Source organism: Gymnodraco acuticeps, unplaced genomic scaffold (assembly GCF_902827175.1).
Source record: "Gymnodraco acuticeps unplaced genomic scaffold, fGymAcu1.1, whole genome shotgun sequence".
NCBI classification, from domain to species: Eukaryota; Metazoa; Chordata; class Actinopteri; order Perciformes; family Bathydraconidae; genus Gymnodraco; species Gymnodraco acuticeps.
The window spans coordinates 451,402-595,580 of record NW_022990279.1 but is presented as its reverse complement, the minus strand read 5'-3'; the positions used below and the strand labels follow the sequence as shown (position 1 = coordinate 595,580).

Here is a 144,179-nt window from a genome sequence, read left to right as displayed (position 1 = left end):
GGTGCTTTTCAAGCTCCAGCTCCGAACCGGCCCTGAAACACCGTTGGTGTGAATGAGGTAAAATAAGTCTTGCATTTCGCATGTGATGTTTGTAAAGTTCCAAGTAAAGTCGTCCCTTGTAAAGTCGTCCGATGCCTTCCATTTCGTTTCGTAAGAGGATAACCAAAGGGAACAGCGCTTCAATACAATCGGCCATTGTTGTTGTTGTCGACGTGAGGGATATCCGCGCGGTTTGGATTTTATGAAGCAGGCACGTAAACGGTGACGTCATGACGCAGCAGCGGCAGCTCTGGGCGGTGTGAACAGAGCGGGAGCAGAAAAGGGAAACCGGAGCTGAACCAGAAAAGCTCCCGCTCGGAGCTAGCAAGGGAAAAGCGCTGGTGTGAAAGCCGCATGTATGGCGCTGCTATATATGATATAGCCATGAGGGTCTTCGCCTCGACCGGAAGTAGATGGGCGTGACTTTAAAGTTCTTTGCAATCCACCAAAAACCGAGAGAAGAAGAAGCTACAGTTATTATTCCAGTTCGGCTCTGGGTGGGTAACAGTTGATTTGTAATGCTAAGCTGACTTTATTTGAGTTATTTATTACACCAGTTGTCTTTAAGACAGTTTGAGTTGTTGTGTTGGTGCTCTTTACCATAGATATAGTTTTAAATATGCTTATTAGCATCGCCATTCACTGTGACGTAGCATTTTTTCCATTGAAATGAATGGGGTTCTTCAGTTAGCAGCTAACACTAAGCTAAGCAACGGTTTAGCTCATTAGATAAATAGATATACTTTATTTAAATAATTATTTACCTTAAACTGAGAAATGATTGTGTCACAGCAGAAGTGTTTAAAAGATACAATAAGATATAATAAAAATGAAGCATTCGCAGCAAGTTTACACACGGGACACATATCACTAGAGTATCTAAAGAATACACAATATACAGAAAATACTGTATACATGGAGTACATTAAACAGTCTTACTTGCTAATGTTTGCTTTCTGTGTTAACTTAGTGATAGTTAGCGACAGATAGCGTTATAACCGTGGTTCAAACAACCGTTAATGTCATTTTAATGAAATAAAAGTGAACAAACTGTGAGCTGTAAGTTAGAATGTAAGTTGCTACACAGATTATGATGAATTATATCTAAATATTTGTATTGTATTAATAATAATTTACACAGAAAACCAACTTGTTATCGTAATGGTTAAAGTCATTTGCATGTAATGTTAATAACTATCTGACCTTTCTATCATTTTCTCCTCTGCGTAACATCACATTGACTAAATGGATCAATTTGGAACATGTTTACGTCACAGCAGCATAGATGAGACAAGGCACTGCACATGATGTGATAAAACACTACATATAAGCATCTAGAAATAAACTCTTTGAATTCCTCCTCTTCACTCCTGACAGTTTTCCACCTGAAGCAGCTCTGTGGTCTTCATCAGGACCCAGTGTTCCCAGAGAGGACCTGAAGCAGCTCTGTGGTCTTCATCAGGACCCAGTGTCCCCAGAGAGGACCTGAAGCAGCTCTGTGGTCTTCATCAGGACCCAGTGTTCCCAGAGAGGACCTGAAGCAGCTCTGTGGTCTTCATCAGGACCCAGTGTTCCCAGAGAGGACCTGAAGCAGCTCTGTGGTCTTCATCAGGACCCAGTGTTCCCAGAGAGGACCTGAAGCAGCTCTGTGGTCTTCATCAGGACCCAGTGTTCCCAGAGAGGACCTGAAGCAGCTCTGTGGTCTTCATCAGGACCCAGTGTTCCCAGAAAGGACCTGAAGCAGCTCTGTGGTCTTCATCAGGACCCAGTGTCCCCAGAGAAGACCTGAAGGAGCTCTGTGGTCTTCATCAGGACCCAGTGTTCCCAGAGAGGTCCTGAAGCAGCTCTGTGGTCTTCTCAGTGTTTCCAGCTTTATGAATGCAGGTGTGTGTGTGTGTGTGTGGTGTGTGTGTGTGTGGGTGTGTGGTGTGTGTGGGTGTGTGTGTGTGGTGTGGTGTGTGTGTGTGTGTGTGTGTGTGTGTGTGTGTGTGTGTGTGTGTGTGTGTGTGTGTGTGTGTTGTGTTGTGTGTGTGTGTGTGTGTGTGTGTGTGTGGTGTGGTGTGTGTGTGTTGTGTGTGTGTGTGTGTGTGTGTGTGTGTGTGGTGTGTGTGTGTGTGTGTGTGTGTGTTGTAGTGTGTGTGTGTGTGTGTGTGTGTGTGTGTGTGTGTGTGTGTGTGGCTGTGTGTGTGTGTGTGTGTGTCGTGTGTAGTGTGTGTGTGTGTGTGTAGTGTGTGTGTGTGTGTGTGTGTGTGTGTGTGTGTGTGTGTGTGTGTGTGTGTTGGTGTGTGTGTGTTGTGTGTGTGTGTGCCCTTCCTCCTTCACTTTCTCTCTCCCTTCTTTCTCCCCCCGTCTCTTCCTCAGTTATATGCCCTCCCCGTTTCGTTTTGCGTAAACGCTCCCCTTTTAACTTCAGCATATTGTGTTAGTACGGTAACTCTTCTTTATTACCGTTAGCATACTGGTTTCTGTTAGGTAACTCCTTTATGTTACAGGATGAATCCTCAGTTTATTGACTTGTTGTTTCTAGGCAAGGCAAGCTTATTTATATAGCACCTTTCAACACAAGGCAATTCAAAGTGCTTTACAAAAAACGAAAGACATTAAGAAAATGGCATTTAAAATCAGTCATTAAAAAGAAAAGATGATAAAATAAACATTAAAAGAAAAAATACATGGATAAAAGTTACAGTGCAGTCTGAGATATGAATAGTTCAATTAAAAGCAGCGGCAAAAAGAAAAGTCTTTAGTCTAGATTTAAAAGTAGTCAGAGTTGCAGCGGACCTGCAGGTTTCTGGGAGTTTGTTCCAGATATTTGGAGCATAATAACTGAACGCTGCTTCTCCATGTTTAGTTCTGACTCTGGGGACAGAAAGCTGACCAGTCCCTGAAGACCTGAGAGATCTGGATGGTTCATCATTTAGCAGGAGGTCAGAAATGTATTTTGGGCCTAAAACATTCAGTGCTTTATAAACCAGCAGCAGTATTTTGAAATCTATTCTTTGACACACAGGAAGCCAGTGTAAAGACTTCAGAACAGGAGTGATGTGATCCACTTCCTTAGTGTTAGTGAGGACTCGAGCAGCAGCGTTCTGAATCAGCTGCAGCTTTCTAATAGATTTTTTAGTGAGACCTGTGAAGACACCATTGCAGTAGTCGAGTCTACTGAAGATAAAAGCATGGACAAGTTTTTCCAAATCCTGCTGTGACATTAGTCTTTTAATCCTAGATATATTCTTTAGGTGATAGTTGGCTGATTTAGTAACTGTTTTAATGTGACTGTTGAAACTCAGGTCAGAGTCCATGACTACACCTAGATTTCTGGCTTTATCTGTTGTTTTGAACATTGCACACTGAAGCTCAGCGCTAACTTTTATACGTTCTGCCTTGGCTCCAAAAACCATTACCTCAGTTTTATCTTTGTTTAATTGGAGAAAGTTCTGACACATCCAGTCATTGATTTGTTCAATGCACTTACTCAGTGTTTGGATAGGAGCATAGTCTCCTGGTGAAATTGTTACGTACATTTGTGTGTCATCTGCATAGCTATGGTAACTTATTTTGTTGTTTTTCATTATCTGAGCCAGTGGTAGCATGTAGATGTTAAAGAGAAGAGGCCCCAAGATGGAGCCTTGAGGAACCCCACATGTCATATTTGTCAACTCAGATGTGTATTCACCTATAGAAACAAAGTTGTTTCTGTCCTTTAAGTAGGATTCAAACCAATTTAGAACTGTTTCCGAAAGTCCCACCCAGTTTTCCAGTCGGTCTAGTAATATGCTGTGGTCAACAGTGTCAAACGCAGCACTGAGATCTAATAATACTAACACTGAAGTTCTGCCACTGTCTGTGTTTAAGTGGATGTCATTAAAGACCTTTACAAGAGCAGTCTCAGTGCTGTGGTTTGGACGAAAGCCTGACTGGAACACATCAAAACAGTCATTTAAATGCAAGAAATTACTCAACTGTTGAAAAACAACTTTTTCAATGATTTTACCTAGAAATGGGAGGTTTGATATGGGCCTGTAATTGTTCATTACTGAAGCATCTAGATTATTCTTTTTTAAGAGCGGTTTAATGACTGCAGTTTTCAGGGCCTGTGGAAAAATACCTGAGTGAAGAGATTTGTTTACTATATGAAGTAGATCTGAGGCCATGCAAGGCAAAACATCTTTGAAAAATCCTGTTGGAATAATATTAAGGCAGCAGCAGGAGGATTTCAGAAGTTGTATAATGTCCTCTAGGTTTTTATCATTAATCTGATGGAATTGTGTCATGGTGTTTGAATTGATGTTAGGTGGACATAGGGACAACACATTTGCTGTTCCTGATGCAGAGGCACTGACTGTTTTTCTGATTTTCTGAATGTTGTCAGTGAAGAAGGAGGCAAAATCATTGCACGCCCTGGTGGATAGAAATTCAGAGGCTACTGACACTGGGGGGTTAGTTAGTCTGTCGACGGTAGCAAACAAGGCACGTGCATTGTTTTTGTTTTTGGTAATGATGTCAGAGAAGAAAGATTGTCGTGCGTTTTTCAATTCCAAATTATAAAGGCCAAGTCTCTCTTTATAGATTTCAAAAGTGAACCTGGAGATTTGTTTTTCGCCACCTGCGTTCAGCTTTTCGACACTCTCTTTTTTCTGCTCTCACGGTCATGGCATTTCTCCATGGAGATATTTTCTTCCCAGTCACTTCCTTTACCTTAGTTGGAGCAATGGCATCTATGACATTTTTTATTTTTGAATTAAAATGATCTACTAGCTCATTTACTGAGATGTTAGCAGGGGCAAGTGTGGAAGAAAAATTCTGAGTAAACATTTCCCTAGTGTTTTCAGTTAAATATCGCTTTGTGGTTACCTCTTTTTGAACATTTTTGTGAACAGAAATAGAGCTCTCAAAGAACACACAGGAATGATCAGAGAGCGTAACATCAGTCACCACAACCTTAGAGATATTCAGACCCTTTGAGATAATTAAGTCCAGAGTGTGCCCCTTATTGTGCGTGGGCTCCGTCACATGCTGAGTCAGTCCATAGCTATCAAGAACACAAAACAGTTATTTTGCCCCTCTGTCCTGGGGGTTGTCAACATGGATGTTAAAATCACCAACAATGACTAGACGGTCAAAGTCAATACACACTATAGACAGCAGTTCAGTAAAGTCATCAAAAAAGCTTGCACAGTATTTGGGTGGTCTATAGATATTTAGGAACAGAGCTCGAGAGGAGCATTTCAGCTGAAGGGCCACATATTCAAAAGAAGCAAAGTTCCCATAAGATGTCTTCCTGCATTGAATGGAATCATTGAACAAAATAGCAACTCTACCTCCTTTCTTATGCATTCTTTCCTGACTCATAAAACTAAAGTTGGGAGGGGTTGATTCGATAAGAACAGCTGCACTGTTATTTTGTTCAATCCAAGTTTCCGTTAAAACATAAAATCAAGATTGTGCTCAGTGATAAAATCATTGATTAAAAATGTTTTTCCTGCCAGAGACCTGACATTTAATAAAGCTAGTTTAAGTTTGTTAAACACACTATCAGTAAGATGTTTTGTGACAAGCTGTGGCTGCGGTCTTCTAGTCTCCTTTTGACAGATGCCCCTTTCACACCAACGCGTTTTCAGCTCCGGCTCGGAGCTGGAGCCTGAAAAGTACCGGTTTTTCCTGTTCAAACCGCAGAGGCGCCGCCTCTTAGCTCCGGTTCACTTCCAGCTCCAAAAAATTGTCGGTCTAGAGCAGTGTTTCTCAAACTTTTTCATACCAAGGACCACTTAACCAATAAAGAAAAACTTGCAGACCACCTAACTCCACAAATATCCCAAATCACATCGTTTTTCTAGAACAGATTACAAATCGCCTGAAAATGGTATAAACAAGTGGCAAAGCTTGCTCCATTTCAGAGATATTCCCGCGAGAGTGCGGAAAACTTAAATGTATTTATTTATTTCAAATGTGAAATTGTACCAATATACTAATTGACCACTAGGGGGCGCTCACGGACCACCAGTGGTCCGCGGACCACACTTTGAGAAGCACTGGTCTAGAGGCAAGAACTTCGGAGCTAAGAGGCGGCGTCGCTTACGTCTCTCTTACGTCGAGGCGGGGGCATGGGCGGGATCAACCTCCTGAACAACAACAAAATGCCTGCGTTTTATCCAGTTTGTACACAACGATGGAAAACCTCAAACTGGATAAGCACAAAGAAGTCTTGCATTTCGCATGTGATGTTTGTACAATCGGCCATTGTTGTTGTTGTCGATTGTCTTGTTTTGTGTCAGCTGTAGTTGTGTTGATTATTTCAGAGACCCATCCGGAGAAGGAGAACTGAGAGCAGCATGGAGGAGAACAAAGAGACCCCTGGAGCTCAGGTCAGTGTGCACTTCATCACAATATATTCCTAATTCCAGCGTTTCCGCCAGGCGGGCGTCTTGCCGTCATTTGACGCCCTTGTTCAGCTCGGAACGCCCTGAACTCGAGCCGAGGGCGTCCAAAAGAGTTTTTATCGCTTGAAATTACGAAAAAGGACAAGGACATCCCTCTGTTGGAGGGGCAAATGAGTCTGGTGGGATTCTTTTCACCGCCAGCAAAGCGTGTTCCTGTGCTAGTGGAGCACGCGCGTGAACTGCGAGCGCCGGAGCCTCACAGCGGCGAAACTGAGGCTCTGGTAAACTGGTAACATGAAGAGCCATTTGGGAGCTGAAAGAGCTGGCTCTTCTTATGGCGCGTTTCCACTGCAGCGGGTAGCTCGCTTTAAGCGAACCGTGCGGGGCCCGTTTTTGGTTGCGTTTCCACTTGGCCTAATACCAGCTAGCGGGTCCTAATTCACAGTTTTTCTGGCCCCATAAAATCGTGGTTCTAGGGCCAGGAACAACCAGGCTGAGTTGGGCTGAGTATGCTAAACTAGAGAGAGAATCGCTGGCAAGGCGGCTACAACTACAACAAGATGAACATATTTGACCGTGATTTAATTGTAATACACGTTTCAAAATGATGCCGAAGTAACAACATACTGATACCGGTTAGTAAAAACCATGAATTAATGCTTTGACAAGTCTGCAGACAGACGGCAGGCGAAAAACCCTTTTAAAATACGTGTTTTCTAAATGGAGCTTGGCTAAGCTAACGTTATATATGCTCCGACCGTCCACACTCACAACAACGGCCTATACAGACATAAATAAACCAGCGACTGTATTCGCCATGACACAGGCTGTCTGTGGTTTGTAATTGTTTAACTTTTGTCTAGTTTCTGAACAGATATGAGGAGCTGTGAGCTCTGAGTGCTAAGAGCTAACGGCTGTGTTGTTTTTCTGGGGCTCTCATTGAAGATGACGTCACGGCTCCGCCTACACTGCGTTACTATAGTAACTACCCCAGTTCCTAATTTGTAATGGAAGCGCAGCATTAAAGTGAGCCGGGCCTAATAAGGCCTAACCAAACCGAACAAGGCCGAGCGAGGCCTGCAGTGGAAACGCGCCATTAGTGAGCCGAGCCAAATGGTCCGATTCCCATCACTAATACGTAAAGAGATAGTATCTATAAGGGACGGCTCAATTCAAAATTCAAGTCCAGGGTTTCCCTCACATAGACTTTACTTGGGCCGCCCAGATTTAACGGCCACCAAAGTATATTTCCCGACCCATTCATTATTATTTTTGTATCCGTCCGCGAGCACGACGCCATCTGCAATCGATTTACTAGTGGACAATGATCCCTCGCTTGCTGTACCTGTTCGCTCTGCTATCGCGTGGAGGGTCTGCGAACAAGCCGCCAACAGAAAGGTTCATGTTAATGTTGTTGCACCTCACGAATGCCTAACACTGTTATCCCCAAATGAAAGATCACAACCTGTTTTGAAATATACAATATGAATGCACAATATGGTTAGATAGAGGTTAGAACGTTGTTGTCTACGATTCTTTAATTGTCAGATCAAGTCTGAAATGTGACTTGCATCACAGCAGCTCCATGTGTAACATCAACATAGACACATAAGACAAACACAATACATGAGAAACAAACAACAAACATGTAACATAACAGCAGGACCAGTGAGAGCTGCTCAAAGAGCCTTCAGCGTGCATCTGATCTGTAGCTCTGTGTTTACTGAGAGGACTGACTGGAGCACAAAGGATGCTTCAGTCTGACTTTATTGAATCTCCATTAGATGGTAGCAGTTCAGATTCTCTGTTAGAGCATGCTTTGGGTCCCAGATGATGCTGTTGGACAGCCTCTCAGGTTATTATGGTCTGTGTGATGCCCCTGTGGGTGCATCAGTAGAGAGGAGGTGGCTGTCCTGTCTGTGCTGTGGTGATTGGTGTTTGCATTGATTGCAGTAACTCAGGGCACCTGGGTGTGGTGTCCTGCAGCTATTTAGAGCCTCTCTGCTCCTCTCTGTGCTCTCTCTGCTTTTCCCTACAGGCCCCCGGTTTTGTTGAGTATATGTTGTTGTTACTTTAGTTGCTTTACTTTGTGCACCTCAACACTCACACATACACATTCATGCAACCCTCACCCTGCATTTACACTACTGATACCACTGACGTCCACACCTCATGCCTTACTTATTGTTGCACTTCATTTAATTTGGATTGTTTCCTTTAAATAAACATATTTTGATAACCGTTGACATGGTGTGTCTCCTTTTTGTTGTGGCCTTTTGAGCCAGGTCATAACAAATGGGGGCTCGTCCTACGGGTTATTTGGTTAAAAGTTTGTGTAGTGCTCAGAGCACATGGCGTCATTTGAGCAGCTAATTAGTTGATGTGGTCCAGCTGTGTGCTGGCTCGGCGCTGCTATTTGGGGGACACATCATGTTTTTTGGGTTTCAGGAAGCTTTAGTGTTTGACATGGCGTCAGGTTTTGTGTGCCAATCAGAAGGTAAGATGTTGCTACTTCTCGGAGACTTCAACCTCCAGACAGGGAAGATAGACAAACTAACATCTCTGTTAACCGCCTTTGCTTTCTCACTGTCTCCATCCCCACCGACTCATAAAGCTGGCAATGTCCTTGATCTCATATTCTCAAGGAACTGCGCTACTTCTAACCTCTCTGTAAACCCGCTCCACACATCCGATCACTTCTTCATTTCATTCTCTCTACCCCTTTCCAAACATAACAAACTAATCTCTTCTCATCCTGCACCTGTCCGCCGTAACCTTCGTTCCCTCTCCCCCTCTACCTTTGCCTCATCGGTGCTCTCAGCCCTCCCTTCCTCTGACTCGTTCCAACTCCTGCCTCCAAACTCTGCTGCAGAAACTCTCCTCTCTACTCTCTCATCCTCTCTGGACTCTCTCTGTCCTCTCACATCTCGGCAGGCTCGTCAGTCCCCTCCTGCTCCCTGGCTAAATGACGCACTGCGTGCTAATAGAACCGTCCTTCGGGCAGCAGAGCGGAAACGGTGGAAATCCAAACACCATGACGACCTCCTAACCTATCAGGCTCTCCTCTCCTCTTTCTCTGCTTCGATCTCTCAGGCAAAAAGCACTTTCTTTCAAGATAAGATCCAATCTTCCTATTCCAATCCCAAAAAACTATTTTCCATCTTCTCCATCCTCTTGGACCCTCCCAAAGCCCCTTCCCCCTCCTCCCTTCTGTCAACCGACTTTGTTAACCACTTTGAAAAAAAGGTTGATGATGTTCGCTCTTCTTTTTCTGACTCACCGCTGGGTCACCAGACCCTCCTTTCACCCACACACTAACCTCCTTTTCCTCTCTTTCTCCAAGTGAGGTTCTTACCCTCATTACCTCTGCCCGCCCTACCACCTGTCCTCTGGACCCTATCCCTTCAAACCTCCTTCAGACTATCGCTCCTGATATTCTACCGTTTCTCACCCACTTCATCAACACTTCTCTAACTTCTGGTCACTTTCCAAACAGTCTCAAGGAGGCAAGAGTAAACCCTCTCCTAAAGAAACCTACTCTCAACCCGTCTGATGTTATAAACTACAGGCCTGTCTCTCTCCTCCCGTTCCTGTCTAAAACACTTGAACGCGCTGTCTTTAAACAACTCTCCTGTTATCTCCATCAGAACAACCTTCTGGATCCGCACCAGTCTGGTTTCAAGGCAGGTCACTCCACAGAAACTGCTCTCATTGCTGTCACTGAGGAACTGCACACTGCTAAAGCAGCCTCCCTCTCCTCTGTCATCATCCTTCTGGACCTGTCTGCTGCATTCGACACGGTGAACCATCAGATCCTCCTTCACACTCTCCAAGAACTTGGAGTTTCAGGCTCTGCACTTTCCCTCCTCACCTCATACCTGAAAGACCGTACCTACAGGGTGACTTGGAGAGGGTCCGAGTCCGACCCTTGTCAATTAACTACAGGGGTCCCTCAGGGCTCTGTTCTTGGTCCCCTCCTCTTCTCCCTGTACACAAACACGCTCGGATCAGTCATTAGCCCGCATGGTTTTTCATACCACTGCTACGCTGACGACACCCAATTAATTCTGTCCTTTCCCCGCTCAGAGACCCAGGTCGTCGCACGCATCTCTGCTTGTCTAGCTGACATCTCTCAGTGGATGTCTGCTCATCACCTCAAGCTCAACCTTGACAAGACTGAGCTGCTCTTCCTCCCGGGAAAAGATTGTCCCACTCTTGACCTAACAATCAACATCGGCACCTCTGTTGTTTCCCCGACTCAGACTGCAAGGAATCTGGGTGTGATCCTAGATAACAACCTGTCCTTCACTGCAAACATCGCTGCTACAACCCGTTGCTGCAGATACACGCTTTACAACATCAGGAGGATACGTCCCCAGCTGACACAGAAAGCAACGCAGGTTCTGGTCCAGGCTCTCGTCACCTCACGCCTAGACTACTGCAACTCCCTCCTGGCTGGTCTACCTGCATGTGCCGTCCGACCTCTGCAGCTCATCCAGAATGCAGCGGCTCGTCTGGTCTTCAACCTTCCTAAATGTTCCCACACCACTCCGCTCCTCCGCTCACTTCACTGGCTTCCGGTAACTGCTAGAATCCACTTCAAGACAATGGTACTTGCATACCATGCTGCGAATGGATCTGGCCCTTCCTTCATCCAGGACATGGTTAAACTGTACACCCCAGCGCGTGCACTACGCTCTGCATCAGCCAAACGACTCGCTGCACCCTCGCTGCGAGGGGGACCCAAGTTCCCATCAGCAAAAACATGTGGGTTTGCTATCCTGGCTCCAAAATGGTGGAATGAGCTCCCATTGACATCAGGACAGCAGAAAGCCTGCACATCTTCCGGCGCAGACTGAAAACTCATCTCTTTCGACTCCACTTCGAGCGATATAATTACTAACAAAGCATTTAAATTCTAACAAAGGACTGGCTTACCTAAAGCCAGTTGAGTAGCACTTGAAATGTTTGGATCTATGAAACCTGATGTACTTATATGATTCTGTTTTCTTCAAGGTTGTGTCTTCCTGGTCGAATGTACTTATTGTAAGTCGCTTTGGATAAAAGCGTCAGCTAAATGCAATGTAATGTCATGCTTGTTACGCTTTTGTAAAGAGTTTTCCCCGCTAGGCTTAAGTGGCGTTTCCCCTTGTTTGTTTTTTTCATAGTGTTGTGGCGAGGTGGTTAGTGTCAGCTGTTTTCGGACAGCTGTCTCGGGGGCACATCCGCGTGATTTCTTGGTGTTACCTGCGTGCAGGTCGCTCCATAAATCCACCGGCTTCCAGTGCGTAATTACCCGCCGCAAGCCACATGAAGACTAGGTGAGATTAGTAAGATTTTGGTTGGGCAGTTAGGGGGAAAATTCTCTGTTGGGTTTTGTCTTTTGCCCAGGTGTGTTGACAGTTTAATACTTTGCTTTCTGATTGGGTATAAATATATATTATGGCTTCTTTGTCGGTGTTTGTGGATGTGCCCTCAGTATCTTTCTTGGATGATTGCCAGAAGGCGCAGTTGGTCGAAATAGCAGAGCATTATGAAATTGCTGTTGTAAGGAGCAAGCGGAAACATGAGATTAAAGCTGTCATCTTTGTTTGAGCGGGGAGTGTTGCAGAAGAGCGAGTCTGGTGCGGCAGGGGTCGTGCCAGTAGTGGTTCAGACAGCTGGTTTGACATTCGAGCAGCAAAAGGAGCTTTTGGCCATGCAGTTTAATCAGGAGAGGTTAGAGTTGAGGATTGAGCAGGAGGAGTTGAGGATGGAGCAGGAGAAGTTGAGGGGTCAGCAGCAGGAGGCAGAGAAGCGTTTAGAGGTGGAAAAGATGAAATGTGAGAAGGTGCTGGAGGTGGAAAAGATGACATTTGAGGTGGAATATGCTAGATTACGGCCGATTGGAGAGGGCAAGCTTGCTCCGGTGGAGGATGGTTCTGATAGGTCGGCACCAGGTAGTGGCGATATTATTTCTTACTTGCGGTTAGTGCCAAAGTTTAATGAGCGTGACCCTGACATTTTTTTATTCTATTTGAACGCGTAGCAGAGGCAAGAAACTGGTCAGATTGGACAAAGTGCTGTTACTTCAGTGTGTACTCACTGGGCGAGCACAGGAGGCTTATTCAGCTATTTGTGGCGAAAATGCTTTGGACTATGCTAGAGTAAAATCAGCAAGTCAGAAAGTCTCTGACAGGGTGACCCACAATCTTTGAGCAGATTTATGATTTCTAACAGGTGGAGCAGTTTTGCCGAAGTAACAACATACTGATACCCGTTAGTAGGGATGTAACAATACCAAAAACTCACGGTACGATAATATCGCGATTAAAAAGAGAATTATGCTTTGGCCATGGGTGACAGCAGTGGGTAAAACTGTGCATTGTCTCTCCACCACTTCAAAAACAATACAGTTTTTGCCAAGAAGGTGAGGCTTATTGACAGGGCGAGATATAAATCTACTGTTGGTACTTGTCAATGTCTCTAGGTATGTACATGTAGCCCTGTAAATACGATGTCCTTTTGTGTTATCTGTTTTAGGTTCATGTTGTAACCTACTTGCTGCCATGTTGGACAGGTCTCCCTTGAAAAAGAGATCAATGATCTCAATGCGACCATCTGGTTAAATAAAGGTTTAAAAAATAAAATAAAATAATTTAAAAATATCGCGGTAGATTTTTTCAGTCTCACGACGGTATTGAGACATTTATTTACCGCGATATTCGATATATCGTTACATTCCTACCGGTTAGTAAAAACCATGAATTAATGCTTTGACAAGTCTGCAGACAGACGGCAGGCGGAAAACCCTTTTAAAATGCGTGTTTTCTAAATGTAGCTTGGCTAAGCTAACGTTATATATGCTCCGACCGTCCACACTCACAACAACGGCCTATACAGACATAAATAAACCAGCGACTGTATTCGCCATGACACAGGCAGTCTGTGGTTTGTACTTGTTTAACTTTTGTCTAGTTTCTGAACAGATATGAAGAGCTGTGAGCTCTGAGTGCTAAGAGCTAACGGCTGTGTTGTTTTTCTGGGGCTCTCATTGAAGATGACGTCACGGCTCCGCCTACACTGCGTTACTATAGTAACTGCCCCAGTTCCTAAACTGTAATGGAAGCGCAGCATTAAAGTGAGCCGGGCCTAATAAGGCCTAACCAAACCGAGCGAGGCCGAGCGAGGCCTGCAGTGGAAACGCGCCATAAGGAACCTTAATATTTAATAAACTATGAATATTTTATATCCATATAACGGGAAAAAGCTCATTTAACTGATCTTTTTCATTTTTTTTCCTAAAAAAACACACACAAAGCTAACACTGACCCTCTGAATTAGCCCGAGCGAAAAATGCTAACCTATTACTGCACCGAAAATCACTCCTAGCTCCCTTATTACTTATCCTAGCTGCACATCCAACACATCGTTTATGATCGTAAAGACATCTAACGGTGCCCACCTCAACACTGAAAGATACAAACTCGCGACGTTATCAACAAAAACGTACATCAAAACATGTGGCGCTAGGTAGCCTAAAACGCTAACATGGCTTACCTTGGTTTTGTCTGGTCTAAACTGGTCTTCAATGGCATTAAAACGATGCTGTAGTTAATCCATAGGTTAATATCCAATGTGGCTGTGTCCCATTTGAAATGTTCTGATAATCTATAAGCAATAAAACTGCAATTCCGTTTTCAAATATCAGAGCAGGCCATTCCTACGCTCTGTAGCAAGATTGAATGCGCAAAGACGCAACCTTTTTTTTAATATGAGTGTGTGCGGGAGGATTTCCCTTGGATTCTATTGGCTCTAACGGTCAGGAAGAGATGTCACATGTCAAAATTGAACAAGGGGGGCCAGAGATAAGGAAAATCCACCCAAATGGCCCCAGAAGAGGTTTTTTTTGCGAAATCTGTCTAAAAAGGTCAAATATCACTTATTTTGCATCAATTTTGATACAGGGTACTTATTATATGTTGTACTTTGGATTCCTAGTGGCTAGTGGAGTACTTCATGACCACAGAGTGTGAACGTTGTGATCAGCTGTTTTAGCGCAGTTCTCCAGTGAAGGGGGGAGTCTCCCATCGCAGCCGGTTGGCGTAGTTTTGGCACAATTCCGTTGTATAGACCGACGTTAACAGTAGCCCTGTCTGTGCACACGACTCTGTCGTCCGGTGATCTAACCGCCTTCTGGAAAAGCTTCACAAGTACGTCGGTACGCAAATGCGCTTTGTGACACAAGTGACGGTACGCATTTCAGATTACGCACATAACCTGCGTACCAGTTATGTGCACCCCTGTACTACAGCAAAAGTATTCTCCGTCGGGACTTCCTGCAACAACACCGTGCCGTTATCTTGATTCTGATTGGCCAGAAGACATTATCAAAGATGTTCTATTGAGAAGACGATCACTACGTGACAAAAGTTTTCAAAACCGTTTCTGGTCTTCGGTATTTCCAGACAAGTGGCTACTGAAGTCAATCTTACTAACTGCTGTCTGTGCAATTCTCTGCGCGAGTTGGCGGACTTTATTTTGCTTACTTTAACATAATTTTTCATGGTGGGGCTAAGCTATTTCTTGGTATGGGTGTTGCCTACCCCAGCCATACCCTGGCGCTGCCACTGGTGGGATGTATGGGGCTAGCCATTCTGCACATGCGTTAAATATTTTAACCCAATTAATTAAAAAAAATAATTGCCGCCGTTAACGCGATAATTTTGATAGCATTAATATTTATATAAATGTGTGTGTGTGTGTCCGCATCTGTAGCCTGTTATTGTCTCATTATACCGCACTGTGAATGAATCAAAGTATATATATTAGGGCTGTCAAACGATTACAAATTTTAATCAGATTAATCACAGCTTAAAAATTAATTAATCATGATTAATCACCATTCGAACTATGTCCAAAATATGCCATTTATTTATGCATATTGTTGTGGGAATGGAAAGATAAATGAAAGAAGGCGGATATATCCATTTAACATACAGTATCTATGTTTATTATAACATTTTTCTGCGTGTCAAAATGAAAGACAACCCACACACCTATCAATCATCAAACCGTGGGGTCTTAATTCATTACGTGTTGATTTCTATCAACGGGGGAGTACTTCAGGAAAGTCGACAGAGGGGGGGGGGGGCGGCGGCTAGTGGAGTACTTCGTGACCACAGAGTGTGAACGTTGTGATCAGCTGTTTTAGCGCATTTCTCCAGTGAAGGGGGGGGGGGGGAGTCTCCCTCCGCAGCCGGTTGGCGTAGTTTTGGCACAATTCCGTTGTACAGACCGACGTTAACAGCAGGCCTGTCTGTGCAAACGGAGACCGACTCTGTCGTCCGGTGATCTAACCGCCTTCTGGAAAAGCTTCACAAGTACGTCGGTACGCAAATGCGCTTTGTGACGGTACGCATTTCAGAGAGATTACGCACATAACCTGCGTACCAGTTATGTGCACCCCTGTACTACAGCAAAAGTATTCTCCGTCGGGACTTCCTGCAACAACACCACGCCGTTATCAAAGATGTTCTATTGAGAAGACGATCACTACGTGACAAAAGTTTTCAAAACTGTGGCTACTGAAATCAATCTTACTAACTGCTGTCTGTGCAATTTACTACGCGCGAGTTGGCAGACTTTATTTTGCTTACTTTAACATCATTTTTCATGGTGGGGCTAAGCCATTTCTTGGTATGGGTGTAGCCTACCCCAGCCATACCCTGGCGCTGCCACTGGTGGCACGTATGGGGCGGGCCATTCTGCACATGCGTTAAATGCGTTAAATATTTGAACGCAATTAATTCAAAAAATTAATTACCGCCGTTAACGCGATAATTTTGACAGCACTAATATATATATATATATATCGCATATATATATATATATATATATATATATATATTAGGGCTGCACGATTTTGGGAAAAAATCTAATTGCGATTTTTCTGACAAATATTGCGATTGCGATTCGAATTGCGATATTTGTTTTTAAGCGACTCAACGGAAGTTTATTGTAAAATGCGGCCAGAACTCCGGCTAGGAAGGTCGTATCAACGTGCTCCCGTCTCTAGCACCCCCGCAGCCCGAGCTACGAGTGAAAGAACTAAACTTACATGAAACTTCCGTTGGGTTGCTTTAAAGTCAAGCTTCAGTTTAAGATTCACCCTGTAATAGAAACACGTGATGGAGCAGTACTAACCTGACTCAGAAACCATCTAGGAAAGCTCCATTGGAAGCCATTTGAAAAGGGCAGGCACTTTCAAAAGCACTTGGCAGGTGATTGGATCAATCTGTCTATCACCTTCTATCATGGGCTACTTCTGATTGATTAACAATGGCTGGTACATGTGGAGCACAGCACTTCTGATTGGTGTGGTAGACTGACACACAATAAAAAAAATTGTTTTAAATGTTATTAAAAAATATATGTTAAAAAAAATCGCAGGCTTTGCGATTTGATAATCGCATCATTTCAAATCGCGATTTCGATTTTAAAATGATTAATCGTTCAGCACTAATATATATATATATTTAAGTCGTCATGAACACATTTGTCCATCAGACAGAGTGCTGCTGTGCCTCCTGTCATCATTAATGGACGTCTCTTTAAAATGACCGCTCAGAGGAGAGGAGTTCTCATTTCTCTAACCGCCTGCTGCTTCCCCTCCTCTCTCCTTGGCTCCCCTCCTCAGTCCTCCGCTCGCATCTCCTGTGGGCGGGACTAAGTATCGAGGATAGGAGTCGAGGAGGGGAAATTTGAGTATTGAGAAACCTCTATTGGCTCCTTTATCATTAACAAAGCATTTGTCCAGGATATTGTCTTTCCTGCTGTGATCCCTAACATACTGCTGGAACCCAGGTAACACAGTCTCCAGGCAACATTGCTTCATGTCCCAGAGCACTATTGCTGAGTTGTAGCTCGTGAACACAGTGTCCTCTGCCGCTGGGAGGCACATAAACAACAAACAGTAAAATACACCCGAATTCTCTAGTCAGATAAAAGGGTCTTAACGTCATGCCGAGAATTTCTACATTGGGATTGCAGGTTTTACATTTGACTGAGTATGATCGGCACCACAGATCATTAATATACACACAAATACCGCCTCCTCTGGTTTTCCCCGAGTTCGCATCACTGTCTGCTCGAACAAGGGTGAGTCCGGGTACTTCAAAGAGATTCAGGCTTTGTAGATTGTAGCCAACTTTCCGTGAAACATAATAAAGAGGTCTCAAGAAATTCATGACAGTACCTTGTGTATGTCCTTAGTGTGTCCACGTTGTTGCTCAATGAGCGCAGGTTTGTGAGAATGATGGATGGAAGTGGTGGCCGGCTGAATCTCTGCCGTAGGCGATTCTGAACGCCTCCCCTCCTTCCTTGTCTCTTTTTCCTGGTGTTTCTAAGCGGCTCCTGAGGGATTTCATCCAATATCGAAGAGCACAAGTGGCTTGGTGTATTCGTAGGAAGCCGATCGCATTGTAGCTCTAGCATAGCCTCGCGGCTGTAGCAGCGTAGAGGCCGGGGCTCCTCGCCATACCTGTTCGTGCTGTCACTCAGGTGTGTCTTGGAAAGTTGAATGGCCAGACATGGTCGGCAGAAGGCAAATGTAATCCACAGGATCAAAAGCATGGTCTCTCAAAATGACGTTTCATATAGACACAACAAAGTTTAGACAATAATTAGACCAAAAAAACTAAAACAAGACGAACAGAGCATACTGAGACTCGCAGTGACAAGATGCCGTCTCCCTCTGTCTCCTGTATACCAGGGGTGGGAGTAAGTCATACATGTGCAAGTCTCAAGTTACTGGGGTGAGAGTCAAGCAAGTCAAGTCCTACGAAATCCTGATGAATAACCCCAGTTTCCGCATTTAAATCAGTGGTTATGAAAACTAGAGTTTTATTTTCAACATTAACAACAATGGAGAGTGGGGCTCTGAAATCATAAAACAAGTAATAGGGGGATTAATTGGGCAGTTCAGTGCGTGTGTATAGAGGTGCGTGTGGTTAAAACGTAGCAGCCTGCGGTCGCTCGTTAGCTGTTCTAATGAAGGTAAACACAGTGAAGACACAGCTCTTTGCAGCTGGTGCTGCTCTTCTGAGATTCTGCTGAGTTACACGTTACTGCCTCCTGGTGCTGCAGAGATTTCATGAAGTGAAGGAGGTTTTTCTTCTATAAAACAGCTGTGGGCAGCAGATACTGTGAGTCACAGACATGAATACATAGGTCAAGGCAGACTGGTTCACAGACTCTCCTGTTTTGCCGATCCGGTGCTTGAACAAATAACTACACCCCTGGTCGAAATGTCCCTAAAATGAAGTCCGAGTTTGAAATATATCTCAAATAATGTATGTATTTCCCCACATAAACATAACAGTCTGCAATGAAACGGCTGTCTCCTGTGCGCTCCACTTCCTACTTTTTCCTGCGAACGAGATACTATCTCTTTTTTTTTTTTTTATTGCCCTCTTGGTGCTTAGTACAATGCAAATATTTTTATTTTAAAAAGTAAAGTCCTTTCGAGTCATCTGTCTCAAGCCTAAGTCAAGTCTCAAGTCATGAATTCAAAGTCAAGTCGAGTCTTTTATCAATGTTAGTCAAGCAAGTCTCAAGTCAAAAAATATGCGAGTCAAGTCATGTGACTCGAGTCCCCCACCTCTGGTATATACTTTGGTTAGAATATTTCTGTATTACTGTATCAAATATAATACAAATATAATAAACACAAACAGTTGATAAGTAGTATTTTGTTAACTCAAGGTTTATATTAAGTGAGTTTTTATTGTGTTAACTTGTGTATTTATGCTTTTTAGATTGACTTTCTCTCTTTCTCTGTCCGTATGTTCTAGAAACCGAAAGGAAGAGAGAGATGTCACAGCTGTCAGCAATGTGACAAATCCTTTACAAGATCTGGAAATTTAAAGCGCCACCTGCATATTCACACTGGAGAAAAACCGTATAGCTGTGAAGAGTGTGGGAAAACTTTCACTACATCAAGTTATCTCAAAACACATCAACATATTCATACTGGAGAAAAACCTTACAGCTGTGAAGAGTGTGGGACAACTTTCACTACATCAGGTGCTCTCAAATCACATCAACATATTCATACTGGAGAAAAACCTTACAGCTGTGAAGAGTGTGGGACAACTTTCACTACATCAGGTGCTCTCAAATCACATCAACGTATTCATACAGGAGAAAAACCTTACAGCTGTGAAGAGTGTGGGACAACTTTCACTACTTCAGGTGCTCTCAAATCACATCAACGTATTCATACGGGAGAAAAACCTTACAGCTGTGAAGAGTGTGGGACAACTTTCACTACATCAGGTGCTCTCAAATCACATCAACGTATTCATACAGGAGAAAAACCTTACAGCTGTGAAGAGTGTGGGAAAACATTCACTCAATCAGGTGCTCTCAAATCACATCAACGTATTCATACTGGAGAAAAACCTTACTGGTGTGAAGAGTGTGGGACAACTTTCACTACATCAAGTGCTCTCAAATCACATCAACGTATTCATACTGGAGAAAAACCTTACTGGTGTGAAGAGTGTGGGACAACTTTCACTGAATCAGGTGCTCTCAAAAAACATCAACGTATTCATACTGGAGAAAAACCTTACTGGTGTGAAGAGTGTGGGACAACTTTCACTCAATCAGGTGCTCTCAAAAAACATCAACGTATTCATACTGGAGAAAAACCGTACTGGTGTGAAGAGTGTGGGAAAACGTTCACTAGATCAGATGCTCTCAAATCACATCTTCATGTTCACACACTCTTAAAACCATAGTGGTTTTAAGAGTGTGGGAAAACTTTTTCTTAAAGTATTCATCTTAAACCCAAGGTCCCCGGCGGCGGGGACCCTGGTTTTTTTTTTCACGATAAAGTCTCAGGGGATCTTAATATTTAAGAACCTATTAATGTGTTATACCAGATTAACAGAAATTATCTCAGCTAACTGACGATACAAACCTATTTTACCAAAACAAAACACAAGTCTCATAAGAAGCATCTAAATGACCCCTTAGCGAAAAATGGAAATTGGCACAGAACTCAAGATAAAAGTACCCTTATTACTTATCGTAGCTGCACATACAAGATATCCGATTAAAGCTGAGGTTCCACAGATTATTTAGGTATATAGTATCATCACTGAGTCATCCGAACTCGCGACAGGGGAAGCAAACACAGACATCACAACACGTACCTTTACGGAGCTTCTAGGGAGATCGTCTCACCGTAGCTGTCAATCTGATCAAAAGACGTGTTCAATGGCATTAAAACCAGAAAAAACGCGGCTGAATCGGTTGATCCATAGGTTGATAACGTCTCTGTATAAAAAATGTATTTCATTTATAATCCATAATTCCATTTTTATGTAAAAATCGCAGAGCAAAAGTTAGCTGCTAATGGTAGCCACCAGAGTGGCTGCTGCTTCCGGTCTTGGCAATGCGGCAGTCCAGCGCAGTCTAACCAGTCTAACACACACATACATTACCAAATAAGGACTATGTGTGAGTTCCCCTCGATTCCATTGGCTCTAACGGTCAGAAAGAGATGTCACATGTCAAAATCGAAGAAGGGGCCAGAGATATGGAAAATGGCCCCAGAAGAGGGTTTTTTTTGCTAAATCTGTCTAAAAAGGTCAAATATCACTTGTTTTCCATCAATTTTGATACAGGGTACTTATTATATGTTGTACTTTGGATTCCTAAAGCTTTTAGTCTACTAACCCATCATCCAAGGTTAGTTTTCACTATAAGTACATATTTTTTGGACGGACACTATAATTTACAGTTTTTTACCATGTTCAATCTGAATTTTCTTTAAAATAAAAAACATCTATATTTATTCTGACTTTTCTACATCCAACTCACAGGTTTATCATTACTTTGAGAAAAAAGATTATTAATTTAACCCTTTTTAGAAGGGAAGATATGGTCATTTGTTCTGGGAATGTTATTTTCGAGCCTGAAACCTGAAAAACAGGCTCGGGGTTTAACAGGTTAAAGTCCATGAGCGAGTTTCACTGTTCATTAATCTGCAGAGTAGTTTCTCCAATAATCTGTTTGTTTAATAAAATGTTGTGACTTTAAACTTTGATTGGGATGTTTTTGATAGTTCCTGTACTGTCAAATCAAATAAAATCAAAGTTTATTTATAAAGCACGTTTAAAAGCGATTTTTGGTCGGGCCAAAGTGCTGTACATGTAATAAATACTACAATCAAGAAATGTTGGAGGAAAGAACACTAGTATGCCTTAATGATGGACATGGCACAAGAGTAGATGTGCACAGGGGGAAAGTCTCATGCCTGGATCTGACATTAGTGTCAAACTGTTTGGTTCATGCGAATGGTTAGTTTTGAATAACTCCACTGTAGGAAGTGACCATTATCCAGTGCTTACTAAAATGAATAATAATGTATATATGCAGGAAGGAGGTGTAATAACCAGGTGGTGCTTTGCTAAAGCTGATTGGGGGAAATGTAGGATATGGTGTGAGGAGTCGGTACACCTGCTAACATCAGAGGGAAGCATAGAGGTCATTACAAGCCAAATAACGCAACATATACTAAATGCAGCAGAGAACAGTATAGCCAAAGCAACAACCAAGGGTAGGAAGAAAGTGGTGGAATGAGGAATGCAGCAGGGCTACTAAAGAGCGAAACGATGCATTTAGAGAATTAAAGAAAAACATGACACAAAATAATGTTATAGAGTATCAAAGGAAAAGGGCAGCTGCTCGAAGGACAATAAAATACACAAAAAAGAGAACATGGAGAGAATTGTGTTCTACCGTTGGCAGAGGAGTAACATTAGGTGATGTCTGGTGACCAGACATCACCTAATGTTACTCCAGTGCTGGAATTGGGCCGGTACTCACCGGTACGCAGTACCGGCACTTCTGGTTCTGACCCATGGAGTACCGGCACTTCTTGCTCAGTACCGGCATGCTGGCGGTACTCCGGTACTCATGCACCGTGCCAGTACTCAACACTCTCCCGCCGTTCTTATTATACATCCATATATATATATACAGCCGCCCGGTACTCAGTAGATGCGTCATGAGGTGCCGAACGGACATTCTCATCGCTCTAACCGCTGGAGTTTCACAGCGGCTGTCAGCTGTTTACTCCTGTCATTCAAACAGAACGTGCTGGAGAGGGGGCGGGGCTTATCTTCTCCATGTAAATACTGTGGTGGAAACGACTATGTCAAAATTAACCTATTTGACCGTGATTTAATAGTAATACACGTTTCAAAATAATAATAATAATAATAATAATAATGCCGAAGTAACAACATACTGAAAACTGTTAGTAAAACCATGTTTTAATGCTTTACAATTTACATACCTAGATGCACGTGTGTTGTGTTTATGCAGTGCAACTCCCACCCAGTGGGTGGCTATGTAGAGTGATAGAACAGAGCAGGCACGCCCCCGAGAGAAGGAAAGCACGTCACAAATTAGCATTTCTAAAATGTTAGCATGGATTAATAAAAGTGCAAAAAGACAGCGGTTGTCGCCGGAAGAAACTTCAAATACAGAGAATGCTGTGCCTGTGTTGGAAATTGTGTCTGATGGGGAGCTTTCTTTGGTTGATCCTCCTGCTCCAAGTTCTAGTGCATTAGCATTAGCACTAGCTCCGCCGCCTCCTCCAGAGCCTCTAACGTTAGCTGCTGCTGGCGCAACTGCCACCACCAACACCGGGCAAAGCGATGCACCTGACTGCTGGACAACGGACCAGGTGCAATATTTTTGCAAGACCAATGCATGGCTCCTTCTTAAAGATAAGAAGCTAGGATGTCGGATATGCAGATATGTCAAATATTTGGGAATACACACTGGACAAGGACTGAAACTGTCAACTGAATGGGGTGAGTGTGCAGTGTTTCATTTCGGTGTTGACAAGGGCAAACAACAAGCTAGCCTGAGAAAAAAAATCAAAGAACATAAAGAATCACAAGCCCATGTAAAAGCTGCTGACATCCTTACATCTGCTTCACGTGAAACTATTCAACATCAAGTGCAGTCTATGCATAAATCTGAATTAGACACCACTATCAGAGTTTTTCGAACGGCATATAAAATTGGCAAACATAGCCGGCCATTCACAGACATGCCAATTGATTTGAATGTACAGAAACTGAATGGGCTGAACGTGGGCAGGGTTTTGCACTCCAATAAAACCTGTGGCGAAATCATCGACCACATAGCTCATGAGCTGAAGAAAAAAATGGCAAAAGACATTACAGAAAACCAAAGAAAACTCTGTGTTTTGGTCGATGAATCTACCACTATTAGTGGTAAAACGGTGCTTGTTGTGTGTCTACGCTCAGCATTAGCTGATGCTGAGCCCGAAACGTTTTTTGGGAGCTGATCGAGTTGGATGGAACAACGGCTGATGACATCACAAAGGCGTTAATGGAGTGTCTTGGAAGAGATTTTAACGAGGACTTTTTAGGTCAGTGTTTCGTTTCTTTTGCATGTGATGGGGCTTCAGTCATGCTAGGGAAGAGAACAGGCGTTGCTACCCAGTTGTGTAGTAAATTCCCAAGCCTGTTTGTGTGGCACTGCTCCAATCATCGTCTAGAGCTGGCAGTTGGGGATGTGGTCAAGGAGGTCTCAGGGCTCAATCATTTCCAGATCTTTTTTGACAAACTCTATTCCTTGTTCCATGCCTCCCCCAAAAATCAGAGGCAGTTAGCGCAGTGTGCGCAAGCAGTCGGACAGCGTCTCCTGGTGATAGGGCGTGTTTTGTCCATCCGCTGGGTGGCTTCAAGTGAAAGGAGCGTCAGAGCAGTCTGGGAAAACTACCGAGTACTTCATGATCACTTCACAAATGCTGCAAACGACACGAGCAGGGATTCCAGAGACAGAGCAAAGTACAAGGGCCTGGATGATGTGCTCACATCTGCAACGTTTGTCAGCAATCTGGGACTGATGTACGATGCGCTCACAGAGCTCAGCGACCTCTCTCGGCAACTCCAAAAAAGAGAGATGACACTGCCTACAGCAGATAGGCTCTTAACTCGAGAAATACGAGTTTTTGAATCCATGGTCACCATGCCTGGCCCACACATGACTACAGTTCATACAGCTCTAGCTGAGAAGTCCTTCAAGGGTGTTGCCCTGCGTGAGAATGGCAGGCTTGTACAGATTCATGCAGGTCAGTTTTTCCGCAGTATGGTAGAGAATCTGAGACACAGAATGACTTCCACAACCTCCTCTCATGTCAGCACAAGAGAAATCCCATTACATGGCCGGGAGGCCCGGGACAATCAGCTAATCCAGGACATGAAAGTTATCCATCCTGGAAGTTGGCCTGAAGAGGAGTTAGACGTACAGTATGGGGACGTAGAGGTGCTACGTTTGTGCGAAGTGCTGAAAGTGGACAGAAGAGAGACTGTTCAGGGCTTTCGCGAATACAAGGAAACCAGGGCATCCCGTACACCTGCTGCCATGGAGCCTCTACTGAAAGCAGTCCGAACCATCGCTGTCTCCACTAGTGAGTGTGAGCGGGCATTCAGCTGCATGAACGATATCCTTACTGCAAAAAGGAATGCTCTCTCTGTCAGCCGACTGTCCAGCCTGGTTTTCATTAAATGTAATGGACCATCACTAGGACAGTTCAATCCGGAACAGTATGTGAGGTCCTGGCTGGCAAAGGGAAGGAGAAGTGCTGATGAAATAGCCTGTCCAGCTCCAGCCCCTGATACTGATGTCCCCAAGGCCTTCTGGAGCCTTTTCTAACAATGTGAAGTATATTGCAAAGCAGCTCACCCAGTGAGAAGACTTTTGGCATAATGTGCCGATTTGTACAGATCCTGGAGATAGAAGGACTTCAGACCAACCAGGGAGTTATCTGATCAGCTTGGTGTTCAATGTAACTCTTTACCATGGCTCAGACTTTGTTACTTGCAGTTACAGTTTCTCATTTTAGATTGTGCAAATTTTGCATTTGTTTTTACATGTTCTTTGTTCATGCTCTTTATCATTTTTCTGAGTTGGAAAGTTAGATTGCATCATAGTTTACTTTATACATATTTGTATTCTTCAGTGGTGAAGTATATTGCAAAGCAGCTCAGCCATGTGAGAAGACTTTTGGCACTTTTTCGTTTTTCGTTTTCTGAGTTGGAAAGTTAGATTGCATTCAAAATGTACAGAAATACTTAATTTTGTTAAAGCTTTTTATAAAAAATGCTTCTGACCAGAGCTTTGTTTCCTTGTCATTAATGTTGAACACCACCAGAGGGGCTCTCACCTGAAAGGTCTCTGCTTCATGTGTCTTCAGCAGAAGATCTAGACTTTGATTGCTATATTTTCAGTTAATATTGACCTTACTGAGCTTTAGCCATATCCGCTGCCTATCAAAAAAAAAGTACAGTGAACCTTTCTAAAATATACAGTAGTAAAGAGACAAACCCACCAGCATTATAGTAGCCAAATTCTTGTTTGTGGGCTGTATATATAAAATTGACTTGAAAAAGTTGCTGATTTTAGAGTACTGGCACCTTTTTCATTCCAATTCAAGCACTGGTCTGGTCCATGTTTAAGCGGATGAGTGGGAAAAGGAAATCCATTAAAATTCCAGGTTGATGGGGAGAGGCTGGCAGTGACAGATAAAGAGAAGGCAGATATGTTAGGAAGGACATTTACAGCAGTACATAGTGGGGAGCATCTCAGTGATATCCATAGGCAGCAAAAACAGCAGTTACTAGCAGAGAATGAAAACGTGAAGGAGAAGAGACAGGATAATAGGTCAGCTCTGGATGTGGAATTAGTAAGAGTGAATAATGATATGGGAAAAACATTGAAAATGAAAGAGATAATAGCAATAGTGTACGTTGACATTGAAAAGGTGTATGACTATGTGGAGGGATGGGTTACTGATCAAATTGAGTAGAATGGGTATTGGAGGGAGAATGTTCAATTGGGTAAGGGCCTTTTTAACAGACAGGACATTTAGAGGAAAGGTTGGAGCAGATATTTCCAATTATTTTGAAATAGAAAATGGTATCACCAAGAGAGTGCAGTCAGTCAAACAAAATGCTAAAAATTATTAAATGTATTGCGAGCTGCAGCTGGATGCAACTGGGGCGCAGACAAACAAGCATTAATAGACATTTACAGATCAATGATGAGGTCCACGAGAACGAGGGCATGTGGAGTGGAGACCATCACGTTTGCCAAAGCAAACCCATTTAGCCGTGTTCCTCCATGGCTGTTCCCAGAAGCTAACATAGATGTGAGTATCATAGAAAGGAAAAAAGAGAGGCAAATAAATGAAGTGGGAATTAAAACGAGTACCTGAACGAAAAGTACTACAATTACCTCAAAATGTACACAGATCGTTCTAAGAACAAGGAAGAGTGTGTTGGAGTTGGTATACATCCCAGACTTTAAAATATCGATCTCAAAAAGAGCGTCTGATCAACTATCAGTGTACACAGCAGAAATGCTGCTGTAATAATAGGATTGCAGTGGGTTGAAGAGGTCAGACCAGATAGGGTGGTGATATGCACAGATTCATTGTCCATATTAAAAAGCATACAATCAACAACAACTGTCAGAGAAGACATTCTCATAGAACTTAACCACAGCCTGTTAAGACTTCACAGAGGTGGTATAGATCTACAGTTCTGCTGGGTGCCTGCATGGGGGAAAGGGAACGAGTGCGCATGAGGGGGTGAAAGGGAACGAGTGCTCATGAGGGGGTGAAAGGGAACGAGTGCGCATGAGGGGGAGAAAGGGAACGAGTGCTCATGAGGGGGTGAAAGGGAACGAGTGTGCTGATAAATGAGCAAAAAGTGCACTACAAAAGGAAATAACTTTACCAGTTCAACTTGGAGAAGGAGAAGGAAAAGCAGTAATTAAGAAGAAAGGGAGATCTGGCAGAAAAGGTGGGAGAAAGACCAGAAAGGCAAAGAGTGTCACAAAGTACAAAATACAATTACAATTAATATTTATAAAGACATTTCTTGTTACATCGTGACATCTATAAAGCTGAAAGAAAAACTACAGGATGAAGTTTTAGAGGCAGAGCGGGAGAGGGGTTGGTATTCTGGGAACAGAAGGAGTGAGAGCTACCAGAAAGGCACTGGTTACCTTTCTGAGGGAAACTGGGGTAGGAAAAATAATTTAACATTAGGTCAGGAAAGATCATAGATTTTTGTTTTGTTTTATTTATTTATTTAATGTTTTTTGTTGATTGATTGATTGATTGATTTTTTGTTTAGATCATAGATAGATACGTCCATGAGTTAAGAGATGGAATGATATGATGATTCACAGTCCAGGGTTGCCAACTCTCACGCATCGGGCGTGTGACACACGCTTTCACTCTCAAAATTCCTTGCGGCGAGGAGCTTCTGGGACGCTTCGAGCCGCGGCGCAACGTGTCTGGTGGAATAGCACCCATTGACTAGAGTGGCCGCGATCGCTAAAAACGCCGCAGCGCAACGCAGCGCAGACGCTCCTGGTGCGATTAGGGGGTCAGTCTCACGCTCTCACGCTGCCCAAACTATTCTCACGCCAAAAACAAGATGAACCGGTGATCGTTTTTGGTTGGTTATTTACAATGTTGAGTTGCTCAAGCTGTCAATCTGCTCCCTCCCCGCCCCCACCACTCTTAACAACGTTAACAGACAGCTGAGCAGTGGGAGCCGGTATTGCGCATGCGCAGATCTAAGATCCAGTAGAAATGATAACAAAGTAAAAGTCTGCTGCTTATTGTTCTACTAGACCAAAATAGAGTCAAAGAGTATGTGAGAGTTGTAGTATCAGGCATAATAGGAGAGTGTGTTAATTAATATATTTGGCAGTTCGGAGTAAGTCTGTAGATTTGTTTGTGTGTGTGTGTTTCATGTGTAGGCCTCTCACGATAATTAATTTTGTTGGATACATTTTCCCGGAAATGATTGCGATAAACGATAATATTGTCGGCACCGTTGTATGACCATTTTAGACCACTGACATAATGATAATATATAATAATAATTCAAGTACATCCTTTCAAACTGCTAGTCACATCCTCATGGAAATGGCAATTTATCGAGTTCATTTTTATTTATCGTACGATACGTCAATTAATTGCTTATCGCGACAGGCACACAATAAAACAGTGGAAACAAACATGTGTTTGACTTTCATTAGTGAATTAAACTTTGTGCCCTTTATAGTCTGTGTCCAATATTGTATATATTGTATATATATCATATGCTAAGGTCCCGCTACTGACACGATAGCAGTCATTAAGTGCGCATATTTGTAATTAAACCCATGATATCAAAATCTCACTCCAGCCAGGTACCCAAAGTTGGCAACCCTGTCCTAATGTTCATACATTTGTAACACTGTACACCAAAAAAAATGTCACCTGAAGCACCCCCCAGGATTGCCAAAGCACCCCCAATAAATATGTGTTTCTTTTTTTTCTTTTTTTTCATAAAATTATTATTATTATTAAATTAAATTAGAAAAAGTATTGATTACATCAATGCAAATGTGAAACAAACTCATTTTTGACCAAAAACATAAAGCCAACACAGGTGATATGATTAGGCCAATGGCCAGCACCCATTCGATTTTTGACCTACCCATTGGCTAAATTACTTGAGTGACTTCCTGTTAGCTAGAGCGCCAAATTATTAGCTAACGTGGATGTTGAGCAAAGAGATGGAGATGGAGATGATAAGTAACAATCCCCAAGAGGGCCCAAGACGGCCAATTCTTAAAAAATACCCCACACGGCCATTTGGAAATCAGCAGAGATGTTTCTATAAAGGCTGGATGGATAAACATGTATGGTTAGAATACAGCGTGTCCAACGACGCAGCGTTTTGCTTTGCTTGTCGGCACTTTTCAAAACGAGTGCACGGAGTGCAACCAGCATTCATCTGCAACGGGTTCAACAACTGGCGAAACGCATCAGCGACTCTGAACACTCATCGTGAAAGTGCGGCGCACAAGTTTGCTATGGAAACATGGAGTGAGTTTAAACAAAAACAGACAAGTGACTCAAAAATAGCAAACATGATTGACAAGGGACATTCAGCTTTGGTTATGGAGAACCGAAAGTACATATAGGCCGTGGTTGAAAGCCTTCGCTATTCCGCTTGTCAGGGAATCGCACAGCAAGGTCACAGCGAGGTCACAGCGAGGTCACAGCGAGGGTGGGGACTCCTCTAATAGGGGTAATTTTATCGAGCTTTTGCACCTCATCAAAATGTTTGATGTTACAGTGGATACAAAATTGGCAAGCAATCCATCAAATGCCAAATACACTCACCATGACATACAGAACAAATTATTTGATATAATGGCTGATATGATACGAAAAGAAATAAGTGATGAGGTGGGGGAGGCAGAGTACTTTGCTGTTTTGGTGGATGAAAGTAAAGACATTAGTAAGAAGGAACAGATTTCAGTGATCGTGCGGCATTTACAGCCACTGTAAAGGAGATGACCTGGGGCCTCAGACGTTGCATGAGGAATTCTTCATTTCACCCCAGCAGATGGGTTAGACGCAGACTCACTACTAAACAGCATAAAGCTTACACTCAGTCAGTGTAATATAGACATTAATGGTTGTGTTGGCAGTGCTATGACGGAGCATCTGTAATGTCAGGATGTAACAATGGAGTGCAGGAAAAGTTCAGGAAAGAAGTGCCACAGGCAATTTATATACATTGCCATCAGGGCCGCCTTAATGCACGGGCTGACCTGGGTTGAAGCCCAGGGGCCTACGGAGATCGGGGGCCTATCATGAGCCAATAACATTTTATTTTTTTTTAAATTCAAATATCTATTTTTTTTTTCCGGGTGTTTTAAAAAATAAACAAAGTCTTGGCTTTCAGAATATGAAACTTTTATTTCCAAAATCACACGATAAATACATGTTTGAAGCTTGTAAAGGGAAGATGACAGCTCTCACTCACCACCCTGCTCTTCCACAGCGCCGCCCCCCCCCCCCCCTCCGGCTGAAATTATGAATGTAAGGTGTATAGTAATCATAGATAACACGGCAGGGTCCGTTACAGTTTGTTTTCATCTGATTTCAAATAAAAAAAGTCTTGGCTTTCAGAATATCAAACTTGTTTCGGCAAATTCAGATGATAAATACAACTTTGAAGCTTCGGCATAATTACAAGCGGAGAACGGAGTAACTTGACGTCACAGCAGCCGCGAGCTGCTGCTGGATATAAGTTCACTGGCAGCAAGTAACCCTATTCCGCCTATTCCCCACTTCCTAAGAAGTAGTAGTACAAATGCTTTACCAGGCGGGATGTTGCCCAAAAATTGTCAGAGGAAGAGAGGAAGGAGAGGAGGCGTTCAACGTAGACTGAGGACAAACGGGCTAGACAACCGACGCCGGCTCCCCCCGCTCCCAACTATCCTTCTCTCCAATGTTCAATCCCTACAGAACAAATTGGACGAATTGGAGGCTTGTGCTAAATTCAAGCGAGATTACAGGGACGTGTGTCTGCTGGCATTCACTGACACGTGGCTGAAAGCCTCGGACAGCAACGAGGACCTACACATCAGCGGTTTTGGGTACCCTGTTCGGATGGACCGGTCGCCTGTCATAACAAACAAATCCTGCGGGGGTGGAGTATGCTTTTATATCAACAAAAGGTACTGTAATTCCTTCACAGTTCAGGAGGAAGTATGTATTCCGAATCTTGAACTGTTATCCATTTCGCTTTGCCCCTTCTACTTGCCGAGAGAGTTCCCCCTGCTGTTTTTCACTATTGTTTAGATTCACCCACGGGCAAACGCCTCAGCAGCCACTCAGCTGATTGAGGAAGTTACTAACAGACTGGACTCCCTCTCCCCCGATGCTCCTAAATTTATTTTAGGAGATTTTAATCACTGTCAGGTGCATAAGAGCTTAAAAACATATGAGCAGTATGTCACATGTCCTACAACTTTAAATAAATCCACTTGACTGGCTATTACGGCACGGTGCCTGGTGCGTTCAAGTCCCTGACCATGCCCCCTTTTGGAGCTTCATACCACACGAGCGTTCTTCTGGTGCCGATCTACAAACCCATCTGCAGGAAACAAGTGTGCACAAAAAAAACTGTGAAATGTTGGACAGAGGAAAGCATTGCCACCTTACAGGCATGTTTGGACTGCACGGATTGGGATGTGTTTTATAGCTCATGCTCTGATCTCAATGAACTGACGTCAACTGTCTCATCCTACATATCATTGTGTGTGGAGTCTAACATTCCTTGTAAAGACATTACCGTCTTCCCTAATAATAAGCCGTGGGTCACGAAGGAACTAAAGAGTGTTATAAATAGAAAGAAACGTATATTTTACACTGGAAACAGTCAGGACAAAAAAGAAATTAACAGAGAATTAAGAAATGAGATAAGAAAAGCTAAAATAGCTTATAGGGATAAGGTGGAACTCAAATACAGCAGTGGAGATCTTCGGGAAGCCTGGAGGGGAATCAAATCAATGTCCTCCATCTCCCAGGGTAACAACAATGACAGGGCTAGGAATACCATTAACATTGAGGGAACAAATGAGGCAGACCTCCCCAATGCTTTTAACATTTTTTATTCTCGATTCGAGAAAAATGATTTCTCCATAAACACCTCAGAGTCTCTCTCACCTATCTCAGACATAGTCATTGAACAGGATGATGTTAGGAATCTCTTAAAACGAGTCAATATTAGGAAGGCCCCAGGTCCTGACCATATTTGTGGGCGTACACTCCAGTATTGTGCTAGCGAACTCTGTGGTGTTTTCCAGCATATCTTCCAATTGTCACTTGAGAATAGCCAAATTCCTGATATGTGGAAATCCTCAACTGTAATTCCCATCCCTAAGAAGCCTCATCCTAAAGTCCTAAACGACTTCAGACCGGTGGCTTTAACGTCATTGGTAATGAAAATGTTTGAAAAAATTGTTAAAGGCCTTGTCATGTCAGTAATAGGTGGTGAACTTGATCCACTCCAATGTGCATATCAGGCAGGGAGAGGCGTAGAGGATGCAACGCTTTTTATACTGCACACCCTCCACAAACACCTTGAAAAGCCACAAGCCCATGCTAGGCTTTTGTTTGCTGACTTTTCTTCAGCATTTAACACAATGCAGCCGCATCTCCTGGTGGAGAGCCTATTATGTCATTTTAAACTGCCCGATCAACTTGTTTTATGGATTTGAAACTTTCTAACTAATAGAGAGCAGAAGGTGTCTGTCAATGGACGCCTCTCTGACTCTGTCATCACTTCCACGGGCTCGCCTCAAGGATGTGTTCTTTCGCCCCTACTTTTTATAATGTACATTGATAAATGCAGGAGCATGCAAGACAACAGCTACTTGGTTAAATTCTATGATGATACCGCCCTCTTGTCCCTCCTTAGCGGCTCAGAATCAGGCCACGAGTGTGCTCTTGCCGATTTTATTTCCTGGTGTGATGACAGTTTTCTGGATTTAAATGTCTCTAAAACCCAGGAATTGATCATTGATTTTAGACGTCACACGGATGTTCCTAAGGAGTGCATCATACACAATGACAAGGTAGAAATTGTCACATCATACAAATACTTGGGCACCATTTTCGATGACCACCTCAAATTTGATGTGAATACTGAGTGTATTTTGAAGCGGGGTCAACAGAGAATGCACCTTCTTCGCAAACTGAACTCTTTCTCTGTCAGGCCTTTCATTCTTTGTCGTTTTTACCAAGCATTCATTGAGAGCCTTATTTGTTTTTCTTTTATCTGCTGGTTCCATAGCCTTACACTGAAAGACAGGAACAGCCTGAACAGCATTGTTAAAACCTGCTCTAAGATCATCGGCGTGAAACAGAGAGACTTAAATTCCTTCTGTAACCAACAGATTATGCGGAAAGCAGAGAGCATTCTGAACTCTCCAGGTCATGTACTTTCACATGAATTTCGTCTGTTACCATCAGGGCGTAGATATGCTCTGCCTGATCAAAGGACTAATCGCTTTTCTAAATCATTCATCCCTTCTGCACTCAAACTTTTAAATTCTTGAAAAGGCTTTTAACTTGATTATTTATTTATTTATTTATTATTGTGATGCTTTGAACTATTTATAGTGTAAATTGGAATTATCCACATCTCTGTTCCCGGGTGTATCTGTGTGTTTTCTTCTTGTATGTTCCTGCCTGTGTACATGACATAAGCTGCTGCTCATAACCAATTGCCCCTTGCGGGATTAATAAAGTTGTTGATTGATTGAAATGCTCTACAAGTTTTTCTCTGGGTCAGTGGTGCACGATCTGTTCATGAAAAAACAAAAGGAACTCGAGCCAACAGCACAGTGCGTAGAACTCAAGAAGCTGAGTGATACTCGCTGGGCATGCCAATACACTGCAATCTGGGCAGTCAAGAAAACTCTCCCAGCAATACTGGCTACCCTGCGTGACATCATCGGCCTGTCAAATTCACACCGGAGGACAGAGGCGAGAGCTCTCAGTGCAATCATGGACGAGACATTTGTTGTACATCTCATTTGTTACGTTCCCTTCTAAATCTAGGGGGTACAAAGGGAAGTAACAACACACAAGGATGACCAAGCACGACAAAAAAGGAGAGAAAACCGACCTCTGAGTAACTAACAAGTCGTTTAATGAACAAGACAGGAACACGGGCTCACCAGCCAACTTGCACAGAATACTATAGCATCGATATATCACGGAGCTCCCCTCCTATCAATCGGCAAGACACAGGTCTGCACACATGCAGCCAGAGGAGGAAAAAAGGAGAGAGCGACTGCAGCTTTTCTCAGGTCCTTTATGGAGGCCCTGATTGGTGATTGGGAGCACCTGGAGGAGAAGCTGCACCTGGAGACAATATAGAGGGAGAGAGAGAAAGACACACACACACACACACACCCAAACACCAGCACCCACTACGGCACGTAACATCATTATTTTTCGGAGATGTATTCAGAACAACCAAGTTCATGTCGGATCAGCTTCAGTCCGCCACTTTTGATCTTGAAGCGGCAGATGATCTGGCCCAGTCTGTTACCACTGCCATATCTGAAAAGCGGACCGAGGGAAATCAGAAATGAAGCAGAAAGTCTGTGCGTGAAGGCAGGAATTGCACCACAGACGCAACGTGAGAGAAGGCGGGCCCAAACATCTCAACATCTGGAGGGGTTTGTAGTGGAAGCCCCGTTAGAAAGAGCATGCTTAGAAACAGATACCTGAGAACATACTCGTTCTATCCTGTTATAGACAGGTTGTTAATGGAGATGAAACGTCGCTTTTCAACAGAAACCAATGAAGTACTGAGAGGTGTGTCCGCCCTGAGCCCCAAACACACATCATTTCTGGACAAAAAAAATGATACTGCCCATGGCCCGCCACTATGGAATCAGTGAGGAAAACCTGTCTGCAGAGCTTTACCAAGTTCGCCGGCTGTTGGAAAGAAAAGAAGAACAGGGACATACTATCACCAGCACCAAGGAGTTTCTATCCCTCATGAGGCCATACAGAGATGCATTTATAGACTTGTACAAACTGATATGCATATCTCTGACACTTCCCGTGACCTCAGTGAGCTGTGAGCGCAGTTTTTCTTGTCTGCGTCGTTTGAAAAACTACCTGAGGAACACCAGTGGGGACTCTCGAACCAGTAACCTAGCACTGTTGGCTATAAACACCGTGAGAACAAGGGCCCTGGACAGCGACAAAATCATTGATTGAACAACAGACGCATTGTTTTGTTATGAAGATGTCTAATGGTAAGTGCATGATGATGCACCCCCTCTGTTGCCTATTATAAATGTAATGCATTGATGGTTGAGGCAAACATTCTGACTGTTTATAGTTATTTCTATGTGGCCTACTTGTGTTTAATTCTATGTTCAGAGCCAGTGTGTTAGGCTTGTGGACCTTACCCGCTCTAACAGTTGTAAATATGCAGTGGTGTTTGTTTGTACATCATTTAAATTAGTATAATCACACTAGTTCTTAGTTTATTTATGTTCAATACCTGACAAGGTCGGAGATCAGTGGGCGGAACTTCTGAAATGTAGTCACTATACTCAGAAGATTATTTTTGTGGGTACACCCACCCCCCTGTATATTGTCCCTCACGTTTCCTCTTCCCTTTTTGTTTTTGTAAATGTTTCCACGTGAGAGGAGTCACTGTGAGGGATACAAAATGTAATACTGATTTGTTATATCTGTTGTCAGCTTGTCAGTGATTAAAAGGAAATCGTCTAAACTGTATGCTGGCTCGGGTCTCATCCATCCATGAACAACGCAAAACACAATGCAGAGACCGCTTAATGTTGCTCTCAAAGTGCACCAATTGATGCATTTAACTTCAATATTTAAAATAAAATCTTCACGGCCTCATTGTAACAGTCGCGGGTGTACTGTGTGTGTGCGTGTGGGGAGTGTTGCAGTAGAAAATTAAACTCTAGCGCCGGTGCATTCATGGGAAACCCTAAATGTTTGAGCACCCCCTATGAAACGTCAAGCTACCCCACAGCACCCCCTAGAGAAAATCTCTGGCGCCGCCACTGGTTTCCAGCCCATATCAATAACATACCGAACTACAGGCTAATGTGAGATTCAGAAATTAGTTTTAAAAATCATGTTTTCATGTTATAGTAGGCCTACCTTGCATGAACCACTTTGAAACCTTATTGACCCCATGATGTGATTATTTATATCTTAAAACCTTTAACAATTATATTTAGATGTTCATAAATATCTACATTTATGTATAAATACATGTTAGGCAAACATAATTCATAGATGATCTCATTAATACCTATTTTATATGTATTACAAAAATAAGATAAAGTTTACTAAGCCACCTTTTTGTTTTAATTTATGAATTAAACAAAATAAAGCAACTTGCCAAAATGCAGCAACTTGCCAAATAGTTGCTGCAATGCTACAATAACATTTGCAATTTGTTTTTAATCTGCCATATACGGTATCGATGTCTCTCAGCCACCGTAGTGTCGTATAGGGGGCGTGTCGTATAGGGGGCGTGTCGTGTACCGTTTTGCTGCGGCTGGGTGATATTGCAGAAGCAATCCAGACGATCAACCGGTTCCTGTGTTTATTTCACCCTGCTGCACTTTTCTGTTTTCTACAGGTCAGTACATGATGAAAAGGATCGATGTTAACTTGTGTAAACAAGGTATAATGTTAGAGATGTTTAAGAGAGTGTGTCAGAAAGTTTTGAGCATGTTTGACATAGTAACCGTACTTTAAAAATACTAAACTGTCGGCAACTATGGAAGCCTTTTTCGCGGGCTTCAGCCGCACCGCGCCGTGTGTAAATGTGACCTGAGCAAAGGCTTGCAGGCAGGTTAGCTGCTGCGCACGGGTGATATGTTTTGAGTCTTGCAGGCACATCGCCATGTCTTTTTAGTTCATTAACACTGACAGCAGGGACGTGCACAGACACTTTGGGGGTGCAGGAGCTCAAGTGAGAAAAAGGGCATTTCCCATAATAATGTATAAAAGACTTACCGACACATTTATTTTAATACCCTCACACTCACGCAATTGTTTAATACTCAACATCATTCTACTAACACTACGCACAAGAGCAGACAACAATCACAATTATGAAGTTACTGTTTAAGGCGAGACACCCCAGGTGAATAGGGTAATTTTTTTAACTTAAAAGTATCAGCTAGAAATGTCTCCAGTTAATTACTTACAATAAGGCAATTGTTTTTTGTATTACAAGTTTTCTGAAATAGCATGTTTAAATATGCAAATTATCCATTATCTCATTAAATATGCACATATTTTAACACATTTCAGGAATCGAAATCTGAACTTTGGATATAGCCAGGTTCAAAATTCTTGTTTCATTTTTAGTCATATTAGTATCTAAGGCTTTTACAGAAGTGATTTTGGATATCTCTTTTTATCACTCCATAAATCAGAAAATACTGTCAACAGCCCTAAAATATAAATTTTCGCCATGTTTTTAGGTATACAATGTTGTATAATTCAGGCTATGAATGATATATGAACAAACCCTTCTGTAAAAGCCTTCATAATATTGATAGGAATGTAACTGGAAGGTTTGGTGTATCCACGTGCTACTGAAGTTGAAGTTTCGAACTCAGAGTAGGAGAAAAAACTCATTTTGAGAAAACGACGAAAGATTGCAGTGAGTCGCTAGCTAAACCCTCCTGTTCTTTGGATGACAGCTTGCGCATCGACGCACTCCGTGAAGGTATTTCATGTTCGGGGTCATTTGTTTTTTGTATAACCTTGATTCGTGCAAGTGACAATTGTTGTCGTCTTCTCTGTGAACATTTTCTTCGCCGTTCTTTTGCCATTTTGAGATTTCAATTTCTAGCGGAAAGCTAACCAGGAAGTGTTTTAGCACACCACGTGACGCATCTGAACGAATCACGTTGTCAGAAATTGACACCAGCCAATGAGATTTTGTTTCTTGGTTTAAGACCCCTTTGTGCTTTCACGATTGGTTGCTGATACAAAGGAAATGACCATATTTGGATCCAATGAGATTGTGCAGGAGAGACAGAGCTTTCCAGTGATACCTCTGATGACATGGTGCAAACAGCGGTCGCGGTACTTTATGTTACGTTAGAATGCTAACTTTTGGTGAATTTAGGAGAAATCTACAGACGCAAATAGACAAACTATAGTAAAATAAACACTTAAATGTGTATTTTGTACGTTTTCCTTCCAAAAGCCTGGAAGAAAACATGTTATAGAATCAAAATAGCACAACATCTCAAAATTGACCAGTACATGAAAATCAATGTTTTTGCCTGCCGTGTCTCGCCTTAAGTAAAATAAAAATATCGTTTTTTCATGTACTTGTACATTTTGGTCTATTTTGCTTCCATGTTTTATTTCACTCAATGGAAAGAAAATTTCCAAAAAACACATATAAATGGTGTTCGTTTTACTACCTGTCTGAGTTCATCTATAGATTTAAAGCTAATTTGCATATTTAAACATAACATTTCAGGGGGAAAAACTGACTTGACTATCTGGGGAAGTTTTTGATTTTTTAAAAATCCTTTTCACCTGCAATGCCTTGGTAACTGCATGCAAATTGGCACAATTTAATATGTAACGTCTAATTTGTATATCAATGTGGCGATTGTGATGACGTTATTAGATACACATTTTACTGTATTCACCTGTAGTGTCTCCCCTTAAGTACAAGGCAAGGCAAGTTTATTTATATAGCACCTTTCAACACAAGGCAATTCAAAGTGCTTTACAAAAAATGAAAGACATTAAGAAAATGGCATTTAAAATCAGTCATTAAAAAGAAAAGCTAATAAAATAAACATTAAAAGAAAAAATACATGGATAAAAGTTACAGTGCAGTTTAAAGGTGGGGTAGGTAAGTTTGAGAAACCGGCTCGGTATACACTTTTTGTTATATTGCATGGAATGCTTTTAACATCCCGATAGCAATGAATATCTGAAGTGCTTTGACAATAAATCCATAATAAATATCATCAGTGGAAGCCGTGGCGCTGTAAAAAGCATGACCAATCATCTGAGCCGGCCCGGCTAAAGTAACTGGATGGCCTACCTGCCTGTCTGCCTTCCATCTGTGCACAAACTTATCTCGTGCCCTCATTGGTCATGTGCGCGTTCGTTGTGTGTGTTGGAGGAGGGGCTCTGTAAGGAAGGGGCAGATTTTTTCCGGCTGTGTATTTTCAAATTCTAGCGCACTCGAGCTGGTTTCTCCAAAATTACCTACCCCACCTTTAAGATATGGATAGTTCAATTAAAAGCAGCGGCAAAAATAAAAGTCTTCAGTCTGGATTTAAAAGTAGTAAGAGTTGCAGCGGACCTGCAGGTTTCTGGGAGTTTGTTCCAGATATTTGGAGCATAATAACTGAACGCTGCTTCTCCATGTTTAGTTCTGACTCTGGGGACAGAAAGCTGACCAGTCCCTGAAGACCTGAGAGATCTGGATGGTTCATCATTTAGCAGGAGGTCAGAAATGTATTTTGGGCCTAAACCATTCAGTGCTTTATAAACCAGCAGCAGTATTTTGAAATCTATTCTTTGACACACAGGAAGCCAGTGTAAAGACTTCAGAACAGGAGTGATGTGATCCACTTTCTTAGTGTTAGTGAGGACTCGAGCAGCAGCGTTCTGAATCAGCTGCAGCTTTCTAATAGATTTTTTAGTGAGACCTGTAAAGACTAGGGATGGGTACCGAGCCCCGGTATTAAAGGGGCCCCAGGGCTGAATTATTAAAGACCGTGGTACCGCTAAGCTCCGACGTTATCGGTCTTTTTATCGGTACTGGAGACATGTAAAATATATATGTCATATGTATTATTGCTAAACATTATATTGCAGTTTTAGTGTCGCCAACTCCGTTTCTAATATGCAAAAGGAGGTGATAGTAGGCTGATTTAGTAATTGTTTTAATGTGACTGTTGAAACTCATGTCAGAGTCCATGACTACACCTAGATTTCTGGCTCTATCTGTTGTCTATCTGTGAGCTTTGTACAGTACATTAGCCTACGCCCATGAGCTAACTTATCCATTAGCCACCACCTTAGTTAACTATTTGCTTTTGGCTCTGTAAACTAGAGGCACTGGCAGCTTAGTCATTTGTTCATCACCACTCACCTTCAAACAAGCCAAGAAAAGCCGGCATAACATGGGACTGTGAGGTGGAAGGTGCTGCTACCTCAGGGTTTCCCACACATAGACTATACTTGGGCGGGCCGCCCAGGTATATTAACGCCCGCCCAAGTATATTTCGCGACCCTTTTTCTTTTGGTATCCGTCCGTGAGCGACGCCATCTGCGATCGATTAACTAATGGACAATGATCCCTCGCTCTACGCCTCCTGTGCCTGTTCGCTCTGCGATTGATTAACTAGGGGACAATAATCCCCACCTGTTCGCTCTGCGATCGCTTAACTAGTGGATGATCCCTCACTCCACACCTGCTGTTTGCGCTGCCATCGCGTGGAGGGAAACGAGAAACGGAGAAGACTACGTTAACTTAGAAGACGCAGACACTAAGGTAAAGCAACTAATTTTCTCCTTATTGTGTTGTTGTTTTCTGACTTTGGTAGGAGCTTCGAATTATTTGGATGAAAGTGGCAACTAAGGGTGTATTTAACGTAGCCAGGCCAACTTTGCTGCGTGCAAGTTACGTGTGCTAAATTAAATATTTAAAAAAATTATAATTTGTTTTCTCTTCGGGCTATGCCAGTTCGAAGGACACAGATAAGCTTTAGCTAAGGTTAGACTGTTAATTTCCCCTGCATTTACTCCTCAGATATGAGTATTCAAAAATATTTTAAGAGAATACGGCGTGAGGATGAGGAGGAGAGACCACAGGTAACTTAGCCAATGTTAGCATTTGGCTTGCAATGGCAATAATAAATGCATAAGTCTCAATAATTACATGTGTCGGTTCATTTGACCTGAAATTATATAAAGTGCAGTCAACAGTGAGTTGCAATGCAGAGACCAAACTAGATTCAAGCTTGTTTTCAATTATAGCCGGTGGTCAGTGAAGCTGCTGGCACAAATAGTCAGAGTACTGAGGGAAGGGAGAGGCAGCAGGTCCCAGTGTGGTAGAAGCAGCAGCAGGTCCCGGTCTGGTAGGTGCAGGTGAACAAGCAGCACAGTTCCAAGCATCCCATTCACAGAGACAGACATAGTATTAATAGCAAGGAGAACTCTACCTTTAGCCTTTAGCAACTTGATTCAGCTACAGATTTTCAGGCGTTGGGCGCCCTTTTTTTTACAATGTCCGTCTTTTCAGTGAATTGTCGTCTTAAAAAAGGAACCGACAATAATTCCGCAACAACATCTTCTTCACCTGTTGCCATGTCAACGTTAAAACGAATAATTACATTACATTGCATTTAGCTGACGCTTTTATCCAAAGCGACTTACAATAAGTACATTCGACCAGGAAGACACAACCTTGAAGAAAACAGAATCATATACGTACATCAGGTTTCATAGAGCCAAACATTTCAAGTGATACTCAACTGGCTTTAGATAAGCCAGTCCTTTATTAGTATATAAGTGCTTTGTTAATAGTTCTATTGCTCGAAGTGGAGTCGAAAGAGATGAGTTTTCAGTCTGCGCCGGAAGATGTGCAAGCTATCTGCCGTCCTGATGTCAATGGGGAGCTCATTCCACCATCCTGGAGCCAGGATAGCAAACCCACGTGTTTTTGCTGATGGGAACTTGGGTCCCCCTCGCAGCGAGGGCGCAAGCGAGTCGTTTGGCTGATGCAGAGCGTAGTGCACGAGCTGGGGTGTACAGTTTAACCATGTCCTGGATGTACGAAGGGCCAGATCCATTCGCAGCATGGTAAGCAAGTACCAGTGTCTTGAAGTGGATTCTAGCAGTTACCGGAAGCCAGTGAAGGGAGCGGAGGAGCGGAGTGGTGTGGGAAAATTTAGGAAGGTTGAAGACCAGACGAGCCGCTGCATTCTGGATGAGCTGCAGAGGTCGGATGGCACATGCAGGTAGACCAGCCAGGAGGGAGTTGCAGTAGTCTAGGCGTGAGATGACGAGAGCCTGGACTAGAACCTGCGTCGCTTTCCGTGTCAGCTGGGGACGTATCTTCCTGATGTTGTAAAGCGTGTATCTGCAGCAACGGGTTGTAGCAGCGATGTTTGCAGTGAAGGACAGGTTGTTATCTAGGGTCACACCCAGATTCCTTGCAGTCTGAGTCGGGGAAACAACTGAGGTGCCGATGTTGATTGTTAGGTCAAGAGTGGGACAATCTTTTCCCGGAAGGAAAAGCAGTTCAGTCTTGTCAAGGTTGAGCTTGAGGTGATGAGCAGACATCCACTGAGAGATGTCAGCTAGACAAGCAGAGATGCGTGCGACGACCTGGGTCTCTGAGCGGGGAAAGGACAGAATTAATTGGGTGTCGTCAGCGTAGCAGTGGTATGAAAAACCATGCGGGCTAATGACTGATCCGAGTGAGTTTGTGTACAGGGAGAAGAGGAGGGGACCAAGAACAGAGCCCTGAGGGACCCCTGTAGTTAATTGACAAGGGTCGGACTCAGACCCTCTCCAAGTCACCCTGTAGGTACGGTCTTTCAGGTATGAGGTGAGGAGGGAAAGTGCAGAGCCTGAAACTCCAAGTTTTTGGAGAGTGCAAAGGAGGATCTGATGATTCACCGTGTCGAATGCAGCAGACAGGTCCAACAGGATGATGACAGAGGAGAGGGATTCTGAATAAAACAGAAAATGAATTGTTACGTCCCATCTATATCCTGTGTCTCGCACCTGTCAGAACTAACGGGCCTTCTAGCATACCCTGCACCGTGGGAAACTCCGAAAGAATACGCCCATTGGCTACAAATCAATATATGATTGGTTGATCAAACTGTCAATCAAAGTGTTCGCTCTCATTCAGTTCAACGACCAGGGCCTTCTATCAAGGATACAGAATACCCACAGATGCAGAAACAGATCTGATTGGTTGCATTTATTTTCTAAAATGCGTAGTGCAAGGTCCAAGAAGGACAAACAAATCCACGTAACACTGTTTATTACAGATCAACAACCCAGATAAGATTCTCATTTATTAAATGTATTTACATTTTATTAAATTGTATTTATATAATTAAATCGATAAATGTCTTTTTTTTATCTGAGTTATCAGGGTATTCTCTCAATACCTTGAAGGCCCTGACGGTTCGCCACTGCATTCCAGGTCCTCAAACCTTACATCTGCAGCCTGGAGAGCAACATTGAGAGGAGGTTCCAGCATATTGAATTGCTGGGGGCCTTCAATGTCCTGGGTCCAAAGACAGTTACCTCAAATGATGTAACCAACATTTCAATGATGCAGACCCTTACCAACAAATTTATCCCACGGCAGGATGCCACAGTTATTCAAGAGTGGACCTCGTACAAGCAGCATGTTCTCGTAGGAGCATTTAAGGTTGGTAAATTACCTGAATTAATATGCACTGAATTTATTTCTGTCTCATCTGTCTTGACGGTTAGAATTGCTTGTTTTTGACATCTGTAAATGTTTCAATTATACTGTATGCTCATTTGCCCTGCCTTGGCTAATCCCTGAAGGACAAGACACAAGCTGAGATCATGCAGCTCCTGACCAGTGAGAAGTTCTGGATTAAGTCGTGGACGTTCGGGTCGTGGCTGAACCTGTCTCTGCGGTCCTGCCTTGGGTCTCGTCATGCTGCTTCCCTGATGGCTTCCACAGGATTGTAGCTGACATCCTTGTGGATTCATCTTCTTATTACAGACACATGCATTTCCTAACATTCGGTCTATATGCTGTAAAATGTATTATCTCTTCGATTTACACACGGCATCTATTGCACGTCTGTCCGTCCTGGGAGAGGGATCCCTCCTCTGTTGCTCTCCCTGAGGTTTCACCCATTTTTTCCCCTTAAACTGTGGGTTTTCTCTGGAAGTTTTTCCTTTTACGATGTGAGGGTCTAAGGACAGAGGGTGTCGTTTTTCTCATACTGATATTCTGAACAGGGTAAGTGTTTTGCATGTCATTTCTGTATAGTTCATTTAAAACAAACTGTCTGTTTTACAGGTGAAAACTGACCTGAGAAACCGACTGAAAGGGGAGCACCTGGCTGCATGTCTGCGGATAGCAGTTAATGGACCAGCACCAGAGGCGTTCCCATACACACAGGCGTTGGAGCTGTTCTTCAGGAAACCCAGAAGGATGAAGTGCTCTGAAAAACAGTGCCATCTTTGTGCAAAATGATTTCATACAGGAATGAAAAGTCAATAAATAAACATGTTGTTAAAACTCACACGTTGTTTTGTTTTTTTGCGCATGTTGTTTTATGGTAGCAGCCTTGCTCTTGTTGTTGGGCCTGGTAAATATGGACTGCTGTGCATTTAGCTGTCCTTTCAGGCCCCTCACCTTTTGGGAGTGTAGGGCAGAATCAGGAGGGAATTCCGTCTCGTAGTGTTTGTGCACTGTTTTGAAATGCCGCTCCTAAATTACCCTTCTTCGATAAAGCTACGCTCGCATTGCAGATGAGACAGATGGACTTTGAATTGGAATAGATACAAAAATAATCATCCTCCCACTCGGAGTGGTCTTGCTGTCTTGTGTGTGTGTGGACTGTCACTCCTGTTGACACGGACAACGTCAGCGAAATAGTGCCCACCAGCCACGCCCCGACACATGGGGTCACGCCGGCCAATCACAAAGCTTTGATGCGTTCAAGTGCATTATTCTTGCACAGGAAGATTATGTTATAGGACAGGGGTCGGCAACAGGCGGACCGCGATCCGGACCCAGACGCCGACTTATACGGACCCGGACCTATAATCAATACATTAATAGGGGAATTCAATTTTGACGGGGCGATTCTATTTTAAACGCTGCCGACAGCGGGCGAAAGAGACGAGAGAGTGATACAGGGAGAGAAACACAGAAGAAGAGATGAGAGCGCGGCAGAGAGGAAAGTGAGTGAAGAGAATAATTAGCGATACAGGGAGAGAAGCGGAGAGAAGCGGAGAGGAGAGTGAACAGGCGCGTTAGCGGCAGACAGGGAGAGACAAATAATTACACATGGCGCTCTCCAAGAAGAGGAAAGTGGACAGTGAGAACAGAGCTTTTAACCCTGAGTGGACGGACTCGTTCATGTTCATCCTGCCCACTGGGAGCACAGAACCAGTGTGTCTCATTTGTTCAGAGACCGTGGCGCTCATTAAAAGTGCCAACACGCCACTATGAGACAAAACACAAAGTGTTGGACCAAACATTCCCTCTCAAGTCAGAACTGAGGTCACAAAAAATAAGCAGTCTCAGAGCCCGATATGATCAGTCCACCAGGATCAAAATTAAAACTAAATATCGTTCCAGGGCAGGCTAACCGAGGCTAACCAATGAGCACCTGCATATGTATGACAATGGCCCTGACACCATTTTAGCCCAGATCTAAACTGGCAGGACAATAAGCTCCAGCTCAATTCTCGCACTGAATTAAAACAAAGTGAGTGAGGGACTGCAATATAAGAGGGAAAGAAAGAGAGACTTTAAAACTGTTCAATTGCTATAATGTGTAAAGACTGATATGTTCTATAATCGTCTGAAACAGTTAAGTCATGATGTGAAACGGTTAACAAAGAAAAAGGGAAACTCAAGCTGCTGCTACACTTTATTTTATTTATCTAAAATTAAGCACTTTTAAGATGCACATATTTTCAAAAGCTATTTTATTTATTTTCTACTATTTTATTTGTAAATGCAGCCCGAGAGGAACATTACACATATCCACAGTATTTACTGTATATCTGTATAGTTCAATGTTAATTGACAATAAATATTGTTGTGTTTGAATTTTTCTTTATTTGATTGGCAGTCAGTTGTTGATTACATGCAGACGTTGATAAAGCTGCAGCTACTTCAATATATATCACATTAATTCATAAAGCAACTTAGACATTTTGATGTTCCGGACCTTTGCATGGGAAGATTTTATCTAACTGGACCTCGTTGAATTTGAGTTGAATACCCCTGTTATAGGACATTAACGATAAAACAGAATATTGTTGTTCTATTTTTAGACAAATCTCGCGATCGACTGGGAATCTCCCCGCGATCGACCGGGCGATCGACTCTCTGGATCCAAACGGGCCCTTTCACAGCGTAGGTAGGATATCACCTGCTGAACTAAACACTCTCTCGCTCGGCACACTGCTTCCCTGAACACAAAGGTACTTGGTTGCCATACGAGACAGCATTGGTTGGAGGTTGGATGTGTTGCCGCCTTTCCAAGAAATAAACTTCTCACACTGATTACCATTCAGACTGGCAGTCATATGCAGCCACACTTTAGATTTTCTAAAGTGACACGTTTGCGGAGTTTCACGGTGAAATTGACATCGTAATTCCGACGGTTTGGGCACGAATTTAAGGATATTACGCCTCATCGAAAACCGGATCTGATTTATGTACGGTATGCACCCCTAACTGTGACATAGACGGATAACTTAAATTGAGAAATCTGATATGTTTGTTATGTACAGCTATTTGTTTGTAACTGTATGACGTACTTTGAATTTTGAATGAGAAGCAATCCAGACGATCAATCGGACCCTATGTTTATTTCACGCTGCTGCACTTTTCTGTTTTCTACAGATTTATTTATTGTTGCTGTGGTACCCAAGCTTTTGGGACAAGTAACATAAACGGAGCAGAGCTTGTTTCTATTCTGGGAAAGTGAAACCGACATTTGCTAACACTGAGAGGTGAAATGGCGCAGCAAGAAAATCGGCTTGACCAAAAGAAAGTCAGCTGTTCGATCTGTCTGGATCTACTGAAGGAACCGGTGACTATTCCCTGTGGACACAACTATTGCATGAACTGTATTAAAAGCCACTGGGATGGAGAGGATGAGAATCAAATCTACAGCTGCCCAGTGTGTAGACAGACCTTTGCACTAAGGCCTGTCCTGGTGAAAAATACCATGCTAGAAGAGTTAGTGGAGGAGCTGAAGAAGACTGGACTCCAAGCTGCTCCTGCTGATCACTGCTATGCTGGAGATGAAGATGTGGCCTGTGATTTCTGTACTGGGAGAAAACTGAAAGCCTTGGAGTCCTGTCTGCAGTGTGTGGCCTCATACTGTGAGAAACACCTCCAGCCTCATTATGAATCACCTGCTTTTAAGAAACACAAGCTGGTGGAGCCCTCCAAGAAGCTCCAGGAGAGCATGTGCTCTCGCCACGATGAGGTGAAGAAGCTGTTCTGCCGCACTGATCAGCAGTGTATCTGTTATCTCTGCCCTATGGATGACCATAAAGGCCACAAGACAGTTTTGGCTGCAGCGGAAAGGACTGCGAGGCAGAAAGAGCTGGAGGGGAGTCGACTAAACATCCAACAGGGAATCCAGGACAGAGAGAAGGAGGTGAAGCTGCTTCAGCAGGAGGTGGAGGCCATCAATGGCTCTGCTGATAAAGCAGTGGAGGACAGTGAGAAGACGTTCACTGAGCTGATCCGTCTCATGGAGAAGAGAAGCTCTGATGTGAAGCAGCAGCTCAGATCCAAGCAGGAAACTGAAGTGAGTCGAGTCCAAGATCTTCAGGAGAAGCTGGAGCAGGAGATCAGGGAGCTGAAGAGGAGAGACGCTGAGCTGCAGAAGCTCTCTCACGCAGAGGATCACACCCACTTTCTGCTCAACTACCCCTCTCTGTTACCTCTCAGTGTTTCCAAACACTCATCCAGCATCAAAGTCCGTCCTCTGCGCTACTTTCAGGACGTGACGGCAGCTGTGTCAGAAGTCAGAGATAAACTACAGGACGTCCTGAAGAAGACGTGGACAAACATCTCACTGATGGTGAGTGAAGTGGACGTTTTACTGCCTCCACCAGAGCCAAAGACCAGAGCTGAATTCTTAAAATATTCACGTGACATCACTCTGGATCCAAACACTGCAAACACACAGCTGCTATTAACTGAGGAGGGCAGAAAAGCAACATTCACGAGTCAACGCCAGATATATTCAAGTCACCCAGACAGATTCACGAAATGGCCTCAGGTCCTGAGTAAAGAAAGTCTGACTGGACGTTGTTACTGGGAAGTGGAGTTGAGAGGGGGGGGAGTTTTTGTAGCAGTTGCATACAAGAACATCAGCAGAGCAGGGGTTTGGGAGGAATGTTTATTTGGAGTCAATGATAAATCTTGGACGTTATATTCTGACATTAACAGTTATACCTTTTGGTACAACAACATCAAAACTCCCGTCTCAGGTCCTCGGTCCTCCAGAGTTGGAGTGTATCTGGATCACGATGCAGGTATTCTGTCCTTCTACAGCGTCTCTGAAACCATGACTCTCCTCCACAGAGTCCTGACCACTTTCACTCAGCCGCTCCACGCTGGACTTCGGTTTGATTTAGTATCTTCTGGTGGCACTGCTGAGTTCTGCAACCTCAAGTTGACAGAAGTAGTTTAAGTCCAGCTCAGTCGGCATAAAAACTGTTGGCCTTGATCATTTCATTAAGAACTTATGGTAACATTTTATTTTTATCATTCATCAAAGATAGCAGAAAACATGCATTATGTACTATGCAGGGGACTCTGACAGAGGATTACTCACAAAGTACACAGTAAAAGTACTTCCTTTTATTTCTGGTAGCAGTCAACTAGTACCGAGTCCAACAGTGTCAGTTTTATTAAGAACTTGTGGTAAAAAATATTTGTATAACTCATTGAATATAGCAGGAAAGAAAATGAAGAGCAGCTGATTTGAAAAGACTAACTCGAGAGACGGATGAGTGACTGCAGTGCAGAATCGCTGTATAGTTTAAATCTCCTTAGTTACAATGTTGTCCATTTTACCCAAAGGCTTATTATATTTACAGCCCTTAATAACATTCTTTTTCTGGGCTCAATGTGTGTCTTGCTGTTTTCGTTGTGATCGCTAAATTCACCTTGTTTAGTATCACTATAACACTGACCTGGATCGCTAGAAACACCTGCCATCAGACTGGCAAGGGCTGTTCCATGCTCTGCTCAACCTCCCGCCTTCCCAATGGACTCAGTAGCGCCCCCTGCTGCCGTGGAGCATGTGTGAGTGTGTTTGAGCACAACCACAAAGCCACGTGACTTTTGGCAGTAATATTCCGCCGTGAGAAGAAAAAGTGTTGTACTTGTAAAAAAAAAGTTGTGTACTTGTAAAACCTGAATTTGTCTCTGAAACATGATTTATTAGAAAAATGTTATATGTTTGTTTGATAGATACGTTTTTTCTTTGCAAAACTAAATGCATTAGTTTGTAGATGGTGTTTTGTAGTTGCAAACCACATTGTGTTTGTTAGTGAATCATGAGGCATTTGTAAAACCTGTTAAGTTTGTTTGTGGAGTTATGGCAGGAAATTAGCCAGGACATTACCCTCTCGTCAATAGTCACCAACCTGGGTGTGAAAATGGATGCCCATCTGACCTTTGAGGCTCACATTAAACACAGCTGTGCAAGAACTCCTTTTATCACCTCAGGAACATCGCCAAACTCCGCCCCACACTCACTCTGTCTGATGCCAAAAAGCTAGTCCACGCCTTTGTCTCCTCCAGGCTGGACTACTGCAATGCACTACTCACTTTTACTGTAACAGAGTATTCCTACACTCTGGTACTTCTACTTTTACTCAAGTACGAGATCTGAGTACTTCTACTTTTACTCAAGTACAAGATCTGAGTACTTCGCCCATCTTTGTTTGTATGTTGACCGTTTAAAAAAAAAAATCTTTAAAGCACTGAAAAACATTTTTAAATGTATTTAATTTACGTTGAATTTGTTTCATTACTGTATTCGTTTCAGTGTTTCTTATTGTTTCGGAACGTTTAGTCTATTTGAAATAAGTTGTATTAGGCGCTTTCACACCGGAGTACTTTTCCAAGTATAGTTCCGATATAGTTCAGAAAATGTGCGTTCACACCAAAAAAATCCGGAACTAGAACTTAGTTCATGAGAACCTGTTCACACCCTTTTCAGTCCCTGCAAGAGAGCAGGTACTTTCATGGGAGAAAAAGGTTCCCATTTCTGATTGGCTGGGCGGATTGCAAACCACGCTCCGTAAAACTCTCAAAAGGTTTTGTGAAGCCGCCATTTTATTTTCCTCGCATTAGCATTATTAGCATTAGCCCAGCGCACAAACGGAGAGAGACTAACTTATGGCAACACAAAAGAAAACATGGGAGCGGTTTACTTGGAAGGTGCTGGGACTTCCGGCCGGGGACTCCGGGTGGCAGTATTCGCCGTGAAGTTGTTTGCGGCCTGCCAGTAAACCCAAAGCAGAAGAAGTGACGTCAGCGGCTTCATTTGCCTAATCCTCCCTCAGGGACTTATTCCGGTGTGAACGCGATCTGCTCATGAACTAAGTACTTGGTGTGAAAGGGCCTATTGACAGTTTGTATGTGACAGTTTTGATTAAAGTTTTTTTTTTTAAAGTGCTCAAAAGCCGTTTCAACTGTATTTATTCTACGTTGAATTTTATTTCTGTGGTCTTTTTATTTTTTGTATTGTTTTTGCATCATTTTATCTATATTTGAGTGTTTTTTTTGTAAGTTGACCGTTTTAAATAAAGATTTTTAAAGAAGTGCATGGCAGCAATTTGAAAATCATTTTTGTTTAACTTTGGATTTGTTTTATTTCCGTCATCAAGTTGTTTAAATTACTCAAAAGCAGTGGAAACTATTTATTTTAAGGATATGTATTACTTCTGTCGTATGTTTTTATTTGTATCCTCAATGCTTCATCTAAACATCTGATAATGACAGTGTTTATATAAAGAATGTTTTTTAAAAGCGCAACAAATCTATAGAGAGGCAAAGTCCCTTCATTTCCGGGGGACCTTATTTCGGAAAAAGTATTGAAGTCAATGGCGAGGGAAAGATTATCTTTCGATCCCGTTCGAATCCACGAATTACACATGATGTTTGTCAATTTAAAAGATATTTTGCAAGTCAAAAAAATAAAAATGTGTTGTAAAACTGTGAAGTAACACTTTTTTTTGTGGGAAACCGCTCAATGAACTACATCTCCCGTCTCGCACCACACACCAAGACGGCCGTCACGTTTCACTTCTTTCAGAACGAGGCGAAAAGTATTAAAAGAGGTGAAAATCACTACAAGTCTGGGCACGTTGAGAGCTGTGCATACACACAAGGGGAGTTAGTCGGTTCGTAAGAGCCAGCATGCGGGACCGGGATTTGTAGTCTTTCTAGTTGTGTATTTTTCATAGTCTTATATTTCAACAGTTTTACGACAAACTGACTTTTTTTACATGGAAATAGTTTTTAAGATTGACAAACATCATATGTGTAAATTCGTGGCACAATTCAAACAGGATCGAGAGATAATCTTTCTCTCCCCATTGACTTAAATACATAATTTTTCCCAAATAAGGTCCCATGGGTCGGAAGTAGATGGGCGGGACTTCGCCTCTCTATAGAGTGGTGAAGTCCCTCCCCTTCCGGTGGACCTTTCAGTTTTTTAATATCTATATATTTTATACTATACTTGCACTGCTTACCGTTTTCATACGTTATATATCTTAGCATATTCATTGTGAAGCTGACCGTTGAGCGGCCCAGACCAAGCAAGGAGGCAGAGGCAGAACGTTAAAAAATATAACCCGACGTGGGCATTTATTAAAATTGAGCACAGGACACAGCCTCAATCTTGCTGTTCCTGTGCACACAGCCACCAGCCTCAAGGATCTCACACACCCTACCAGCCTCTCAAACAGACAGGGCAACAGACCCTAAATACACCCCATTCTAATCAGCACAACAAGATACAGGTGAGGGGGGAGGAGACAACACAGGACACCAGGTGCACACAATCATCAGCCACAGACATCAACTGTACTGTGCAATCACGCTAATAAAGTGCAATATTACCCGGCCTGAAGCCGTCAGTCCATAGTCACATTTCCTTCCCCCTCTCCCCAGGAAGCACAGTGTCTCTACGGTCTCGGCTTCGGGACAACCAGTCAGCCACCCGGTTTCAACGCCGCCTCCTCCGCCACCTCCAGCGGGGCCAGTGAAGCCGCCGTCAACCATGTCGTGATGCCACCCACGACTCCTTGTGGGTCCGGGTCCGCCTCCTCGGCCTGCAAACGCCGCTTCTCCTGCTTGTCTCACGTCTCCCGCTGCTTGTCTCTCGTCTCCCGCTGCCTCAACAGCCGTGGCCCCCCGGTCCATTCCAGGCACTGCCACCCCCAGCCGCGGTTCCTCTCTTTGGTCCCTCCTCTTTCCTCTCGCAATCCTCACCTCCTTACTTGGTCAAATCCCACTTCTGACACCAATTGTGAAGCTGACCGTTGAGCGGCCCAGACCAAGCAAGGAGGCAGAGGCAGAACGTTAAAAAATATAACCCGACGTGGGCATTTATTAAAATTGAGCACAGGACACAGCCTCAATCTTGCTGTTCCTGTGCACACATCCTACCAGCCACAAGGATCTCACACACCCTACCAGCCTCTCAAACAGACAGGGCAACAGACCCTAAATACACCCCATTCTAATCAGCACAACAAGACACAGGTGAGGGGGGAGGAGACAACACAGGACACCAGGTGCACACAATCATCAGCCACAGACATCAACTGTACTGTGCAATCACGCTAATAAAGTGCAATATTACCCGGCCTGAAGCCGTCAGTCCATAATGACGAAGTTACCTTCGTCACATTCATACACACTGTTCTGCTCACAGGCTGCTGTGTATATCTAGTGTATTCATTCCCCTCACTGTTTATTCATCATTCAATTCATTCTATATTTTATTCTGTAGATTGTATACATTACTTTTCAATGTACTGCTTTTTGCACTCCTGGTTAGAAGCTAAACTGCATTTTGTTGTCTCAGTACCTGTAATCTGTGCAATAAAAATAAAGTTTAATCTAATCTTGAGCAGGAACAAATGTATTTACTTAGTATATCTGACATTACCGATTAAACACATTTGTGCATTCTTTATGAATGCAAACCGAGTCAAGCCGACTCCGAGAGGAGAGACACCTCTGGAGATCAGAAGAGAGAAACTTGCTCTGTCATAGGCCTACTGGGTCAGGCTACAAGGAAGTGGAGAGGAACATGCAGCAGAAACCTATCTGTTAGTGCCATAGCCAAATTTAAGCAAGAGATTCCACCAATACTTAACTCGATAGCATGTCTGCATGTAGGGGAGGAAACTTATACAAAATGTACACCACCCCAAATTGATCATGTTGTTGATAGTGCTACAGATGCGCTGCGAATAAAATTAGACTCTGTTGCTCCTTTGAAAAAGAAGAAAATAAAACAACATAGATTAGCTCCATGGCATAATGCCGAAACCCGCAAAATAAAGCAAAAGTCGAGACAACTTGAAAGGATATGGTGTTCCACTAAACTTGAAGAATCTCGTTTAATTTGGCATATTACTCTCAATGAATATAAGAAAGCACTGCGTAAAGCGAGAGCAGCCTACTACTCTTCATTAATAGATGAGAATAAGAATAATGCAAGATTTCTTTTCAGCACTGTAGCCAGGCTGACAGAGAGCCACAGCTCGATTGAGCCTTCTATTCCCATAGCACTCAGTAGTAATGATTTGATGTGCTTTTTTAACGATAAAATTGTTACTCTTAGAAACAAAATTAATGACCTCTTGCCTTTGACCAGTATAGTGTTATCAACGGCTCCCGGAAGCGTGAGTTCTAGATAGATTACACTAGATAGTAAACTAGAATGCTTTTCAGCCATAAACCTTGAACAATTAAATTCAATGATTCTCTCTTCTAAACCATCAACGTGTATGTTAGACCCAATTCCAACTAAGCTGTTGAAGGAAGTTTTTCCATTAATTAGCACTTCTTTATTAAATATTATGAATATGTCTTTATTATCAGGCTATGTTCCACAATCATTCAAAGTAGCAGTGATAAAACCTCTTCTTAAAAAGCACAACCTCGATCCAGAGGTTTTAGCCAATTATAGACCTATTTCTAATCTTCCGTTCCTCTCAAAAATTCTTGAGAAAGCAGTCGCAAAACAGTTGTGTGATTACTTAAAAAACAATGATTTATTTGAAGATTTTCAGTCTGGCTTTAGAACACATCATAGCACAGAGACAGCTCTGGTTAAAGTCACAAATGACATTCTAATAGCCTCTGACAAGGGACGTGTCTCTATTCTTGTTTTGCTCGATCTCAGTGCTGCATTTGATACTATAGACCATGATATCTTATTGCAAAGACTAGAGCACTTAGTTGGCATACAGGGAACTGCTTTAGGCTGGTTTAGGTCCTATCTATCTGAACGCTCTCAGTTTGTACGTGTCAACGATGAATCTTCCACGCAAACCAAAGTTAGCCATGGAGTGCCACAGGGCTCAGTGCTCGGACCTATTTTGTTCACATTATATATGCTTCCGTTAGGCAATATTATAAGGAATCATTCTGTAAACTTTCATTGTTATGCGGATGATACTCAACTATATTTATCAATCAAGCCTGATGAAATTAATCATCTAAATAAAATTCAAGACTGCCTCAAGGACTTAAAAACGTGGATGACCTTAAACTTTTTGATCTTAAACACGACCAAAACTGAAGTTATTGTACTTGGCCCGAAGAATCTACGAAACAAATTATCTAAAGATATACTAACTATGGATGGCATTAATTTGGCCTCCAGTGAGACTGTAAGGAATCTTGGTGTTATATTTGATCAGGATTTATCCTTTAACGCCCACATAAAATCAATTTCAAGGACCGCCTACTTCCATCTACGTAACATTGCAAAAATCAGGCATATATTGCCTCAAAACGATGCAGAGAAACTAGTCCATGCATTTGTTACTTCAAGGCTGGATTATTGTAACTCCTTATTATCAGGGTGTACCAAGAAGTCAGTCAAGTCACTTCAGCTGATTCAAAATGCTGCAGCTCGTGTACTAACCAGTTAGGAAAAGGGACCACATTACTCCTGTTCTGGCTGCCTTTCACTGGCTCCCTATCGAACACAGGATATAATTTAAAATTCTTCTTCTCGCCTACAAAGCCCTTAATGGGCAGGCGCCATCTTACCTTAAAGAACTCATTATACCCTACTGTCCTACTAGGGCATTGCGTTCCAAGAATGCAGGGTTGTTGGTTGTTCCTAGAGTCTCTAAAAGTACAATGGGAGCCAGAGCCTTTTCTTATCAAGCTCCACATTTGTGGAATCAGCTTCCAGTTTGTGTTCGGGCGGCAGACACCCTATCCGTTTTTAAGAGTGCGCTTAAGACCTTCCATTTTGATAAAGCTTATAGTTAGGGCTGATTAGATTCAGCCCCTAGTTTTGCTGATATAGGCTTAGTTTGTCGGGGGACATCTTACTTCTTCCTTCTCTCTGTCTATAACTGTGTACTCTCATGTTCCGATTAACCCAGCTTCCCCACATTTCTTTCTTTTTGGTGTCTATATACGCTGGGATCCGGAGTCATGGATGATCCTGCGGTCCTGTGTCCTGCATCGCGAGCCCTGGATCTTGAGTCATGGCTGTGGTCCTGGATCATAGGTCCTGGATGGATATCCTTGTGGATTCATCTTCCTATTATACACACAAGCATTTCCCAACATTTGGACTACCTTTGTTGCAAATGTATTATCTTTTCAATTTACACACGGCATCTATTGCACGTCTGTCCGTCCTGGGAGAGGGATCTCTCCTCTGTTGCTCTCCCTGAGGTTTCTCCCATTTTCCCCTTTAAAACTGTGGGTTTTCTTCGGAAGTTTTTCCTTGTACGATGTGAGGGTCTAAGGACAGAGGGTGTCGTATTGTCATACTGATATTTTTGTACAAATTGTGCAGTCCACTGAGACAAATGTAACATTTGTGATATTGGGCTATATAAATAAACATTGATTGATTGATTGATATCACCAACAGAATACTACAGGATTGCTGGGAATATACAAAGTTCCAGGGGCGTGGGTTTGGCTGGACGAGTAAGGAGAGAACGAGGGCATATGGAGTGGAGACCATCACGTTTGCCAAAGCAAGCCCATTTAGCCGTGTTGCCCCATGGCTTTCCCCAGAAGCTTATATAAATGTGAGAAAAAAATAGGTGGGAATTAAAACGAGTATGTACCCGAACGAAAAGTATTACAATGACCTCAACATGTATACAGATTGATCTAAGAAGCAAGAATACGTGGGGATAGGCGTGTATACCAGAATTCAAAATATCAATTTCAAAACGAGTGTCACATAATCATCAGTTTATACAGCAGAAATACTAGCAGCAATTATTGGGCTACAATAGGTTGAAGAGGTCAGGCCTGATAGGGTGGTGATCTGCACAGACTCACTATCTGAGCATACAGTCGACAATAACTGTTAGAGAAGATTTGATTATTGAACTTAAACATTGCTTATTGAGACTTCAGATAAGGGGAATATATGTGCAGTTATGAGGGGGTTCAAGGGAATGAGCATGCTGATAAGTTAGCAAAATATGCGTTACAGAAGGAAATAGCAATACCAGTTTCACTTGGAAAAGGAGAAGGGAAAGCAATAATTAAGAAAAAGGTTGTGGAAATATGGCAGAAAAGGTGGGAGGAAGATCAGAAAGGAAGGAGATACCACAAGTTACCGAAATCAGTCATAATAAAGGTCTATACAGAAAGGAACAGACGGGAGGAGATCATCATCACTAGACTCAGACTGGATCATACAGGATTAAACCGCACAATGTTTATAATGGTAAAAAGCGAAGTTGAAGAATGCAGGGGGTGTGGAGTGAAAGAAAATGTGGAACACATCATATTACACTGCAACATGTACAAAACAGACAGGGAAAAACTAAGAGACAGGGTCAGAGAGGCAGGAAGGGAGTGGAGCCTGATCTGTCTGAGCTACCAGGAAGGCCTCTTAAGTATTTGAGTGAAACAGGATTGATTGGAAGAATTTAAAACAACGTAAACACAGTGGTATATAATTCCACAAGTGGTGATAGGATGATATGGGGATACACACTCTTGTACAGTAGGTGGCGGTATGCAGGGCCGTATCCACCATTAAGGTCACCGAGGTCCGGACCTCGGTAATTTTTTTCCAGCTGTGTATATAACAAAACTTGTGAAATAATTGCACTAAACGGGGTTCTTTGTAGTACTTCCATTTACTGACGATGGGGGCCCTCCATACGTAACCTCGATTAAAGCAAACCGAAGAAGACGACATGTATCAACAAACCACCGCAGCCCGGACTTGTATCGGAGCAGCGGAGGAGTGATGAGGTATCTAGAGATCTGAGTCCAGCGGGCTGCTTGTGTTTCTGTTCCTCAGGACATCATATGAGCAGCAGATCCTGTGTGAACGCTCTACGTTAGTCAGTGGACGTCCGACAACATGCACACTAGCTTATATTGCAGCTATAGGCTATACTTTGGGTTAAATTGCGTGAATAAACTAGCTAGAGAGCTACAGTTAATTACATTCATCCAATGTCAGAAGGATTACCTTTTAACAAACAATGTAATGCTTTTCTTTCATTTAGTAAAACATTGAAGATATAACATTGTATTGTTTTCTTTTTACACTGACTCAGATACAATGAAAAGACTGCGTCAGTCGAAGCTCAGCTTTGGTAAGGAAGAGACAGGACAGTCTATCAGTCAATCTATATAACAATAGTCTTCATTTATAATATAGACAATAGGCATAATTTTAAAACAGCATACATCTATTGCAGTTATGATGTCATAATAACATACAATTGTATAAAACACAATTTGCTTACATCTTTGTTCTCTTTTGAGAATCAAACAAAACAGATTTAAATAAACCAAATAATGCAAACAAGTAAGTAAGTAAAACTGTATTTGTATAGCACCCTTCTCAACACGGATGTACAAAGTGCTTTACAGTCCAGTATAATAATAATAGATTTAATTTGTTAGCGCTTTTACAGGTGCTCAAAGACGCTTTACAGATATAGTGAAGATAAAAGAAAAGAAAGAAACAACAAATAAATATATAGTTAAAGTCAAATAATACAAAAAACAGTACAGTACACAGGACACAATTCAAAGTACAACTATAAAATGTAGAATAAAATGCATAAAACAGCAGCAGGTAATACATACGATAAAACACCAATAAAAGACAGCTACTAACTCACCTCCTCCGACGACCCAAAGGCCTGTCGGAAAAGGTGGGTCTTTAACTGCCCCTTAAACATTTCTATTGAGGCAGAGGTTTTTATTATCTGGGGGAGTTTGTTCCAAAGCAAACAAGTGAAATGGATTAAATGGCTGAATTGCTTTTAATTCACTGGCAGTAGCGACAAGTGAGGAGGAGCAAAAAGTGAACAACGAGGGAGAGATTGAACAAAGAGAGAGATTGAACAAAGAGAAAGAGTAGAGGACAGAGACAGTAATGAACAGGAAGAAGACAGAGAGACTAAAGAAGAGAGGCTGCAGGTTATGGAAAGGAGAGAGACATGGAAAATGAATGTTGACAATGTTTTGTGATCATTTTAGCCTCTTCTGCATGTCCAGATCATTCATATTAACAATCAACTGATTCTTATGTATTACACATTCAAAAATTATTTATGCTGCAGCCCGCTGACATGGTTTGAAATCAATATATTATCCAATGTGTGACCCCCCACAGGACTTAAAAAGCACCTAACTAGATCATGAACATCACCAAAATGTCGGGGGGTGTATACCCCTAAACCAGTGGCGAGCCGTGACTTGTATACCTAGGCCCTCTGACCTGAAGGTATGCACCTTAAAGTTGTTTGCAATCCGCCAAAAACCGAGAGAAGACGAAGAAGCCGATTCCGAGCTGTCCGACTTCAGGCGAGCTTTTTGAGACCTCCCTTGGTTGCAATCGGCTATTCTCGTCTACTTTCGAGGCGAGCCGCAGCTCATCTCAAACAAGCCTATTATATATTTGTTTTACATTGTATATTTCGTTTATCCCATTGTTTTCTCAGCCGTTTTGAATAACGTTTTAAATAAAGTATTTTAAAGTGCTCAACTGCAGTTTAAACTGTATTTAGTCTACGTTCAACTTTATTTATGTCGTTTTATTTTCTCAACGTAGTTTCCTCATGTGAATGATTCTGAAGTGTTATTGATACTTTGTACGTTGACAGTTTTAAACAAAGTTTTTTTTGTTTTTAAGAACTCGGTAGCCGTTTAAAGATGGCGGCGGTGAAGTTGTTGACAGTTGTACTTCTGAACTTTTTCTTCACGTTTGTCTCGTCTTTGTACTTTCACATGGGGGACACCGAGAGGAAATGCTTCATGGAGAAGATCCCGGACGAGACGATGCTCATGGGTGAGTTTAACCCGGGATAACGAGAGCTCTCAGGCTAACAGCTGATCAACAAACTATGAGGAAGTTCTTTACAGGGACAAAGGCACCGTGATAAACAGCATAAACTCATCGACTTTAAACAGAGAAGTACTCAGATCTAGTACTTGAGTAAAAGTAGAAGTACCAGAGTGTACTCTGTTACATTAAAAGTCCTGCATTCAAAATGTTCCTCAAGTGAAAGTAGAAAAGTATTCTCATCTAAATATAGTTAAAGTAGCGACAGTAAAAGTAGTCGTTGTGCAGATTGGTCCATTTCAGAATAATATATATGATATGTTTTATAATGATTGATCATGAAAGTGTTCTCAAAGCTGGTAAAGGTGCAGCTAGTTTGAAGGACTTTGTATACTGCAGGGTAGCTGGTGGATTTACTCCAGGTGGAACTAAAGTCTGATTCAACACTTGGTTATATTTCACAGCATTCATCCACATCTGTGAAGTAACTAAAGGGATTAGATACATGTAGTGGAGTAGAAGTACACCATTGACCTCTGAACTGGAGTGGAGTGGAAGTACTAAGTAGCATAACATGGAAATACTCAAGTACAGTACAAGTACCTCAAAATTGCACTTCAGTACTTGAGTAAATGTACTTAGTTACTTTACACCACTGACTATAAATAAAAGTTACCATCAAATACACGTACATATGGTATAATGCTATTAACACTAGATTCAAAGGCTTTATTTTCATATGCACAGTAGCTACAGTGTAGATATGCCAATAAAAAAACTTAAATCTCAAGCTGCTCCAACAATTCAGCCTTCATATGAGACATCAAATACATATTAAAATAAAATAGTGCAATGAGTAACAGAGTAGAATAAAAGAGTGCAGCTTTTGTTGTGAGACCAATGAAGTAAACTATACACAATTTCAGAAAATAATAATAAAATAAGCTAAATGTTGCAGAGCTTGTTGTAAGTGACCAAGTAAAAGCAGGAGTCCATAAACATATATACACTATATACGCAAACACATAGCTAAGTTAGCTCACAGCTGAACAAACTATGAGGAAGTTCCTTTTAAGTCCAAATGCACAGTGATAAACAGTATTAAAGTAACTCATCATCTCTGATTAAAAGTTACTGTCAGATAAATGTACTGAGCCTATTTTGTCACTAATATTTTCCAAGGGAAGTTACATTCAGAAAAGTTGGTGCTTTTGCAAAATCACTTTATTTAATGGTGAACTTATTGTGGGGGAAATACATAAACCAAAGAAGCTTTAAAGGTGGGTAAGTTTGAGAAACCGGCTCGAGATACACTTGTTGTTATATTCCATGGAATGCTCTTAACATCCCGAGAGCAATGAATATCTGAAGTGCTTTGACAATAAATCCATAAAAAAATGTAATCACTGGAAGCCGTGGCGCTGTAAAAATCACGACCAATCGTCTGAGCCGGCCCGGCTAAAGTAACTGGATGGCCTACCTGCCTGTCAGCCTTCTAATTGTGCACAAACTTATCTCGTGCCCTCATTGGTCATGTGCGCGTCCGTGTGTGTTGGAGGAGGGGCTCTGTGAGGAAGTGGCAGATTTGTTCTGGTTGTGTATTTTCAAATTCTAGCCACTCGAGCTGGTTTCTCCAAAATTACCTACCCCACCTTGAATGAAAGTATTTGTTACGATCTGCATCTGACATGAGAAATACTTCCTGAGCTAAGTTTTCATTGTATTCCTGCTAATGGAAAGTATACTCGTGTTACGCCCCGGATAAAAGGGGAGAATTATGTCAAAGTTAGGTTTCACTTGCCGGTACTTTACTCGAGTCAGTTAACAAATGCAACACCTTTCAATAGCACACATACAAAAAGCCTCTCGTAATGCATACCCTTGTCTATTAACACTGTAATTCAATCACGAGACTCCTTCATTTCCACAATATCATTGACAAGACACAGTATTTAGCAGCCCTAGTTTGACCGAGTTTCTCTTTGTGTTTCGTCTCTGCAGGAAACTATCGGACCCGGCTGTTTGACGGACAGAGAGACGAGTACCTGCCGGTCTCTCAGAACATCACCTTATCAGTCCAGGTCAAAGATCCTAATGACAAGGTTAGTCCTGGTTTGGTTCTGATTAAATAAAAACACATGTTTTGACTTGTCTTCCACACTTAGATGGAGGGTTTTTACACCTGAAAAACCTAAGTTAGAAAACAGTGTCCAGGCGTTTTTCACAAATTACTTTTACCTCTATCTCCTAGGGTCAAAGTTCATGTGGCTAGGGATTACTTTGACCGATACGTGCCGGCCCGTGCCTTGGACTTCTACACAACTGCTCGGGTCTTAATAGATTGAGTGGGGAAATTCAGGAGATATTTCCTCCTGTAGAGGAGTAGAAGTACAGAGTAGCAAAACATTGAAATATTAAAGGTGGGGTAGGTCATTTTGGAGAAACCAGATCGAGTACGCTAGAATTTGAAAATACACAACCGGAAAAAATCTGCCACTTCCTTACAGAGCCCCTCCTCCAACACACACGAACGCGCACATTTGTGCACAGATGGAAGGCTGACAGGCAGGTAGGCCATCCAGTTACTTTAGCCGGGCCGGCTCAGATGATTGGTCGTGCTTTTTACAGCGCCACGGCTTCCACAGATAATATTTTTTAATGTATTTATTGTCAAAGCATTTAATGTATTCATTGCTCTCGGGATGTTAAGAGCATTCCATGGAAGATAACAACAAGTGTTTCTGAAATAAATTAAATACCCCACCTTTAAGTAAAGTACAAGTATCTCTAAATTGTACCCACGTAGTACTTGTGTTTATGAACTTGGTTACTTTACACCAGTGGCTATACAGATAGAAAGACTAAGCCTTGCACAGAGGCATGAAAATACATTTTCAAAATGCTCACCAGTGCTGCCTAAATGATAAACTGACTGCTACACAATTAAAATAAATGCTTTTATATATTTCTACTAGATGTGACTCTTTGGCGTTTCCGTTATTATTACCTGCTGCTTTATTTGTTTTGACTGCTAACATCCTGTTATTCTGAATGTTAAAGCCGATATTCCGTGGGGTCGGGGGCTCGGATCCCTGTCACCTTTTCCATACCTGATGAGTTTGCATCCCTGTGTTTACCAACCGAGATGGAATAACACAAATGAGATTTATCTGTTGTGTTTATTGGTGTCAGTAATCTGTAATAAAAATGACACGAAAACACCAATGTGAAAAAAACCTTTACGATAATAATTGTTCGACATTTTCTATACGTTTCTGATTGAATTTGGATTAAGTTTTAGAGTGTGTTTAGTTGTATGATTCTTTTTTTAATTCTTTTTTTAAGGGTTTACTTTTTATATATATGTTTAGTTTGTTTTTGTAAGGATCAGCTAGAGTCTCAAAAGTATGTACCTAATTAGATTTCTCCTCTTTCTCGTGCGATAAAAAACAATCCCCGTTGGTTAACATTTGAGTAGAAGATCTTTGTTAAAGGATATTCTACAATTTTTCAATCATATTTTTATTACATTTTACAAAACTGCATGTGTTGAACAGTCTGTTTGATTTATTCCTGTGTTCCCTGCAGCTGGTTCTGTCTCGGTCTCACGGCTCGGAGGGAAGCTTCAGAGTCAGATCTAAGGAACCTGGAGGATACCAGATCTGTCTGCAAACAAACTGTTCACAGCACCCCCTGCCTGCTGGAGTCCTGCTGGTGAGGTTACACACTTGTATAGAGTGGTTCAGGAATGTAGTAGCTGGAATAAGGTCTGTGGTTGAGACACATTGAAGAGACGGATCACGTTTTGTTCTACGACATTAAATCCATCAGCAGTGACCCCACTGGTGATTTCTGAAGAGTTGACGTGTCTGAAAAACGATGGTTGTTACCAAGTGGCTGAATAGGACTACAGAAGTTGTGGAGGACGTTGTACGTCATTACGCCGAACACGTAAACACTCCTCTGAGTTTGTTTGCCCTGTTCTGCTTGAAAGCAAGTACCTGCCTCCTGCAAACTGTTCAAACAAACGCTTCAACTCGTTCCATTTAGAATCTGTGTGTTTGAATATGGATCTTAAGTTGGCGTGACGTTGAAGTCGTGCTGCTGGACTCGGCTGTAGTTCCTTTATAGCAGAACGTTAGCATTTAGCTTCTGGACATTAGATTTATTAGAAAAAATGATAAAAGTAGGGTAGACATGTGGAGATTATCCGGCTGAACAAAATGTGCATTTATCAAACAGGTTTGTTTTCCACAGAGCTTATTTTTTACGATATTCCTAAATCCTGTGGAAAAATCCTGTTGCTTTTTGTCGAGGGAACCAGCAGCTTACTTCAGGGTCGAAACTACAACAATACGTCATCACTGCACCGCTCCTAAAAGTCCTAAAACCCAGAAAATACTTTTTCCTCCTCTGGTCCCCTCGGCTCCAAGGGAATGTTTTTGTGCTGAAATAAGGTCTGTTGTTCACACAAGCTGAAGAGATTTTCACGTTTTGTTCAACAACATAAAATCAGTAAATACCCCACTGGTGAATGTCTGAAGCGTGTCATAAAACAGGCAGTTGCTAACAAGTGGATAAATTAAACGACTAAATGTCACCACGCCTTGAGTTAAGCAACTGTTATGTAGTTTGTTTATATAATGTTAGCTTTTTTTCAAAATTCTGACTTTTTCCTCAAAATTCTGACTTTCTCTAAAAATTCTGATTTTTTTTCTCAAAATTATAACTTTTGCTAAAAAATCTCCAAATTCGAACTTTTTCTGAATACTTAAAATGTTTAACTCCCACTCGTCCCCGGCTTGAGCTTCAACCTCAGGATCCATGTATCTGTGATCCTCTCCAGAATGGAAGGAGTCATCACATACAGAGCATCAACTAGTTCCTGAACAGTGTCCTTCACATGCTGATATCCAAGAGAGGGAGTTACACAGTCACAAGATGGAGGAATAGAAAGCAGTATTCAATGTTTACTTCAGATTAGCTCCACGTCAGAAATGAGCATGCTTGATGTCTCTCTCCATAGAGGCTGAATCATCATGTTAATCACATAGCTATCATATGCCTCAAACAGTCCTGATGCTCTTCTAGGTAATCACACATCCTGTCATGTTCACAGCTACAGTTGGGATACCTTTGTTTTCATGTTACTCTCATGTTGGAAGAGGACATTCAGTATTTTCCCAACACTCTGATACCAACAATACCAAATTATCTTCTAACTGTTACACCTAACTTGTGTATAAAAGCTGAGGTGTTGGAGGTAATTTTAATAAATAATAATACATTTTATTTTTCAAGTTAATCCAAAGTATGTCCCTCCTGCAGGCGGTTCACCTGGACCTCCGAGCGGCCCAGAGAACAAACAACTACACTGAGATCGCTGTGAGAGAAAAACTGCAACATATGCAGCTGAGAGTCCGACAGCTGATGGAGCAGGTTCTACAGATCCAGCAGGAGCAGAACTACCAGAGGGTGTGTGTGTGTGTGCGTGTGTGTGTCAGTAATGGACGCCTTATGTTTGGCTCTTTTTGAGGCCTTTCCTCACTGAAATGTCGGGTGGACACAATATTAGAAACATCTGTCAATAAAGTTTATTTTATTAGCACGTAAATCTGCATTTATATAATAAACCAAAACAAGAAATAATAGTCATTAAATTAAAATACTCACATCTTGCCATTACTGAGAGTTAAAGGTCACCCATCGTGCTATTTTTAGGCAGTAGCATAGGTCTCAGATATATATATAAAAAACATGTCTATGAAGTGTTTTGCTCACAATACCAAACAGATCATTCTAGCCATGCCTCATATCCCTCTATTTCACTTCCTGTTTCTAAAGTGCTGATTTGGGTATAAAGCTTTAGAAAGAGGAGGGGTCTGAGCTCATGCGGGACCCGGCAGCTACTGTCTAAACTAAATGCTGCCGTGATGAAACGCCATATCATGGATTATCAAGGATTCTCTCTGAAACAGTCTGGAGCTCAAAGGCTTTCTCTCTTGCCGGTTATACCACAAGGTGAGTTCCTTTTTACTTCCTGCTTCTTCACACACATGCTCTCCAGTACAGGTTAGCTCTGAGTGTTAGCGATGCTAATGTAAACACTGACCATATTACGTCCAAAACAGTCGGGCATTGTTTCTGATAGCAACGTTTCTGATTGGGCCGTGGGTCCACATTTCAGATATTACGTCATATCGGACGCAAATCTGGATCAGCTCCGTTGTTCCCCCGTTTTTAGAGATTTGAGTACGGAGGAAAAGAGAGAGGGTTTTATTTTCTGACGCCGCGTGAGTTCCCTGACACACCGGGGACACATGTTGATGTATAAAAGACATCACAAAGTGCATTTAGCATGATAGGTCCCCTTTAATGAGTGTAATTAGCTGTTGCTTAAAGGGGAATCTGTTTAACTATAGCATGTGTGACCAGAAGATTTATTCTGGTGCAGTACGACACCATCTTGTTTTTATTTTTACCTTTTTATTTAACCAGGATAGGTCTCATTGAGATTAAAAATATATTTTTCAAGAGAGTCCTGGCCCAAGAATGGTAACTGCAATTTTAAAACACACAATCACAACACAGTCATACAACAAGTTAGGCCGAAGCATTAACGGCCCGTCCACACAGCGGCGTGCGTTAAAGCTTCTGCCCATTCACTTTGAATGGGGTGACGTCACGCTTCGCCGAACTGCGTTGTGGGAGCGTAGCTTTGCTCGCGTTGGTCGCTGCAAAAGTTGAGCAATGTTCAACTTTTGAAGCTTCGACGGAAGCGTCAGCCAATCAAATTACATTACATTACATTACATTGCATTTAGCTGACGCTTTTGTCCAAAGCGACTTACAATAAGTACATTCGACCAGGAAGACACAACCTTGAAGAAAACAGAATCATATAAGTATATCAGGTTTCATAGAGCCAAACATTTCAAGTGCTACTCAACTGGCTTTAGGTAATCCAGTCCTTTATTGGTATAAAAGTGCTTCGTTAATCGTTCTAACGCTCGAAGTGGAGTCGAAAGAGATGAGTTTTCAGTTTGCGCCGGAAGATGTGCAAGCTATCTGCCGTCCTGATGTCAATGGGGAGCTCATTCCACCATCTTGGAGCCAGGATAGCAAACCCACGTGTTTTCGCCTCATGGGAACTTGGGTCCCCCTCGCAGTGCGGGTGCAACGAGTCGTTTGGCTGATGCAGAGCGTAGTGCACGCGCTGGGGTGTACGGTTTAACCATGTCCTGGATGTAGGAAGGGCCAGATCCATTCGCAGCACGGTAAGCAAGTACCAGTGTCTTGAAGTGGATTCTAGCAGTTACCGGAAGCCAGTGAAGGGAGCGGAGGAGCGGAGTGGTGTGGGAGAATTTAGGAAGGTTGAAAACCAGACGAGCCGCTGCATTCTGGATGAGCTGCAGAGGATCGGATGGCACATGCAGGTAGACCAGCCAGGAGGGAGTTGCAGTAGTCTAGGCGTGAGATGACGAGAGCCTGGACCAGAACCTGAGTCGCTTTCTGAGTCAGCTGGGGACGTATCTTCCTGATGTTGTAAAGCGTGTATCTGCAGCAGCGGGTTGTAGCAGCGATGTTTGCAGTGAAGGACAGGTTGTTATCTAGGGTCACACCCAGATTCCTTGCAGTCTGAGTCGGGGAAACAACTGAGGTGCCGATGTTGATTGTCAGGTCAAGAGTTGGACAATCTTTTCCCGGGAGGAAGAGCAGCTCAGTCTTGTCAAGGTTGAGCTTGAGGTGGTGAGCAGACATCCACTGAGAGATGTCAGCTAGACAAGCAGAGATGCGTGCGACGACCTGGGTCTCTGAGCGGGGAAAGGACAGAATTAATTGGGTGTCGTCAGCGTAGCAGTGGTAAGAAAAACCATGCGGGCTAATGACTGATCCGAGCGAGTTTGTGTACAAGGAGAAGAGGAGGGGACCAAGAACAGAGCCCTGAGGGACCCCCGTAGTTAATTGACAAGGGTCGGACTCAGACCCTCTCCAAGTCACCCTGTAGGTACGGTCTTTCAGGTATGAGGTGAGGAGGGAAAGTGCAGAGCCTGAAACTCCAAGTTTTTGGAGAGTGCGAAGGAGGATCTGATGATTCACCGTGTCGAATGCAGCAGACAGGTCCAACAGGATGATGACAGAGGAGAGGGATGCAGTTTTGGCAGTGTGCAGTTCCTCCGTGACAGCAATGAGAGCAGTTTCTGTGGAGTGACCTGCCTTGAAACCAGACTGGTGCGGATCCAGAAGGTTGTTCTGATGGAGATAACAGGAGAGTTGTTTAAAGACAGCGCGTTCAAGTGATTTAGACAGGAACGGGAGGAGAGAGACAGGCCTGTAGTTTATAACATCAGACGGGTTGAGAGTGGGTTTCTTTAGGAGAGGGTTTACTCTTGCCTCCTTGAGACTGTTTGGAAAGTGTCCAGAAGTTAGAGAAGTGTTGATGAAATGGGTGAGAAACGGTAGAATATCAGGAGCGATAGTCTGAAGGAGGTTTGAAGGGATAGGGTCCAGAGGACAGGTGGTAGGGCGGGCAGAGGTAATGAGGGTAAGAACCTCACTTGGAGAGAGAGGGGAAAAGGAGGTTAGTGCAAATCATATGCCAGTACAAGCTCTAGCCAATCAAACCGCTGCTTGTGTCTCCGGGGCGGGAGATTCAGGTGATGGGTTGTTGGTCGAGCTTCAGACATGCCCGCCGGCAAGCGACAACGCATGCCGCTGTGTGGACGGGCCGTTACAGATATAGCGGCTTCAAGGTCATTGAGAGTCGCTTTGAGTTTGTTTAAGGAAACCAGCTCTCTGAGTTTCAGCTCAATTGGCAGCTGGTTCCAAGCCCGGACGTCCCCATCGCAACTTTTTTTTCTAGTTTTTCAGTTCAGTTAGTATCCTTCCTTAGCAAAGAAAGTCTATTTAATGTTGTTGAATCTCTGTGTCTGTTTTCTTCACAGTTGAGAGAAAGAGATATCCTTGAGGTGACACAAAACACCAACATGTGGATCTTCTGGTGGCCGGTCGCCCGCTCGCTCTACGTGGTTTTCATCATCATCTGGCACACCAAGTCCTGGTGAGACCTCAATGATCCACAATAGCATCACCAACATCGCATATTTAAAGGTCCCCTATTATACTGTTTTCATCAATATATCACAGGTCTCAGATGTATACAGAGCCTGTCTCTGATTGGCTGAAACACCAAACAGATCATTGCAGCATTACCCATAATCCCCTCTGTCTGTTACTTTAGATGAAAATAAGGAGCCCCTCCCCACGCCCCTCTGAGAGAGATTTGGTTACAAAGAACTCAATGGTGCTCTAGGAGGAGATTCAGGTGATAAGGGGGGGGGGTTACCTTGGTTGCTAATTGGCTAATGGTTACACAAGACAAAACATCGTTATGACATCATAAAGTGGCCAAAATCTGATCAGCTCATTTTCAGACAGGTTTTTATAGAAATGGATCAAAAAGAGAGAGAATCTTGTTCCTGAAACTTTCAGAGTCTCTTTCCACAGAGAGGACACATGTTGATGTAGAAGAGACATGAAGAAGAGGGGACACATGTTGATGTAGAAGAGACATGAAGAAGAGGGGACACATGTTGATGTAGAAGAGACATGAAGAAGAGGGGACACATGTTGATGTAGAAGAGACATGAAGAAGAGGGGACACATGTTGATGTAGAGGAGACATGAAGAAGAGGGAACACATGTTGATGTAGAAGAGACATGAAGAAGAGGGGACACATGTTGATGTAGAAGAGACATGAAGAAGAGGGGACACATGTTGATGTAGAAGAGACATGAAGAAGAGGGGAACACATGTTGATGTAGAAGAGACATGAAGAAGAGGGGACACATGTTGATGTAGAAGAGACATGGAGAAGAGGGAACACATGTTGATGTAGAAGAGACATGAAGAAGAGGGGGACACATGTTGATGTAGAAGAGACATGAAGAAGAGGGGACACATGTTGATGTAGAAGAGACATGAAGAAGAGGGGACACATGTTGATGTAGAAGAGACATGAAGAAGAGGGGACACATGTTGATGTAGAAGAGACATGAAGAAGAGGGGACACATGTTGATGTAGAACAGACATGAAGAAGAGGGGACACATGTTGATGTAGAAGAGACATGAAGAAGAGGGGACACATGTTGATGTAGAAGAGACATGAAGAAGTAGATTTCGCATAATAGCTGACCTTATAAAGAAAACCATTTTGGTGTTATTTTCATTCATCCATCATCGTTATAACTTGTAAAACAAACAAAGTCTTGAACTCAGGTAGTAGAAAAACAAATATTTACATTTTTAATATGAAAATACACAACGTTTTATTTACAACGTCTGAAGAAAGCTCTGTACATTTGAACATGTGGTGTCCGCTCTGTGTTTCAGGTGACGCTCCTCTTCAGTACACTTTGGACCTACAAGGGAAACAACAACAAAATGGGACTTATGAAACTTGTAAATATTTTCAGAAGCATAATCAAATACTTTTTTATATACTGAGACTCCCCCCCCCACCCGACATCAGAATACCTTTATTAGTCCCACATGTACATTGTTACAGCAGAAAAGAGCCAAAGACAGCCAAATGTCACCTAAGTAGAAATAAGTAGTAAACAAAATTTAAAATACAAGTTACAAAAAACACATCCTGATGAGGGCCGTAATTTGCACACCCCTTTTATATAGTCTGACCACTGCAGGAAGGAAGGGCCTGAGATTATTTGAAATACTTTTTTATATACTGAGACCCCCCCCCCCAACCCGACATGACATGATTAGTTCACCTGGAGAAGGACGATAAGGAGAGGAGTCCCAGCAGGAACTCCAGGGCGTAGAAGAGTAGCAGCACGGCGCCGAGGATGAACTCCAGCCGCAGGACGAAGGTCTGGAGCAACAGGAAGTAAACAGCCAGCGCCGTGCAGGGGAACAGGATGAAGAGCGACGCACACGAGGCCAGAGAGCGCTCACACAGGTTCCCCTTCCACCCTGAAAACACCTTGAAAGCTTAGCGGTGGTGACTTGAAGTCATGTGACCGTGCTGTAGTTCCTTTATAGCCCAACATTAGCCACCTTTAGCTTAGCGGTGGTGACTTGAAGTCATGTGACCGTGCTGTAGTTCCTTTATAGCCCAACATTAGCCACCTTTAGCTTAGCGGTGGTGACTTAAAGTCATGTGACCGTGCTGTAGTTCCTTTATAGCCCAACATTAGCCACCTTTAGCTTAGCGGTGGTGACTTGAAGTCATGTGACCGTGCTGTAGTTCCTTTATAGCCCAACATTAGCCACCTTTAGCTTAGCGGTGGTGACTTGAAGTCATGTGACCGTGCTGTAGTTCCTTTATAGCCTATTTCTGGCTTTTTACTTAAAAAATCACAAGGTGGTTAATATGTGGAGATTATCCTGCGAAATGTAAGTATTAAAAAATAAAGGTGTGTTTGCCAAAGAGATTATTTTCCACAATATTCCAAAATCCAATGGAAAGATCTGATTGGCTTTTCAAGGAGGGAACCAGGGAGATGCCTTAAAGAGCCTGTGACACGAGTTTCCCCCATCATCCAAACCCATCAATTTGAGTAAATATTGTCCCCTTGAAACCCGTTACTGAACTGATTTTGGATATTTGTACTTTGATAACCATTAATCTGCCCTTCAATGTTGACCATTTCCTGGATCTTCTCGGGGATTCTTCAAGTCCCGCCAAATTATGTGTGACGTCATTGCGGGCACAGCGCTCCAGCTGCACCGTTCAGGATCCCAGCATCTGCATGTAAACGCACGATGGCGCACACAGCAGCAAGCGATGACAGCGATGACAGTTTAATGTTGAACGTGTCTGAGAGCTCATATGAGGCTGAAGGATCGGTTTATGTTGTATCTGTTAGAAGTTTAGGAATTAGGTGCGTCAATATGGGCGATCATACGGTCATGTAGCCAGTGGGACTAAAAATCATCCCGGGACTCTCGACCGGCCCACTTCGGTACCGCTAGTAAATTGTCAACGGGGGGAGTGGGGGATGTCAGGGGCGGCGGGTGCTGTAGATAGTAAATGTAAATATGTAAATATTTGTGTCACTGCATCCTGGTAAAATACCTATAAAATACCTATAATGTCTGTGTCTTTGACATTAGCGCTGCTAGCCACCTGTGCCCTGTGCTACGAAGCCAGTTCAACAGACCCTGGATATGTTTGAGTAGCAAACAAACTAACAAACGAGATCTCGCTAAGCGGTCCTACGACGCTGGTTATCAACTCGGTAAATCAAGCCAGGGTTTCTCTCTCCAGCTGAGAGCGCGTTCACGTCTAAAACAGGAGTGGATCTGACTTTAATTACATTTGACTCGAGTGTTTCGTCAACATAATGTGTTGCTAAAAATAATACTTCTGCATACAGTATGTGACACTGTAAGTGTTGCACGGCCAGATACGGCTGGAGAAGCTGACTCAGATAAAGAAATATATGATTTATTATGATATTATATGATCGATGATCTGATTGATGATGTAATATGAATGATAAGTGCGACACGTCGGCGTCTTCTCTGCATACGGCAGTTTAAGCTGTATTTCCTTTTTCCTGTAATATGACTTGAGAGATTTAAACTCCGCACACTGAGCTGATCTCTTTTCTATAGACGCCGGAGGCGGGCAGCGTCAGGTAAAACAAGTGATTTAGCCTTCCCAAACCTGAGCCTCACGCGCCGCCTATGGGGGATGTGCAGTGACTTATCCGACCGGCCCACTTCGGTACCGGCCCATCGGGATTCGTCCCGATGGCCAGTCCGCGACTGCACCCAGCCAGGTAAACTGTCAACGGGGGGAGCCTCGCTGCGGGGAAACGGTGGACCTAGTGTCCCGATCGGAGTGGGAATAATAATAATCCGTGCATTGTATCCATTAATTTCCCAACATTGTGGTGAAAAAACCAGACGTTTAATCCATGTTGGTGTACTACAACTACAACAAGCATCGGGTGGTTTTCTCATCAGGAAATGCAGAAACAAACGATTTTTAATCATCATTCTCACGATCATTTAATGTATCATATGTTCGCCGAATTGACATGAAAGCACTAATTCATGTAGTTTCATCCACTTGAGTTTACAACTACAAAAATAATCCATTTGTTTTTATATCACATCCTACGGGAGGAAATTCAGCAGCTCCGATTTGTAATCCTAATGTAATCATCTTCACCACGATCATGTATGTTTATGTTCGCCGAATTGACATGAAAGCACTGACAAATATGAATATACTGTAGTCAACTTCATTAAAACGTTATTAACGTGCCTAAACTCAGTAATTCACCATTTCTACGCATGACAACACACATTGTCCGTGTTTGGCTCTCTCGCCGCACAGTGAAGCGTTCCCGCATTGACGTCACTTCCGGCTTCCCCCAAAACTTCAACATGAGTCGAAGGAATTTCCCCGCGATGTTCGAAATTATTGATATTTAACGGAACGGTATCGCTTTTTCTTTTTTAAACTGACGGTTCGAGATGACTAGTAGCCCAATATTTCATTGCACAACAGTTGTTGGGATGCTGTCACAGGCTCTTTAAGGGTCCACTAGATAAATACAACATCCTAGCACTCTATCTGGAGTTTTGTGAGTGTAATATTGCGTTTGCCCACACGGTGGCAGCAAAGAGCAGAGCATGCAGATCTGTGGAAATGTAATAAATCGTTATGACATCATAAAGTGGCCATAATGTAATGTAATAATAATATGCATCCTTATTTAAAAGGTAGTTCAGGTACAGTTAGATTATTATTATTTTTCACCGTAAAAGATCCTGAGAGTCTCCAGGCCGAGGAAGAGCAGCAGCAGCACCACGTCCAGAACCAGGTTATCAGACGGGTAGGGCAGAATAATCCCTACACACAGGAACAAGAAATATGTATGAATATCAGCAATAAACATTAGTTCAAGACGGAGGAAGTAGAAACATTAGATTTTAAGGAGATAAAATGTGATCAAATCCTGAATCTCTGGGACCTTTTTTGTATTATGTGTCTAAACTTTATACAATGTACTCTCAGTATGCACTTTGTTTTCCTGATCATTGTTGATTCACCTTAAAGGTCACCTATTGTGCAAAATCATGTCTCTTCTACATCAACATGTGTCCTCTCTTCTTCATGTCTCTTCTGCATCAACATGTGTCCCCTCTTCTTCATGTCTCTTCTACATCAACATGTGTCCCCTCTTCTTCATGTCTCTTCTACATCAACAGGTGTCCCCTCTTCTTCATGTCTCTTCTACATCAACATGTGTCCCCTCTTCTTCATGTCTCTTCTACATCAACATGTGTCCCCTCTTCTTCATGTCTCTTCTACATCAACATGTGTCCCCTCTTCTTCATGTCTCTTCTACATCAACATGTGTCCCCTCTTCTTCATGTCTCTTCTACATCAACATGTGTCCCCTCTTCTCCATGTCTCTTCTACATCAACATGTGTCCCCCTCTTCTTCATGTCTCTTCTACATCAACATGTGTCCCCTCTTCTTCATGTCTCTTCTACATCAACATGTGTCCCCTCTTCTTCATGTCTCTTCTACATCAACATGTGTCCCCTCTTCTTCATGTCTCTTCTACATCAACATGTGTCCTCTCTTCTTCATGTCTCTTCTACATCAACATGTGTCTCCTCTTCTTCATGTCTCTTCTACATCAACATGTGTCCCCTCTTCTTCATGTCTCTTCTACATCAACATGTGTCCCCTCTTCTCCATGTCTCTTCTTCATCAACATGTGTCCCCTCTTCTTCATGTCTCTTCTACATCAACATGTGTCCTCTCTTCTTCATGTCTCTTCTACATCAACATGTGTCCCCTCTTCTTCATGTCTCTTCTACATCAACATGTGTCCCCTCTTCTTCATGTCTCTTCTTCATCAACATGTGTCCCCTCTTCTTCATGTCTCTTCTACATCAACATGTGTCCCCTCTTCTTCATGTCTCTTCTACATCAACATGTGTCCCCTCTTCTTCATGTCTCTTCTACATCAACATGTGTCCCCTCTTCTTCATGTCTCTTCTACATCAACATGTGTCCCCTCTTCTCATGTCTCTTCTACATCAACATGTGTCCCCTCTTCTTCATGTCTCTTCTTCATCAACATGTGTCCCCTCTTCTCCATGTCTCTTCTACATCAACATGTGTCCCCTATTCTTCATGTCTCTTCTACATCAACATGTGTCTCCTCTTCTTCATGTCTCTTCTTCATCAACATGTGTCCCCTCTTCTTCATGTCTCTTCTTCATCAACATGTGTCCCCTCTTCTTCATGTCTCTTCTTCATCAACATGTGTCCCCTCTTCTTCATGTCTCTTCTTCATCAACATGTGTCCCCTCTTCTTCATGTCTCTTCTACATCAACATGTGTCCCCTCTTCTTCATGTCTCTTCTACATCAACATGTGTCCCCTCTTCTTCATGTCTCTTCTACATCAAATGGGTCCCCTCTCTTTCATGTCTCTTCTACATCAACATGTGTCCCCTCTTCTTCATTGTCTCTCTTCATCAACATGTGGTCCCCTCTTCTTCATGTCTCTTCTACATCAACATGTGTCCCCTCTTCTTCATGTCTCTTCTACATCAACATGTGTCCCCTCTTCTTCATGTCTCTCTACATCAACATGTGTCCCCTCTTCTTCATGTCTCTTCTACATCAACATGTGTCCCCTCTTCTTCATGTCTCTTCTTCATCAACATGTGTCCCCTCTTCTTCATGTCTCTTCTACATCAACATGTGTCCCCTCTTCTTCATGTCTCTTCTACATCAACATGTGTCCCCTCTTCTTCATGTCTCTTCTACATCAACATGTTGCCCCCTCTTCTTCATGTCTCTTCTACATCAACATGTGTCCCCTCTTCTTCATGTCTCTTCTACATCAAACATGTGTCCCTCTCTTCATGTCTCTTCTACCTATGTCCCCTCTTCTCCATGTCTCTTCTACATCAACATGTGTCCCCTCTTCTTCATGTCTCTTCTACATCAACATGTGTCCCCTCTTCTCCATGTCTCTTCTACATCAACATGTGTCCCCTCTTCTCCATGTCTCTTCTACATCAACATGTGTCCCCTCTTCTTCCTTGTCTCTTCTGCATCAACATGTGTCCCCTCTTCTTCATGTCTCTTCTACATCAACATGTGTCCCCTCTTCTTCATGTCTCTTCTACATCAACATGTGTCCTCCTCTTCTTCATGTCTCTTCTACATCAACATGTGTCCCCTCTTCTTCATGTCTCTTCTACATCAACATGTGTCCCCTCTTCTTCATGTCTCTTCTACATCAACATGTGTCCCCTCTTCTTCATGTCTCTTCTACATCAACATGTGTCCCCTCTTCTTCATGTCTCTTCTACATCAACATGTGTCCCCTCTTCTTCATGTCTCTTCTACATCAACATGTGTCCCCTCTTCTTCATGTCTCTTCTACATCAACATGTGTCCCCTCTTCTTCATGTCTCTTCTACATCAACATGTGTCCCCTCTTCTTCATGTCTCCTTCTACATCAACATGTGTCCCCTCTTCTTCATGTCTCTTCTACATCAACATGTGTCCCCTCTTCTTCATGTCTCTTCTACATCAACATGTGTCCCCCTTCTTCATGTCTCTTCTACATCAACATGTGTCCCCTCTCATTCTTCTATCAATGTCTCTTCTACATCAACATGTGTCCCCTCTGTGGAAAGAGACTCTGAAAGTTTCAGGAACAAAGATTCTCTCTCTTTTGATCCATTTCTATAAAAACCTGTCTGAAAATGAGCTGATCAGATTTTGGTCACTTTGTGATGTCATAACGATGTGTTGTCTTGTGTAACCATTAGCCAATCAGCAACCAAGGTAACCCCCCCCCCCCCCCCCTCCTAGAGCACCATTGTGTTCTTTGTAACCACATCTCTCTCAGAGGGGCGTGGGGAGGGGCTCCTTACTTTCATCTAAAGTAACAGACAGAGAATCAGCACTTGGAAACAGGGCTGAAACAGAGGGGATTATGGGTAATGCTGCAATGATCTGTTTGGTGTTTCAGCCAATCAGAGACAGGCTCTGTATATATCTGAGACCTGTGATATATTGATGAGAAACTGTATAATAGGGGAACTTTTTAAGGGAATAAAATGTGACCAAATCCTGAATCTCTGGGACCTTTTTTGTATTATATACACTTTACTGTGTCTAAACTTTGTACAATGTACTCGCAGTATGCACTTTGGTTTCCTGATCCATTGTTGATTCACTTTAATGAATACAAACTGAAATGTTCCTAATACTTGAAGCTTCATTTTGTTATTCATCGGTGCAGTGGTCCACAATAACGATGAAGTGTAATGTGAAGGTTTCCCCAGCAGATGGTGCTGCTCTACTAAAACATCTCAGCACAATGGCTTCAGAGCAATCCAGTGTCTTCGTCACAAGGTTTGTCTCATCTCACAGTAACGGCTTTTCAGACGTGTGGAGGTGTGACATGTTCTGACAGACCTTTATAGATGAACATCAGGATCTCTGCCAGGTAGAAGGCAGCGAAGTACCAGATGTTCAGGTAGAGGAGGACTTGCAGAGGAGTGGACGACAGCTGAGGGAGAAGGAGTCAAGGACAACAGAGGAGCGTAGTAAACACACACAATTAAACAGATCGGTGTGTGCATCAATTTCATAAGTAGGATACAATTGGTTGGCTCCCTGCAGAGAAGAAGATACAATGATATGATTAATAGTGGTTATAAGTTGTACAATGTGCTCATTCACTCTAGCTTCTTATTTTTATATAAACATGATTGTTTTATTTTAATATATATATATATATATGGTGCAACTGTCAAGAAAACCCAATTACTCCCTGGGATATATGAAGTATTGTCATTCTGATCTAAAGATGTATTCAAATGCACCACATTTTTTATTTTTGGAGTACTATGTATATATATATATATATATATGTCTCTGTCCCTTTAGTAGATTGGTTTATATTGGAGAGTATTCAAATGAATTCTGTATATGTTATAGTGTGTGTTCCTAGATACTCCTTTGAGGTACTTGTACTTTACTTGAGTAATTCAATGTTATGCTACTTTGTACTTCCACTCCACTAAAGGTAAATTTAGGAGGTACATGGTGTACTTCTACTCCACTACATGTATTTAATACCTTTAGTTACTTCACAGATGTGGATGAATGATGTGAAATATAATCAAGTGTTGAATCAGACTTTAGTTCCACCTGGAGTAAATCCACCAGCTGCCCTGCAGTATACAAAGTCATTCAAACTAGCTGCACCTTCACCAGCTTTGAGAACACTTTCATGATCAATCATTATAAAACATATATATATATTATTCTGAAATGGACCAATCTGCACAATGACTACTTTTACTGTCGCTACTTTCACTATATTTTGATGAGAATACTTTTCTACTTTCACTTGAGGAACATTTTGAATGAGGACTTTTACTGTAACAGAGTATTCCTACACTCTGGTACTTCTACTTTTACTCAAGTACAAGATCTGAGTACTTCTACTTTTACTCAAGTACAAGACCTGAGTACTTCTACTTTTACTCAAGCACAAGATCTGAGTACTTCTACTTTTACTCAAGTACAAGACCTGAGTACTTCTACTTTTACTACAAGATCTGAGTACTTCTACTTTTACTCAAGCACAAGATCTGAGTACTTCTACTTTTACTCAAGCACAAGATCTGAGTACTTCTACTTTTACTCAAGTACAAGATCTGAGTACTTCTACTTTTACTCAAGCACAAGATCTGAGTACTTCTACTTTTACTCAAGCACAAGATCTGAGTACTTCTACTTTTACTCAAGTACAAGATCTGAGTACTTCTACTTTTACTCAAGTACAAGACCTGAGTACTTCTACTTTTACTCAAGCACAAGATCTGAGTACTTCTACTTTTACTCAAGTACAAGACCTGAGTACTTCTACTTTTACTACAAGATCTGAGTACTTCTACTTTTACTCAAGTACAAGATCTGAGTACTTCTACTTTTACTCAAGCACAAGATCTGAGTACTTCTACTTTTACTCAAGCACAAGATCTGAGTACTTCTACTTTTACTCAAGTACAAGACCTGAGTACTTCTACTTTTACTCAAGCACAAGATCTGAGTACTTCTACTTTTACTCAAGTACAAGACCTGAGTACTTCTACTTTTACTACAAGATCTGAGTACTTCTACTTTTACTCAAGCACAAGATCTGAGTACTTCTACTTTTACTCAAGCACAAGATCTGAGTACTTCTACTTTTACTCAAGCACAAGATCTGAGTACTTCTACTTTTACTCAAGCACAAGATCTGAGTACTTCTACTTTTACTCAAGCACAAGGTCTGAGTACTTCTACTTTTACTCAAGTACAAGACCTGAGTACTTCTACTTTTACTACAAGATCTGAGTACTTCTACTTTTACTCAAGCACAAGATCTGAGTACTTCTACTTTTACTCAAGCACAAGATCTGAGTACTTCTACTTTTACTCAAGTACAAGATCTGAGTACTTCTACTTTTACTCAAGTACAAGACCTGAGTACTTCTACTTTTACTCAAGCACAAGATCTGAGTACTTCTACTTTTACTCAAGAACAAGACCTGAGTACTTCTACTTTTACTCAAGCACAAGATCTGAGTACTTCTACTTTTACTCAAGTACAAGACCTGAGTACTTCTACTTTTACTACAAGATCTGAGTACTTCTACTTTTACTCAAGTACAAGATCTGAGTACTTCTACTTTTACTCAAGCACAAGATCTGAGTACTTCTACTTTTACTCAAGCACAAGATCTGAGTACTTCTACTTTTACTCAAGTACAAGATCTGAGTACTTCTACTTTTACTCAAGTACAAGACCTGAGTACTTCTACTTTTACTCAAGCACAAGATCTGAGTACTTCTACTTTTACTCAAGTACAAGACCTGAGTACTTCTACTTTTACTACAAGATCTGAGTACTTCTACTTTTACTCAAGCACAAGATCTGAGTACTTCTACTTTTACTCAAGCACAAGATCTGAGTACTTCTACTTTTACTCAAGTACAACATCTGAGTACTTCTACTTTTACTCAAGTACAACATCTGAGTACTTCTTCCATCTCTGTGTATAAGTTATATAGACTATAATTATAAAGAAGTCTGATTAAATCACAAGCTAACATGCTAACAGCTGACAATAACAAGGGGACATTTTCTCTCCTGTTTCTGTCGCAAGGTAATCTTAACAACAAACCGTTAAAGTAGTAAATAACGTTAGTTCAATATACTAGTTATTATTATTTGTATAAATGTATAAATGTGTTTAGGCACAGAGAGTGTGACTCACCCGGCGCCATGTTCGATTGCCATGGAAACAGCTTGGGCGGAAGAGCCCCTTCTTCGGGGTTAGGTTCAACCCGCAGCAGTTTTGCTTTACTGCCCCTTACAGGCTGTATGTGGGACTACTAGATATATAGACAGATATATAGACAGATGGATAGATCGATACATGTTTTGGCTCAGTAATTGTTTTATTTTACCTTATCTATGTGCAATCACTCATACTATTCTTCATACTTGCATTAAGCAGCTCATCCATGCTGTGCGTACACTAACACAATCAACATGATTTAACATAGATATATAATGTACATTTAAAGTACATTTTAGAATACCTGAAGACATAACATGTTACTCCCAGGCATTGATCCTGGCCCCCCCACATGTAACACCAAATGCTTAGACCTCAATGCCACCATAATATAATTTAACTTTGAACGCACAACGATCGTGCTGTGAAGATTTGTTGGTGAATTTGTACCTTTACCTTTTTAACGCAGAGTCGACCACCATACTTTGCTTGGTAGCCTTGTATGTGATACGACAACATTTAGAACAAATTTACTTTCAATTCCTCAAAAAAGTGTGTATTTATTTATATGTTTGGCTTATGTTATTTGATTCCACGTGCAATCCATCTCCTGTCTTCCTCCTGTGTGAATTAGTTGTTCTGTTCTCATATGTCCCAACCATAGACTGTATGGTCCCAACGCACAGAAAACTACAACACCCAGCATGCCCATACGGCGCGCTGATTGGCCAGACTTAAACGAGGGTTTACGTGGCACTGCTGTGTCCGCGCATGCGCAGTCTCTCTCTCTCTGCTGTGATGGTGTCTGTCAGGATGCGGTCGTGTGTGTTGTCGGTTTTACTCCTGAACGTTTTCTACAGCGTCGTCTCCTCTTTGTACTTCCACATCGGAGAGACCGAGAAGAAATGCTTCATCGAGGAGATCCCGGACGAGACGATGATTATCGGTGAGTGAGGAGAGGAAGTCAACCGGTTAATGTGCTAATGCTAACTAGCTCACCAACTTGAGCTAATATTAGCTAGTCGGCTAACTGAGTTCACACACGGACCTGTAGTGCTGATGTGTTGATTTACAGCTCAGTATGTAGACACACATAGTCACTCACATTAGTTAATCAGACATTAAACACTACTTTTATACTTGCATCTTTCCTCCCGAGTTTAATCTTGATTGAAGCAGCATTTAAAGTCACATTTCAGTAGCTACATCTTTGTTTATGTATCTAAATATTCAGTTTGTACTTCTCTGGACTCACCCTAATCATCATGTAAGGACATTTTATATTTAATCACCATTTCAAAAACTAATGAAACTCATGTTTAGAACGAGAGTTCAATATGTTGGAGTCATGTTTCACAAAGTCAACAAGGGCTGCCTGGGAGATGTTAAGAAAGTACAACACTAAGATCATTTGTATTAAATAACTCCATCAGTATTGCAGGTTAGACTATTGGTGCTTTCAAAAAATACTTACACAATGAGAATTCTGACAAAGAATTGTAAGTAAAATGGATTCATTGACTGAGTAGGTAACCCTAACACTATTAGTATATTACAAATGTAAAACTATATCTAGCTTAATGTCATGTTGCAAAGCCCTCATGTCAACTCTTCTGGTGAAGAACAAGGTTATAAGTGACCAACCTCAGTTCACCTGTTTGTGCAAATAAAGCAACAGCTGTTCAAATGAAAGCACTTCAACAAGTTGCTTAATTATCTTGGGTTTACTTTTTATTTCAAATGGAGTCTGCGCAATGACGGCAAAGAAAGAGTAGAAGTTATTTAAGTTATTGAAGTAACCAAGAACCAAGATTCTCATTTATTTGTGTGGCTCTTAAAAGCACTTTGTATCCCCTAACTTTCCGTATATATACATGCTCATAAAACTTTGTAAAAGAAAGTGCATATTTATTATTGAAAAATGTACAAACGGGCCAAATCATGACACAGCTGTCTCACTTTGTATACCTATCACACTGAGTACACTTACCCTTATAATATATATACACTTACCCTTATAATAAGGCAGAATGTACAATTAAGCAGTCCACAGTATAATATATATGTGGACTGTAAAAAGGGAATATGTTTCTGCCCCTCCACTGAGACAGTCACACTACTGTTGAAGAGATGCCATTTGCAATATACACTTTTTTTATTCCAACATACTATTAATGTTGTCACCTGGTGCTACCTCATAATGTTACATGTTCGCTTATTTAAGTTAAGTTTAAGAAGTTTTAGTATGCTTCTACTTATTTCTGTTCCCTGGATTTGTACCTGTCTGAAAATGAGCTGATCAGATTTTGGCCACTTTATGTCATAACGATGTGTTGTCTTGTGTAACCATTAGCCAATCAGCAACCAAGGTAACCCCCCCCCCCCCCCCCCCCCCCTTATCACCTGAATCTCCTCTAGAGCTCCATTGAGTTCTTTGTAACCAAATGTCTCTCAGAGGGGCGTGGGGAGGGGCTCCTTATTTTCATCTAAAGTAACAGACAGAGAATCAGCACTTTGGAAACAGAGGGGATTATGGGTAATGCTGCAATGATCTGTTTGGTGTTTCAGCCAATCAGAGACAGGCTCTGGATATATCTGAGACCTGTGATATATTGATGAAAGACAGTATAATAGGGGAACTTTTAAACATTAGTCCATTCGTAAAATAGTCCTCCTCCATGAACCCCAGACCTCTCCCTGTGCTTCCAGGTAACTACCGCACTCAGCTGTACGACAAACAGCGGGAGGAGTATCTTCCGGCCACGCAGGGCCTCGGGATGTTCGTGGAGGTCAAAGATCCCGACGACAAGGTGACAAACATAATGTTAGAAAAATCTCACTTGTCACCAACTTCAGCTTGAATCTCAGGATCCATGTATCTGTGATCCTCTCCAGAATGGAAGGAGTCATCACATACAGAGCATCAAGTAGTTCCTGAACAGTGTCCTTCACATGCTGATATCTGTTATGGAAATAATTATCATAGACGCCAATTAGTAACATACAGGACAAACCTTGATGTCTGTTTACCTTCTTTAAGGACACAGGCTGCTTAGCCAATAATGTTATTGTTCCCATTCTGTGACCGGTCAATACTGGGTCACAGATGGTCTGTGTTGTGGGTACACTGGGACACTTCCTTCTCTGTATTTGTGGACTCCAAGGTAAAATCTTCGAGGTCATAAGTGTCCGACGCAAGTAGCTCAGTGTTCCCACACTGTTTAGGCTATCTTCTCAAATATGTTGTTTACTCTCTGCGAAACCAGTTAGATGGGCTGGCAAGAGAGAGGCTCTCCAGAATTGACGTGGCAACTCTACCGTGGAGTCAGAACCTCTGACTCTTGGACTTGTGATGTGAATACTCTGGTACCAACTCCAAATAAATCACAGTGGTTTGACATCAAAGCTCCGACTCTTCCCGTGTCTCCTTCCTGAGTCGGTGACTCCATTGCATGCTACACAGAAGTTTCCTCTACAATATCCAAGAGAGGGAGTCACACAGTCACAAGATGGAGGAATAGAAAGCAGTATTCAATGTTTACTTCAGATTAGCTCCACGTCAGAAATGAGCATGCTTGATGTCTCTCTCCATAGAGGCTGAATCATCATGTTAATCACATAGCTATCATATGCCTCAAACAGTCCTGATGCTCTTCTAGGTAATCACACATCCTGTCATGTTCACAGCTACAGTTGGGATACCTTTGTTATCAAGTTACTCTCATGTTGGAAGAGGACGTTCAGTGTTTTCCCAACATGAAGCACACTCCTGCTCTCTGCTGCACTTTCTCAATGCATTGCGATGCATTTGAACCTGTCACCTGATTGTGTGTTGAATTTGCACTATCCTCCTTTTAATACACAATTTCATAGTTTAATCTAAATGTATTTTGTATATGTCTACTCTATGTCTCTTAGTGGTGACTGTATTCTGTGTGATATACATGTTCTGTGAAATGTCTATGTGAAGCACCTTGGACTGCACTTGTTGTACGAAAGGTGCTATACAAATACAGATTATTAATCGTGTGTGTGTGTGTGTGTGTGTGTGTGTCAGGTGATCCTGTCGCGGCAGTACGGCTCAGAGGGCCGCTTCACCTTCACCTCTCACACACCTGGAGAGCATCAGATCTGCCTTCACTCCAACTCCTCCAAGTTCGCTCTGTTCGCCGGAGGCATGCTGGTGAGGAGACTCCAGAGCTGATTTAAATATAGTTTCTGTAGAAGCACGTTAAAAACTAGTCATTCAAACTAGCTGCACCTTCACCAGCTTTGAGAACACTTTCATGATCAATCATTATAAAACATATCATATATATTATTCTGAAATGGACCAATCTGCACAACGACTACTTTTACTGTCGCTACTTTCACTATATTTTGATGAGAATACTTTTCTACTTTCACTTGAGGAACATTTTGAATGCAGGACTTTTACTGAAACAGAGTATTCCTACACTCTGGTACTTCTACTTTTACTCAAGTACACGATCTGAGTACTTCTACTTTTACTCAAGTACAAGACCTGAGTACTTCTACTTTTACTCAAGTACCAGATCTGAGTACTTCTACTTTTACTCAAGTACAAGATCTGAGTACTTCTACTTTTACTCAAGTACAAGGTCTGAGTACTTCTACTTTTACTCAAGTACCAGATCTGAGTACTTCTACTTTTACTCAAGTACAAGACCTGAGTACTTCTACTTTTACTCAAGTACAAGGTCTGAGTACTTCTACTTTTACTCAAGTACACGATCTGAGTACTTCTACTTTTACTCAAGTACAAGGTCTGAGTACTTCTACTTTTACTCAAGTACCAGATCTGAGTACTTCTACTTTTACTCAAGTACAAGACCTGAGTACTTCTACTTTTACTCAAGTACAAGGTCTGAGTACTTCTACTTTTACTCAAGTACCAGATCTGAGTACTTCTACTTTTACTCAAGTACAAGATCTGAGTACTTCTACTTTTACTCAAGTACAAGGTCTGAGTACTTCTACTTTTACTCAAGTACACGATCTGAGTACTTCTACTTTTACTCAAGTACAAGACCTGAGTACTTCTACTTTTACTCAAGTACCAGATCTGAGTACTTCTACTTTTACTCAAGTACAAGATCTGAGTACTTCTACTTTTACTCAAGTACAAGGTCTGAGTACTTCTACTTTTACTCAAGTACCAGATCTGAGTACTTCTACTTTTACTCAAGTACAAGGTCTGAGTACTTCTACTTTTACTACAAGATCTGAGTACTTCTACTTTTACTCAAGTACAACAGTGCAACACAATAAAACGGTTAAAAATATTGCAAGTAAATACAAATAAACTAGAATAGAAATAGTGCAAGTAGAGTCTACAAGTAATTGGAATATGATATATTAGATAAATAATTTGTAAGTTGCGAACAGATGTTATGGATGTTGTTTCAACAGCTATTGTCATACTGATATTTTGTACAAACTAAAGTCCACTGAGACAAATGTAACATTTGTGATATTGGGCTATAAAAATAAACATTGATTGATTGAACAGCTCAGGTGTTTATCAGTCTTATGGCCTGTGGGGTGAACGGTCCCTGAGTCTGGTGGTTTTAGACCTGCAGCAGACAGAACCGTTAGTTTTGTGACTCCTTGCTGCCCCTCTCTAAATGCTCGTTGTGTTGCAGAGGGTTCACCTGGACATCCAGGTGGGGGAACACGCCAACAACTACGCTGAGATCGCTGCTAAAGACAAGCTGACGGAGCTGCAGCTGAGAGTCAGACAGCTGGTGGAGCAGGTGGACCAGATCCAGAAGGAGCAGAACTACCAGAGGGTCAGTGTTAGGAAAATCTCACTGGTCTCCGGCTTGAGCTTCAACCTCAGGATCCATGTATCTGTGCTCTCCAGAATGGAAGGAGTCATCACATACAGAGCATCAACTAGTTCCTGAACAGTGTCCTTCACATGCTGATATCCAAGAGAGGGAGTTACACAGTCACAAGATGGAGGAATAGAAAGCAGTATTCAATGTTTACTTCAGATTAGCTCCACGTCAGAAATGAGCATGCTTGATGTCTCTCTCCATAGAGGCTGAATCATCATGTTAATCACATAGCTATCATATGCCTCAAACAGTCCTGATGCTCTTCTAGGTAATCACACATCCTGTTATGTTCACAGCTCCAGTTGAGATACCTTTGTTATCATGTTATGGTGCATTTCCACTGCAGCGGGGTAGCCCCGTTTAAGCGTCCCTAAGCGTCCTCGCTCAGGCCTCGGGCTGCCTCGCTGGCCGTCCGAGGCCGTGGCGCATTTCCATTACAGTTTAGGACCTGGGGTAGCAACGCAGTGTAGGCGGGGCGTTCGGCTTTGTTTTTGTTCACATTTCGAGTTGTTCCGTCAAGCTCCCGCTGGATTTGATCATCCCCAATGAGATGTAGGAACGTCGTCACCTCCTCGGTCGACCACGGTGTGCTTTTCTTTGACGTTGCCATTTTTGTAGCTCCTCCGTTTACAAAATGCTGTGTATAAAAATGCTGCAAGCTTGCTTCTAAATATATTTGCGACGCTAGGGATGAAGTCGCGCGCGATCTTGTGACGATTCTCTCTGACCAATCAGCAGTCGAGAGTGTTGACGTCACTAGTTCAGCCCTGGCCTGGCCTGATAGAACCACGATTTTATGGGGCCGGAAAAAGAGGGAAAAAGTACCCGCTAGCCGGTACTAGGCTATATGGAAAGGCCACCAAAAACTGGCCTGGCCGCTTGAGGACGATTAAGGACGCTTAAACGGGGCTACCCGCTGCAGTGGAAATGCGCCATTACTCTCACGTTGGAAGAGGACATTCAGTATTTTCACAACAGTCAGTACCAGTACTAAAGCATGGTAGTTAAAGGGACATCCAACATGGGACACAGAAGGAGGGACAGGAGTTGTTTAAGACGTTTGAACTCCATTTGAAAGTGAATATTTTTAGATTATTACGCATAATACTACTACATTAACATTATTACTTATACATACTTATAGGTATACATACTAGAGGTGGGAGTAAGTCAGGGGTGTCCACACTTTTTTCACAGAGGGCCACGCACAGAAAAATATACGAAAGGCCGGGCCGCTCACTAGAGGTATACTGCCTCATTAGTTCAGTTAGAAAATCAATCAAATGTAGGTCAATGATGCTTGATACTTGAACATGCTTTAAGAAACCCAACAGCCTAAATCCCAGCTCTCCAGAGGGTTTACTTTATTTAGTTATAAGACGTGTTGGCAGCTCGTCCCTTAAAACAGAAGCTTCAGATTGATTATAAAAAGAGGAAATATGAAGGGTAGATTTCAAGCTTGTTATGGAAATAAGGCTTTTTCTAATCAACTAAGATTTGTTTGACATTTTCCCCAACTTTAATTGACAGAATTTATTTGAAAAGTGGGTTTTTTAACACATGAATACTGTCTAATATATTGTGTGTGTGTCCTCAGTACCGTGAGGAGCGTTTCCGGCAGACGAGTGAGAGCACGAACCAGCGCGTCCTCTGGTGGTCCATCGTCCAGACCCTCATCCTCGTGGCCATCGGCATCTGGCAGATGAGACACCTCAAGAGCTTCTTCGAGGCCAAGAAACTGGTGTAGACTTGTGACTGTGTGTGTGTGTGTGTGTGTGTGTGTGTGAGAGAGAGAGAGAGAGAGAGAGTGTGAGAAAGAGTGTGTGTTTGTTTGGTCTCAACTGATTGAAGAAGTGCTGAGAAGAAAAACTGCAAAGAAGATGGGACGCAGGTGGAAATCCAGCTGCGCGAAAAAACATCCTTAGATAATAATTATAATAATATTAATAATTATACAATGTATTTATGTAGACGTCTTTCAACGGAGTTGCTTTCACACAAAACATTTCATACCCAGAATAACCTTTCACTAAAAAGGCAGAAACTTAACATAGACAAACAAACATGAAAGCAGTTCTGCAAAAGGTTTTTCAAAGTGATTTTATTTTAAATAATTGCAGCCCTGATTTTACGTAGGCAGAGATTATTAATATTATTATCATCATTACTGGGTTTTGTTGTTCCCGTTGTTCTTGCTGTAGACTATCAGGGCAAAATGTGACGACTGTATTTATTTAGTTCTGCTTCTCTTTCGTCAGAGTTAAACCCGTCAGTGGAGTTTTGAAAACCTTCTTTCTGTCTCCTCTCTGTGAGGACGGCGTCACGTGTTACTGGCCAACGAGAGATTCCATTTTAAGCAAATTATAATCTGGATTCAAGTCATTTAATTTCTATTTTTGGGCAGGAATGTAACGTGGATATGTTGCAACTGAACTAATCAGTACTGTTGCTTCAGAGCGACTTCCCCCTCATGATTGATCTTCTCGCTTGTCGTGTTTTGTCTGCGAGAACACAGGAAGTGGCAGACATCACATGTAGTGAAACGAGCTTTTAATCGTGCTGGATCGTAGCTTTTTTTTTTATCTGCCTCATTGCCACATATCAGGTTTAATCTCCGTCTGATTCAGATTAAAACCGACGGTGTTTCTCGACCAAAATCGAGCTTTTTGAGATGGAAAACGTTGACGTGAACGCATCAGATGTTGCATCAAAAACGTAAATTATTCGAAAAGAACGATTTTTGAATGATCACATGATCTTAACCTCAAGGTGTTTGAACTTCTTTTAACCCTATAATACAATCATTAAATCATTCAGCTTCCGTTCTGAATCTGAGGAGTAAGAAATGTCCCCCCATCTTTCAGATTTAAAACACATTTTTGAGAAATACTAAAAGTGTTTCCCTCCTCAGCCTTCAAGATTGACATCCTTGTGTTATTGTTTTCTTCCTCTCTGGTGGTTTGTGTGAGTTTTATGTTGCTGGTAGTTTTCAGAAATGTTTTCCGGGGTTAGAATAAAGACTTTGGAGGAGGGCTTTGGTTTTATTTTATTTTTAGGGAGATTTTTGTCCATGTGAAATCTGTCTGGAATTGCACTCAAAAATAAAGTTTGTCACATTTGTTCAAAGGCCTGATTGTTTCTTTCTTGTAATATTCCTCATTTAAACATTAATGTCACTCTAGGAGGTTTTCAAATGCTGTAACTATTTTCTTTATAGGGCGGATCATTCGACAGAGGCAATGAAACTTAAAGGTGGGGTAGGTAAGTTTGAGAAACCTACTCAAGATACACTTTTTGTTATATTCCATGGAATGCTCTCAACATCCCGATAGCAATGAAAATCTGAAGTGCTTTGACAAAAAGTCCATAACAAATTTCATCTGTAAAAAGCACGACCAATCATCTGAGCCGGCTAAAGTAACTGGATGGCCTACCTGCCTGTCAGCCTTCCATCTGTGCACAAACGTATCTCGTGCCCTCATTGGTCATGTGCACGTTCGTGTGTGTTGGAGGAGGGGCTCTGTAAGGAAGTAGCAGATTTCTTCTGCCCTAATGGCTGTGTATTTTCAAATTCTAGCGCACTCGAGCTGGTTTTTCCAAAATTACCTACCCCACCTTTAAGATAAGAAGCAGCTTTTTACGGCGCGCCATGCATGGAGCCGCCTTGAGGGGGTTTCCCGAAATTAAAGGGTGTTTCATGTTGTAGTTGCTGTGGACCTTCTTTATCTACCTTCTTTGGGGGCCCCAAGCAGTTGCCTGCCTTGCCTGTTCGCAAGCGGCGCCCCTGACACAGACCCATAAAGTTAAGTAGCAATACTACACTGTACAAATACATCTATAAAAATAAAGCAGTAAAATCTCTAAATTAAGCATGTGAGTCTGAAAAAAATATGCAATAGCCTATGTAATTTTAAAGTCAAAACTATTCATAACATTTATTTGATAATTGTACGAAATGCACCAAAACAACATAACGGGACACTTCAGTGTTTCTTTATGCCAAATCTCTACATTATTACTAACACATTAATCCGTTAGCCACCTCAATATCTTTGCCTTTCATTTCCAGTGGTCTAATTATTATATTCTGGGATAAATATATTTAAAAAAACACATTAGATTGATGTATTCTTCATATATGTGTGGGTAGTAAATCGGAGTAAACTCCCGTCCACACGGCGGCGTGCGTTCCCATTCACTTTGAATGGGGTGACGTCACGCTTTGCCGAACTGCATTGTGCTTCCGTCGCTTCGCTGTGCTCACGTTGCTCGCTTCAAAAGTTCAACTTTTGAAGCTTCGAAGGAAGCGCCAGCCAATCAAATCCCGTGTATGCACATCTGAATACAAACGCCAGCCAATCAAACCGCGTGAATGCTGGGAGAGCCATCCCGCAGGTCATTTCCTCATGTTCCAAAAAATGGAGGAAAAAATAATTGTTGCGGTAGGGAATCACCCGGGTTTGTACGACCAGTCCATGTTTACCTACCGGGATACACACCGGAGGAACCAGGCATGGAGGGAGGTGGCAGAGACAGTGGGTCACACTGGTAGGTTTTTGCCTGTTTGGGGAGTTTATATCCAGTGTACTTCGTTTGAATGGACAGCTAGCAGGCATAGCAAGTATTTAGCCAGCATGGAATGTTGCATAAAATAGCACCATAGACCAGGGTTGCCAACTTTGGGTACCTGGCTGGAGTGAGATTTTGATATCATGGGTTTAATTACGCATATGCGCACTAAATGACTGCTATCGTGTCAGTAGCGGGACAATATTGGACACAGACTATAAAGGGCACAACGTTTCATTCAGTAATGAAAGTTAAACACATGTTTGTTTCCACTGTTTTATTGTGTGCCTGTCGCGATAAGCAATTAATTGACTTATCGTACGATAAATAAAAATGAACTCGATAAATTGCCATTTACATGAGGATGTGACTAGCAGTTTGAAAGGATGCACTTGAATTATTATTATATATTATCATTATGTCAGTGGTCTGAAATGGTCAAACAACGGTGCCGACAATATTATCGTTTATCGCAATCATTTCCGGGAAAATGTATCCAACAAAATGAATTATCGTGAGAGGCCTATACATGAAACACACACACACAAACAAATCTACAGACTTACTCCAAACTGCCAAATATATTAATTAACACACTCTCACTCTCATATACTCTTTGACTCTATTTTGGCCTAGTAGAACAATAAGCAGCAGACTTTTACTTTTTATCATTGCTACTGGATCTTAGATCTGCGCATGCGCAATACGGGTCGGCTCCCACTGCTCTGCTGTCTGTTAACGTTGTTAAGAGTGGTGGGGGCGGATCCACAGCTTGAGCAGCTGTCAACTCAACATTGTAAATAACCAACCAAAAACGATCACCGGTTCATCTTGTTTTTGGCGTGAGAATAGTTTGGGCGGCGTGAGAGCGTGAGACAGAGTGAAAGCGTGTGTCACGCCAGATGCGTGAGAGTTGGCAACCCTGCCATAGACATTAATGTCATAAATGTTCATCATATAAAGTGTGACATGTCAAACCTTTTATGCAAATGACAGTGATAAAGGGATTTGGTTTTCATTAATGGAGGAATCATTTAGTAAATTATTCAAGTAATTCAAGAAATTAACTTTATTATTTCATTTCATTAGAGGAAGGGTGCAGGACAAGGTGGAAGTCACTGAGGGACAGGTTCAGGAGGGAGACCACTAGGGATAAAGAAGCCAAAAGAAGCGGGGCAGCGTCGTCAGGGGAATATAAGCCCTGGCGTTTCACGGCAGTGATGGGTTTTTTAACCCCATTTATCACTGAACGTGAGACGTCCAGCAATGTCTCCCTGCAAACCCTGCCTCCATCCCCCTGTACTACTCCTGACCCTCAACTCTCCAGCCCGGTGCCAGAGGAAGAGAGCCAGCTAGGTGACAGTCAGCCAGCCAGCCACCCGACGCAGGGCAGACAGGACAAGAGGAGGAGAATGTTGAGGACCGGGGGAGAAGGAGAAGGGAGATGTCGTCCTTTGAGAACGGGTTGCTATCAGCCCTCGGTCCTCTCTCCATGCCACCACTTCGACTTCGACGAGGACGAGTATTTTTTCCGGAGCCTCTTGCCTTCAATGAGAAGGCTGTCAATAGCAAAGAGGGCAAGAGTCAGATTTGCTATTCACAAAGCTATTTTTGAGGCAGAGCTGGAGGAGGAAGAAAACTGATTTATCCTTTTTTTTTGTTGTTATTCACACATACTGATCCATACTACATGTTTTTACACTCATCACACACTTCACTCACAACATTACATAAATAAAAGGTATTTAAAGTATGTTATGGCTATACTGTGTCTTCACTTGTTCATGTCGTTTGTCAGTTGCAACATACCAGAAGCTTCATGTATGTCGATATATAATGTGCTGTCTTCTGTGTAATTGTTCATGTGAAAACTACGAGTGGTTTATCAGTAAAAACAGGGCTGAAGGAAAAAGGTTGTTAGTCATATCATAATATCAATTAAAGAAACATGTTTATTAGGAATGTTTGATTTTTAAATGGCTCATTTGGAATATTTGATTTGTAAAGAAGATATAGCTCTTAAAAGAGCTTTTGGTTTGGTGACACCACATTCTGCTGCCATGGCACTGCACCCTCCTCATTGAAATAGGAGCAGAAGGTCTCCCGCAGTTGGATGGATCTGTGTGTGGCATTGTTGGAGCCCATCCTCGGTGCATCACGCAGGGTTGGAGTAGCTGGAGCTTCATCCGTGGACTCCGCGATAGGTGTGCGTGATCTCCTTCCTATCGTCTTCCTGCGGAGGAAGTTGTGCAACACACAGGCGGCCTTCACACACAACTCTACTACCTCCGGGCTGGTGGTGATGACACGCCTGAACATTCTCCACTAAGATGAGAGGATGCCAAACGCACATTCAACCACCAACCTGGCCCGGCTGAGGCGGTAGTTGAACATGAATTTGCCGCAGCCTGGATCACCACGTGCTTCCCATCAATGGCACCAATACAATTTTTGGAAAGTTCCAGCGCTCCTGGAACTCAGCAGCGATGGCTCTCCAGTCCTCGGTCTGTGGTACCGGCATGGTCTCCTCAATCAGGGCGGTCCAGATGGCACCCGCAACCTCCCTGGCGATTACATTACATTAAGAATGCTAAACATATATTTATTTATATATACTGAGGATACCTTATGTTGGTGTACCTTGCATTACGTCAATTTTATACCCTTTCTTTAGTAGAATTGTATAAACTGGAAGGCTAACTATAATCAGCTCGCTGGTGATTTGCAGCTGGTGAACTGCGTCTTAGAAAAGATGAGATCTCAGACTGGCTTACCTGTACGTCAACCAAGTGGCAAATGTCATAGTAAGGATGGATGATAGGCTAACTTATTTTATTTAATTTTTTTCCAATGCCTTGCGATCTACCCACACTACGGTCGATCGCGATCGAAGTATTGGGCACCCCTGGGCTAGAGCTTGTACTGGCATCTGATTTGATTGGCTAGCGCTTCCGTCGACGCTTGAAAAGTTGAAAATGTCTCAATTTCGAAGCGAGCAACGGAGGCAAAGCGACGGAACCACACTGCAGTTCGGCAAAGCGTGACGTCACCCCATTCAAAGTGAATGGGAAGCGTCTCCGTTGAAGCACGTGACGCTGCAGTGTGGACGTACCGTAACAGTTATTAAGAACAGTACTTGTGTACACTAGTTATATTTTCAACATTCATTAATCTACCAAAAACAATCGAGTAACGTTCCTTCAATGTTATAAAAGTCACTTAACAAGGAATGTGGGATATATTTTCAATTTTAATAAAGAAAGAAATAAGTGTCTGGTTCCTAAAGTTAAATAAAACTCCTGATCCAGTTTTACTCACTGGTTGTTTGATATCTGAGGTTTTTCTTCTCAGACCCATTTTGTATTTATAATAAGAAAAATAGAGTTATCAAAAGCCCTTAAACTCCTTTAATTACAGGCACAATATGCAATAGGTTTATTTTGTATAGAATAAACAGTACAACTATTCACATGACCTGGAAGTTATTGAAGAAATATGATGTTTCCCATAAATAATACTAATACAACATATTTAAAGTATTAAAATGCAATAAAAAGAGGTGTGTCCTTTGCAGCCAGTGTAGCCCAGTACTGACATTGAATCATTATTCTAATGTTTCCATAATGATACAAATATAAAATATTATTATGAGAATCAAAATCTAATTAAAAGTGGTGTGTTCAACAAATGTAAGGCAATGTCACAGTTGTAAGTTTGTGTGTCTGGTAGTGGGTGTTTTTCTGTTCTCCTTGTCATGTTTTCCTCCCTGTATATTGTCTGGTCTCTTTTCCCCTGTCTTTTCATGTCTGTCGTTAGTTTCCCTGGTGTGTCTACATTCCTGATTGTTTTCACCTGTCACCCCCTTCTGTGTCTCCTGTGCTAATCAGCGTCAGTCCCGCCCCTGATTATTCCCACCTGTTACCCTGTGTTTAAATTCCCCTGTCTCCCAGTGTTCAGTGTCAGTTCATTTTTGTCTCTTGTCATGGTCAGGTCTATGCTCCTTGTACTCTTGAAAAGTTTTGATTCCTCACTACGTGAGTGCTTTCATTTTTTGTTCTCTATTGTTGTCATCTCGGCTAGAGATTTGATAGTTACCTTTTTTGTTGTTCAATGCTCTTTTGGAAAATAAAGTATCTGACAAATACTTTACCTCTGTCTCCCGGGTCTTGCAATTGGGTCCTACATCCTAAGTGTCTGAGTTCGTAACAGGCAAGGCAAGACACGTTTATTTATATATCACCTTTCAACACAAGGCAATTCAAAGTGCTTTACAAAAATGTAAGACATTAAGAAAATGGCATTTAAAATCAGTCATTCAAAAGCAAAGATAATAAAATCAACATTAAAAGACAAAATACATGATGTATGCTCAAGAGTGGATTTGTTTCACATTCACACGATTGGGAAGCTGTCGATGTATTAAAACGAACATTGTTCTTGTGTCATTGAAAAGTCATTTGTTGATGGTCCCTAAGTGAAAGCCTCGTTTCGCGGAGAACATAGAGCGAGAAAACTGACGCTCATCCAACCTGAAACTAACTTCACCGCGGTCTAATATTAGATAGATAGATAGATAGATATATTTATTGGTCCCAATTAGGGACATTTTAGTTGAGGGCTTAATTGAAGATGTGCAAGAGGAAATACATTCAAACATAAATCTAACATAATTAGCTTGCAGAACGTGTCTTTATGAGATCTCGCTTTGCAAAATGGTTTAGTCCACTTGCAGCACCGGGAGAAGAGGAGGAATAGGAGGAGGAAGAGGAGGAGGGGTTCAGGGACCAAATGATGCTGTCAGAGAGGAGGAGGAGGATCAGAAACACCGAGCTCTCCATCCCATGTGCTTGGCAGAGAAATAAAGGATAATGGGCTCGGATCCTGTCATGTGCTGCTAGAATAAACCTGAATAACGTCGCCTGGGTTTAAAGAAGGACCATAATAATAATCAATTTGATCTTTTCCTGAAAATGCTTCCCTGCTCTTCATCCGCGCAGATGGAGGGATGCGAGGAGCCGCACACACACACGGAGGTAAACCGATACGAAACATTAAGAAAGAGCTAATTTGTCTCCCCATATGCGATGTATTCGGCATACAAAGCATTATGAATGTGTCCGAATATTAATGCATGTGTTCCCGGCTAAAAAAGGAAAATGTTCACGGTGATATCAGCCGGTGTGATTCGCCGGCCGGCTTCTCCTGGAGGTTTTTTGTAGACATGAAAGAGCCGGACCCCTCCCTAAATCTGCTGCTCCTCTCGACATTCAAGCAGAGAGGAAGGATCTCACTTTATATTCATTCCGGGGATCTTAAAGGCGGTTTCATGGCAACGTTTCATGATTTCTAAATGGATTTGGGTGGTTTTAGAGAGAAATGTGCCTTTCAGTCTGAATTCTGGGTTAAATGTCTGATTGTATTCCCCTAATAATGAGAAGTAGCCTCAGGTTTGAACATGAGAACATCTCAGTAGAATAAAACAAAAAAAAACTTAATTATTCTATTCATCACTTGCCTCTAATCTAGCATTTCATGTAGTATTTTACCCTAAAATCAGTAAGAATATAGTGGAAATTGACCCCCAACTCCCTCTGGGGATGATGCCTTGCTTAATTAATCACCAAAGGAATTGTGTTATAGTAGCTTAGCCATTAGCTCCACCCTTTGACTTACAAGGAAAACCATTCAGTAACAATGACTTGCTCAATTATTGGAGTTAAACTGGGAGCTAAACCATTACAGTGTTTGATAATGCCTTGCTTTCCACATTGACCTACATTCATTTTGCGACACACCTACCCTATAGAAGTGTCCAATTGTGTCCAAATAAAGCTACCTATTTACTGGGAATTGATCCCCCAACCCTATAGGTGTGTTAATGCCTTGCTAATGTAGTTGACCTATAAAGCGGAATGGATCACTTGGTTCTTCTTGAGGCATTGTGGTGCAGGAATGAGTCCTAAACCTGGAAGTGAGTCAGCATTTTAGCACTTCCTGTTTCCTCATCAGGGTCTTTTTCTTGCAATTATCCAAAATCCAATGGAAAAGTCCTATTGATTTTTTGTTGAGGGAGCCCTTGGGATGCTAACGTTCATGAGAGCTTGGACCTAGACCTTTATGTTGACATGTTTGTAATTAATCTCTTATGAACTATATACAAATTAAGCATAAAATATATACAAAAGTACTGACAAGGTGGTTGATTAATCGCTTTATAGTTCAGTATCAAGTCCATTTACTGGCTAAAATGCGGAAATATGTGTCCAGTTTGAGGATTTTACAATGTTTGTCAGACAAAACAAGCAAGAAGTCACTAAAGAAACTGATATGTTATAGATTAAACATGAAAATAATCTTTGGTTTTGTGCTAATTGACCCAAAACCCTACATGTTTTTGAAAGACAGATGAAACCCTCTCTATATAAAACCTATTCCCTGCCCATCTGATTGAACAGAAGCTACATTAAAATGTTGGGTCCTGATGGAGGGCCGTCCCCCAGCTGGTGCATCAATCAAACAATGTGCCTCCTCCGACCTTTGTTAAAAGCTCAGCTGGTGCAAACACCCCCGACAGAAAAGAGGAATTAGTGCTGCTTATAATGAAGTGATCATGAGCAGCGGAGCTAAGCTGGCTTAACTAAACCAGGTTTTATTTGATCGTTTCTGTACATGCTGTTGTTTGTTGTTGGAAATAATATCAAACCACACTTCTAAATGGAAACATGAAATATCACAATATTTTTGATCAAACACTTCAACATATTGTAGTGTTGACAATTCATGTATTAAAAAAAAAGCTTATTTCATTTTCAGTATATATCAGTGTGTAGTGTCTCTACTTTAAAGAGTCCTCTCCTGCTGATGTTCATGTCTATATGTAGTGTCTCTACTTTAAAGAGTCCTCTCCTGCTGATGTTCAGGTGTATATCAGTATGTAGTGTCTCTACTTTAAAGAGTCCTCTCCTGCTGATGTTCATGTCTATATGTAGTGTCTCTACTTTAAAGAGTCCTCTCCTGCTGATGTTCAGGTGTATATCAGTATGTAGTGTCTCTACTTTAAAGAGTCCTCTCCTGCTGATGTTCAGGTGTATCAGTATGTAGTGTCTCTACTTTAAAGAGTCCTCTCCTGCTGATGTTCAGGTGTATATCAGTATGTAGTGCCTCTACTTTAAAGAGTCCTCTCCTGCTGATGTTCAGGTGTATATCAGTATGTAGTGTCTCTACTTTAAAGAGTCCTCTCCTGCTGATGTTCAGGTGTATATCAGTATGTAATGTCTCTACTTTAAAGAGTCCTCTCCTGCTGATGTTCAGGTGTATATCAGTATGTATTGTCTCTACTTTAAAGAGTCCTCTCCCTGCTGATGTTCAGGTGTATATCAGTATGTAGTGTCTCTAATTTAAAGAGTCCTCTCCTGCTGATGTTCAGGTCTATATGTAGTGTCTCTACTTTAAAGAGTCCCCTCCTGCTGATGTTCAGGTGTATCAGTATGTAGTGTCTCTACTTTAAAGAGTCCTCTCCTGCTGATGTTCAGGTGTATATCAGTATGTAGTGTCTCTACTTTAAAGAGTCCTCTCCTGCTGATGTTCAGGTGTATATCAGTATGTAGTGCCTCTACTTTAAAGAGTCCTCTCCTGCTGATGTTCAGGTGTATATCAGTATGTAGTGTCTCTACTTTAAAGAGTCCTCTCCTGCTGATGTTCAGGTGTATATCAGTATGTAGTGTCTCTACTTTAAAGAGTCCTCTCCTGCTGATGTTCAGGTGTATATCAGTATGTAGTGCCTCTACTTTAAAGAGTCCTCTCCTGCTGATGTTCAGGTGTATATCAGTATGTAGTGTCTCTACTTTAAAGAGTCCTCTCCTGCTGATGTTCAGGTGTATCAGTATGTATTGTCTCTACTTTAAAGAGTCCTCTCCTGCTGATGTTCAGGTGTATATCAGTATGTAGTGTCTCTACTTTAAAGAGTCCTCTCCTGCTGATGTTCAGGTGTATATCAGTATGTAGTGTCTCTACTTTAAAGAGTCCTCTCCTGCTGATGTTCAGGTGTATATCAGTATGTATTGTCTCTACTTTAAAGAGTCCTCTCCTGCTGATGTTCAGGTGTATATCAGTATGTAGTGTCTCTACTTTAAAGAGTCCTCTCCTGCTGATGTTCAGGTGTATCAGTATGTAGTGTCTCTACTTTAAAGAGTCCTCTCCTGCTGATGTTCAGGTGTATATCAGTATGTAGTGTCTCTACTTTAAAGAGTCCTCTCCTGCTGATGTTCAGGTGTATATCAGTATGTAGTGCCTCTACTTTAAAGAGTCCTCTCCTGCTGATGTTCAGGTGTATATCAGTATGTAGTGCCTCTACTTTAAAGAGTCCTCTCCTGCTGATGTTCAGGTGTATATCAGTATGTAGTGTCTCTACTTTAAAGAGTCCTCTCCTGCTGATGTTCAGGTGTATATCAGTATGTAGTGTCTCTACTTTAAAGAGTCCTCTCCTGCTGATGTTCAGGTGTATATCAGTATGTATTGTCTCTACTTTAAAGAGTCCTCTCCTGCTGATGTTCAGGTGTATATCAGTATGTAGTGTCTCTAATTTAAAGAGTCCTCTCCTGCTGATGTTCAGGTCTATATGTAGTGTCTCTACTTTAAAGAGTCCTCTCCTGCTGATGTTCAGGTGTATATCAGTATGTAGTGTCTCTACTTTAAAGAGTCCTCTCCTGCTGATGTTCAGGTGTATATCAGTATGTAGTGTCTCTTCTTTAAAGAGTCCTCTCCAGCTGATGTTCAGGTGTATATCAGTATGTAGTGTCTCTACTTTAAAGAGTCCCCTCCTGCTGATGTTCAGGTGTATATCAGTATGTAATGTCTCTACTTTAAAGAGTCCTCTCCTGCTGATGTTCAGGTGTATATCAGTATGTAGTGTCTCTACTTTAAAGAGTTCTCTCCTGCTGATATTCAGGTGTATATTAGTATGTAATGTCTCTACTTTAAAGAGTTCTCTCCTGCTGGTGTTCAGGTGTATATCAGTATGTAATGTCTCTACTTTAAAGAGTCCTCTCCTGCTGATGTTCAGGTGTATATCAGTATGTAGTGTCTCTACTTTAAAGAGTCCTCTCCTGCTGATGTTCAGGTGTATATCAGTATGTAATGTCTCTACTTTAAAGAGTCCTCTCCTGCTGATGTTCAGGTGTATATCAGTATGTAGTGTCTCTACTTTAAAGAGTCCTCTCCTGCTGATGTTCAGGTGTATATCAGTATGTAGTGTCTCTACTTTAAAGAGTCCTCTCCTGCTGATGTTCAGGTGTTTATCAGTATGTAATGTCTCTACTTTAAAGAGTCCTCTCCTGCTGATGTCCCGCCCCTTAGTCTATCACCTACAATGTGTTGGAGGGCTAGCCAGAACCGCGAGTGTTACATAGTGATGTCACTGTATTATGGAAGTAAACAAAGGAGTCCATTGGAGGCATTTCAGGCAGGGGCAACACAGGGATTTGAGCCCTTGGAGACCATTTACATGCATTAAAATATATATACCACTCTACAGGGAAAGGGAAGACCCCCTAAAAGCAGAATAGGGCCTCTTTAAACATGTCTCCATTAAAATTCAGAGGAAAGAGACTGCTGACTTCACGTTGACCTTTCAGCGGTAATGTCTCTACTTCTTTCTTTCTCTCTCTCTCTCTCTCTCTCTCTCTCTGTCTGTCTGTCTCACCCTCAGAGTCTCCTCTCTCTCTCTGTCTGCTTGTCTCACCCTCAGAGTCTCCTCTCTCTCTCTTCCTGTCTCACCCTCAGTGTCTCCTCTCTCTCTCTCTGTCTGTCTCACCCTCAGAGTCTCCTCTCTCTCTGTCTGCTTGTCTCACCCTCAGAGTCTCCTCTCTCTCTCTTCCTGTCTCACCCTCAGTGTCTCCTCTCTCTCTCTCTGTCTGTCTCACCCTCAGAGTCTCCTCTCTCTCTGTCTGCTTGTCTCACCCTCAGAGTCTCCTCTCTCTCTCTTCCTGTCTCACCCTCAGCGTCTCCTCTCTCTCTCTCTGTCTGCTTGTCTCACCCTCAGAGTCTCCTCTCTCTCTGTCTGCTTGTCTCACCCTCAGAGTCTCCTCTCTCTCTCTCTTCGTGTCTCACCCTCAGTGTCTCCTCTCTCTCTCTCTGTCTGCTTGTCTCACCCTCAGAGTCTCCTCTCTCTCTCTGTCTGCTTGTCTCACCCTCAGTCTCCTCTCTCTCTCTCTTCCTGTCTCACCCTCAGTGTCTCCTCTCTCTCTCTCTGTCTGTCTCACCCTCAGTCTCCTCTCTCTCTGTCTGCTTGTCTCACCCTCAGAGTCTCCTCTCTCTCTGTCTGCTTGTCTCACCCTCAGAGTCTCCTCTCTCTCTCTTCCTGTCTCACCCTCAGCGTCTCCTCTCTCTCTGTCTGTCTGTCTCACCCCTCCTCTCTGTCTGTCTCACCCTCAGAGTCTTCTCTCTCTCTCTCTCTCTCTCTCTCTCTCTACCTGTCTCACCCTCAGAGTCTCCTCTCTCTCTCTCTGTCTGTCTCACCCTCAGAGTCTCCTCTCTCTCTGTCTGTCTGTCTCACCCTCCGCGTCTCTCCTCTCTCTCTCTGTCTGTCTCACCCTCAGAGTCTCCTCTCTCTCTCTCTCTCTCTACCTGTCTCACCCTCAGAGTCTCCTCTCTCTCTCTCTACCTGTCTCACCCTCAGAGTCTCCTCTCTCTCTCTCTGTCTGTCTCACCCCTCAGTCTCCTCTCTCTCTCTCTGCCTATCTCACCCTCAGTCTCCTCTCTCTCTCTCTCTGCCTATCTCACCCTCAGTCTCCTCTCTCTCTCTCTCTCTCTTTCTCTCTCTCTCTCTCTCTCTGCCTGTCTCACCCTCAGTCTCCTCTCTCTCTCTCTCTGCCTGTCTCACCCTCAGTCTCCTCTCTCTCTCTCTCTGCCTGTCTCACCCTCAGAGTCTCCTCTCTCTCCGTCTGCCTGTCTCACCCTCGCTGCTCCTCAGGGAGATGAGAGCTGACAGAGTGTGAGACTGCAGGTAGGGACAAACGCTTCCTGCTGGAGGAGAGAGAGTTCATCCTTTTGTCTCTGAGTGCAGCGGTGACGCCCTGCGGAGACTCACATTCTCTCCGTTAATATCTGCATCAAGAGCAGGTCCAGCGCTATTTCTATTTAGAATACATTCAAACCTCTCAAATATATGTCATTACTCGAATGGATGAGTCAAACCTTAAACTGGGGTGAATCAATATGTTTTATATCCCCGTGGAATTGCTTTTTGTGACAGTTGATCTATTTTAGGATGAAAACAATAAATACAAATTGAAGACAGTGTCTCAGTCAGTAGGGATGGCAATTAAAGAGGGTTTCATCCTCCAATTCTATCTGTTAAAAATATAGAAGAAAAGGTCAAAGTAAAATGTCCACTAAAAGATATTATATACAAATATTTATTCAAAACCAAGTTAAAGTAAGAACTGCACCGACTTCCTGCTTATATGAGCAGAGAGGAGAAAGCAGAGAAAGCAGAGACTTAAGGAAGGGTTTAATGACATGTAGAAGATACACAATTAGCCCATATGGAGAATGACAGGCAGCTACAGTCGGCTGAAAGCAAAGAAACTACAATGATCAGCCAAAATACGAGGTGAATGCAAGACAGGCAGGAATCTAGACATTTGAGGCGGACATTGCGACACTTTCTCTTGTTTCAATCTTTATTGGTTGCACAAAGTTAATCTTTCTCCACTAGTTACTTACAAGAAGCTCCTTTCTTTCAATAATAGTTTAACTTGTAAATATCCAGTACGTAAGGAATGATCGTACGTGCAGTCTTTCTTCTGGAAGTAGCTTGAATCTAGATGGACTCTTTGATTGTTTGCTTTTACACATGAGTTCACTGAGTTCTCCACGACTTCCAATTACCGTTTTAAATGAAGCGTGTGCAGATCAGCAGCATTTCAGATTCTCCACTATTTCAGAAGGCCGAAGCACATCAGCGTCCAATAAAGAAGAGGCAGTGAGTGCAGTTCAGATGGAGGAGAGATGCCTTGTTAACATGAGATTAGACGGGAGAGGGAAAGACGATAAAAACAAACACTTGGTAGAAAACTCAACAATGATCCTTCAATGCATCCAATTGGATGTTTCTCACTGAAAATGCAACTCTTAGTTTACCTCAATTTAATCTTGTTTAGACTTTTGTTTTTCATCAAATGACCAATTATTTTTAATCTGTACCGATGATTCAACCAGGCAAACATTTATGTTCAACCATCTTGTTTCCTTAAATGTATTTTATGCCAACTTTGAACATGGGAAACACTGAATGGAAACGTCAACTTGATTGCCTAAAAAAAGGTTTTTACACTCGCTTGCGGGTGGTTTTCTGCCTTTGTCGAAAGAGAGTTATTAGATTTGGAAACGCATTTGTTGAAAGGGGGCAAATATTAAACTCACATGCTGTTTCTGTTCTTTCAATCTCTCCAGATATATATTTACATTGTCTTCAAACATGGCCAACACTGTAAAACCCGACAAGTTAATACAACTCAAAAAAAAATTTATAAACTGATTACATCGACATTTTTGAGTAACACTTATACCTTAACTTAAATGTTTTAAGTTAAAGTATAATCTTATTAATTGAGTTCTATTTACATACGTCATTTAAAGTGACACAAACGTATTGTTTTAAGTTAAAGAAACATTATATATTAAGTTATTTTAACTAAGATTTTTGTTAAACCCTGTCTTCAAACATGGCCAATAGCCAACATGAAAGAACATTTCCCAATGTGCGCCAAAAATACAAAGTTGGGTTATTGATTACAACGAAGTTTGGGTTTTACAATGGGGCGAAACTGCTCGTGCTTTGGGTTTGATTTATCGTTTGATGCTTTGTGTGTCCTTTCCAAAGATGCAGCCTGCAGTTTGTCCTTGAGTGTTGACGCAGGTTGGCACTTAATAACCTCAGTGACGTCATCGCCTTCAAAATCCACCCCAGCTTCTCCACAGCTGTTCATCTTATATATAGAGCCAATAGTGCCTTTTTCTTTAGGGCAGCTGTCTAGTCAGCAGGAGCAGAAAGAGTCGATCTGTTACCAGAAGTGATGAGCTGTCGTTTGGTGAAATAAAGGCATGGGAACATTTGGAGACGAGGGAGAAAGGCAGTGCAGATTGTAGTTTGTAATTGGGCCAACATGTCCATATCTTCCCTCTGTGTCTCTGGATATTTGAATATTTTAGAGACAGACAAAGGCTACTGTCCGATTTAAAAAGCTCTTCAATGCATTCAAATGTAAAACAACCTTTACATTTATGTTCTTAATAGTAGAATATAAAAGCACAGTTGGCCCCTTAACTCATGTAAAACGATTTTTATGAGCTGATGAGGATTTTAAGATCCATTTTGTCCTTTTAGAAATGGTTTGGGAGTAAACTGGGGTTTTGTAACAGCTCAGTGTAAACAGCCAGTGGTTGTGTCTGACTAACAGTGTGTGTGTGTGTGTGTGTGTGTGTGTGTGTGTGTGTGTGTGTGTGTGTGTGTGTGTGTGTGTGTGTGTGTGTGTGTGTGTGTGTGTGTGTGTGTGTGTGTGTGTGTGTGTGTGTGTGTGTGTGTGTGTACCCTGTTGGTGTCAGTGACCTGTATCCTCAGTGTGTTGTTGAACGTGATGTAATGAGTCGACCTTCTGTGTTCCTGCAGTGCACCAGACTGACGGAGGAGAGAGACGAGGCCGAGAGACAACTCAAACACATCAAGAGAGGTGAGTTCAGATCCTCTGCATCGTCTCTCACACACACACACACACACACACACACAGACAGACAGACAGACAGACAGACAGACAGACAGACAGACAGACAGACAGACACTGTGTTTAAACTGCAGCTCCAACAGGATTGTTGACATCCTACTAGATTTGAGTTGATACTCATTTCAGATGATCTGCCATCAAAGTAAGACAATTACTGACATAAGAAAGATATCTGGATGCAAGGAAAGTGACAAATGTCTTCATACAAGCCAAATATACACATAAAAAGTGTTTGTGTTTTCTAAATTTAAGTATCTCATTCTTGAAATAACAAAGATATCTCGATGCTATCAAAGCTACAAATGTCTCTTAATAAGCATAATATCACTGATTCCAAGCACAAGCCAAATGTACTTTCAATTCTTCTTTTACTATTTCCTTTTTCCTAATTTGTTGTAGTCCTAAAAACCCAAGTTGCAAACTTATCATTTAAAAAGGTTAAACACAGTCGATCAGATATCAAGTAGCACAGACCCCACATTTAGACAGGTGACGCCTTCACTTCCTCCCCCTTCACACCTGTTCTCTCCTCACCTTGTCCTCTGAATGGCTGAGTTTAAATGAGGAGGGGGTGGGGGGGTGTGCCACATGTTTCCTTGACGACTGTCAGGATATTTAAGCCAACAGTGGGAGAGCTTTTGTGTTTTAGGGCAGATTAACTTCTGATAGTAGCTGGTAGGAAGAAGGCTGCTGTCATGACGATTAACACAGGTAAGACATTGGGGTTTTAAAGCTTTTATTGGTAATAATCAGACATAGATGCTTGTAGGCGATAGCTCTCATGTATCTATCTATATATCTATCTATCTATCTATCTATGATGCTTACAGCTAATGTATTGGATGACCTAAAGTATTTTCTGTGTGAGACATGATACTAATGCTTAGAGGTTGTACTACATTTTCATATCACTTCAATCTAACTTTGAAAAACCCTTCAAGTATGGCTCATAATTTCGCTTCACATATTGTTAAATTACTCGAAAATTAGCAAAAACCAACTGAGAAGCGTCTTCTTCTAGTTTCTTAGTCTTTATTTTGGCTGCATTTGCTTTTACTTGTCGTTGTTTCCATTATATTCCACCAAGTCTTCAAATCTTGTGACCTTTGCTTAGACTCGCCGTTTGATTGTCATTAAACAGCTCTGTATTTGGCAGCCATTGGACAAAAAACAGATTAGTCCTGCAGTGGTTTGACTTTTAAAAACGAGTATATTCAAAATGTAGGACATTGTTTAAATATGTGGGACAAAGGATAGAAAAGCGGGTCATCTGGTCATCCTGTTAGTGTGAGGCAAGTTTCTTTCAGAGCTGCTGGATATTGACTTGTACGTATTAATTAGTTTTGCTAAAATCTGCGTGTTTTAGAGAACATTTCATTGGTGTCATTAGAGTTCAGAAAGTAACGATAGACCTCTGTGTGACAGGAAGTTGATCGAATGTGTGCAGAATGACTAAGATTGGCATCTCTTGGGGTCTTTTTCTCAATATGAAGCACACTTTAAAGAACTTTCTTGAACAATATGGTCAGTCGTTGGAATAATGTACCATATTTTATTAAGTAAGACGACACATTCAATCTTCTGTCCAGGCTTTGGGGACATACAATACACAAAAGCGGAGAAAATAGTTGAATAACCATCACAGTCCAGTCTTTAATTACTTATGTATGTATCGGACATTAATGCTGGGTTGGTTTACAGTATGTCTACGTCATTCTCTGCCAATGGATCAAGTATTTTCCTCCATATATTGAAGTACATAGTAAGCAATAAGGTTTACTAAGGGCCGTTACTGTCAGCAGTGTTCAGTGTTTTACAGACGCAGTGAAAAATGGACTCAATGATTGTATTTCTACTTTTTTACTTGGAAACCGAACAGAACATGAAGTTGGATGTAACACAAAAAGACATCTAAGCAAACTTTTGATATCTCAGACTGTTTAAACACGACTCTGACCAGCTCACAGGTGTATTTTTGGTCCCATTGGGCTTCTATGATGAAACACTTGTCTTGACATGGATGTGCATCTTGACTTGGAAACCAACCAGCAGATAAAGCTGGATATAAGACATAAAGAGATCTAGGCTGACACATTTGGATTTTAAGTAATATTTTAAAGTTAGAAGTGAAATGAAAGATGATCCCCTCTAAGATAAACACATGCTATGCCCTTTGGTTAACCAGACTTGTTGTCCAAAATGTGTCTGAAGCCTCAAAACCTGACCTAAAGTTTTGCGAGTCAGCAGAAAGGCTGATCCTCCTCTTCATACATGTAACGTCGTGTTCATTCTCTCATTCATTCACTCATTTATTCATCCCCGGCCGCTCCCCAGAGAACACAGCAGTCGCGCTTGTCATGTTATTCCTGTGAATTATTAAAGCCCACATGCTATGAATTATTCAGCAGCAGAAAATGGGGGAAGGATGAATGTGTGGAGGATGGGGGGGGGGTTACTCTCCTGCCTGACTCTCTCTCCATTGTGGTCCTTTCAAAAGGCCTTTTCTACCTGCTACTCCATATTTGATGGCCACATTTTAATGAGGGAGAGTCTGCTCGACCGTAGATACTTCGTTTGAATCTCTAAAGGCCAAATTAACCGACTATAATATAGTGAAAACATGACCTGACCCAAGACTCTCCGTTAGATAATCAACACCAGTATTTTGAATGGGGGAAATTATGCCCGAAATATTGTACATGTACATGGTAGTTTAGAGACTTCCTGTTTCACCAAAGCATTCTTCTTTTCTGTGTAAACAGGTGTGCTCACAGTTTTAAAAGAAGTAGAAGTAGACTCCGTGTTTGAAAAGTGAATCCAATGAAGAAGTGCTTTTTCAGTCAAATTGTATAGAAGTCTGTAAGAAAATTGCCCTTCTCGTTTGAATCTCAAAAGGTTCAGACTGGGCGAATTAACCGACGATAACACAGTGAAAACATGACCCAAGACTCACCGTTAGATAATCAACACCTCCATAGTGGCATTTAATACGTGATGCATCTCGGTGTTCACCGATCGTATTTGACGTTTTTATATTCATTGTTCCCAGAGGATGAATCCTGACGTCTCAGAGCTTCCAACATTTTGTTCTGCAACCAAAAATACCTACTATTTCATAACTTATAATCCATTAACGGTGTTTTGTGGAGTCATTTTCTGCAGAGAGCCTACAGCCTTCTGTATGGACCTCTTTTTTTTAAGGTTCTGGGCATCAACCTGAACCCAACTTTAGAATATTAGGTCAATGAGCATTCAAAAAAATCGAGAGGTTGATAGAAGTGGCATCTCGGTGGCTGACAGATCATTTTGTCTATAAAAATGTTTCTATAAAATTTGGTGCAAACATTCATTGTCCCCAGAGGATGAATCCTGATATCAGCGAACAGCTCAAGGCTTCCAACATTTTGGACAACAACCAAAAATACCTACTATTTCATGACTTATAACCCATTAATGGTGTGTTGCCTACAGCCTTCCGTCTGGACCTCTTATTTTATCGGTTCTGGACATCAACCTGAACCCAACTTTAGGGTTAGGGTTGTAAGAATATTTGGTCAATGAGGGTTCTAAAGAATCGAGAGGTTGATAGAAGTAGCATCTCGGTGGCTGACTTTTATTAACAATGAGTTGGCTACCATTGATGGCCCTCAACACCAGCTCTTTTTCTGTTGTTGCTTTATACTGGCGTATCAGGTGTAATCAATACAAAGGCTACAGTAACGTCAGACTATCTATATATATCTTATATATCTATATAAGTAAGATCACAGTGAAAATAGCAAACTGGTTTCACTTGCAAACCAAACAAGCACCTGCATGAAACTAGACTAGAACTCATTTCATTACAGTGCTACTGTAAGTGAACATGTAGCTTGAAGCTAACTGTGATAGCCCTCCTCTTTACAGAGCTGTTAGCCTGTAGCGTTGTTAGCTCACAGCCCAGTAATTCAGTACTGTGTAGATAAAAGCCTGTGGCTGCACTTTCCCTGCTTGTAATGAAACACTGAGAGCACAAAGGAACGACAAACTGGTGACAACAGAGCTGCAAAGTCTCATTTCACCAGTGGTGACCTTTTTGGCATCAAAGTAGGGCAGGACGGCAAATCTTAAAATAGCCCTGTGACATTGGGTCATGAAAACTGTTGATTATTTTCATCAAACAATTACTTTAAGGCCAAAACCCGGACGTTTTGGCCTCCATTTTGAGTTTTTCAGTCCAAAAACCCTCAAAAGCACAACAGCTCATATTTACAGCTGTAGAGCAGAAGCTTAAGAGAAGCACTTGAAGGCAGGATTATCTCATCTATTGTTCACAGCTTAGCTCCGTTAATGTTGCGGCTTAAACACAACCGGCACACACTCTTTCTTTTGGTTGTAAATGTACGTTTTTAGGCGAAGAACTTGACATTTTTCACTCAATGACTCATCCCAAAAATCATAATTCTGACTGGAACTGAAAGTGTGTTGATTCCCCGTCTGTCTTTTTGAACGGTTTTAACACCGCGCTCCGTGGATGAAAGTACTTACTGTTGGCTAATCCTCCAAATCCTCTGTTAATAACACGCGCCGTCACTAAAGAGGCTTTGGGTTTGCGGCTGACAAACAAAAGCAGGGTTCTGTTTTTAGCCCGGCGGATAATTACAGGTTTTAACGATACGTCATTTCTCTCAGCCTGAACTCTGCTGACCCAGAACTCTTCCTGACAGGCTGGAGGAATAACTGTGTCTCTGGGAGAGGAAGTGCTGTCTGATGGAGGCTTTTAAGCTCTCCATTATGTTCTTGTGTCTCTGGAAATGATGTATATGTTGACCTGAAGTTGTATTATTACTTCCACTGAAGCAGAGATGGCAAAAGTACACACATCCTTTACTCAAGTAGAAGTACAGATACTCGTGTTTAAAAATACTCACGGCTTCTACTAAAAAAGTAGAAGTACTGACTAAACTTCTTAACTCAAGTGAAAGTAAAGAAGTATGGGCTTTGAAATGTATTTAAGTAAAAAATACCCATAACTAGCAGCTGTTTTAAAGAGTACCTGACCTCCTTTTATATTAACAGAACAATAATGTCATTGTTAGCTAATGAATGTTTCCATGCTGAACAACGGCAACATGACAACGTTTTCATTGGTCCCTCTTCTTTAGAGAAGACCAGGAAATGATGGATACACGGATCGTGTTCAAATCAATAGGCACGCAATGACTCTAAAGAATAATGATCACGCATCAAACACACATTCAGACTAAAGGAACCAGCTGTTTGGAAAATGAGAGAAGTAGAAAGTACAGGTATTTGTGTTCAACATGTAAGAAGTAGAAAGTACAGGTATTTGTGTTCAACATGTAAGAAGTAGAAAGTACAGGTATTTGTGTTCAACATGTAAGAAGTAGAAAGTACAGGTATTTGTGTTCAACATGTAAGAAGTAGAAAGTACAGGTATTTGGGTTCAACATGTAAGAAGTAGAAAGTACAGGTATTTGAGTTCAACATGTAAGAAGTAGAAAGTACAGGTATTGGAGTTCAACATGTAAGAAGTAGAAAGTACAGGTATTTGAGTTCAACATGTAAGAAGTAGAAAGTACAGATATTTGTGTTCAACATGTAAGAAGTAGAAAGTACAGGTATTTGTGTTCAACATGTAAGAAGTAGAAAGTACAGGTATTTGTGTTCAACATGTAAGAAGTAGAAAGTACAGGTATTTGAGTTCAACATGTTAGAAGTAGAAAGTACAGGTATTTGAGTTCAACATGTAAGAAGTAGAAAGTACAGGTATTTGTGTTCAACATGTAAGAAGTAGAAAGTACAGGTATTTGTGTTCAACATGTAAGAAGTAGAAAGTACAGGTATTTGTGTTCAACATGTAAGAAGTAGAAAGTACAGGTATTTGAGTTCAACATGTAAGAAGTAGAAAGTACAGGTATTTGAGTTCAACATGTAAGAAGTAGAAAGTACAGGTATTTGAGTTCAACATGTAAGAAGTAGAAAGTACAGATATTTGTGTTCAACATGTAAGAAGTAGAAAGTACAGGTATTTGAGTTCAACATGTAAGAAGTAGAAAGTACAGGTATTTGGGTTCAACATGTAAGAAGTAGAAAGTACAGGTATTTGTGTTCAACATGTAAGAAGTAGAAAGTACAGGTATTTGGGTTCAACATGTAAGAAGTAGAAAGTACAGATATTTGTGTTCAACATGTAAGAAGTAGAAAGTACAGGTATTTGGGTTCAACATGTAAGAAGTAGAAAGTACAGATATTTGTGTTCAACATGTAAGAAGTAGAAAGTACAGGTATTTGGGTTCAACATGTAAGAAGTAGAAAGTACAGGTATTTGTGTTCAAAATGTAAGAAGTAGAAAGTACAGGTATTTGGGTTCAACATGTAAGAAGTAGAAAGTACAGGTATTTGAGTTCAACATGTAAGAAGTAGAAAGTACAGGTATTTGTGTTCAAAATGTAAGAAGTAGAAAGTACAGGTATTTGTGTTCAACATGTAAGAAGTAGAAAGTACAGGTATTTGAGTTCAACATGTAAGAAGTAGAAAGTACAGGTATTTGTGTTCAAAATGTAAGAAGTAGAAAGTACAGGTATTTGGGTTCAACATGTAAGAAGTAGAAAGTACAGGTATTTGAGTTCAACATGTAAGAAGTAGAAAGTACAGGTATTTGAGTTCAACATGTAAGAAGTAGAAAGTACAGGTATTTGAGTTCAACATGTGAGAAGTAGAAAGTACAGGTATTTGTGTTCAAAATGTAAGAAGTAGAAAGTACAGGTATTTGTGTTCAACATGTAAGAAGTAGAAAGTACAGGTATTTGTGTTCAAAATGTAAGAAGTAGAAAGTACAGGTATTTGGGTTCAACATGTAAGAAGTAGAAAGTACAGGTATTTGAGTTCAACATGTAAGAAGTAGAAAGTACAGGTATTTGAGTTCAACATGTAAGAAGTAGAAAGTACAGGTATTTGAGTTCAACATGTAAGAAGTAGAAAGTACAGGTATTTGTGTTCAACATGTAAGAAGTAGAAAGTACAGGTATTTGTGTTCAACATGTAAGAAGTAGAAAGTACAGGTATTTGAGTTCAACATGTAAGAAGTAGAAAGTACAGGTATTTGTGTTCAACATGTAAGAAGTAGAAAGTACAGGTATTTGTGTTCAACATGTAAGAAGTAGAAAGTACAGGTATTTGAGTTCAACATGTAAGAAGTAGAAAGTACAGGTATTTGTGTTCAACATGTAAGAAGTAGAAAGTACAGGTATTTGAGTTCAACATGTAAGAAGTAAAAAAGTACAGGTATTTGAGTTCAACATGTAAGAAGTAGAAAGTACAGGTATTTGTGTTCAACATGTAAGAAGTAGAAAGTACAGGTATTTGTGTTCAACATGTAAGAAGTAGAAAGTACAGGTATTTGTGTTCAACATGTAAGAAGTAGAAAGTAGGTAATTGGGTTCAACATGTAAGAAGTAGAAAGTACAAGTATTTGTGTTCAACATGTAAGAAGTAGAAAGTACAGGTGTTTGTGTTTAAAATGTAAGAAGTAGAAAGTAGGTATTTGGGTTCAACATGTAAGAAGTAGAAAGTACAAGTATTTGTGTTCAAAATGTAAGAAGTAGAAAGTAGGTATTTGGGTTCAACATGTAAGAAGTAGAAAGTACAGGAATTTGTGTTCAAAATGTAAGAAGTAGAAAGTACAGGTATTTGTGTTCAACATGTTAGAAGTAGAAAGTACAGGTATTTGTGTTCAACATGTAAGAAGTAGAAAGTACAGGTATTTGTGTTCAACATGTAAGAAGTAGAAAGTACAGGTATTTGTGTTCAACATGTAAGAAGTATAAAGTACAGGTATTTGTGTTCAAAATGTAAGAAGTAGAAAGTACAGATATTTGTGTTCAACATGTAAGAAGTAGAAAGTACAGGAATTTGTGTTCAACATGTAAGAAGTAGAAAGTACAGGAATTTGTGTTCAAAATGTAAGAAGTAGAAAGTACAGGTATTTGTGTTCAACATGTAAGAAGTAGAAAGTACAGGTATTTGAGTTCAACATGTAAGAAGTAGAAAGTACAGGTATTTGTGTTCAACATGTAAGAAGTAGAAAGTACAGGTATTTGTGTTCAACATGTAAGAAGTAGAAAGTACAGGTATTTGAGTTCAACATGTAAGAAGTAGAAAGTACAGGTATTTGTGTTCAACATGTAAGAAGTAGAAAGTACAGGTATTTGTGTTCAACATGTAAGAAGTAGAAAGTACAGGTATTTGTGTTCAACATGTAAGAAGTAGAAAGTACAGGTATTTGAGTTCAACATGTAAGAAGTAGAAAGTACAGGTATTTGTGTTCAACATGTAAGAAGTAGAAAGTACAGGTATTTGTGTTCAACATGTAAGAAGTAGAAAGTACAGGTATTTGTGTTCAACATGTAAGAAGTAGAAAGTAGGTAATTGGGTTCAACATGTAAGAAGTAGAAAGTACAAGTATTTGTGTTCAACATGTAAGAAGTAGAAAGTACAGGTGTTTGTGTTTAAAATGTAAGAAGTAGAAAGTAGGTATTTGGGTTCAACATGTAAGAAGTAGAAAGTACAAGTATTTGTGTTCAAAATGTAAGAAGTAGAAAGTAGGTATTTGGGTTCAACATGTAAGAAGTAGAAAGTACAGGTATTTGTGTTCAACATGTAAGAAGTAGAAAGTTCAGGTATTTGTGTTCAACATGTAAGAAGTAGAAAGTACAGGTATTTGTGTTCAACATGTAAGAAGTAGAAAGTACAGGTATTTGTGTTCAACATGTAAGAAGTAGAAAGTACAGGTTTTGTGTTCAACATGTAAGAAGTATAAAGTACAGGTATTTGTGTTCAAAATGTAAGAAGTAGAAAGTACAGGTATTTGTGTTCAACATGTAAGAAGTAGAAAGTACAGGAATTTGTGTTCAACATGTAAGAAGTAGAAAGTACAGGTATTTGTGTTCAACATGTAAGAAGTAGAAAGTTCAGGTATTTGTGTTCAACATGTAAGAAGTAGAAAGTACAGGTATTTGTGTTCAACATGTAAGAAGTAGAAAGTACAGGTATTTGTGTTCAACATGTAAGAAGTAGAAAGTACAGGTATTTGTGTTCAACATGTAAGAAGTATAAAGTACAGGTATTTGTGTTCAAAATGTAAGAAGTAGAAAGTACAGGTATTTGTGTTCAACATGTAAGAAGTAGAAAGTACAGGAATTTGTGTTCAAAATGTAAGAAGTAGAAAGTACAGGTATTTGTGTTCAACATGTAAGAAGTAGAAAGTACAGGTATTTGAGTTCAACATGTAAGAAGTAGAAAGTACAGGTATTTGTGTTCAACATGTAAGAAGTAGAAAGTACAGGTATTTGAGTTCAACATGTAAGAAGTAGAAAGTACAGGTATTTGTGTTCAACATGTAAGAAGTAGAAAGTACAGGTATTTGTGTTCAACATGTAAGAAGTAGAAAGTACAGGTATTTGAGTTCAACATGTAAGAAGTAGAAAGTACAGGTATTTGTATTCAACATGTGAGAAGTAAAAAGTACAGGTATTTGTGTTCAACATGTAAGAAGTAGAAAGTACAGGTATTTGTATTCAACATGTGAGAAGTAGAAAGTACAGGAATTTGTGTTCAAAATGTAAGAAGTAGAAAGTACAGGAATTTGTGTTCAAAATGTAAGAAGTAGAAAGTACAGGTATTTGTGTTCAACATGTAAGAAGTAGAAAGTACAGGTATTTGAGTTCAACATGTAAGAAGTAGAAAGTACAGGTATTTGTGTTCAACATGTAAGAAGTAGAAAGTACAGGTATTTGAGTTCAACATGTAAGAAGTAGAAAGTACAGGTATTTGTGTTCAACATGTAAGAAGTAGAAAGTACAGGTATTTGTGTTCAACATGTAAGAAGTAGAAAGTACAGGTATTTGAGTTCAACATGTAAGAAGTAGAAAGTACAGGTATTTGTATTCAACATGTAAGAAGTAGAAAGTACAGGAATTTGTGTTCAACATGTGAGAAGTAGAAAGTACAGGAATTTGTGTTCAAAATGTAAGAAGTAGAAAGTACAGGTATTTGGGTTCAACATGTAAGAAGTAGAAAGTACAGGTATTTGTGTTCAACATGTAAGAAGTATAAAGTACAGGAATTTGTGTTCAAAATGTAAGAAGTAGAAAGTACAGGTATTTGTGTTCAACATGTAAGAAGTAGAAAGTACAGGTATTTGTGTTCAACATGTGAGAAGTAGAAAGTACAGGAATTTGTGTTCAAAATGTAAGAAGTAGAAAGTACAGGAATTTGTGTTCAACATGTAAGAAGTAGAAAGTACAGGAATTTGTGTTCAACATGTGAGAAGTAGAAAGTACAGGTATTTGTGTTCAACATGTAAGAAGTAGAAAGTACAGGAATTTGTGTTCAAAATGTAAGAAGTAGAAAGTACAGATATTTGTGTTCAACATGTAAGAAGTAGAAAGTACAGGTATTTGTGTTCAACATGTAAGAAGTAGAAAGTACAGGTATTTGAGTTCAACATGTAAGAAGTAGAAAGTACAGGTATTTGAGTTCAACATGTAAGAAGTAGAAAGTACAGGTATTTGGGTTCAACATGTAAGAAGTAGAAAGTACAGGAATTTGAGTTCAACATGTAAGAAGTAGAAAGTACAGATATTTGTGTTCAACATGTAAGAAGTAGAAAGTACAGGTATTTGTGTTCAACATGTAAGAAGTAGAAAGTACAGGTATTTGTGTTCAACATGTAAGAAGTAGAAAGTACAGGTATTTGAGTTCAACATGTGAGAAGTAGAAAGTACAGGTATTTGTGTTCAACATGTGAGAAGTAGAAAGTACAGGTATTTGTGTTCAACATGTAAGAAGTAGAAAGTACAGGTATTGGTGTTCAACATGTAAGAAGTAGAAAGTACAGGTATTTGGGTTCAACATGTAAGAAGTCAAACTAAAAAGTCGTCAGAAAAATAAGTAGTGGAGTAAAGTACTGATACCAGAAAAATGTACTTAAGAACAGTAACAAAGTATTTGTACTCCACTACTTGCCACCCCTGCCGTTGGAGGCTTTTAAGCTCTCTGTTATGTTCTTGTGCCTTTGGAAATAATGCATATGTGGACCTGAAGTTGTTTTGTTACTTCCACCAAGGAGGTTAGTTTCAAGTTTCAAGGCTTTATTGTCATGTGCATATTAGCTACAGTGTAGATATGGCAAAGAAGAACTGAAGTCACAGGCTCCTCCAACAGAACAGCATGAATATATATGGGACATAAAACAGATAAAATAGTGCAAGAGAATGTTTTGAGACGTGCAAGTTAATACAAATAGAATATAAATAGTGCAAGAAGAGTCGATACACAAGTACATGGAATGATATATTAGATAAATAATTTGCTAAATGCAAACAGATGGATGTTTATGGTTGTTCTTTAAAAAGTGCAGGTGTTTTAATAGTCTTATGAAACTGTTTTTAAGCAGGATTATAGAAACTCTACTGACCCAATGTTCCAACTTGGTGGAAAGGTGAAGCGAGAGCCAGGGAAAACACAATTACATTTTGGAGCAGATTGTGGATGGAGAAATTATTCTAAGTGCAGCCAACAGCTCAAAGCCTCCAACATTTTCAACAGCAGACATTATTCTGGCAAACATTAAGACGTTTGCTTGCAGGAAAAATAGTTGGTCTACATTTTGTTTAAGGCAGAATGGGAAGGAAAATGGTGTGTGAGCCTTTGTTTGAGCCTTCTGGATATTTCTGTACACACATGTTCAGCATCACAACACACACACACGCTGAAACCCCAAAAAGTAATCTGTATGCCGTTTATTATCAAAAACCTCCAATAATGGCGATAAATGTGCAATAAAACAATATTTTGCAATTACAAAAATGTCCCAAATTGGGAACACACACACACACACACACACACACACACACACACACACACACGCTAAGCTAATAAAATAGACTTGTTTTGTAACATGACTTTTTACTTACACACCACACATGCAGTGATTGGTCTCCTGGGTGAAACTTAGTACTTAAAATAAGTACGTTTGTTAATTAACTTAGGTTACATACATAGGCTAAGTTAAGTGTCTTAGAAAAGTTAAGTATGTTACATAAATGAACCTACATGTGTAAAAATAACTCCATCATGTTATTAGTCACAAACGGAACAACCCAGACCTCCTCGACTTTGTTGCTCTTTATGCTACGTCACATGACTTCCTCCTGGAGTAATAATACGTTGGCCACTAGAGGTCGCCACCTAACAAAACACCTAAATATAAATCGCAATGAAAACGCCAGTGTTTTAACAATTTAGGACATAAAATGAAAAAAAGAGACATTATATACATGATAGTACACATACAGAGCGTCATTTAAGGTAATATGTATTTATATAGCCATTCTGAAATTAGTTGTGAGAAATTGCTAACAAAATCTTGTGAAATCAAGAAAACTAGCATAACCTTTCACAGTGAAAATCCGCAACTGCCGAAATGCCATCAAAGTGTTTGTCATGGCATAAAATCCACTGTACCTTCCTACGTATACTTTGTTGGTCTTTGTTCTACATCACATGACCTCCTACTTCCTACCGTGTTTATAATACTACGGCCACTAGAGGTCGCCACCGAACAAGATACGTAAACAAACGCCAGTGTTTTTACAATATAGGACAGTCTTACAGATTCAATAAAGCCACATCATATCACAACGTTATGTATAGTACATGTACATAATTTAAGTTAAGAGTTATGTCTGTTGTTCTGAAATGCACTGATTGATAGGATAAAGGAAGAAAGTGATAACAAAACCTTGTCAAACCTAGAAAACTAACCTTACCTTTCTACCTGTAACTACTTAAAGGTGGGGTAGGTAAGTTTGAGAAACCGGCTCGAGATACACTTGTTGTTATATTCCATGGAATGCTCTTAACATCCCGATAGCAATGAATATCTGAAGTGCTTTCACAAAAAAGTCATCTCTGGAAGCCGTGGCGCTGTAAAAAGCACGACCAATCATCTGAGCCGGCCCGGCTAAAGTAACTGGATGGCCTACCTGCCTGTCAGCCTTCCATCTGTGCACAAACTTATCTCGTGCCCTCATTGGTCATGTGTGCGTTCGTGTGTGTTGGAGGAAGGGCTCTGTAAGGAAGCGGCAGATTTGTTCCGGTTGTGTATTTTCAAATTCTAGCGCACTCGAGCTGGTTTCTCCAAAAGTACCTACCCCACCTTTAAATGCGGTCTTGCTGTTAATATTAACCATACGGCCACTAGAGGTCGCCGCCTAACAAGAAACGTAAATAGAAATCGCAATAATACGCTTGTGTTTTTACAAATTAGGACAGTCATGCTTCTAAAATCCCCTTTGTACCGTTGAGAAAACATAACAACTTTTAACAACTATTCCCGATGTGTCACTCGAACGAATAAAGTTATTCTGATTCTAAATCCATATGGTTTCTGTTTTTCGGAAGTGACCTTTGATAACATTTATCTGTCAGGGAGGCTGAGTCAGAGAGAAAAGCGAGGAGAGAGGAAGAAGGAGGACGGAGGGAAGCTTCTGGATCTATTTTTAATCTCTCATTCAATGTTTAATGTCTGTGGACGGGCCGTGGTGTGATTCCCTCCCAGCCAGAGACTCATTCAAACACTCACACACACTCTATTTATGTATTGGCTCTCACACACCACACGGCTCATCGACCTCCTCTCGGCTGCAGATCTGTGGGCAGAGATACTTAAAATGTTTATTCTGTTATAACTTTAATTACCCGTATACAAATGTAATCAGTAACCTTGCATTGATCCTGATTACGTCATAGGTTTCGTCATTGTAATATTCAAACATTGTATTATGTCCATACAACATGCTGCAGTTTTGTTTTCTGCACTCTATGCATCCGGCTCTTGTTCTGAACTTCAGCACTGGATGGAAAGCAAGATGACATCTATCTGAGTTGTGTGTGTGTGTGTGTGTGTGTGTGTGTGTGTGTGTGTTGTGTGTGTGTGTGTGTGTGTGTGTGTGTGTGTGTGTGTGTGTGTGTGTGTGGTGTGTGTGTGTGTGTGTGTGATGTGTGTGTGTGTGTGTGTGTGTGTGTGTGTGTGTGTGTGTGGTGTGTGTGTGTGTGTGTGTGTGTGATGTGTGTGTGTGTGTGTGTGTGTGTGTGTGTGTGTGTGTGTGTGTGTGTGTGTGTGTGTGTGTGATGTGTGTGTGTGTGTGTGTGTAGTGTGTGTGTGTGTGTGTGTGTGTGTGTGTGTGTGTGTGTGTGTGTGTGTGTGTGTGTGTGTATAATCAGGTTTGTAGGACCAGCAGGAGTGTGTAAATGGATCAGGATGTTAGAGCTTCCTGCTGCTGTAAGACAACCTCAGGTCACATCACTTAAACTCAAACCATCAATGAGGAGAGAGAAAGATTCAAAGGCTTTATTCGTCATGTGAACAACAGCTGCAGCGCAGTACGGCAATAACCATCCTATGCTTCTCCATCAATACAACACACAATATACTTGAGATATAAAAGAATAAATAATGCAAGTTGTAGATTAACTTGGCATGGACTCATTTTGTCTTGTTTCCCTGTCCTTTGTCAGGTTTTCATTGTGTTTTTTGCAGAGAAGAAAGGCCATAAGTGTGTATATTGGAAATATAATTATATTTTAAAGGACACATTTCATGAAATCTCCCTTTCTTTTTACCATTTGGATATCTGGAGTGCTTCAGCAACTAAACTGTGCAATAAGACAAACCCTCATTCAGTATTTTTCCCATGTCAGATGCAGGATAATAAGAATGTACTTTCCCTTATCTGAGTTTCTACACACATGAAGTACCGTTGCAATATTTCTTGCATTAGATCTCAGTTCACGGTGTGCCTATTAGAGATGGGGGCTTGAATGGGGTTTTTAAGACGGACAGTGGGTTTATAAGAAACAAAAATGTACTTGCAAATGAGCATAATATCTCCCCTTTAAGATATCAATGTCATTTCTATTATCGCAGTTATCTGGTGAACTTCTGAATGAATACAAGTTGCAGAAAACCAAGAGGTTCATAAAAGACAGTGTGTTATGTTTATTTTTACACGGTAGCATTTCTACTTGATCATACCCGGTCTCCTGGCTTTCCAAAGTCTCCATATCTGGGTCATTTTTAAATAACCGAGGGTTAGCTGAGTGCTGGTGACATGTTGGTCAGCTGCATGTTGGTCAGCTGCAGGCGTCTCACAGCCTCAGGGTCATTGTGAGAGTTTTATTTTAGCTGTTCATTGTTTACACGGAGAAACACAGAACACCACAGAAGAAGAAAACATGCAGATCTCAGCTCTGCATTTAAAGGAACCTGTGAGTTTGGGGTTTTAATAGAAAATGGAGGACTGGATTACACAGTTGCTAGAGAAATTGTCACCACATTGTGTCGGTTTTGATATTCATGCTGTGTTAATGCAGATGATGGGAGCTGGTATTTACTCATGGTGTATACAGAAGTGTAAAATAAGCTGGTTTCCACAATCAAAAACCTATAAATCTTGCTCAAATGCTGCAGGTGTGAATGTATGAATGGGTCTGTATTTTTCTCTATCTATTCGACATATTAAATCCGTTTAGGTGTGGAAAAGTTCTACTGATTATGTGAAAAAACAAGTGTTTCTATTAAATGTTTTGCATCAGCTTTGTCAACTCTTTTTAAGCGGTTCTCATCTTTGAATTCGACCCGCATTTAATTCCCTGTCTCTCCTTTTCCTTTTTTGTGTGTGTGTGTGTGTCCTCAGTGTCTCAGATGGTGATTGAGGAGGTCAGCGTTCTGCAGACTCAGCTGGAGATCGAGAAGTCGTGCCGGGAGAATGCAGAGGCCCTGGCCACAAAGGTCAGAAACACACACACACTAATCAATACTAGGATTAGCATAATTTGGGGTTCAGCTGGCACTAGCAGGATGCTGACTCAGGATGACTCTGCATTGAGACTGTTTCCTCTGGAGCTAAAATCTTTACTTATTTGTAATAAAACTCAGAAATAAAATACTTAAGTGAATTCAAAAACGTCTGTCTAAATGAGACGACTAAACATCATCACGCCCAACATTAGCCACCATTAGCTTAGCGGTGGTGACGTGAAGTCATGTGACCGTGCTGTAGTTCCTTTATAGCCCAGCATTAGCCACCTTTAATTTAGCGGTGGTGACGTGAAGTCATGTGACCATGCTGTAGTTCCTTTATAGCCCAACATTAGCCTTCTTTAGCTTAGCGGTGGTGGCGTGAAGTCATGTGACCGTGCTGTAGTTCCTTTATAGCCCAGCATTAGCCACCTTTAGCTTAGCGGTGGTGACGTGAAGTCATGTGACCGTGCTGTGGTTCCTTTATAGGTCAACATTAGCCTTCTTTAGCTTAGCGGTGGTGGCGTGAAGTCATGTGACCGTGCTGTGGTTCCTTTATAGGTCAACATTAGCCACCTTTAGCTTAGCGGTGGTGACGTGAAGTCATGTGACCGTGCTGTAGTTCCTTTATAGCCCAACATTAGCCACCTTTAGCTTAGCAGTGGTGACCTGAAGTCATGTGACCGTGCTGTAGTTCCTTTATAGCCCAGCATTAGCCACCTTTAGTTTAGCAGTGCTGACGTGAAGTCATGTGACCGTGCTGTAGTTCCTTTATAGCCCAACATTAGCCGCCTTTAGCTTAGCAGTGGTGACGTGAAGTCATGTGACCGTGCTGTAGTTCCTTTATAGCCAAACATTAGCCGCCTTTAGCTTAGCAGTGGTGACCTGAAGTCATGTGACCGTGCTGTAGTTCCTTTATAGCCCAGCATTAGCCACCTTTAGCTTAGCGGTGGTGACGTGAAGTCATGTGACCATGCTGTAGTTCCTTTATAGCCCAACATTAGCCTTCTTTAGCTTAGCGGTGGTGGCGTGAAGTCATGTGACCGTGCTGTAGTTCCTTTATAGCCCAGCATTAGCCACCTTTAGTTTAGCGGTGCTGACGTGAAGTCATGTGACCGTGCTGTAGTTCCTTTATAGCCAACATTAGCTTTTTACTTAATAATCCTGCTGAATAAAACAAGTCCTTGCGATGCTAATATTTGTGATAGGCCTACCTTCAATCAAAACAGCTCATCAATATGTATTGCTTTCATTATATTTCCATTGACCCCTGTGACCTTTGCCCTCCAGCTGAACTGTGAGAACAGGAAGTTTAAGTACCTGAGTTTGTCGTCTCGGACCAGTTTGGAGGAGCTCGCTCCCTCCATCGAGGCCGACAGCGCAGACACCAGCCCCGACAACTTCACCCAGTACCAGCAGCAGATTAAAGGTACGACACGTGGAGTTATATCGACTCAGTTACAGAAACAGATCAAAGGCTTAATACAAAAAAATAACCGTTACTGTTCTGATTGTCTTCAGAACTGAGGGAGACGGTGAACACGTTGTTGGACGAGAAGAAGAATTTCGTGTGTCAGGTTCATGAACAGCAGAAACGGATAGAAGAGCTGACTTCACAGGTGAGGACGAAGCAATATCAATTCATATCTTCATCTTCATCTTCCTCTTCTTCTTTAAGGTGCATACTAGTGCCTGATTGTATTTAATTCTCTTTGCAGTCAGAGAACGATCAGGCGGAGATGAAGGAGCTTCGTGAAACTGTCGACCAGCAGCGTAAAACCATCAAGAGATTCAACAGAGGTGAGTCTGACACATTAGAGACAACTGAGATTAAACTGAATCTATGTATTTAATTGTTACTTTAGTATTTGCCAAACTTGTTTGTTTGTTGACACCATGTAAAGGCCTTGGGTCCCTCGAAAGGCGCTATAATACATTTAATCTTGTATTATTATCATATGTTTAAACAGAGGCTGAGGATACAGAGCTTTAAATACTTCAAAACAATATAGTCTGATATGGACAACCTTATTTTATTTAGCATGTTGTACCTACAGTTATATATACGCATAGTAGGGGTGATTTTAATGGTGTTCAGACTGAATGCAAAGTGAATGATTATCCAGAGAATAGCTCTAAAACTAGAACTCTCTCTCTGGACTAAAATGGAAAATAACTAGCTTTGCATTTAGACGTTTCCGCTGTCCATCCTGATGTTCTCTCTCTCTGCTCCCGTAGTCTCCATGATGGCGACTCAGGAGTACGACGGGATGAAGGAGCAGCTCGACCTGGAGCAGAGTCTGAGAGGCAAAGCTGAGACGTACGCACACGAGGTAAAGAAACCATCACAGAAACATGATGCTAAGCTAGCTAACAAAACAGTGTCCCATTTACACACGGCACCATTATTCATGTTTATGTACACCTGAAGGTCCAATGGTCAGTGTCCTTTAAAGGTCCCCTGTTATACTGTTCTTCATCAATATATCACAGGTCTCAGATATATCCAGAGCCTGTCTCTGATTGGCTGAAACCCCAAACAGATCATCGCAGCATTACCCATAATCCCCTCTGTTTCAGCCCTGTTTCTAAAGTGCTGATTCTCTGTCTGTTACTTTAGATGAAAATAAGGAGCCCCTCCCCACGCCCCTCTGAGAGACATTTGGTTACAAATAACTCAATGGTGCTCTAGGCCAGTGCTTCTCAAAGATTTTTCAGTAATGTACCCCCTTTGAAACATTTTCTCAGCCAAGTAGCCCCTGACCGATCCCGAACATCTTTGATCAAAAAAGCCTAAAAATAATTACAATATAGTGATGTTCTCTCAGTGTGTGATGTATTAACTCCTTCGTGGTATGCATTACTACAAACTAAGGATATTTTCATTTTATGCATGAAAAAAAATAACATAACAGATTGATTTATAAATTTAAGTAATATGTTATTGTGAAAAACTATAAAATACAATACACACATTTTACATGTTTATATGAGGAACCCCTTGGTGGTTCTAGGAATGTTTTATAAACAATTGTGTTTTTTATTTAACTTATTTTATTAAGATTATTATTTTAATTAACCTTTTTTTGAAAAACATTTTTTTTAAATCTCACGTACCCCCTGCAGTACCCCAACGTACCCCCAGGGGTCCGCGTACCCCCATTTGAGAATCACTGCTCTAGAGGAGATTCAGGTGATAAGGTCCCCCACCTTATCACCTGCATCTCCTCCTAGGGTCTCGTGTGGAAGTACAGCACCACTTACAGGCCCGGCATATGTACTACAGCGTCTCCAGCGCTCCTGCGCGGTCTCGTGTGAACGGAAGACTTTTTTGATATCGTATTCGTTTGCGTTTCGTATGCGTTTGCGTGTAAATGGGGTCTAAAGAGGAACCTGCTAAGTATCAAGTGTTTGCACCGATAACAGTCTGAAAACAATGTAAATGTGACGTCAGCTGATTTGCAGAGGCCACATTTCAGTAATGTCTGATGTGATTAACATGTGAACAAAAGTCTTATTCAAGGACTCACTCTCCTCACTTTTCTGAAGTCTGACGATGGAAGAAATGTCTTCCATTGAATCGAAAAGCTGTTTGCTGTTAGCCTCAATTATGTTAAACACTGACCTGCTAATTAGTGTGTGTGTGTGTGTGTGTGTGTGTGTTAATATATGTGTGTCTTATGGAATCTGAATCTGATGGGTACTGACCTGAAAAGTGAAGGGCCTGCAGGATCCACCAACCTGTGTGTTATGGGAAAACATGTAGAAGATGGGTTTCATTCCTAACTCCCTCCTTGTTTCTCTCCTCCTCCTCCTCCTCCTCCTCCTCCTCCTCCTCCTCCTCCTCCTCCTCCTCCTCCTCCTCCTCAGATGTTGGTGAAACAGAAGGAGGCGAACAGACAGAGTATGCTCCTCCTCCAGAGTTCAGAGCCCAGTATTCAGCTCCTCAAAGCTCTGGAGGACGTCGCTGCCGTCTCCAAAACTCTGGAGGAGGAGCGACTGCAGCATCAGCAGAAGGTGAACTTTCAGAAGAGAGAAAGCTCTAAAACGTACTGTATTATACAGGAAGATGCAGATGGACACAGCTACAAACTAGCTGGCAGATCAAGTGGAGCATTTAGAAGCTAAAGAGACAGATTTTGGGAGGTGGAGACCAAAAACAGAGTTAAGATAGTCAATGATTACAACCTTGTTTACCTTTTCTGGCTTTAAATATAATTAAAAATAATATAATAATTAAATACATAAATAACATTTTTAAAAATTCATTAAAAAAATCAAAAATAAGATTAAATAAATGTAAAGAAAAACGTTTTGTATAATAAAGTAATAAATAACATAAATCTCATTGTGTGTGTGTGTGGTGTGTGTGTGTGTGTGTGTGTGTGTGTGTGTGTGTGTGTGTGTGTGTGTGTGTGTGTGTGTGTGTGTGTGTGTGTGTGTGTGTGTGTGTGTGTGTGTGTGTGTGTGTGTGGTGTGTGTGTGTGTGTGTGGTGTGTGTGTGTGTGTGTGTGTGTGTGTGTGTAGGTGGACGGTCTGGAGGCCCAGATGGAGCAGAGCTGTGTGAAGAAGCAGCTGGAGGCTCTTCAGATGCAGCTGGAGCTCCTGGACGAAGCTAAGAAGGAGGTGGAGGGACGACTGGAGGAAGAGGAGAAGAAGAACGAGGAGCTGGAGAACAGAGGTACACACACACACACACACACACACACACACACACACACACACACACACACACACACACACACACACAACACATACACACACATACACACACACACACACACACACACACACACACACACACACACATACACACACACACACACACACACACACACTCACACACTCACACAGTGGAAAAAGCAGGTGGGGTAAAGAGGGTCCTTAGTTGAATGGTATTGAATTAAAGGTGATAGGACACTCCGCATAGCAACAGAAAATACTAGTTTCTGATTGGCTGGCAAGTGTACTACTATCAACATTCGTATGTTTATATAAATATTACACATGAACACAGTGCGAACAAATCAGATTTGTTTAGCATTGTACAAACTCCTACAATTTCATGTCAGGTGCCATTGTAAAATAAAAGCCCTCTGAAACAATAAAACAATTAATGAGATGATGAGGAAATTAAAACTCAGTAATTAGCTTCCACAGTTTAGTCACCGCTGTCTTCTTCTTCTGTGGTTTCTGTGTTTACTCCTCCATTGACTCCTAAATAGACTTGTGTGACCCATCTGCTGCGGGAAACCTGGCAAACATGCAGCATGTCTCCTGGCATGCACACTGGCATCTGTGTGTGTCTAAATGGGTCACATGACGTCCGGCCAAAAGCACCAACTGAAACGGTTAAAAGACAACAATAAAAACAGAAGCCTCTTTCATGAGCCGGGGGAAGTCCTCAGTCTGGAGGGAAACGTGGAGGCACCAGGAAAAACATTGTACATCAAAGTGATGCAGTGTTATTAACATGTGTTACTTTCTGTTTAAAGCCTGTATTTGTGCACACATGCAGCTGCAGATTAAGCTGCAACAAAATAGAATTTCAGTGGATTAATTCCTAATCTTGTCATCAAAATATTTAAAATAATTACTCGAGAGCATTGTTGAGTACAACCGTATTATCAAAATTCACCACATTTTACTTATTTAATTCAATCTTTAATCAAAAACCACCGATAATGGCGATAATTGCGCAATATATATTTTTTTATACAAACACGAGAAGTTAGTACAAATTACTATAAAATAGATTAACAATTATGTAAATAAAAACTAAATGTTAAAGTAAAAATGTGTAAATAAAATGGACAATTATGTTTTAAAAAAAAAAAGAATCAGCAAGAAACAAAAATAAAAATGTGCAAATAAAAATGTTTAATAAAATAGAATACATATATTAATACAAACATAAGTAGTAGGAATAAACATATGGATTAAAATATAAACAAAATAAAACAAAAAACTGATCATAAACACAAGAAAAAAATAAATGTGCAATAAAAGAATAAATAAATATATGTCAAGGTAAACATGTACACATTGTCACAACAATAATATATGTAAGATGGACAGATAGATAGATAGATATATAGATAGATGGATCGATACTTTATTAATACAAAATTGGGAAATTATTTTGTTACAGGACCGATGTGTTAAATACTTAAAAACTGGAATAAATAAATGTAATACATTTCACAGTTCTCCCTGATTTCACTGTGTCATGTTTCTGATTGTCTTCCTCTCCTCAGTGCACCAGCTCCAGCAGAAGGAGGTTGCCATGACGACCGTCTCTCCTCCCCCCCCTCCTGACCCCGGGGTCGCCCCTCCTCCCGCCCCCCCGCCGCCGCCGCCTCCCCCCCCACCTCCTCCCCCTCCTCCCCCGCCGCCACCCCCACCCTCCAGATGCAACCCCCTCAGGTGAGGATGACACACACACACACACACACACACACACACACACACACACACACACACACTCTGCATCACATCAAAAAACACACACACACACACACACACGCTCTGCATCACTTCAAAACACACACACACACGCACACACACACGCACACACACACACACACACACACACACACACACACGTACACACACACACACACACACACACACACACACACACACACACACACACACACACACACTCTGCATCACATTAAAACACACACATATAAACTCATTATGCAGTGTATTGTTTGTAATTCTCTGTTCAAGTCATTTTATTTATTTAATTCAATCTTTAGTAAAAACCACCAATAATAGCGATAAATCTGCAATAAAACAATATATTTATACAGTCCCAAATTGAGATCAATAAAGTACATACAAAAACACAACCAAACACACCTTCAGCATCACGACACACACACTCAGTATGTAGTATATTTTTGGTAATTCTCTGTTTATTAGGGTAGACAGGCAAACATGACTGAGACATTTTATAGCATTATATCAAAATAAAAGACAACAATCGAAATAAGTTTGAGTTTATTTGTATTTATTTTTGGATAAACAGACAAACATCAAGATTTTAAAGCAGTATATGTTTTAAACACACATGCAGTGTTCAGTATTTAACTCTCACTCATTGCCCCTCAGCTCTCTGATCGCCATCATGAGGAAATCATCCAAAGGCTCCAAAACCTCCGTGAAGACAGAGCAGCCTGCAGGTGAGTCTCAATGCACCTAAAGTTCAACAAAGTTTAAAGTAAGACCAGTCAATCAATCAGAATCAGGTTTATGGCCAGGTACGTTTACACATACAAGGAATTTGCTTTGGTATCTGCTGGTGCGAACATAACATATCTAAAAAGATATGTTGCAAAGTAGTTTAAAAAAAGCAATATATAAGGATAATAACAAACGAGTATTTTTAAGAAATAATTTAGCATAAAAAAAGGTATTTACACCATATTTCAAAGTAACTATACAAATAACCTTACAAGCTAAAATGGGATAATGAGTATATGGCTACAGTCAATTCTATTTTAAAATGGAGGGCTGTGCAGACATGTGTGCAAAAATGTGCAAAAAGCAGTCAGAGTTGAGCATGAACATGGCTCAATAAGAAAGTTATGTTGTTATACCTCTAAAGATTAAGATAGAATGATAGCTTACTGTCTGATCAAGTCTGAAATGTTCCTGGTCCACTGCAGCTCCATTTGAAACATCAACAAGGACAGATATTAAGACGAGAAACAGACATTTAACATAACATCAGGATCACTGAAGACAATATGTTCAAGACCCTTTAACGTACATTTGATTTGGGATTTAACTTTTTATCTAATTGTAAGATTGACCCTGTATCTCCAATTTGATGCTAACAGAGGTATTGTTCATTTTTAATTATGTTTAAGACTGATTTATCGAGTTCCTCAAAGGGTTGACCTACAATCTTTGAGCAGTTTTGACTCTAAAGTCGTAAATTAAGCATTTTTTACCATAGTATAAATGCTTAATGTTCCCCTTTTACATTCACTATCTATATAACTAGTTAGCTAGCTTACGTTAGCTCTTTTTTTAGCTTGTTCCTAACATTGTAGTCCTGCCAGTAATTTAATAATCCCATTGCATCTATTTGTATGTATCTGTGAGGGAATACAGTAACCTTCATTTGTATCCTGATGACAGAATCCCATCACCTGTCATCCATTACCTCCCCAAACCTGATTATATACCGTATTAAAACTAAAATCGTTGAGGTTTCTTTACTCCAGAAGGCGAGGGTGACGACGTGAAGGCGAAGGCGGTGAACGAGATGATGGAGAGGATCAAACATGGCGTTGTGCTGCGGTCCGTCAAGAGTCAGGAGAGCAAGGTGAGGAAGAGACGGAAACACTGAGGGGATTTCAAGAGGAAGCTGCTTTTATTTATTTAAAAAAAAACTATATTTTAGGAGTTTTCTGATCATAAAATAGCATTTGAAACAAATCTATAAGTCACAGATACCCAGAATTAACCTGTAGTGGCCTTCAGAAAATAGCATTTGATAAAGTATTATTGTCACAATACAGATTTTTTTGTAATCTATATCTGACTTTCTGACAATAGCCCTCACAAAAGAATCAACTAGGCCTTCATTATATTGTCTTTTCAGATATATGAGCCAATGAGTGTTTGTTAATAATCACTAAAATTAGGAAAAAGTGCACAATAAACAAAGTAAAATGTTAATTTCACTATTGCCATTATTTCTTTTTAATTTATTGAGCATTTTCTATGGATAACGCAATAATATAATTTCTGGCGATAATTTAAAATGAATTAATTCTGCCCCTGCATCAACAATAGAGAGGAGGTCAAAGGTCACCACTCTCTGACAACAGAGGTGGTTAAATATTCCTGTGACATCAGAATGATAAAGGAAATATCAATCTCCACTTCCAAACATGTCAAAGCAGCTTTTGTTGTTTTAGTGTGATAGAGTGGTGCAGGAATGAGTCAATAAACCATGAATGAGTCAGCATTTTAACACTTCCTGTTCCCTCCTCTTAAAGTCAATGGTTTTTTTAACGTGTTTTTGTTTAGAAGCGCAACATTAGCCACCTTTAGCTTAGCGGTGGTGACGTGAAGTCATGTGACCGTGCTGTAGTTCCTTTATAGCCCAACATTAGCCACCTTTAGCTTAGCGGTGGTGACGTGAAGTAATGTGACCGTGCTGTAGTTCCTTTATAGCCCAACATTAGCCACCTTTAGCTTAGCGGTGGTGACGTGAAGTCATGTGACCGTGCTGTAGTTCCTTTATAGCCCAACATTAGCCACCCTTAGCTTAGCGGTGGTGACGTGAAGTCATGTGACCGTGCTGTAGTTCCTTTATAGCCCAACATTAGCCACCTTTAGCTTAGCGGTGGTGACGTGAAGTAATGTGACCGTGCTGTAGTTCCTTTATAGCCCAACATTAGCCACCTTTAGCTTAGCGGTGGTGACGTGAAGTCATGTGACCGTGCTGTAGTTCCTTTATAGCCCAACATTAGCCACCCTTAGCTTAGCGGTGGTGACGTGAAGTCATGTGACCGTGCTGTAGTTCCTTTATAGCCCAACATTAGCCACCTTTAGCTTAGTGGTGGTGACGTGAAGTCATGTGACCGTGCTATAGTTCCTTTATAGCCCAACATTAGCCACATTTAGCTTAGCGGTGGTGACGTGAAGTCATGTGACCGTGCTGTAGTTCCTTTATAGCCCAACATTAGCCACCTTTAGCTTAGCGGTACGTCATCACTCCACCACTCTATTATGTTTTCCTCTTTTGTCTTTTCTTTGTCGTCCTCCTAAAGATCAGGACGTTGGTCAGTAAACATGTCGGTTTATATTTCCTGTCTGCAGTCTGATGCACTCTGTCTGATTATCTCCTCTCTTTCTCTGCATGTGTCTCCACAGAGAGTAGCAGTAAAAGTGAGTATATTGACCTTTGCATCAATCTTGTGATGTGGGGGCGACACACACATACACACACACACACCCACACACACACACACACACACACACAAACACACACACACACACACACACACACCACACACACAAACACACACACATATGGGCTGCTTTTTGGATTATTGTTCCGCTCCTAAGGGAACATTTCTTATGTAAAGCCGCAATTTAATTTATTCAGCATAGAAAGTGAGTGCTTTTATGGAAAATCCCTGGCACTGAATCTCTAATGATTATTTTTATTATTTACTAAGTATATTCGTAACATCTTGAAATCTAAAATGTAGTATCACTCAGTAGAAATGCATTTATACAGAATACTTTATTTATCCCTAGGGGGAAAGTAGGTTTTAAGACAATTGCTCCTTAAAGAACAAAATATAAATGGTAGATTACATGTGCTCTGGATATTTCTTGTACTTTTGGCTAATATAATCAAACTCCTACTAACTAAATGAATTTGTAAAGGAGGTTTTAATCCTATTTTTAGGTATGAGGTATTTAGGATGTACATGCACTTAGGCAATCAGTTTTTGAGCAGGAACTTTGCATGATGATCAGAAAACTGGATTTCTTTGCAAAAATGTGTATATTACAATATTGGTGTATCCATAAATGTGATATTCCTTGTTGCTACATACATGCGTGCTAATAAACAAACTGTAATCTCCCACCTCTCACCCCTCCCATTGTTCCTCAAATGCAGCACGTGTGCCATGCTCTGACTTGTGTGTTAATAAAACATACAATTATATTTATGTTTTGTTCTTTTCTCCAGCCGCCTCAAATCAGTGAGGAGAAACCTGAGAAACCAGAGAAACCAGAGAAACCGGACAAACCTGAGAAACCTATGAAACCTCAGGAGAGCGCCATGGAGGAGCTGAAGGGCATCCTGGTAAAGATATATATGAATATGCATCTGGATTTTTTAGTTTTGTCCCAAAGCTGCTGCTCTTAAAGAAAAATAGTGTGGTTTTAGTACCGATATTAATGCTGAAATGTACAGTTAATTTAAATAAGACCAGTGTCAGTACATTGAATCAGAGCGCTCGTTGAAACATATCATAGATAATAGTAATAATAGTGAAGAGTCGTGACGCTGTGTTTCTCCAGGAGACGGTGAAGCGGAGCCCCAGTCGAGGCTCCCAGGATTCGGGTTCGTCCGTTCCGTCGGGGCCGTCTTTACCTTCAGGGAAGAAGGACAGCGAGCTGGAGGTGATCCTGAGGCGCAGACGCAACAAGGCAGGGGAGGCTGGCTCCGCAGGTACACACACACACACACACGCACACGCACACACACACACACATCCTGACTTATCTCACAGTGTAACACAAGTCATGACTTTGCGTTTCGAAATGCAATAATTTTTCAACAAATATCTACCTGTCTCAAATAGTCTCATCTTGCAATAATGGCTTTTATAAAACGGTCTACTTTGATTGATTTAATTTGATGATTATACAACAAAACCTCCAGGCGTATTTCCATTGTGGTCCTCTTGTATAACACCACCAATACTGTACATTAAGAAAAACAAAGATTTTTGTTTATTAAATTCAAGTGTCCACCCACTGTATTTATATTTAACCGGTTTATTACATTTGACCACTGAACACATGTAATGGTTTGAACCGCAGTGTGCATGTGCGTCCAGAGGAGGGCGCTGTGCTTCACAGAACGATTCACATCGTGTAACTAACAGGTCAGAATAACACTGACATGGATTTATCTGCTTTTCCATCATCGACTGACCTCATCTAGCAGAACGGTCTTCTCTAAAGAAGAGGGACCAATGGAAACGTTGTCATGTTGCCGTTGTTCAGCATGGAAACATTCATTAGCTAACAATGACATTATTGTTCTATTAATATAAAGGGAGGTCAGGTACTCTTTAAAACAGCTGCTAGTTATGGGTACTTTTTACTGAAGTACATGTTGAAGCCCTCTTTACTTTTACTTGAGTAAAGAAGTTTAGTCAGTACTTCTACTTTTACCAGAGTATTTTTAAACACCAGTATCTGTACTTCTACTTGAGCATGTGTGTACTTTTGCCCTTTCTGCTCTCCAGATGTGCCACGTCTCCTCCTAAATATTATTGTTATTATAAAATAAGCAGCAGTGACCATGTTTTATAAAGATATGATTGCCTTATTAATCAGTCAAAGAGGGCTTTATAGCTGCGACTAAAGAGACTTCCTGCAGGATCAGGTTTGAATTTGGATCCATGGTGCATTTCTTCTAATGTGATTCCAGCTGTGAACAATCAAAACCCGCTCCACACATCCGATCACTTCTTCATTTCATTCTCTCTATCCCTTTCCAAACATAACAAACTAATCTCTTCCCATCCTACACTTGTCCGCCGTAACCTTCGCTCCCTCTCTCCCTCTACCTTTGCCTCATCGGTGCTCTCAGCCCTCCCTTCCTCTGATTCGTTCCAACTACTGCCTCCAAACTCTGCTGCAGAAACTCTCCTCTCTACTCTCTCATCCACTCTGGACTCGCTCTGTCCTCTGACATCTCGGCAGGCTCGTCAGTCCCCTCCTGCTCCCTGGCTAAATGATGCACTGCGTGCTAATAGAACCGTCCTTAGGGCAGCAGAGCGGAAATGGTGGAAATCCAAACACCGTGACGACCTCCTAACCTATCAAGCTCTCCTCTCCTCTTTCTCTGCTTCGATCTCTCAGGCAAAAAGCACTTTCTTTCAAGATAAGATCCAAACTTCCTATTCCAATCCTAAAAAACTATTTTCCATCTTCTCCACCCTCTTGGACCCTCCAAAAGCTCCTCCCCCCTCCTCACTTCTGTCAAGCGACTTTGTTACCCACTTTGAAAAAAAGGTTAATGATATTCGCTCTTCTTTTTCTGACTCACCTTTACTCACCGCTGGGTCACCAGACCTTCCTTCCACCAACACACTAACCTCCTTTTCCCCTCTCTCTCCAAGTGAGGTTCTTACCCTCATTACCTCTGCCCGCCCTACCACCTGTCCTCTGGACCCTATCCCTTCAAACCTCCTTCAGACTATCGCTCCTGATATTCTACCGTTTCTCACCCATTTCATCAACACTTCTCTAACTTCTGGTCACTTTCCAAACAGTCTCAAGGAGGCAAGAGTAAACCCTCTCCTAAAGAAACCCACTCTCAACCCGTCTGATGTTATAAACTACAGGCCTGTCTCTCTCCTCCCGTTCCTGTCTAAATCACTTGAACGCGCTGTCTTTAAACAACTCTCCTGTTATCTCAATCAGAACAACCTTCTGGATCCGCACCAGTCTGGTTTCAAGGCAGGTCACTCCACAGAAACTGCTCTCATTGCTGTCACGGAGGAACTGCACACTGCCAAAACTGCATCCCTCTCCTCTGTCATCATCCTGTTGGACCTGTCTGCTGCATTCGACACGGTGAATCATCAGATCCTCCTTCGCACTCTCCAAAAACTTGGAGTTTCTGGCTCTGCACTTTCCCTCCTCACCTCATACCTGAAAGACCGTACCTACAGGGTGACTTGGAGAGGGTCTGAGTCCGACCCTTGTCAATTAACTACGGGGGTCCCTCAGGGCTCTGTTCTTGGTCCCCTCCTCTTCTCCTTGTACACAAACTCGCTCGGATCAGTCATTAGCCCGCATGGTTTTTCTTACCACTGCTACGCTGACGACACCCAATTAATTCTGTCCTTTCCCCGCTCAGAGACCCAGGTCGTCGCACGCATCTCTGCTTGTCTAGCTGACATCTCTCAGTGGATGTCTGCTCACCACCTCAAGCTCAACCTTGACAAGACTGAGCTGCTCTTCCTCCCGGGAAAAGATTGTCCAACTCTTGACCTGACAATCAACATCGGCACCTCAGTTGTTTCCCCGACTCAGACTGCAAGGAATCTGGGTGTGACCCTAGATAACAACCTGTCCTTCACTGCAAACATCGCTGCTACAACCCGCTGCTGCAGATACACGCTTTACAACATCAGGAAGATACGTCCCCAGCTGACACAGAAAGCGACTCAGGTTCTGGTCCAGGCTCTCGTCATCTCACGCCTAGACTACTGCAACTCCCTCCTGGCTGGTCTACCTGCATGTGCCATCCGACCTCTGCAGCTCATCCAGAATGCAGCGGCTCGTCTGGTTTTCAACCTTCCTAAATTCTCCCATACCACTCCGCTCCTCCGCTCCCTTCACTGGCTTCCGGTAACTGCTAGAATCCACTTCAAGACACTGGTACTTGCTTACCATGCTGCGAATGGATCTGGCCCTTCCTACATCCAGGACATGGTTAAACCGTACACCCCAGCGCGTGCACTACGCTCTGCATCAGCCAAACGACTCGTTGCGCCCTCGCTGCGAGGGGGACCCAAGTTCCCATCGGCGAAAACACGTGGGTTTGCTATCCTGGCTCCAAGATGGTGGAATGAGCTCCCCATTGACATCAGGACGGCAGATAGCTTGCACATCTTCCGGCGCAAACTGAAAACTCATCTCTTTCGACTCCACTTCGAGCGTTAGAACGATTAACGAAGCACTTTTATACCAATAAAGGACTGGATTACCTAAAGCCAGTTGAGTAGCACTTGAAATGTTTGGCTCTATGAAACCTGATATACTTATATGATTCTGTTTTCTTCAAGGTTGTGTCTTCCTGGTCGAATGTACTTATTGTAAGTCGCTTTGGACAAAAGCGTCAGCTAAATGCAATGTAATGTAATGTAATGTAAAAAAGCACAACTTTTGAAAGAAGAACATCCATAACATTAATCTGTTTGCACCTTACAAATTATTTATCTAATATATCAAATTCCAATTACTTGTAAATAGACTCTCCTTGCACTATTTCTATTCTATTTTACAGGGGTCTTTACGGGGTCTTAAAAAGTATTAAAAGTTGATAAATCAATTTAGCGAAAATCAAGGCTATTAAAAAGTATTAAACGGCATTTTCCAAGGTGTTACATTTTGTAGCTTGTTTTCATTAAGTATATAAATGGTCCAAATAGGTTGTGTTCTACAGTCTGCCTGAATGTAATCATGGCGTAGGTGTGTAGTGTGATGCTGTGTAGTTTATTGATGGCATCCCGTTGGGTTTGACGTCATCTGAACAGGACATCGCACGCTCACTGCTTGATAGCGTGCGAAGCTCCGTTTACGCCGGTTGTTAAACAACATCGTTATGGGGAAATGCAAGTCTGCGTCCAAATGGTTGAAAGATACGGAGGAAGGACAATCAATACTGTATATAGTCAATGTGAGGTGAAGTGTGTCACCAAGGTAACCGGTTAGAACTCAAAGTGGCGATGAGGTCTTAAAATGTATGGAAAGGGTCCAAAGATCCAAAAACACTTAAAGTTCCAAAAATACTTCAAGTTCCAAAAATACTTAAAGTTCCAAAAATACTTAAAGATCCAAAAATACCGTAAATTCCAAAAATACTTAAAGTTCCAAAAATACTTAAAGTTCCAAAAATACCGTAAATTCCAAAAATACATAAAGTTCCAAAAATACTTAAAGTTCCAAATATACTTAAAGTTCCAAAAATACTTAAAGTTCCAAAAATACTTAAAGATCCAAAAATACTTAAAGATCCAAAAATACTTAAAGATCCAAAAATACCGTAAATTCCAAAAATACATAAAGTTCCAAAAATACTTAAAGTTCCAAAAACACTTAAAGTTCCAAAAACACTTAAAGTTCCAAAAATACTTAAAGTTCCAAAAATACTTAAAGATCCAAAAATACCGTAAATTCCAAAAATACTTAAAGTTCCAAAAATACCGAAAATGGTTGGAAGATAAGGAGGAAGGACAATCAATACTGTATATAGTCAATGTGAGGTAAAGTGTGTCGCCAAGGTAACCGGTTACAACTCAAAGTGGCGATGAGGTCTTAAAATGTATGGAAAGGGTCTTAAAAGGTATTACATTTGACTTCAGGATTCCTGCATATACCCTGTTTTATTTACTTGCACTATTATCTGTTGTATTGTGTTAAACTGTTGGAGGAGCCTGTGACCTAAGATTTTCATTGACATATCTACAGTGTAGATATTTACAAATGACAATAAAAGCCTTGAATCTTGAATTGAATCTAAGAAAACAATATCATGAAATAACAAAGAAAGATGTTATCCTCTCTTTTCCTTCTGGTTCCTCTGCAGATGAGCGTGAGGGTCAGATGAGCCACGTCTCCTCTCTGGACAGTCTGAACGGGAGGCGAACCAGCAGCGAATCGGGGAAAGATCCAGAGGTTTCGGGGGGTCTGAGCATCCCCTCGGACTCTGCCGGTCCCCGGGTCAGTCCGGAGAGACGGGGGTCCGGACCGGGACCTGCCGTGGTGGCCCGGAGGAAAAGTTCCGAGACCAAAGAGCCCAGAGCCGGGTCCTGGCAGGAGAGGAGGTCCTGCAGCTCGCTGTCTGAAGCTCAAGAGAGTTCCACCAGCAACGGCTGCTCCAACAGGTCAGAGAGAGAAGCAAACAGTGTTGTGAAAATACTGAACGTACTCTTCCAATCTGAGAGCAACATGATAACAAAGGTATCCCAACTGTAGCTGAGAACATGACAGGATGTGTGATTACCTAGAAGAGCATCAGGACTGTTTGAGGCATATGATAGCTATGTGATTAACATGATGATTCAGCCTCTATGGAGATAGACATATGACAAGCATGCTCATTTCTGACGTGGAGCTAATCTGAAGTAAACATTGAATACTGCTTTCTATTCCTCCATCTTGTGACTGTGTGACTCCCTCTCTTGGATATCAGCATGTGAAGGACACTGTTCAGGAACTAGTTGATGCTCTGTACTGTATGTGATGACTACTTCCATTCTGGAGAGGATCACAGATACATGGATCCTGAGGTTGAAGCTCAAGCCGGGGACCAGTTAGATTTTTCGTACAGGAACCAATGCTTTACCCTGTTAGCTCTTATACTGTGATCCCTTGCAACATTGTGTGCAAGAAAGTACCATTTAGCTCCATTACATTGGAGAGAAGGCAAAACATCTCTACAACCGATATCTCACTCTCTGACAGTTTCCATCTGTTTGTCTTGTCTCCACAGTGCGGACGAGGAAGATCAAACTGCGCCTGAGAAATGTGTCGAGACGAACGGAGTCGATCACGCTGAACCCGGACAGGAAGAAGTCCTGAAGGACAACGGCAGCTCCGAGTGTTAGGCTGGACTCTGAGAATCCCGGGCTTGTTTCTGTTACCTGATCCATCACTGGCTCTGATTGGCTGACGTGAGAACGACGTCATCGATATCCACTCTCTGATCAGAAGGGTTTAAAGTGCGGTCGCTCGTTTGCCTTTTTTGTTTATCGCCGTCAGAACAAGAGGGGGAAACTTTGTCGTACTTTTTTTGTATTTGTGTTTTTTTCAGAAGTATACTTATAATACCAGGTTACTCTGTTAACGAACATGTAGCTAATTTATTGAACACGTTTGAGCTTTTTCTAAATCTATTTCCTGAAGCTTTATGTTGAAAAAGCTGATTATTAAACGCAGATAAACTGTTCAGAACATGCTTGTTGTGAACGCAGCCTCACATTTCTAGCCATTGTAGAAGCCCTACCTCCTTAAAAACAACACACCTGTCACTCGTCAGCAGTTTAGAGATGAATTGAATAAAGTGTGGGTCAGTGCAGGTACTGTAACAATGATAGGAACGTTTTTGAGAGATACAATAGTCCTTAACCTCGTAGAAACACAGAAGAGTGCCTGCAAAAACTTGTGTCCATCAAAACGTCATGCTATTTTTAGAGTAAATAAATGATAGAAGACGCTACGCTAACTTTTCAAACAGACAAATAGTTGCAGTCGCAGTGATTGCATTAACTAGAAAACATAATCCGCTGTTTGTTTTCTTGATCACTTCATTGTGCAAGTGACCCCTTGAGGACATCTGGGCTTACAAGGCTTTACTCTCAGCCCATCAACATGCATTAAAAGTTCCTCTCTAAAAGGCACTGTTTACCATCTTAAAAAACGTCTGTGAGCCTTAAAGTGATTGCGATTACACCGTGGCTGGGGAAATTAGTGTGGAGATAATAAAACGATATGTATAACACACTTATCTCGCTGGCCTTAACCGTTATGAGCATAAAAACCTTCATGAATTTCTAGTAGAAAACCTTAATTTTCACCACCATCACCGACTGCTTACCCCCGTGTCTCAGAGTAGCTGATTGGCCCCCCCCCCCCCATTTGAAACATGTCTATGGATGCCTAAGTCCATGAGTGGGAAATATAATCTACGTACTCGTCCAGTATTGGATCTTCTAAAGTTTCACCATCCCGGAATAAAACAATAACTCTATCTGGTTATTGGGTTATTTTTCAATATTTGGCAGATGGGACCAAAAAGGGAACATTGACTCTGTAAACACGACTCTTAAAGTATGTGGGTCACACTGCAGCTTTTCTAAGTCAAATACTTGGATAAATGGTAGTTTGAAACTCTTTTGCCTTTTTCCATTGAATTATCCAATATTCACCGACTGCTTACCCCCGTGTCTCAGAGTAGCTGATTGGTGGCCAAGGAAAGAGATCTTATTTTATTTTAGGTGGAAAATATGGTCAACAATAAGGAATAAAAGGTTCATTATAGAGATTGCATGTCTTAAGAAAACGTACGGAAACATGCACAAAAATAAAGAATACATCTCAAATGTTTAATGCGGACATTTTGGGATTCTTGTTTGACAAAAACGTTTCTGAAAAAAGCAATTCCATTCTTTGTGTTGATTTTCATATCCTTATACCTTAAGTAGCCTCAAATCCATTCAAATATAACAATGGCTCTTTAATTGAGCTTGCATGGGATCTGTAATCCAATTAGCTAAAGTGTTAAATCATTAAACCTTTTGACAGCTCAATAAAACTGCATGTATAAAAGGTTTACCCATAATAATAATGAGCAAACATTACCTAGTATCGGCGAGGGGCTTTCTACAATGGCTGCTGTCAGGAAGATATTACTCCAGCATTTATGGGTTATTTTCTTTCGAAGGTTTCTGGAAACAAACCTGTGGATCCTGCAGAACTGTACGAGGGAAGCTGCACCTTTTTTTGCACAGGAACTCTTCAACTTGTACAATGACTGCAAACTGCAAAGCTTTTTGTTTTTTTATAATCGATGCAGAAATGATCTGTTCAATATCACTTTGTGTCATCAGAAGGAATGCACTGTACGGTTTAGATCCAGCTCTACAACCTCGTCTTTGACTTCCTCCCATGTGTGAGCGGGCTGCACAAACTGATTCACGGGAGATCAGGTTGCTTTTAGATTCATTGGTGGAAATAGGAACGAGTCCTAAAACCAGGAAGTGAGTCAGCATTTCACCACTTCCTGTTCCCTCGTCTCAGAGCCAATGGGATCTCTCCATAAGATCTAGGAAAATAGCTGGAAATAAGGTCTGTGGTTGAGACACATTGAAGAGACGGATCACGTTTTGTTCTACGACATTAAATCCATCAGCAGTGACCCCACTGGTGATTTCTGAAGACTTCACGTGTCTGAGAAACGATGGTTGTTACCAAGTGGCTGAATAGGACTACAGAAGTTGTGGAGGACGTTGTACGTCATTACGCCGAACACGTAAACACTCCTCTAAGTTAGTTTCTGTTCTGCTTGAAAGCAAGTCCCTGCCTCCTGCAGACTGTTCAAACAAACGCTTCAACTCGTTCCATTTATAATCTGTATGTTTGAATATGGATCTTAAGTTGGCGTGACGTTGAAGTCGTGCTGCTGGACTCGGCTCTAGTTCCTTTATAGCATAACGTTAGCATGTTGCTTCTGGCAGTAGGGTAGACGTGGATATTATCCGGCTGAACAAAACGTGCATTCATCAAACAGCTTCGTTTTCCACAGATCTTATTTTCCAAAATCCTGTGGAGAAATCCTGTTGCTTTTTTGTCGAGGGAACCAGCAGCGTACTTCGGGTCGGCCTACAAAAATACTTCATCACTGCACCGCTCTATATTGGATACATTTACTTAAAGGACGCTTTCCTTCAACCACTGAGGCAGTAACTCTTGTCTAGGGTTAGGACAAACACGACCAAATTCAACAATTCAATAAAAACGTATATATTCCTTAATTACTTTAAAGCATTCATGGTTTCCACCTTAAGATTTAGATAAAGAATCAGTGTCCAAAATGTGCAAAGATACCTAAAGACATGACTTCCATTGGATCTCTTTGGGGCAGTTAATAGATGAGTTTTAAGAGTCAGTTTCAATATTTAAAAAAGTAAATACAGTTCCTTTGACACCTAATTGATGATGCATTTTGATCGGGAACTTTATTTTTAACTGCAGATTCTAACCTCAATGCAATCGATAACTATGTAAATATCAATGAGTAATCCTAACCCTAACCCTCATTATTAATATTAATAGATTGAGTGACATTAACATTGATTATAAGTTCCACGTAACTTGACTTCCTGAGCAAACTGCATCCACTGATGGAGTCCAAAAGTTGTGCCGACTTTGTTCAAGAACTGTTCAAGTCTTAAAGCTCTTGAGATGTCTTGAGTCTTCATTGTGCAGCCCTGACTGTAGTATCAAGGTTTTTAGAGTATCATGAAGTTCCTCTGCTTAGTCCAACTCTTGCTGAGCCTAAACGCAGGGAGGCTGAGTGAAAAACCCAGGAACAACATACTATAAAAACTGTGCAGGAAGAACTGTAGGAAAGCACTTTCTTTCCACTCTCGCTGCTGATGCTCCGTCCAGGTTTCAGCGTGACGACTATCAGGCTTTTTGAGGCGCGAATCAGACAGATGTGGAGAATAAATGTGGGTAATATTTCAGGTTTAGAGGAACAACAGCAATGACAGTAGCACAGCGCTATCAGATCACAGAAGTGTTCACAGGGTTTCAACCAAAAACCAATCTGCAGCAGGCAGCAAAGCGTTTGGGAGAAACGACCAGAAAGCCATTTTTCTATGAATGAGCGAAGGATAAGAGCTGCTTTGAAGGAACCAGGTGCTTGTTTTATTTGTCTACCTCTCCACAAACACCTGCCTCCTTACCTGAATTACATGTTGTGGTGTGTAATGTCCCTCCACCAGAAATGAGATGTCTTCCACACGCCTTCCTCCACTGTATGCACACTCATTGTTTCTGTGCTCGGTCACTCACCGTCACATTTCACCATGCGTTCCTTGACTTTTTTATTTCGTAGGGCTGTACTGTCTATATAGAGCTTTCCTGACACGTGATGCAACATTAGGAACCATTTTTGAAGAGTATGCAATTACATAAGGCACATTTGTATGATGCTTTCACACCTTGTCATTCTTTCTTAAAACACATTTAAAAGTGCATTTTGTTCCGTCCATTAGGTGTATTTTTATTCTAATGCAAAGGACCAGGATTGAAGGAGGCACATTATAAAACCCACAGGCCTGAATCGGATGCATATCGAGGCTTGGGTGGTGTTTTGGGTCCTATTTATTAACCAAGTGGCTACTTAACAAAGGGATTCACTGTATCTGACAGAGTTTGGGTGACTATAGATATTGTGTGTGTTTGGGATATACATGGAGTGGTGTTTTTTAAAACATGAATTTTGATTTTAGCATCACTTGAAATAAATTGAAACTAAAACCAGTGTTGTTTGTCTTTTTTTTTTAAAAAGTTAAATAAACAAAAGCCACTGAAACACCTATACCAGGGGTGGCCAACCAGTCAGAGGTTAAGAGCCACATTTTTTCTATGTTACTGCAAAGAGCCACATCAAACACACAGTCACTGATACCGCTTGTTTCAGTTTTTTGTTTTCTGGAGACAAGATTTCAACCACGTCACTGATGCATTTTTGTGGCATTGGGATGTATATTTTTTAAATCCTCTGGAGCAGAGAGAGGAGCTGTGGATTATTGTTATTGATTAATGCATCAGTGTTTCTTAGGGTCAAAAACACTAAACTCACAACTAAAAATGAAAGCGTTTAGTTTATTTAATAAAAGAGCACATGTTCAATGTGAAACGTGACAGTAGTTATAGATTATTTGCAATTTGGTGCTATATATTTAAAACAAAAATGATATATATTTTGTGGGCGCGGGGCTGCGTTGGAGGGGCGCAGCACCCCTCCAAGACAATGGTAGGGGAAAACACTGGATAGTGTTTAATCAACGATAGATTTCCCCCCCCTCAAAGGTGATTGGTTCACTGCATCGCAGGTATTATTGTGATTGGCTCTTGGGCCACATCAAAATTAGACGCGCTGTCATCCTCTCATACTGACACCTGACACCACACATACGTGGGGAGATGGGGGAGAGCCGGGACGAAAGTAACACGGGACGAAAATAACGGAGCGATTTTATCCGAGCCCAAACAACTTTGACCGGCCAAATTATGTCAGAATCAAGGGCGCTGGAAGCAGGGGGGCCAGGGGGCCATTGGCCCCCCCACTTTACGGCCCTGCCCCACAATTTCGCAGCAGCGGATGCCACGGAACACTGTACACATCCCGTTTCAATAATTCCCCTCTACTCTAAAGTCGCATCTAAAAAGAACGCCATCTGATCTAGCTGTGTATATTTTGTTATTTTTGATTGTTATATTCAATCTCATTAGCTACAGGCATGTTTGAAGCTTGTAAAGGGAAGAACACAGCTCGCCTCTCACTCGCCACTCTGCTCTTCCACAGCGCCGTTTCCCCTCCCTCCGCTGACATTATGAATGTAAGGAACAGTAATCATAGATAACACCGCAGGGTCCGTTACAGTTTGTTTTCATCTGATTTCAAATAAACAAAGTCTTGGCTTTCAGAATATTAAACTTGTTTCGGCAAATTCAGATGATAAATACAGCTTTGAAGCTTGTAACGGCATAATTACTAGCGGAGAACGGAGTAACTTGACGTCACAGCAAGCATAACAACAGCCGGTGTTTCTCCTGAAAGTTTTTCCCGGGAAACAAACGCAAAAATACACAAACACACACACGTATACACACACACACTCGCGAGCTTCCCCCAGACCAGTAATCCAAACGAAAATATATACTTTGATCATTTGCTCCGCTAATAATCAATCAGATCGATCCAGAGAAGAGGAAACTTTAAAGGCCTTTTTCTCAAAATGATGACTCGGTGACAGTCATTATATAATGTGACATATTTTGCTTAATATAGTACAAAAACAATCCTGATATCATTAGAAAGCTAGGAATCTCCTCTTTCCGTAATGTATCTATGCCACAATTTTAGATGCGTATTTAGTTAAACTAATACGTTTGCGCTGTGGACCAACACTATAAATTGACGGGGAAGGGGGTAGCAATAAAGATAACACCATTAAACAGTTACACAACATAACAGAAATAATATCGATAGCAGCATCCCTAGCAACCACCTTGGTAACAATGAAAACGTTGTATAGACACAATTTCCTGAAGTAATCTTCGTAATAACTAGCAAACTAAAGATCATGTGCATCCACTGCACACATAATCTGAAATAACAACTCATATTTCTCGCATCAAATGACATCAAAACGCATTTTAATGGCCAAACTAACTTTAAAATAGGCATTTTACACCGAGAATAAAACGAAGTTTGGCCATGTTTTTTTTTCCGCAGGGAGAAATTTGAAGATCACGTGACATAGCCATTGGAAGTGAATGGTGAAAAAAAAAGTAGGGATCTTACAATTTCAGAGGCGTTTTTGTAGAAATACTACGTCCTACGTTGTGGACCAACGTAGTTATTACACGTTTTTTTGTGAGACTGGGTTGGAGCAGCAGGTCACTTTGCATTAGGTAAAATACAGCAGGCAGACATAACAGGAAGAATATGTACATTTTAATCCAATCAAATAGGACATTGTCACACCATTCAAATGTATCCATGTACATTACAACCAATAACAAAGCTTAGATGTGTTTATTTGTTACGTTGTTTACGTTGTGTGTTACTTTGTTCAGTGTGTGTCAGCCGTTAACCTAGATAGATACACTTGCAAACATGTCAGAAGAACCGGCGCATAAGAAAACAAAATACAGTCAAACTAAGCTGAAATTCAACAACTTGAATGTCACATTCCTGACATCCACACTCCGGAGCCTGGCCCTTCAACCATAGAACCAGCGCAGCCAGATGAACCCCAGCAGCAGCTCTGCGGCCGCAGAGGCTGTCAAAACCGCCGCCGCCGGCATCGTTGAACCGAAACAGGCTGGTTCCGACTGCATGGAGGTTTGTTGTCGGGACATTGTGACGGGCAAATACAAGCTTATTTGGACAAAGAGAAGGTACTTCAATGCAGAATGGTACAAAAACAGAGAGTGGTTAATTATTTGCAAAACCACTAAACGAGCCTTCTGTGAAATATGCAGATTTGCAGCTGTCAAACGGCTTGTAACTTTCTCCAAATGTGGAGATGACAGCTTTGTAAATACCGAGTTAATAACTGGAACTTTTCACAGAGCTTACTTCAGTCAAACACCAGTCAACATTCAGCTTGTCAAACAAGAGCGTAGCAGGAAAAAAGAAGAGATGGAATGAGCAACTGCGCTGTCATATGTGGGGCTGGTCTGTAGCCTATAG

General features: G+C 41.4%; 6 protein-coding genes across 11 annotated transcripts; 5 read left to right on the top strand and 1 right to left on the bottom strand.

Moving 5' to 3' along the window:
• Positions 1 to 36,471: 36,471 nt before the first annotated feature.
• LOC117549656 (tripartite motif-containing protein 16-like) lies at positions 36,472 to 49,876 on the top strand. 3 transcript variants are annotated; one of them, XR_004569511.1, is made up of 3 exons: positions 36,472 to 36,529; positions 43,109 to 43,339; positions 43,483 to 44,145. XR_004569511.1 is itself a non-coding variant. In XM_034221714.1 (3 exons), exon 3 carries the CDS (start codon positions 46,653 to 46,655, stop codon positions 48,345 to 48,347), a length of 1,695 nt encoding a protein of 564 aa, XP_034077605.1. In that variant the 5' UTR covers positions 36,472 to 36,529; positions 45,964 to 46,049; positions 46,538 to 46,652; the 3' UTR covers positions 48,348 to 49,876. The 3 variants fall into 3 exon arrangements, 2 of the variants coding, with proteins under 2 accessions (XP_034077605.1, XP_034077606.1); XM_034221714.1 differs by lacking the exons at positions 43,109 to 43,339; positions 43,483 to 44,145 and adding exons at positions 45,964 to 46,049; positions 46,538 to 49,876; XM_034221715.1 differs by lacking the exons at positions 43,109 to 43,339; positions 43,483 to 44,145 and adding an exon at positions 46,538 to 49,876 and having other exon boundaries at positions 36,478 to 36,529.
• Positions 49,877 to 58,729: 8,853 nt separating this feature from the next.
• On the top strand, positions 58,730 to 70,667 carry LOC117549676 (transmembrane emp24 domain-containing protein 9-like). Of its 3 annotated transcripts, none has more exons than XM_034221762.1 (6): positions 58,730 to 59,222; positions 61,218 to 61,318; positions 62,805 to 62,930; positions 64,545 to 64,691; positions 68,162 to 68,277; positions 69,611 to 70,667. In XM_034221762.1, the coding sequence occupies exons 1-6, from the start codon at positions 59,087 to 59,089 to the stop codon at positions 69,612 to 69,614; spliced, it is 630 nt and encodes a 209-aa protein (XP_034077653.1). In that variant the 5' UTR covers positions 58,730 to 59,086; the 3' UTR covers positions 69,615 to 70,667. The 3 variants fall into 3 exon arrangements, with proteins under 3 accessions (XP_034077653.1, XP_034077654.1, XP_034077655.1); XM_034221763.1 differs by lacking the exon at positions 69,611 to 70,667 and adding an exon at positions 68,458 to 68,517; XM_034221764.1 differs by lacking the exons at positions 68,162 to 68,277; positions 69,611 to 70,667 and adding an exon at positions 65,061 to 65,121.
• On the bottom strand, positions 69,498 to 79,621 carry si:rp71-1d10.5 (transmembrane protein 216). Its single transcript, XM_034221765.1, has 6 exons — positions 79,572 to 79,621; positions 76,904 to 76,917; positions 76,717 to 76,810; positions 73,014 to 73,106; positions 70,009 to 70,210; positions 69,498 to 69,639 (listed from the first exon to the last, which is right to left on the bottom strand). Exons 1-6 carry the CDS (start codon positions 79,579 to 79,581, stop codon positions 69,624 to 69,626), a joined length of 429 nt encoding a protein of 142 aa, XP_034077656.1. The 5' UTR covers positions 79,582 to 79,621; the 3' UTR covers positions 69,498 to 69,623.
• A 738-nt stretch (positions 79,622 to 80,359) lies between these two features.
• Positions 80,360 to 88,589, top strand: LOC117549672 (transmembrane emp24 domain-containing protein 9-like). The gene is made up of 5 exons (XM_034221759.1): positions 80,360 to 80,541; positions 82,305 to 82,405; positions 83,653 to 83,778; positions 85,262 to 85,408; positions 87,057 to 88,589. The coding sequence occupies exons 1-5, from the start codon at positions 80,367 to 80,369 to the stop codon at positions 87,204 to 87,206; spliced, it is 699 nt and encodes a 232-aa protein (XP_034077650.1). The 5' UTR covers positions 80,360 to 80,366; the 3' UTR covers positions 87,207 to 88,589.
• Positions 88,590 to 89,708: 1,119 nt separating this feature from the next.
• LOC117549674 lies at positions 89,709 to 91,782 on the top strand. The gene is made up of 2 exons (XM_034221760.1): positions 89,709 to 90,007; positions 91,118 to 91,782. The coding sequence occupies exons 1-2, from the start codon at positions 89,866 to 89,868 to the stop codon at positions 91,669 to 91,671; spliced, it is 696 nt and encodes a 231-aa protein (XP_034077651.1). The 5' UTR covers positions 89,709 to 89,865; the 3' UTR covers positions 91,672 to 91,782.
• Positions 91,783 to 94,824: 3,042 nt separating this feature from the next.
• On the top strand, positions 94,825 to 141,236 carry shtn3 (shootin 3). Of its 2 annotated transcripts, XM_034221766.1 has the most exons (17): positions 94,825 to 95,061; positions 103,698 to 103,758; positions 119,571 to 119,665; positions 120,965 to 121,103; positions 121,196 to 121,293; positions 121,393 to 121,474; positions 121,913 to 122,007; positions 123,545 to 123,691; positions 124,202 to 124,355; positions 125,932 to 126,100; positions 126,794 to 126,864; positions 127,915 to 128,015; positions 129,575 to 129,589; positions 130,407 to 130,523; positions 130,742 to 130,892; positions 135,774 to 136,071; positions 136,680 to 141,236. In XM_034221766.1, exons 1-17 carry the CDS (start codon positions 94,999 to 95,001, stop codon positions 136,792 to 136,794), a joined length of 1,971 nt encoding a protein of 656 aa, XP_034077657.1. In that variant the 5' UTR covers positions 94,825 to 94,998; the 3' UTR covers positions 136,795 to 141,236. The 2 variants fall into 2 exon arrangements, with proteins under 2 accessions (XP_034077657.1, XP_034077658.1); XM_034221767.1 differs by lacking the exons at positions 94,825 to 95,061; positions 103,698 to 103,758 and adding an exon at positions 104,431 to 104,520.
• Positions 141,237 to 144,179: the final 2,943 nt, after the last annotated feature.

Bases quoted from the DNA above. Each gene is read 5' to 3' on its own strand.
- si:rp71-1d10.5 (XM_034221765.1), bottom strand. The intron at 73,107-76,716 runs GTCTGTCAGAAC...TCCTGTGTGTAG, and splicing joins CCTGATGTTCATCTATAAAG to GGATTATTCTGCCCTACCCG. The intron at 70,211-73,013 runs GTGAAAAATAAT...AGGTGTTTTCAG, and splicing joins GACTCTCAGGATCTTTTACG to GGTGGAAGGGGAACCTGTGT.
- LOC117549672 (XM_034221759.1), top strand. From the start codon at position 80,367: ATGCGCAGTCTCTCTCTCTCTGCTGTGATGGTGTCTGTCAGGATGCGG. The intron at 80,542-82,304 runs GTGAGTGAGGAG...CTGTGCTTCCAG, and splicing joins GGACGAGACGATGATTATCG to GTAACTACCGCACTCAGCTG. The intron at 85,409-87,056 runs GTCAGTGTTAGG...GTGTGTCCTCAG, and splicing joins AGGAGCAGAACTACCAGAGG to TACCGTGAGGAGCGTTTCCG.
- LOC117549674 (XM_034221760.1), top strand. From the start codon at position 89,866: ATGTTCCAAAAAATGGAGGAAAAAATAATTGTTGCGGTAGGGAATCAC. The intron at 90,008-91,117 runs GTAGGTTTTTGC...TCATTTCATTAG, and splicing joins AGAGACAGTGGGTCACACTG to AGGAAGGGTGCAGGACAAGG.
- shtn3 (XM_034221766.1), top strand. From the start codon at position 94,999: ATGCTTCCCTGCTCTTCATCCGCGCAGATGGAGGGATGCGAGGAGCCG. The intron at 121,475-121,912 runs GTGAGTCTGACA...CTGCTCCCGTAG, and splicing joins CATCAAGAGATTCAACAGAG to TCTCCATGATGGCGACTCAG. The intron at 130,524-130,741 runs GTAAAGATATAT...GTGTTTCTCCAG, and splicing joins AGGAGCTGAAGGGCATCCTG to GAGACGGTGAAGCGGAGCCC.
- LOC117549676 (XM_034221762.1), top strand. From the start codon at position 59,087: ATGGCGGCGGTGAAGTTGTTGACAGTTGTACTTCTGAACTTTTTCTTC. The intron at 59,223-61,217 runs GTGAGTTTAACC...TCGTCTCTGCAG, and splicing joins GGACGAGACGATGCTCATGG to GAAACTATCGGACCCGGCTG. The intron at 64,692-68,161 runs GTGTGTGTGTGT...TTTTCTTCACAG, and splicing joins AGGAGCAGAACTACCAGAGG to TTGAGAGAAAGAGATATCCT.
- LOC117549656 (XM_034221714.1), top strand. From the start codon at position 46,653: ATGGCGCAGCAAGAAAATCGGCTTGACCAAAAGAAAGTCAGCTGTTCG.